Genomic DNA, 144,179 nt, shown 5'->3' with positions numbered 1-144,179 from the left:
CCAGTGCCGACCCGAGATATTGATCTTTCCAAGTCGACCATGTCTTAGCTGCCTCTCCAGAAGTTTCTTGTTGGTGACAGTGTTATAATGATGATTTATATTTCTCATCAGAAACACATGTGTGGATGGACTCATATTACTTAAAAAGTAATTGCTTTTCCTCATGTTTGCAAAGAACTGTTCAACAACTTGACTGTTCAGCCAGCCTTTCAGCTCCGGGACAAGTTGAATTCTGCGTAATATGTCCTTGGGATCTTTTGTATTTCCCTCATGAAATCTGTCATACAGGACATAATGGTCAGATGATCCAGTGACAGGATGAGGATTTTCATTTACACTATCCATCCTTTCATGTAGCCATGGAAGATTCACTTTCAGGCTTCCATCCTGTGCAGCCTTGACATTTTCCTCAGTGGGCTCAGCAAGTCGACCTTCATGTGGATGAAATGGCAGTTTATCAGGAACCCGCAAATTGGTGTGTGCTGCCAAACCCCTCGCAAAATCGTAAACACAGACGTTTGGCATGTGCTTCCAGGACAGGAGAAGGTCAGCAAAATCCCGGGGACTTTCAGCACGAAGATTAAATTTAACACTGTATACAATGCCATGTGGACATAGTATTACAGACCATCCTCCTGCAAGCAAAGATTTAAAAAGTTGTTTGTAATTGTAATTACATTTTTTAATGCTACTTCTAATAATCGCTAAGTGATGCTTACCAGAGGCACCCCATATGCTTTGAAAGACCTTATCATATGTCTGCCTGCTCTTCATCTTCTCCCTCAGTCTGGTGATGAGATCAAAGCGGGAGCCTTTGAAGTCGATGTTGCATGCTTTACACAATTTTCTTACCACTCCAACCTGACAGCAATTAGGGAAAACTGTAAATGGAACAACCCCAGAACTTTATGTCACATATTCTGAAAACTTCAAAGCAATGTTACCTTTTGTTTGGCAAGTTCATCCAACAGACGGTCTTCTGTGACACTGCTAAGCTTTGCTTCATGTGAAGAGCTTGTTCCTACTTTTTTAAACTCTGTGTTAAGCACAATGTCACTTGTTCGAGTTTCACTCCCGATCCATGGTGCCCAGTGCGTGTAACTTGGTGGAACGGAAAATGGATTCTTCACACCGCCTACAGAAAATGGCATGTTTTTAATTACAATCTAAATTACTTTAAAACACTGAATGACTTTCAAAAAGTTTTTGCCATCACTCACTTGGAAAAAACCCACGGCTTATCATTTCCAGGTGAATAGAGTTCCAAAAACCTTCAATGTCATGTTCACCATTGAAGTCTTCCGGGGCTTTGAGGTCACTCACTATAATAAATTGACTCATAAAAACATGCACATAATGTACACAATGAACTATATACACAAATGTACATTAAACTTACCTGCTAACTTGAACACCCCTTTTCTGTGTAAGTCCATAACTACCACAGGGGGGTGAAACCCACAGTTTATGCAGGAGTACATGTATTCTGCGTCAGTCAAAGCCTCAAAATGGCAATAAGCATGGAAAATGGTATCCCGAGAAGGAAACTTCACTCTTCTTAAGCCCTCCAATGAGTCAATGACCCTTGAAGCAGATACATGGTTCTGTAATATGACAATAGGGTGAAGAAGACTATGATTACACAGATATTTAAATTTGGGCACCAAAATATCATAATGACACAAACACATTTTTAAAGCAATCTTCAGATGAGTATATTTTATTTTTGTGATCCTCACCTGCAGATTTTCTCTCAAAAGAAGGCAAAGTTCAAGAGACAAAACAACATGGTTGTCAAAGTTGTGAAGCCCATCTGTCCACTCCTGGTACCTGTAGACCATGTGGCACCGAGGACACGATCTATGGTGTGTTGAAACATCTGTTAAAGACAAATCACATTAATGTCAAAACATTAGTATAGGAACAATTATAACTAATTATTTCACACTGATGTTTAATCTTATTCATTAAAACTTACTCTCAATCACTCCCATCATGCTGACAATCCTCGCTTTATTGGTAACTAGAACAGCCTCATCAAGTTTTGGGTGCTCTGGGCACACCTGGCACAACGTTTCACATGGAAAGAGCTGTTTCTGATGATCCATTTTCTGTGAGATGACATTTTCTGGAAGAGATCCAGGTATTTTTTTCTCTTTAAAAATATAGCGTATACTCCTTTCGACGGCAGCATTGTCCTCAAAGGAAGAACTCTCCTGAGTCATCTGTGATGGGGTGCCTGATGATAGTGGTACAGTTGATTTGAAGATGTCTCTCTGTGTCTGGAAGAGATGCCATTTAGCTATGTTTTTATGAGGACATGATATTCGAGGCTTTGCACAAGCACAATGCCAGGTGTTCCTCAGAGCATTTTAAGTCACAAATATTCTGCCAAGACGGCAGAAACTGTGTATTTCCGGCTCAAATACAGACAAACAGATCTGTGTTGAGGATCCACCAAAATCCACCCTCACACAAAGTGGAGCATGTGCCATCTGGGCAGCTTTCTGTCTCTTTATGCATGTAGCAGCTTTGGCCTCTCCAAAAAATTTAAGGTCCACCATTTCCATCACGATGTGCTCTTGAAGAAAAACCTCCTTTACAGTTTCTCGGCAGTAATCTAGTGAGCGAAGGTGCTCACATAAACTGAAGCCTAGTCCGCTCCGCTGGGCCAGCAACTGGTATTGCTGACATTCCTCCAGCTCACATCTAATATTGTGAGACATCCCCCATGTTTTCCTCTGAACGTGAACTGGCACAGAAAACCCATGGCCAGTTCTCTGCACAGCAAATAACCCTGTAGTTTCATCTACACAAACACACTGCAGATGACTGGCCAGGCAAACATCTATTGATTGGTTGGAGTGCTTCCTCATCATGTGAGCCTTGTAGTTTTTGGTACGAAGAGCAAGGCCACAGTGAGGGCATGTCATTTTCATGGACTTTCCATCAGCTGCAGTTTTATTGAACACAGAGGGTAGAGCATATGAATGTTCTAACAAAGACTCAGAAAATGGTTCAGATCCCAAAGACAAAACCTTGGGGGGGAGACGGGGCTCCTCGAAGAGTACTGCCGGAGGAATATGGGTCTCCTCGGAGAGTTCAGCGGGAAGCAGTCCTGATAATGGTGGCTGACTTGGTATTGAAGAATGCTGACAAGACAATAAATGCCTTGCCATATCCCCACGCCGTATGATTGTAATCTTACAGACAGGGCAGTGAAAGTGTCCTATTGTCCTACAAGGCAGCCTGCACCGGCATATCATTTTATCTGTAAGAGAAAAAAACAAACAAATAAACAAACAGATGTAATTTAAATGTAGTTGTATAGAATGCAATCAATTTGTCTAACAATCAGATTGTACATGTTAACAAAAACATCCAAGCCAACCTCAATAATGAAAGTTAAATGGTATGGATCACAAAAGTTATGTCTAGGAAAGTGGTGAAAAGTAAATAAAAATATATTTTATAAAAACACTATTTTTGTTGCAGATGAATGAACTGAACTGTACAATATCAACAGCAACTTTTAAGTCAACAAAGATACTGCAGAAGTGCTTAAAAAAGTGCATATTTATAACTATAAAGTATATTTAATACAAACATACCTTTGAAAGGCAAAGCATTTTTTATATGCACACTTAGATGCTCCTCAATCTTTGCCCTGACAGTAGGGCTGAAAGTGGGGCACAGAGGGCAGTGAAAGAGTCCTCTGCAACACGTGTTGCATTCCTGCAATTCTGGCTTTAAGCCCGAATTCCAGATTGATAAGTGCATCTAAAACAGAGAGAGAAACAGATAAACACCATATATACATTTAAGTTAAGGTTTTAGCAGAAATAACAATTTACAGTTGGCATGTAATAGATTTGGGAAGAAAATCCTTGAAAAAAACCCCACAAATATTTTACAAGACACTTTAATTTGTGAGACATGTTTCTATTGACATATAACAGTCAATTGAACAGAAGCTAACTAAAATCTGGGCAATAAAAAAGCTGTACAGAAAAGAATGACGAATAGAAGTATTGATAAATATATAAATCTGTTTGTGACGAAATTTACAGTGTTGACGCTAACCAAAGGTGTCACAACAAGTACACACGTTCCTTACTACAGTTTAGATACCTCTGTTTAAAAAGCACCGACTCGACTTTTTAGTCAAGTCGAAGTAAGAAGTACAGGGTCTAAAATATAATTTATGTACAAAATTTTGAAGTAATCTTGCGTCCAAAGCACGCGTGCGGGGGGCTGATTTACAAATGTACGGATTACAAAGTACAGATACGCGTGCTAAAATGTGAGAAGTAGAAGTATAAAGAAGTATACAGTAGGCACAAAAAAGTACAGGAGTAAAGTAAAGATACCAGAAAATTCTACTTAAGTACAGTATTGAAGTATTCGTTATTTCGCATCTCTGACGCCAACAATAAATCATACTCTAATGCAAAATGTGTTTTTTGCTTCTTCTCGCCCACAGAAGCCGTTAATCCAGCTCTCTTACTGAAACCAGGCCCAGGAAAAAGCATATCTGTGTGTTTCTCTGCCATGGAGCACGATGAAAAAACATTAAAATAAGGGGGAATGTTGTTGTAACGCAAAAAAAGTGGCAACATGATCATTGTAAGAAAACTAGACGATTCCTAGAATTATGAAATCACTAACGGCAAATTTATTTAAGAAAGACTTAACCAACCTTTGCGATCAACTTGCAAGACTTCCACGGTATCCATGCGTGTTTACGGCTACTGTGGAGGTCACGTGCTTCCGGCTACTGTGGAGGTCACGTGCTTCCGGCTACTGTGGAGGTCACGTGTTTCCGGTTAGTGTGGAGGTCACGTGTTTCCGGTTAGTGTGGAGCTCCACAGTGGCTGCAGCCAGACCCTTCTCCCTCCCTCCTGTGCTGAATCATAAAGCGAACGAATCACTCAGGACTCGCTCACCCCCTCCCTCCTGTCTCACAGCTTCTTCTTCTTGGTTGGCAAACAATGTTAAGGCGCATTACCGCCCCCTGGCTCACAGCTCAGTGGACATTTAGATGAGAAAATATATATTTAACACATTTAAGGAAAATACTAATAAAATAAAAATAAACAAAATAAATGTTTATTAAGCAATTTTGATAGGAAATTGCTTAATTTTAGAAATGTTTTTGCTCTATAAAATAGTTGTTTTCTTTTAGAATCATTCATCTAAGCAGTAGGATTTACATGAAAAGAGAAACAAATTAAGTTTGAGTGAAAATGTACATTTTCTGCACTCTCTGGTCAACTGACTCAGTGAATCAAATGACTCAAAAAACCCGATTCACTTTGGTGAGTGACTCATTAAAACTCGATTCAGTAAAAAGAATCAAATTTACCATCATTAGGGTGGATTACATTCTTAAACATAGTTAAGGCGCTTTCAGAAAGACATCTACTGTGATAAAGTCTACTCTCCACTGCTGTGTAATCAATTATTGTAAATGTAAATGTTATCAGGAAATGATCAGACAGGAGAGGGTTTTCAGGAAACACTGTTAAATGTTCAGTTTCTATGCCATATGTTAACACAAGATCTAGAGTGTGATTAAAGTGGTGGGTGGGTTCTTTTACATTTTGAGAGAAGCCAGTTGAGCAATTTTAGCATCTACATGGATGTTAAAATCACCCACAATAATTATTTTATCTGAGCTCAGAACTAAATTAGATATAAAGTCTGAGAAATCAGACAGAAACTCTATGTAAGGCCCAGGTGGACGATATATGATAACAAGTAAGACTGGTTTCTGAGTTTTACAGCTGGGGTGGACAAGGCTAAGCATCAGGCTTTCAAATGAATTAAAAGTCTGTCTTGGTCTTTCATTAATTAATAGGCTGGTGTGAAAAATTGCTGCCATTGTGCTTCCAGATTTCTGGTAGTTAGAATGACTCGGGGGTGTTGATTCATTTAAACTAACATAATCATTCTGCTGCAACCAGGTTTCTCCTCCAAGTCTTGTACTAACAGAGACTTGGAGGAGAGAGACCTAATATTTAATAATCCACATTTCACTGTTTTACTCTTTGGTTCAGATGTGGATACTGTATTGTTCTTTCTTTGTAATTGTTTATGTTTAAGTTGTTTGTTGCTGGTTTTTAGTTTGTTTTTTGTCTTTTTGGAAGCTGACACAGTCTCTATGGTGATGGGTTTTTGCAGTGAAATTATTATAAAATTTGTGTGCGCCTAACTTTTGTCTAACTTTTTAAAGTTAGGCGTACCGGTACGCCCATGGCAAAAAGTTAGTCTAGAGCCCTGAATGTGATGGCAGAGGCTGTATCAAGACTAATGTGATCTATTAGATGGTTTTTATATAGGTTAGAATTAAGATTATTTTTATTTTTCCAGTTAATGAGGACCATTTTCTGAAAAGTGCTTGAATTTCAGATGTGGTGCTTAAAAGTGCTTGAAAGTGTAACTGTATTTCATTCACCATAAATAACTATCTAATTGAATAGTTTTCTTATCAGATAGAGAAATAAAACGAGTCGCAAAATGTAGAGGCAAATTTTCCCGCCTGGGCTGCCTTGCGTTTCAACGTGTGACCCCGCCCCTTCCTCGGACAGTCGGGGATGAGTGCGCTAACATACCTGTAGGTTGCCGTTTTAATGAGTGTTTGATGGAAAACAACAATGGCGGAGTTTGCGCTCTCCAGTCGCATGATAGGTGAGTCCTAGTAAATAATTTTCCAGTACGTGTACGTTACACATGCTATTTTTAAAAAATTATGATTATTATTTTGCTATCTGTCAAACTTGCTGGAGAAATGATTGAAATGTACTGAGTGTGATGCAGTATGGCAGCGCTATTATGGAATATGCTGTGAACTTAGCTAACATTACTTAGCAGTAATATGAGTTAATTTACTCAAGTGAAAGCTTTAAACATTAGCCTGATACATAACTAGCTAACTTAAGGCTTTCTGGTTAGCCCTCTGGGGTCAACGGACCCAGAATCTCCATTTCAACTTGGGTCGAACGTGTGGACTTCAAACTATATACCAGTTTTTAAATTGTGTTGATAGGCCACGTAAAACTGGTGTTTTTTGTGTTTAATAAAACAGTGGCGTTTCCTCCGGGAAGAAACGGTAAAAATGGCGTTTTCTAAGGAAAGCGCTGGCAGACACGCTTTGCTTGTGAGTGAAAAACAACAGTTATTGGTGAAAAAAGAAAAAACACTCCTTCCCTATTGTTGGAAAAATGTACCATGTCAACCAATCAAAAAATGATATGGCAACATGTGGCATTTGGTTGTTTGGGAAGAGGGGGAAGTTTTAGGAGTGAGCGAAAGAGAGAGAAAGACAGTTTTGATATATGAGAGATTTGTGACGTTTACCGTGTTTGGAAAAAGCCATCAAAGACAGATTACAGTGTAAACGCTGAGTGACACACCTGCTGATTTATCCCTGTGCTGTTCTCATTAGAGTGGACACAAACTATTTTTTGGCGTTGCATAAATAATTTGTGTGCCTTCTTATTTGATGCAGAACACCTGATTGTTCTGCAAATAGATTTAAATGGTTATATAAAAAAAGTCTGAGCCTTGGCTGCATTTTTAGGTAAATAGTACCATATAACTTTGTTGTTTACAGAACTTGTGCATATTTTTAAAAATGTCTATTTGCATTTCAAGTTATGAAAATGATTCGTTAAACATGCTTGTGGTTTTTACAGTTAAAAATTTCACTTTCTACTTAAATATATCTAAATATTGTCTGAATTTAGATAAATTGTGCTGATACAGTTTGTCAAAATGAGAAATTAACAGATTGGCAAGATAAAGGTGAAATATAGAGGCCAAATCAAAAGTAAGGCAAGGCAAGGCAAGGCAAATTTATTTGTATAGCACAATTCAACAACAAGGTGATTCAAAGTGCTTTACAGAGACATTAGAAACAAAAACAAATAAAAAGCATGATTTAAAATTGATTAAAACAAGTCAAAAACGGCCAATTATACCCTGGACCCCAGATTTTTTGAGTATTTGAAATAATGGTAATATGAGTGATCCATATGGTCACAAAGAATAGCCACTTGTTTCTGTGCTACCAAAGTTCCCCGGCTTTCATTCAAAATGTGTTTATCGTCATCTGCACATTAAACTACTTAGACATTATAAATGTCTTCAAGCTCACACTGAGGCCTGTGGGGCACTATCAGCCACACATTTATGTGTTTTTGTATATGAATATTTCATACTTTAAGGCTGCCTGTTTATTTAAGGGAGATGAACAAAATACATTGGATTTGTACATAATAATATCACAGATGATAAATTAAATAGATTTTAAGTAGATGCTTGTGCATTCTTAAAGTCTTATATGTTGAATTGAACTATGTGATCTGTTCAAAGCCTCCCAGTCAGTGCTGTTCTCTGTGCCTGTCTGACTGTACATGATGTTATTAGCACAAACACTTTAAAGGTGATCATTTAGGACTTCAGCAATAATACAGACAGCAATGTAGTTAGCAATAAAACCGTTTTATTGGGAATTAACTTAAAAAACAAACAAACAACAAACAAATGCCTGTCTCCTATTTTTTGTCACACAGGAAAGAAGCATCAATTTCTGATGAGAAGACTTATGTATTTCTTTATTTTTTTTTTTTTTTTGGGGGGGGGGGGGGGGGGTCAACAGGAGATGAATATCTCTAACAAGTTGATTTGTTCACATTTTCACATCTTAATTTTTAAGTGAAATGTGCATTTTGAGTTTGTACACTATGTATATAAGGTGACAGTTTCCTTTTGCAGTATTTTTGTGTGGTTTGTTTTTCTATTTCTTAACAAAAGGTGAACAAAGGTATTTAAGTTCACCTAGGATGATTTGTTTTAATTTTCACATGGTTTTACTGAGGTGATGTGAATTGAAACATGCATTCTTTTTGGGGGTCGGCAGTGGCAGCATGTGCTGGAAAAGCTTGAAAAGGGACACTGAAAGTGTTTAAAAAGTGCTTGAATTTGACCCTGAAAAAGGCGTATGAACCCTGACTTGCTCATCAGAGGTTATATGATGTTGGGGTTTTCTCAGTTTTTTGTGGGTTCTTCGCCTTAAACCATAAATCACCTTGAGGCAACTTTTGTTACATTGTACAACTTTCCTCTTTATCATTAACCCCATGTTACCATTTTACATAAAATGATCTTGTGCCTTTTCCCCCTAATGTCCCATGTTCTCTTTTCTGTCATTTCCTGTCAGCGAAATTTGGACTTACTGCAAGCAGTGTAAAAACAACTAATGCAATATGATAATTCCAAATGTCACCTAAAAAGTGTAACATATTTCTTTCTAATAAACTTGTTTCACATACATGTGGGCTATTTCTTTAAGATTTTTGTGGCACTGATAAAGTAAATAAACTGATAAACAGCTCGCCTATTTTCCAAAGAATAACAAAGGTGCAGTCCCTCTGCTGTGAAACGTAAACAGTTAATGTGGACAGTAAATCATTCTTCATAATGGATCTGTTCTCTCACACAAAGAGCAGTAATAATGAGTCTGAGCCTGGCTTTGTGGCGTGCTCGGTGTGGTGAGGAGGAAGAGAAAAGAAATCAAGTCCTCGCCCTTAATTCATTTTACGGATGTGCCGCTGTATAGAGTGCAAAATGGACCAATACAAAATGAAGAATACACACTATTTGTTACAATTAGTGAGAAGCATGTAGCACAAAAACACAATTAACACAAATCGAAAGCTGCGTTCACTGCTGTTGTCAACGGGCTTTTCTTTGCCTACAAAGGCTAAACAAAGCATATTGATGAAAAAGAGATGGTTGTTAGATCTGACAGTCATTACGCGCATGAGTCGGAGACAGAAAGAGGCAGTGCAGGAGAAAATGAGGCAAATCGTCGGAGAAAGAAAGCAAATGGTTTATGCTCTTCATTATGATTTTCTGTTAACAGCTTCTGCTTCATTGAAGAGCGTCTGTGTGGTGACGGCCTTTTGTTTCACCAGCTGTTTTGGAGCGTAAAAACACCTTTTTACCTCACCTAAAGGGAAGTGAAAGGAGAGTGTCAGCAGCACAGAGAAATTACACAGAGTCAGATTCAAACATCGCATAAGTGGTATCGCTGAAAAACACACCTGCTGTCGCCCGACACCTATATTACAAGCAGTTGCATGTACCATAAAATCTCAAGTGAAAGCTGGAATTTAAAGTTAAACTGACATGAACAATTTTAAAATGAAAGTTTACAGTATAAACATTCATATTCCCACCTGGTTAATGCACTTTCCAGACTTTAATCGAGACACAGGCTGTTCTGTTATCTTGGTCACTTTAAGTTTAAGCAAATGACAATAAACCTTTTACTTCCTCATATAGTTGCCTGCTGCTCTGTGCAGAAGTCCTATGTACGTTACACACTTCACCTTGTTGAATTCTCCCAATTCTTTGAATCTTTGGGCTGAAGGAAGGACAATACTCGGTGTATAAATGCTCAATCAACAATCATTTATTTCCATACAATTCAACAGTCAGAGCATTACAACGTCCGGACGGGAGAGATGCTACCAGAGGGTCAGGCACATGTCTCAAAATGGTGACGGGTTGCTCAGCTTTTTATAGTCTCTAGTGGCCCCCAGCTAGTCGTAAAAGCCAAAACATCACATTTTTCTCTGTTACAGCGCCTAAGTTATGACCTCGGCAGTTGTTTCTCTGCTTTCTGTAAGGTGGGGGTGTGGAATGTGGTCTATCTATCTCCCCTGTCTTTAGACACAGAGTCTCCTGCTTACAACCTTCTCTTCATGATTCAACAATTAAGCATGTCAAGAAAACAGTGTAACACATTCCCAGCAGATCAAGGATACAGAGTGATGCACATTTATCTAATGAACTAATATGTGAATATGTTCTGTTAACTCAAAAGTATAATGAGAACTAAACTACATACAGCTCACACACTCTATATTAAAGGGTATAATGTGATCTACAGCAGTATTCTAATTCAACTACTTTGATTACATATATAAGGTAACATATAATAACAGAATAATCTAATAACCTACAGCAGGCCTTGTAAGCATTAATAAAATATAACCTGCAGCACAGCTTTCCAGCAGAAACAAAAGAAGAAAAACTGCATGGAAATATCCACAAAGATACACCCTGAGATGTAAATACACGTGTGTGTTAACCAGCTGTCATTTCCAAGGCACTGACGCTCCAAATGAAATCATTATCTCATGATCAAAACATCATCTGACAAAGGAAGAAAAACACAGGTTAATAAGAGCAGCCGTGCTGTGGGATCCGCCATGCTGACATTTAAAATGAGTGATGACAGAAAGTTAGTGGGTTGTCATGTTCAAGTACAGATGTGAAGCATCTCAATGGGCCCCTTGCAAAATGTTTTTATAGCATCATTGAAAACATGGGTTTTAGAAAGTGTATTTAAGCAGTGACTCTGTCCCCAGTGTTCACAAAAAAGGCACTAATTGCACTGCTATCTCTAGCAGCTTATTTACTTGTGAATTTGTAGCACTTAAGTCTTGATGGAAATTTTATTTGATTTTATCATCTTACAAGAGAAGAATACTGCATTTGTGCATGATTATTTTCCTTACTGACAGTATGCACTGTATGTATGCCTGATCTGTTACAGTGAGCGTTATGAGTGACTTGCTTTTGTTTTTTTCGATTTCCTTATCCTTCATCAGAAGTTCTTCAATTGAGATATGAAAAATAGTGAGAGTGTTTTTGTTGTTTCTTTTGTTTTTAGTGAATGAAAATTTCTAAGAATGATTTGGTGATTATGAAGGTGAGTTTCTGATTTCTTCCTCCAACACAGCAAAAAAAAACACTAGAGAAAAAGCCTCTCTGAGTCTCCAGCTGAGGGATAATCTTAATTGTTCCCCTGCCCAGGAGTGAGACTATTTCCTTCTCCTGCAGTGTTGAATTGTGGGATTGTGGAAGCTCAAGCATAAACCCTCCACAGTCCATATGCATTTTTTCCCTATAATTCAGTCACCCTTTTCTGTTATTTTCATTTTGTTGGGCATACTTGTCACTCACTTGCAGCAAACTCAATGTTTTGTTACTGAAAAAAAATCTGTATCCAAGGGTCATTAGTCAACCATAATCATTATGTTACTATCAGGCAGACTTTTTCTGTAGAATAGTCATCAAAAATGGGAATTGTGCAAGTTTTCCTTTTATATCACACAGCAGAAAACTTGAAGAATGGTGTGTGAGTTTGTGGCTTGACATTTCCCTCTTGTATCCAGCCTAGTATACGCCCCAACTGTGTCTTTGTTAATTTGAAAGTTCACACTATGATGGATAACACCAGGAACTCCATTTTTTCATTGTTGTTAGTTTTTACCTCTCTTTGTATTTACGTGTAATTCACATTTCAAATCTGCCGTGTCCGAGCCAACACAACAATCAAATGTTGTTGTGATGACTGAGATACAACAAATTCAGTTTTATCTACATAGCACCAAATCACAACAGTCACTCCAAGGCGCTTTATATTGTAAGTTAAACAAAGACCCATTTGAGCAAACACTTGGAAACAGTGGGAAAGAAAAACAGGAAGAAACCACTGGCTGAACAAGGCTCAAAGATGGCAGCCATGATCTGAATGATGGGATAAATGATTATGTGGCAGTGGTATAGAGCCCCAAATTATTAGCTGTGTGCTGTTGTACAGTATTTATGTCCAGACTTTTATTTCAGTCATTTATGTATTTGTCTGATGACTAGTCAAAGTGGTGGACCCAACACAGACACAAAACACTCACTGATAGTGGTTACAGGCTGAGCTCCTGATTGGAGGTGTTAATAGAAGGGATGTACCAATCTGATATACAGTCCGATCCTGGCCCAAATTACTGGATCGGATATTGGGATGAAATAAGAAATGTAACCTGACCCATTAAATGTCAAAAAAGCGCTTCACAAAACTTGCAACATCGCATGGTCTCACACATGTTGTTGTGTTTGAGACCTGTTGGCATGTCAGCGGTGTGGAGTTACTTCAGAAAAAAAAGAGCAAGACCGCAGAGTCTGACTTATGCAATGCAAATGTTTCATGATGGCAGCAGTGTTGGGAACTTTAACACCACTAACATAATTAAACACTTGCAGAAACACTAAGGAAAGGAATACATGGAATTTATCCAGGCCTCCAATGCTGAGAACAAAAAAGGTACTGTATCAACAAGCACTTTTGGAAACCATTCAGAAGCGTGAGAAACTCCCTCCAGAAAGCAACAAAGCAAAGCTGATAACAGAGAAAATTGTTGATTTTATAGTGCTTGATGACCATACCCTTTCTGCTATGGAAAATGCTGGTTTTCAAGGCTTAATGGAGCATTTGGTGTTGCCAAACTGCCATTTCATCTCCAAGCAAGCTATCCCAGAGATGTACAAGCAGTTGTCTAATTTCCTCTCTGAATGTTTGGAAAGTATTCCCACGTTAAACTTAACAACTGATATTGGGATCTTGGACGTCTGTCCATCGTCATTTCTAAGTCTGACCACACAATTGACAGACTCAAGTTTTACTTTTACACTATAAAAAAGCAGTGTTGCAGACTAAACAGTTTCATGGTTAGCACTCAGGAGAGTCCATCTCTACAGCTATGGAGGAAATGTTGGAAAGAAAAAATTCGAAGAATTAAATCTACGTTATTTTGCAAGACAATGCCAGCAAAGGTAATGGATCAGCAAGGAGTTACAAGTTTGGGATGCTTTGAGCACACGTTGCAAGTCGTGGTGAATGAGGGACTGCTAGCACCAATGTAGTGGATGTGACGCTGTGGTAGTTGGAAGAAAAATAGTGGGTCACCCTCAACACAAGCATATTCACGTTTAGAGGACATTTGAATGGAGCTGAATATGCCACCAAGAGGAGAGTGTGTGTGTCAGAAACGGTGACGTCATTCTAGATTAGATAGACTTGTCGTTCAGTAGATACACCACCAGTGCATATTAGAAAATATGCTGCCTGTGTCATGAACCGAAGTTCCGTGCGCAAGCTGGACCCAGAAGCAGAACACACACACCAGGGTAGGAGGTAATAAAGAAAGCAAATTTATTATAACTAAAGGTGTCCCGTGAGGGTAGCCGAAAAAATAACGTATGGAACCAGAAGAAACCGAGGGACTGGGGAGGTGAACTGCGCAGGGAACGCCGAGAGCGGGGCTGTGAGAAGGGAGGTAGCCGGGCTGAGTGAACCAGAGGGGGGAGGGCTCCAAAAGGGTCGAGACGGCGAGGCTGATAGTGCTTCCGAATCTCAGGCGGACAGGTGGACAGGCAGGTGGCTCGCAAAAACGCCGAGTTGTGATCTGAGTACACAGGGTAAAACAGAGTCAGTTCCAATGGACAATTTGTCATAAGGGGTTTTTTCCCGCAGGTGTACGTTACCGCTGAGAGGCGACTACGGACTGGCGTGGAGCAGCAGGTAGGGCAGGATTAAATAGTCCACCTGGTGATCGCCTGGGATGGGATGCAGGTGTGGGGTTAGCAGCCACGCCCGTGGGCGTGGGCATCCCAACAGCACCCCGTACGCCGGGCCGCGGACCATGACAGCCTGGCTCAAAATAGTACAGCAAAGTATGTTGAGATCCATAAAATGGACATGGAATAAAGAGCAAGAATGAGGGCCCAAGTTTAATCACCCTACCTGATGATACATTTAATATTATCATTTGGCTATTTTTATAATTTCAGGGACTTCACAAGTGCAGAAACCTCAAAACAATCAAAAGCTACTTTAATGGTAGAGGTATGGAACATGGACGAGGTTTTGAGGAGAACTACTCATGAAAGAATAAAGTTACGTTGAAACCAAGCACACCATTGTTTTTCTTGTGACATTACCAATAAGTTTGATGTGTCACATGGCCCTCTTTCTATTGAAAAAACAAAAGTTGTATCCAAGATGGCCGACTTCTAAATGGCCACCATGGTCACCACCCATCTTGAGGAGTTTGCCCCCTCACATATACTAATGTGCCACAAACAGGACTTTAATATCACCAACCATTCCCATTTTATTACGGTGTATCCATATAAATGGCCCACCCTGTACATTAGATTCATCAGAGTGACATAATGTTTGGCATTCTTGGAGTCAGCAAAGAAGACTCCTCGGGTAGAATCTACAAGCCCAAGAGACTTGAAAGTGTTTTGGATAAAATCCCGAAGGAAAACACTGTAAATCCTGTGCCTCAGTGAGCCAACCATTCAGCGTTCAGACAATCCACTGCTGTACTGGAAAGTCAACCAACCTCGATTGCCCACTCTGGTTTCTACAGCAGCTAAATTTCTCTGTGCACCTACAACAAGTGTGGAGAGTGAGAGACTCTTCAGTACAGCCTCTATTGTTATTGATGAAAGGAGAAGCAGCCTGACAGCTGAGAAGGCTGAAATGCAGATCTTTCTAAAGAAAAACCTCCCTCTCATGTTAAAGTGGACACGTTACAAAAGGGTTATTAAAAGAATGAGCTTTTTTTTTCATTCGAGTTTGGGCAGCTAACGTTTTATCATAAAAAAGTGGTATCGTGCCATTCCTAGTTAATAGCATAGGGACTGGGCAGGTAGTGAGCTGAAGAGTGGACAGACGGAAATCGGCCGAAAGGGGAAGAGGAATCAAGAGGGTGTTCTCAAATAAACAGAAGCCTGAGACACATACCAGAGGAACCAGTACAAGGTTGAAATCACCAGAATGCTAAAGACAACTTAAACTAAACTGTCAAAGGCGCTTGCAAAGAAAAGTGTCTGGACTTCTTTAAGTTACTTGAAGACGTTTCACCTCCCATCCGAGAAGCTTCTTCAGTTCTGAGGTCAAATGGTGGAGAGTCCCAGATATAAACCTAGTGGGAGTAACCCCCCACAGAGGGACAAAAGGACCCCCTGATGATCCTCTAATCGCCTGAGCCAAGGTGTGAAACTGGGTGTGGGTCCCAATCAGCCAGAGTATCGGGTGCGTTCATTGTGAAACCTGGCCCCACCTTATCATGCGAATTCCTGAGATCAGATTGCCCAGGATGTGAGTGGGCGTTAAGGCGTCTGGGAAGGGATCTTAAAACTGGATTATAGATGGCAGAGAGTTGGTGTCGTAAACCACCGCCTCTGTTCAAAGATGGTCGCTCACAGTGGACATAGATGGCTTCTTTCACTCCTCTTTCAAACCATCTGTCCTCTCTGTCCAAAATGTGAACATTGGCATCCTCGAAAGAGTGTCCTTTATCCTTAAGATGCAGATGGACTGCTGAGTCTTGTCCTGTGGAGGTGGCTCTTCTGTGTTGTGCCATGCGCTTGTGAAGTGGCTGGTTGGTCTCTCCAATGTAGAGGTCTGGGCATTCCTCGCTGCACTGTACAGCATACACCACATTGTTAAGTCTGTGTTTTGGCGTTTTGTCTTTTGGGTGAACCAGTTTTTGTCTGATTTTTTCTCAATGGGCCCCTTGCAAAATGTTTTTATACCTTTCCACTTCCTCCATGTAAAGGTTGGCTACAATAGGTGACACCTATTGTAGCCAACCTTTACATGGAGGAAGTGGAAAGGAAGGCTCTTGGCTCTTTCAAAGGAAGAGTACCCAGCCACTGGTACAGATATGTGGACGACACCTGGGTCAAAATCAAGACACAAGAAGTGGAATCCTTCACTGCGCACATTAACGCTGTGGATAAAAACATCAAGTTCACCAGGGAAGACACAAAGGACGACTGTTTGCCTTTCCTGGACTGCACTGTGCACATTGAAGAGAATGGCAACCTCAACATTGAAGTTTACCGGAAGCCCACACACACGGACCAGTACCTCCTCTTTGACTCCCATCACCCTCTGGAACACAAACTTGGAGTAATTAGGACCCTACACCACCAGGCAGAACATGTTCCCTCTAAGCCTGAAGGAAAAAAGAAGGAACACACACGTGTAAAGGAAGCACTCAAAACGTGCGGCTATCCTAAATGGGCGTTCTTAAAGTCAGCAAAGAGGCACAGAAAAGAAGACCAGACACCAGCGAGGGAGGATAAGAAGGACAGACGCAACAACATTGTCATCCCCTATGTAGCCGGTGTATCGGAAAAAAAAAACTCAGGAGAGTTTTCTCCAAGCATGACATCCCGGTGCATTTCAGACCAAGCAACACACTCAGACAAAAACTGGTTCACCCGAAAGACAAAACGCCAAAACACAGACTTAACAATGTGGTGTATGCTGTACAGTGCAGCGAGGAATGCCCAGACCTCTACATTGGAGAGACCAAACAGCTACTTCACAAGCGCATGGCACAACACAGAAGAGCCACCTCCACAGGACAAGACTCAGCAGTCCATCTGCATCTTAAGGATAAAGGACACTCTTTCAAGGATGCCAATGTTCACATTTTGGACAGAGAGGACAGATGGTTTGAAAGAGGAGTGAAAGAAGCCATCTATGTCCACTGTGAGCGACCATCTTTGAACAGAGGCGGTGGTTTACGACACCAACTCTCTGCCATCTACAATCCAGTTTTGAGATCCCTTCCCAGACGCCTTAACGCCCACTCACATCCTGGGCCATCTGATCTCAGGAATTCGCATGATAAGGTGGGGCCAGGTTTCACAATGAGCTCACCCGAAACCCTGGCTGATTGGGACCCACACCCAGTTTCACACCTTGGCTCAGGCGATTAGAGGATCATCAGGGGGTCCTTTTGTCCCTCTGTGGGGGGTTACTCCCACTAGGTTTATATCTGGGACTCTCCACCATTTGACCTCAGAACTGAAGAAGCTTCTCGGATGAGAGGTGAAACGTCTTCAAGTAACTTAAAGAAGTCCAGACGCTTTTCTTTGCAAGCTCCTTTGACTACGATGACCTGGATGACTGGGAACCTTCACAGACTTAAACTAAACTGGTTACCACATCACTACAATGTAATAATCTGGCAATCAATGAATGAGTCCTTTTATTCAGGCAGTGATCAATGGATGTTGCAGGTGTGCCAGCGAGAGGCCAGACTGGATAGAGAGCACTCCCTCCTGGAGGACATCACACAGCTGGAAAGACCTGTCTGTATTCACATGCTCACAAAAAATGGGTAAAAGGGGGAGAGAAAGACAAGATGAGAAAGAGGAAGAAAATAAAGAAGAAAGGAGAAGGATAGTCCTGTTAGAGGAGGATAAAAGGGGGAAATCTAGGAGCTGACAGGCACTGATTGACAGCCTGGCTCTAATGGATATCTACTCCCTTTTCAGAGCACAATCAGATGAGGAGAGTGTGAATCATGCAGAACCCAGAGGTTCAGAGGCTACCTTCAGGTCCTGAACACAGGTACTTTCATGCAACAGAGCACAAAAGCAATGTTGGAGGGAATGAAACTTGTCCATTACAAGTCATGGTTGTACATAAGGCATTGTAAAAGGTACCTTTTAAAGTGAGCTGAATGGTTCCTAGTATTCCTGGGTTTTAGTCAGACTTCTACACAGAGATCAGTCCAGAAAAGCAATACTGCAACATCACAAATCATGCTCATGACTTCTTTTTTGGTTAGACTTCCTACTAGTATTAGATATTTAACACAAGGTATTAAAATCTAGGTCGATATGTAATCATTGATGTCACTCATGTATCTGAAATGAGTTTTAAAAATATCTGAATTGTCTGAGTCATGTCCACTTTTGAATAACTAATGTGTTCTTGTACAATCTAACAGGTCCAATTGTACACATAAGTGGGTCTGTATGGAAGACTTTTGTTGTAATGAAGAATTCCTTCTCTGCGCTCCACCTAGGCTGTCAGATGTATCCAGAGAACAGTTGCCTTTCCTCCAAGACCTCACAGTGCCCATCAATTTCTAACAGAAGAGTTTGCCCTGATGTCACAACATCGATTTTCCTTAAGCTCTCTCTCTTTGATCTGAACTGCCATGTTGCTCTCAGAAACAAACACTTGAATAATACCTGCATTTTTATATTGGATTATGTTGGTTAGTATGTTACCCACTCCCTCAAGAGGTGTGCTTATTTTTGATCACCTAATTTGCACTGCTTATGGTGGATGGCTTGCATTCATACATTTATGGATTTAAAAAAAATAGCATCCCAATAGCAGTGTGCTTGTGGCCTCTGTAATATGTACATGACTGAAAAAAATGTGGACAGTTTTAACACAGACTTTCTGTATAGTACAAAGCACTATGAGCTGCTTCCAGATATGAATTTACTTTTTAGATGAATGCCTAATGTGTTTGGAAATGTGAGATTGCTTGTAATGTGTTTATATGAGTTACACTACAGTCTCCTCAGTCAAAGGAGCTTGGAAAGAAAAGCGTCTGGACTTCTTTAAGTTACTTGAAGATGTTTCACCTCTCATCCGAGAAGCTTCTTCAGTTCTAAGGTCAAATGGTGGAGAGTCCCAGATATAAACCTAGTGGGAGTAACCCCCCACAGAGGGACAAAAGGACCCCCTGATGATCCTCTAATCGCCTGAGCCAAGGTGTGAAACTGGGCGTGGGTCCCAATCAGCCAGAGTTTCGGGTGAGTTCATTGTGAAACCTGGCCCCACCTTATCATGCGAATTCCTGAGGTCAGATGGCCCAGGATGTGAGTGGGCGTTAAGGCGTCTGGGAAGGGATCTCAAAACTGGATTGTAGATGGCAGAGAGTTGGTGTCGTAAACCCCCGCCTCTGTTCAAAGATGGTCGCTCACAGTGGACATAGATGGCTTCTTTCACTCCTCCTTCGAACCATCTGTCCTCTCTGTCCAAAATGTGAACATTGGCATCCTCGAAAGAGTGTCCTTTATCCTTAAGATGCAGATGGACTGCTGAGTCTTGTCCTGTGGAGGTGGCTCTTCTGTGTTGTGCCATGCGCTTGTGAAGTGGCTGTTTGGTCTCTCCAATGTAGAGGTCTGGGCATTCCTCGCTGCACTGTACAGCATACACCACATTGTTAAGTTTGTGTTTTGGTGTTTTGTCTTTCGGGTGAACCAGTTTCTGTCTGAGCGTGTTGCTGGGTCTGAAATACACTGGGATGTCATGCTTGGAGAAAACTCTCCTGAGTTTCTCTGATACACCGGCTACATAGGGGATGACAATGTTGTTGCGTCTGTCCTTCTTATCCTCCCTCGCTGGTGTCTGGTCTTCTTTTTTGTGCCTCTTTGCTGACTTTAAGAACGCCCATTTAGGATAGCCGCACGTTTTGAGTGCTTCCTTTACATGTGTGTGTTCCTTCTTTTTCCCTTCAGGCTTAGAGGGAACATGTTCTGCCCGGTGGTGTAGGGTCCTAATTACTCCAAGTTTGTGTTCCAGAGGGTGATGGGAGTCAAAGAGGAGGTACTGTGTGTGGGCTTCCGGTAAACTTCAATGTTGAGTTTGCCGTTCTCTTCAATGTGCACGGCGCAGTCCAGGAAAGGCAGACAGTTGTCCTTTGTGTCTTCCCTGGTGAACTTGATGTTTTTATCCACAGCGTTAATGTGCGCAGTGAAGGATTCCACTTCTTGTGTCTTGATTTTGACCCAGGTGTCGTCCACATATCTGTACCAGTGGCTGGGTACTCTTCCTTTGAAAGAGCCAAGAGCCTTCCTTTCCACTTCCTCCATGTAAAGGTTGGCTACAATAGGTGACACGGGGGAGCCCATGGCACAGCCATGTTTTTGTCTGTAAAAGCCTTCGTTGTACTTGAAATATGTAGTGGTGAGGCAGAGGTCTAACAGTGTGCAGATCTGATCGGGTGTGAAGTTGGTCCTGTCCTCCAAGGAGCTGTCTTCTTGTAGTCGTTTTCTGACAGTCTCCACCGCCTCCGTGGTGGGTATGCAAGTGAAAAGGGAGACTACATCAAAGGACACCATGGTTTCATCTAGATCCAGGGTAAGTTTCTGGACCTTGTCGGTGAAGTCGGTGGAGTTCTTGATGTGGTGTGGGGTGTTCCCCACGAGAGGCGCAAGGATGGTAGCAAGGTGTTTAGCAATGTTATAAGTGGCGGAGTTTATGCTACTGACTATGGGTCTGAGTGGGACAGCTTCCTTGTGGATCTTGGGAAGTCCATAGATGCAGGGTATGGCATCCCCTGGGTAAAGGCGGTGATATGTAAGGCGGTCAATAATTTTGTCCAAACAGTCTCCACAGTTCTCCTGCTTAATATGAAGCTTTGTGTCTTCATTTAGAGTAGACTAGAGGATGGAAACCTGCAGTAAATCTGTAATTGACTACAGATTAAATAAAGTGTAACCTTTCATACACATGCATTTCAGGCTTTAGCACTCTTGGCTCAGCATTCATTTTTTGATGAGTTGATGTCATCCATTGACCAGTTGAAATTGTGAATGCTTTGCTTTACTTGTGATTACGAGCTGAGTGTCCAAACACCAGCACAGATGGCAGCAAACTAAAATGCATCTGTTCAAATGTATCTGCACATTCCGCCAGCCAACCAAATCATGTCGTGATTGGCAGCCATCAAAAATCTTCTGGTATAATTCTGGCTGGATGTTTGACCATTTTTCTTGTCAGAGTTCCTTTAAATTGCTTTGTTTCCTGTCATTTACCCAGCTTTTCAGTGTAGTCCACATATTTTCAACATGATTAAAATCAGGGCTTTGGGAAAGCCTTTCAAGAAGCCTAAGGTTCTCAGTCATCCAGGTCATCATAGTCCAAGTCTAACATTTCACCTCTCATCTGAGAAGCTTCTTTAGTGGTAAGAGCAATTTGTGGAGAGTCCCAGATTTTAAGTCCTATGGAAGTGTCCCCAAGAGGGTCATGGACCCCCTATTGATCTTCTACCTAATCACACAAGCCAAGGTGTGAAAAGGGGTGTGGGTCACAATCAGCCAAGGTTTCGGGTGAACCCATTGTGAAGCCTAGCCCCACCCTATCATGTGATTTCTTGAGGTCAGATGGCCCAGGATGTGAGTGAGCGTTAAGGTGTCTGTGGATGGATTTCAAAACTGGATTATAGGTGGCAGACAGTTTGTGTCATAAACCACCGCCTCTGTTCAAAGATGGTCGCTCACAGCGGACATACATTGCTTCTTTCACTCCTCTTACAAACCATCTGTCTTCTCTGTCCAAAATGTGAACATTGGCATCCTTGAAAGATTGACCTTTGTTCTTTAGGTACAGATGGACTGCTGAGTCTTGTCACATCGAGGTGGCTCTTCTGTGTTGTGCCATGCGTTTATGAAGTCCACTTCAAAAATGTCTTCAAGGAAACTTAAAGAAGTTCAGATGCTTTTCTTTCCAAGGTCCTTAGACCTTTCCAGAAGCCAAATGATAGCCTGCTTTATCCATTTAAAACATAGTTTTGATGTGTGTTTGGGATAACCGTCCTGTTCGAAAACTGAGCTGTGTCAAGTTTCAACCGTCTAGCTGTAGATTTGAGGGTAAGTTGAATCATTTGTAGGTAGTCCTCATTATTCAATCCACTTTGTGCAGTACTACTAGCAGCAAAACAGCCCCAGAGGTTTGATCCCATGATGATTGACAGCTGGCAAAATGGCCATAAAGCTCAATCTTTGACTCATGTGACCAAAATTTTTCTCCAGAAGGCATTTAGCTTGTCCATGTAAACAGTTGGAGCAGGTCCTTCTTTGTTGGTTGGCACCTTCTCATTTCATAAAAATGTAAAACACCTCACTGTGGACAATGATGCTGGTGTTCCAGTGGTTTTCAGGCTTGAGTCCTGGTGGTTCCTGGGTTGATCCTGAATAATTCTCTCATCTGAGGGTGACAACTGATGTTGTTTAGAACATCAGTTGTTTAGAAATGACCCAAAAAGCTCTGACCTCAACCCTATTGAGAATGTGTGTTCTACACTTAAAAGCCCGCTCTGTGCCAGGACATTTTACAAAATATTAGCACAAATGTATGTATACTTTTGACCCCTGTGTGGATTAGAAAAGATCCAAAATAAATTCAAACTTGTGCACCCAATTCTTGTTTTTCTAAGTCATTAAACATGTATGCAATACAATCATTCCACCAAAGAAATCACCCATGATGAGTATCTATCTATCTATCTATCTATCTATCTATATATATATATATATATATATATATATATATATATATATATATATATATATATATATGAGAGAGAGGGCTTTGGCATATTGCTGAATATGGTAATGCTAGTAAAGTGAATTGAGAGAGATGCAGGTTTAACTTGAGTGAGAGAAACACAGAGAGAGTGTGAGAGAGCGACTGAAGGAGGGACAACAGGACTTCCAGATTCAGGAATAAGAAGAGGAAAGAGAAAGCGGCACAATAAATAGAAGAGAACGCTTGAGAAAGAGAGAGAGAGACCGAGAGAGGGAGCATACCAAAATGGTATGCGGGGGAGAGACCCTGGGTAAAAAGGGAGAGAAAGGGAGAGAGCGAGAGCAGGAGATCCAAGTGAGAGAGCTGCAGAGAGAGAGGGAGGGAGAGACAGGCTGCATGTGAGAAGCAGCGTGAGCGAGTAGAAGCAGAATAGCATTCAGCTCCTGTTCACCACAGAAGACGACTCAACAACTTAATGGCACTCTCCTGGAAAGCTGAAAACACACGGAACCTCTTCAGTCTGCTGATGGGAGAGAGAGAAGAAGTTTGCTTTCCTCCTCCTCCTTCTCTTCCTTCTGCTTCTTTTTTAGTTTTTTTTCCTTTTTGGAAAGTGACAAGATATGGAAATGTGCAGAATGAATGATCAAGGTCTGTGAAGGAAGGAGATCTGTGTTTATTCATGAAGGATTTGAAGAGTGACTGACATTTTCCACTGAGGGCTTATGCAAGTACAAGGAGGAAAAATGTAAGGAATATTTAATTCTCTGGAGGTCTGACATTGTTCTTAGTTACAGTGAACAAGGAATACTTTCTTACTATGAGTCAAGAAATGCGAGTGAAGGAAGGAGACTGGAAAGTTAGTGACACATACTCACACATGTCAGATATCATCATGTTCATCATCCATGTCTGTCGGCTGCCGACGCACTCTCACAGGTGCAGGGATGAGTTGAGACGAGAGAGCGAGGACGCTTGAAGATTTCCACACACATTAGGAAACACGCACGTACAGCATAATGACATCTGTGCAGGAGTGTCAGCTAGGATAAACAAATTCTGAACATTCACACGTAAGTCAGGGTTTGTGTAAAACTGATAACACCAGTGTGTCATTATACTGTTTAAGAATGACCATTTCAAGGCTAGAGGATTTTTTTTATTTGTTTGTGTTCTCATACTCCTTAAAGATCATACATTAAAGACTGACTGAAAAGAAACAAAGTTACTGAATAACTGCTTCAACCAGGCCATGAAATTCTGATTTGTAACATTCCCGACTTCACATGGACCTGATATTTTTAACATGAACACAGCCTTGACTTCAAACTCCAAGGAGGAGAAACCTGCAACTGCCATCGCGCCAGCTTTGAGTGGATTCTATAATCAGAAGAGATTTTTTCTTTCCTAAATCACTGAAGACATGGGACCTAAAACAACTCTGTTCTGTTTGGGATATTTTGGGCAACGGAATACTTTTGTTTCTTTGTTTTCACAGAGCCAGATGACGGACTGTTGGCACAGTGAGGTTATTAACCAAGCGAGATATCATTTTTAAGCGTTTGGCATTGTCCTGTGAGATCAAACAGCTGCTCTTCTGGTTGCGCTGAATTCAGCAGAATGCTATTTTTGTTTCCCCGTTGTGGAGATGATTTTTTGATCCTCTGACAGTCAATCCGGGGACTTTTCTTCTTTTTTTTTATTTGACATGATGGAGCAAAGAAGTGGTAAACCATATTGAATTACAGGTTAATTGCTCGAGTGATGAACGGTGTTGTATTTATAATATTCAGAGCAACGGGAATGGAAAACAAGTGAGCGATGAACAGACTTTCCTCTTTTCTCCGCCACTCTGACCCACTTTCCAGGCAGCGGTCCTGAGCATTTATCGAGCTGACACCATGAATCTGCATGGTGGCAATGTGTCAGAGTTGATCTCTAACACTGTCACAGCCGTTACCACTCTGGGGTCTAACCCCTGGCCTCCACGCGAGGAAGGTGGCCTCCAAAGCAGCAATGCCACAAACCTGGGCTGCCAGAGGAACAACGTGGTTCATAATGGCAATGACGCACAGCTGGGGAACTGGTCTCACCATAACGTGGTGGGAGTCTACGGGTCTCAGTGTCCTCCCTTGGAGCAGCTGATGCAGAAAAACTGGGCAGCCCTGCTGATTTTAGTGGTCATCGCTGTCACGGTCATGGGCAACATCCTGGTGATCTTGGCCGTCTCCCTGGAGAAGAAGCTGCAGAACGCCACAAACTATTTCTTGATGTCACTGGCAGTAGCTGACATGCTTCTCGGCATCTTGGTCATGCCGGTTTCCATGGTGACCATTCTCTATGGTAAGCATTGAGTGACACTCATATCGGGCTTCATTAAGTTGACATTTGGTGTGTTGCTGACTCGAGTCCAGCAGGCACAGTGCTTTGTTGTTGTTGATGTGGGCTTTTTTTCTCCTCAAAGAATGAATGGTTACATGACTAATGACTAAACAAACTCCACCTGCCTGCATGTGTAAAGCTTTGTTGAACTGCAAATCATTTCTGAGACATTGGTGAGAGCAGGAAGTGAAGAAATCACATTAAATCTGACGTTTTTCTTTGCATTTTGAAAAACGTATATTTGGTTTTTAGAGAACTGCTCTTGAAAATATGTCTTATGAGGCAATCCCAGTCTGTGCATGTTAGAATTCATGCATGGCTGTGGCTTGAGGACAGATGGAGAGCAGCAGTGATGGAGGTGTTTGGTGCTGTTGTTGTGAGTGAAGTGTTTACTCCAAGTGCTACTTCAGCACGACAAGAAAGGGGCACACAGAGGTGGTGCAGAGACCAAGTTACTGCAGTCCTTCAAATCACTGTTTCACAAAAATACGGTAGCATGCAAAAGTTTGGACGTCTTCAGATTTCTGTTACTGTGATGAACATAGCATGAAGTGATCTTTAAAAGGCATAAAGTTATAGATTAAAAACTTTCCTTTTTTTTTAGAAAAAAAAAGGGAGAGTGACAGTAAATACGAAGAATGTGATTCAGAAGTTTGGGGGACTCTTTAATAGAAATGACCAACTATTACCAAGTTGTGTCAGATTTACTTGTTGTGCTTGGTCACACAGTAGTCATCAGGAAAGTATTGCAGTTTTCAAATCTAACAGATCCCCATTTTCCAAGAGAATGCTATAAGAACAAAACAAAGATGTAGCTGGTCTGAGCTTGGAAAGAAAATCCTGTGTCTGGACTTCTTTAAGTTGCTTGAAGATGCATTTTGGAAACAAGTATTGTAGACTAATATAGTTAAAAGAGAACTTACTGAAAGCCATGAGAAAAATGTGGGGGAAAAACAATGCAGAATTGTTAAATATAGGGCTGATCAGTCACACTTATATATCTGTTCCAACCAGTAACACTATGAGTGAGCAAGAATGAATTTCATTAAATATCAGTGAACAGTAAGATAAATAATAAATAAAACTAAAGATTAAATTAAAATATTTTCTATAATCCATAGGTGGAAGCTGAAGGTTTTACTATGGCCCTCATAGTCACCCTGATCAAAATTTTAGAAATCTGGGGCTTTATTTCAAGACAGCTGCACATGCAAAGCAACCAAGAAATTTAAAAGAACTACAAATCTTTTGCAGGAAGGAAGAAAAGGCAAAAATCCTCCCAAACAAGAACTGAACAAATCTTAGCTGCTACAAAGCTGCAATGATTACTGAAGAGTGAGCTTCTAAGTTCCCAAAGCTTTTCTTCAGACTCCTTTACTTATTTGTTACTTTAAAACTGTTCTGGAAACAGAAAGTTGTTTTCTTTAAATCAGGTATAACATGTTAATCACTGACAGGTGCAGTAGATAACACTTATTATCTCTTCACCATGGCACCTGTTAGTGGCTGAGATAAGTGAACATTGATGGTGAGGGGTGATGTGTTAGAAGCAGGAGAAATAGGCCACATTGTGACAGTTAGATGACTGGGTCAGAGCATCTTCGTTTTCCTTTATATCATATGGAAGGCTGGGTGCATGCGCATCACTTATTTGGAGGACACCTGGCACCATTATGTACTATGGGACGAAAGAAAGCAGGTGGAGGCAGTGTGAGGCTTTGGGCAATGCTCTACTGGGAAACCTTGGGTACTTCCATCCGTGTGGATGTTATTTGACATCCACCACCATCCATTTGAGATCTCAAATCTAATTTAAGCATCTGTGGGGTGTGCTTGACAAATAATTCCGATCCTTGGAGGCCCCAACTCACGTTTTCAATGGAACAAGCAACATGGGGACCAACACAATATTAGGCAGGTGGTTATAATTTTGTGCCTGAACAATGTATATACTACCAGCAATCACATAAAGCCATAGTACTATTAGGTCAGATTCAGTTCAATTTAATTCAGTTCAGCTTTATTAATATAGCACCAAATCACTGTGGCACAGCCAAATAAAGATGTCGAGATGTGAAATGACCACAGTGAAACTCACAGTGGCTGCATGCCTGTTGTGTACTCCCAGCTCCTATTGTCTCATAACCCAAAATGAGGTTATTCAGAATTCAGAGACTGCCATTTAGCACAGCCTCTGGGTGTCTCTAGAAGTGCCTTTAAAGAAAAATGGAGACCACATAAAGGATGAGGGAGGGATGATTATCACAAAAAAAGAAGTCCAATGGCCCAATCAAGCTTTCATATTTGGGGTAAGTAGAGATGGCCTCTCTCTCCATTGTATGTAAGCTCTGCTGTCATTTCTGGTGTTTCATGTGCTGCTGATTAATGCCGCAGGAAGCTGAGAGTTTCCTCTACCCTCCTTCATTTTCTTTGTTGATTTGCCTCTCACTGTCCCACCATACCCAGATAACCTCTCCAAGACATACACACATACACCCACCTTCCACCGTCCTTCACTGTTGCCCATTTCCTGCTGATCCATTCTCATCTTCCTTGAGCTTCCCCGTGTCTCTGTAAATGTCACGAGCTGCTGCTCACATAAGAAGCTTTAAGCCCTAAGTAGCAAATTCATTTGCGTGAGAAGAAGTGCAGCAAATTAGTCAAAAGGAAGAGTGCTTCCAAAAGAACGACCTCCAGTGCCTATTACTCGCCTTCCCTGGTCTTTAATGAGAAGACAAAGGAACTCATTAGCCACACTGATGCAAAACAAACACACACAAAGCAATTATTTTCTCATGTTGTTACACCGTTGCAGTGATTGTGATTTGTTTACCGATTCACTGAGCAAACGCAGCTTTGTTTCAGGGTGAGAAGGCATAATGATGATATTACAAGTGATCTTATGAAATGTGATAGTGACCATGAGTGAGATTTTAAGAGGTTATTATTGATGTCAAAAAGAAGATTATAGGCGAAATCAAGTGGCGAGGTTATGGATGGTTATTAACGAGGTCACGGATGAGTTTGTGCTGCTGAACTTGTCAAGATTATATTTGTAATGGGGTCAGTAATGAAGCTAGGAAAGCCCACATTTTATGCATAATAATAAGTGAGATCACTGATAAAGCTGAACCAGTTGAGAGGCCCTTGGGCAAAAATTTATTGCGCAAGTGCCAAATTACCATTCCAGCCAAACCTCCTGTGCTGAGTCATAAACTTCTAACAGCTAAAACGGTGCAATTAATTAGAGAAAGTGTAGAAGTGAAAGAAGCCAGCTCAAGTTAAAAATGTGGGCTACTTAATTACTTTTGGCAAGTTAGACCTTTCATCAATTAGATGTGTTGCAGAAAACTCATCTAGCTAGCACCTGCTCCACCTGAATTTCACTCTACAATCTGAGAAGGTGCGGAGGTTTTCTATACATACATTGGGAAAGACATGAATTTCTCCTTGAATACTCTACATTTATTCTCCGAGATGTGCTAAAACTTGAGTAAGTGGAATACAAATGGAGATGGCGAACATTCACCGATAAAGTTGCAGCAAGTTACAGCTTACTACCTTTTGGCAGGTATTCAGGATCTTCCATGCAAACTATAGGTTACTGTGACAACCAGACACAAAGGGAAGGAAGTTTTTGATACAGCACTGTATACCTCGTTACAACCAATTTCTTGCTTGCAACTGCCAGCAACCATTCACAACCCCTAGCGTAGTGGTTGAGGACATTGTACTTTGCTCTAGTGGCTGGTAGTTACCAAGATATCACTGACCAGTGTCTAGGGCTGTGCAAATGTGGCTTTAGCAATCACTTCATATTGACTTCCACCAACGATTTGTAGCCAACTGGGGAATAAAGTTACCAGGGTTCACCAATTGGTCCCTAGGCCTGTGTGACAGTGGCCTAAGATGGTAAGCATGGTAAATAGTATACTGGCCAAGTCAGCTACTATGAGACAGAAAATGACAACAATTAGACACTTAAATACTTCAGAACGATGCATAATAGCAATAAAAAGTCAACATGACTACAGAGAGATACGTCAAAAGACACATAAACAAAAGTGATTACAGAGGTGTGAGCATGCCTAGGCATGCTCACACTGTCACTGTATATGTGTTGACACTCATAGCATGGTGTCTCACAGAGATGCCAGCATAGCTGTTATTTGCCTTGATTTTGGGAGAATCGGATGTACCCAACATGAAAATGCTTTGTCTTTAAAAAAGGCCTCCGGAAGCTTTGTGGAGCAAAAATACGTTTCTTCACTTTTTACACTGTTTTGAAATTGCATTCCTTGAATGAGCCTTGCTGAAGCAGTCAGGTTTCTCTTCAAATATACGGTTATATTACTCAGACAGGAAGCATGGCCATATATCTTATTAGGGAGTATGTTAAACATGCCACGTGCATATCAGCTTACCAGCCAAATGCTAATACTTTGTGGCTTTGGCTGGTGTGCCTGTCTTGTCTGGTCATGTTGGCAAGTGGCCAGGTGATGATTTAGAGATCCAGTTTTGCTCTACAAATCTATTTGGCTAAAACAAACACCCCAAGTGTCTTGGGAAATTGAGGATTAACATAACATTGTGGCTGTGTGAAAACTGTGGACACAGAGCTTGTTTCTCATCCATTTTACATAAAACCACAGGGGGCAAATACAGTTCTTACTGTGCAGTGCTGGTTTGCTTCTCCCCTCTTCCATGCCTTGTTTTTGTCACACGGTCCCTGGAGATGAGCTGTCAAAATATACTTGACAGACTGAAGTGCTCTCACACCTTATAAAACCCTCCTGACACTCCTCTTTAATGCTTTAAAGAGCTTGAATAACTTGGGTTTCACTTGACTAGAATTTGCACCCATGATAGTTGAAGATGTACAGTCATACATCACCTAAAACAGAAAAATAACTGTTGTTTCCTTTTAACAGATGTCTCCACCAAGTTTTAGAGATTTCTTTGGAGACATTCAGGGACTATGTTTACTCTCCCTTCAGAGATTGACTGTGTTTTGTAATATAACTTTATTTCAAAGTGAAGGTGAAAGTGTGGTTTGTTAGACTACATTGGAACTCTTTTGCTGTTCTTCACTACAAAAAGAAGCATTGGAAAACTTGCCATTGGAAAATGTCAATATTTCAAAGTGACCAAGTGTTAAAAGTTTAGGAAGCACAGAACTGGCAGCATCCTCGAGAGAGAAACTTGACTAATTGGCAAGCCTGAACACTAGACAAGGAACTTATATAAATAGAAGTAGTTGTCATGTTATTCTTTGGCCATTGTGTTCGAAGGCCAGTGTGCTCAGTTAGCAGCAGTAAAGTGCAATTCCTCCGAGACCTAATGTGGGTTCGTTAGAAGTCACATTACTTTCTCATTTTGACATCACTTGGAGTTGCAAAAAGAGCATAACTAGAGTTGTTTGACCACGTATACTTTAAGTAGGGACATGATTGCAGTCTGTCGTTATGTCCAGACTGAGATCTCTTGACAGCTACTGGATAGATTATAAAGATCTAAATACTAATCAGCGTCAGTTTCTAGCTGTTATTCTACAAACTGCATTAATTTCTCCAGCATGCTGCCATATACTTGAATCTTCAGAGCTTATATCCATATTTCATTATGTTTTGAGACTGTGTGTGCCAGGAATTTGAAAACATGATACGGAAAAAATGAGCAGTTACTAAGAAACACATGACGAATGAATACGAAACAACCTGATAATTAATGAATTCATATTAAGTGGTTCCTGAGCAACACAAAATTGCAGGGAACTACAGATAATGATGAGTTACCATGGCCCAAATTTTGAAATACTTTAACAATGCATCATGAGGTAGCCTTACTTCTGTAAAACAAAGACAAAAAAGTCAGTTTTGTGTGGCACAAACCACAATCCCTCATTCATTAACTAACAGTTAAATTACTTGTTGTGACTTCCCCAGAAAGAACTCAGTGGCTGTTTGCCATATTCAAATAATGAAAGACTACTTAGTAACTACCCTGTAGAGAAGGGAAACAAGGCTTTCCTGAAGAAACTAGGCTTTATGGGAAAGTTCTCACAGGACTCACGAATTCATTCATTAAACAGCATTCAATGGCCGCTGTCATTACACAAATACCTAAATGTTGGTTTTCCATTGACATTCAATAAGGGTGTCTTCATGCATTTCCATAATCATTATTAAGTGCCACCGACATCATCTGCTGTGACATTCGTAAATAAAGGAAAAAGGACAGACGGCATCAGGAAGAAGATAGGGAAAAAGTTTCTAATACAGAAGGTGAATGGTTAGTAGGGAAATTAAATAATTACTTTTGGCTGAGTAAAACCAAAGCTTTGTCATTATCTGTAACATTGCCTCACATGTAAAGCATTATTATGAAACATGTATTTGGACTGCAGTAAATGGATTACATACTGTGGTCCTGCTGTTGTGGTCAAAACACAAGTTATACAACATCATTCAGAGGATTAGGATAGAGATATAACTGTGCAAGGCAGTTGCACATGGAGACAACATGAAGCATACCATCAGTCTGATATCATTAAGATTTGATTCGTGAACAGTTTATTGAAAGTAAAGATTATGGTTTACATCTGAAGTCATGTGTTTTTGGTGGTATGGCTCTGTTCTGGCACCTGAGCAAGCAGCAAGACCACAGATATGACATTCACTAAGTCAAATACAGCATGAACAGAGGAGCTGTGGTGAAGGTAGGTTCCAAAGTGGTTTGCAGATGTGCAGAAGAGTAGGCACCACAAATAGTGCATTCATTGAGTATCAGCTGATTCAGGTTGGCATTGAGATCAGCTGATCTCCTGGGATTGTGGCTGAGTGTCACTATATGGACTGCCAGAGGTAAGGATAGGCTTGATTTGTGAAATTATTAGTTGTATTGTATACTAAGCTAAAATCAAAATAATTATGAGCTTGCTAAGAGTTAAATTGGGCTGCAGCCCTGGATCAACCTCTCTTGCTGAACTTAAATCCATTCCTGATGGACTTTTAGAAAACTTAGTTTAACTTCTCCTGGTTCTAAATCCTGCAAAGGAGGAATTAGCCATACCATCTGGCATTCACTCTTGCCTTTGACCCAAATTCCAAAAAGAAGAGATTCAGTGTAATAAATAAAAACAGAATGCAATGATTTGCAAATCCCATTGATGCTAGTTTTATTTACTATAGAACAAAGAAAATTTATAAACAATAAAGAAAGAGGTAACATCTGGGGATTGAGGAGAGCAGCTGCCAAACTTCTGGGAGAGAAATATTGTCCTGTTCTTATCCGACAGGATTCTAGCTGCTCAGCAGTCCTGGGTCTTATTTATCTGTGAATACAATCTGCAGTTTGCTGCTGTCTTGCTGAAATGGGCAAGGCTTTTTCCTGAGGTAGGATCTATATGGGAGCACTTGTTGCTCTAAAACCTGAATAAACCTTTTATCAGATAAGATAAGATAAGATAAGATAAGATAAGATAAGATAAGATAAGATAAGATAAGATAAGATAACCTTTATTAGTCCCACACGTGGGAAATTTGTTTTGTCACAGCAGGAAGTGGACAGTGCAAAAGTTATGAGGCAAAAATTAGAATACAATAAGAATAAATACAGTACACAACTGTACAGAATAGAATAAAATAAAATACTATATACAGTAGAATAAAATAAAATAAATATACAATAAGATAAAAATAGAATACAAATACAAATACTATATACAACTGAGTAAAAATACAACGATGACAGAAAGGATTATTGCACTTAGTATTATTGCATATGTATGGATGTGTGTGCTTGATCAGTTAAAGTCTTTATTATGGAGTCTGACAGCAGTGGGGAGGAAAGACCTGCGAAATCTCTCCGTCCCACACCGTGGGTGCCGCAGTCTCCCACTGAAGGAGCTGCTCAGTGCTGTCACAGTCTGCTGCATGGGGTGGGAGATGTTGTCCATCAGGGATGACAGCTTAGCCGCCGTTCTCCTGTCACTCACCACCTCCACTGGGTCCAGAGGGCATCCTAGAACAGAGCTGGCCCTTCGGATCACCCTGTTCAGTCTCTTCCTGTCCCCAGCAGAGATGCTGCCGCCCCAGCAGACCACACCATAAAAGATAGCAGAAGCCACAACAGAGTCATAGAAGGTCTTCAGGAGTGGGCCCTCCACTCCAAACGACCTGAGTCTCCGCAGCAGGTACAGCCTGCTCTGCCCTTTCCTGTAGAGGGCGTCTGAGTTATGAGTCCAGTCCAGTCTATTGTTCAGATGAACACCAAGGTACCTGTAGCTGTCCACAGCCTCAATGTCCATACCTTGGATGTTCAGTGGTTGCAGTGGAGAATGCTTGTGCCTGCGGAAGTCTACCACCAGTTCCTTGGTTTTACTGGCGTTGATCTGGAGGTAGTTCAGCTGGCACCAGTCCACAAAGTCTTGGGTCAGACCTCTGTACTCCTTGTCGTCCCCATCAGTGATGAGGCCGACTATTGCAGAGTCATCAGAGAACTTCTGCAGGAAGCACTGGGTGGAATTGTGGGAGAAGTCTGCAATGTAGATGGTGAAGAGGAACGGAGCCAGAACCGTTCCCTGTGGGGCCCCCGTACTGCAGACGACCCTGTCCGACACACAGCCCTGAGTCCTCACATACTGTGGTCGGTCGGTGAGGTAGTCCAGGATCCAGGTAGTGAGGTGATGGTCCACTCCAGAGTTCACCAGCTTGTCCTTTAGAACCGAGGGAAGAATGGTGTTGAAGGCACTGGAGAAATCAAAGAACATGATTCTCACAGTGCTTCCAGCGGTCTCCAGGTGAGCGAGGGAACGATGTAGGAGGTGAATGACGGCATCATCCGCTCCAATGCCAGGCTGGTAGGCAAACTGAAGTGGGTCCAGTGATGAGCTTATTAGGCGCCGAAGCTGAGCCAGGACCAACCGCTCCAGGGTCTTCATCAGGTGGGATGTCAGAGCCACCGGCCTGTAGCTGTTGAGGTCCTTGGGGCGTGAAGTCTTTGGCACTGGTACAACACAGGAGGTTTTCCAGAGCTGTGGAACTCTTCCCAACCTCAGGCTCAGGTTGAAGAGGTGCTCCATCACCCCACACAGTTGGTCCGCGCAGGACCTGACGACGTAGATGTATAAGCTGCCAGTTCTTTTTTTTAATAAATAGGACAGGGGGAATGAATGAGAGAAAGAGGGGGAGAGAAAGAAAGAAAACCAAAGGGGAGAAGAGACGGTGAGAAGGGGGGGGAAGAGAGAGAAAAAAAAAAAAAGAACTCCTGGGTCACCTGTATGGAGAAAAAAAAAAAACAAACAAAAAAAACAAACAGAGGAGACAGCAAACAACAAAGAGCAACATAATAATAGAGAAAACAAAGCACCATCACAATAAACTAGCTAGTCATAGATATCAATATTTACTAAATAATAAACGATATTGTGCAGCACGCAAGATAGACAGCGCACAGTGTGCTTTGAGGCAGCAGCCAAGAAAGCTTTAGTCCGCGTCTGTGAATACCCATGTGTGCATACCTGTGTGGATCAGCATGCTTGCATTCCAAAGGTTTCTCCATGTAATGATCTGCTAGGGAGTGTGGGGGGGCCACAGCCCCGTCCTCCAGGGTGTGAAGCGGGTATGGAGGAGATCAAAACTCCAGACATCCAGAGGCCCCCAGAACACAAGAGACCAAGGAAGACCCACAGAGGGGCAGCCGCGCCACTGTCCCAGTAAGAGCTGAGGAGAGTCCCAGATGAGGGCTCGCCCAGCAGCCGCGGAGCAGAAGTCAGGGGGAGTTGCAGTGACGCGCCCGTGAGCTCCGCCATAAGCTGCCAGTTCTATAGGCACTGATGATGCACTGCCATGCCATCAGAGATGCAGGCTGATAATAAGTTGGATATCCCTTCTCTTCTTTAGTCTGGAAGATGCACTCAGTGAAGTTTTCCACGTTCAATCGTCCGTCCACAGAACAGTTTTCCATTTTGCTTCAGTCCATTTTAAATGAGCTTTGGCCCAGACAGGAAAGCAGCATTTCTGGATTATGTTCCGGTATGGCTTCTTCTTCAGAACTGTAACCTGCATTTGTGGACAGCACAGTGAACTGAGCCCACGCAGGGATTTCAATGACAGAATCATACCTGTTTTTAATCAACTGCCTTCTGAGTGCCTAAAGATCACAGGCATCCAATACTGTTTCTTGGCTTTGTCAGTATTAGATGATATTATGTATATGATATTCGAAGTTTTAGGATTTTATGTTGAGCAACATTATTCTGAAACGCTACTTCTCTAAGATGCTCTTTTTTTTATTATATCCAATCATGTTACTCACATGTCGCCAGTGAATGTATTATTTGCAAAATGTTACATTTTAACAATTCTTATTTTCCAGCCTTTTGTTACTGCATGTTGGTAATATTTTTTTATGAAATAGTGAAATGTCTCATTTTAGACATCCGATATGCTTTCTAGGTTCTATTGTGAATAAAATCTGGGTTTATGAGATTTTCAAATGATTGCTTTCTCTGTATTCTCTGTCTTCATTTTTATATCACATTTCCCATATACTGTTTCCTACCTCATAATAAATCAGAATTTATGGAACAAACTGATCACCCCAGGGCAAGTACATATCATTCGTCAATCAGCCTGTGCTGACTGATATCAAAAGATGTTGTCTGTAGAAGCATGTGTGTTTAAATGATTTAGGTGTGTTTCTGTTCAGTGTGGACTAACAAAGCTGTCCACACACTCAAACAACTTCTCAAATGGAAGCAGTGTCTCTTCTTAGCATAAAAGGCCAGCCTTCTTTCCAATTCAGTTGGTTGGTAATCAGTGCTTGTTGGTGCTAAAACACTAGTCACTGGTCATTTGGTAAATAGAGACAATAGTGAAAAACAGGCTCTGTGGGAACAGAATTTTCCAGCTTCAAGTCAATGAATGCTTGCCAGGTACTCCAGTTTGCCAACTTCTGCTCCTGCTCCTGTCTCAGTCCAACCTCTGCTGTCTGGATAATTTAATATCATATAGATTTTTTAAAATTTTTTTTTACATTTTAGCTTCAAATGCTCATTTTCTCCCTCTCATCCCTCCCTCCCACTGGGCTTTTGGGCTTGTTGATGTCTTTCCTCTTGCTTTGCAGACTTTAACGCCGCTATTCATTCATCACTTGCAGTGTTTGTTTCCTGTGTTTCTGATTTAAAAAGTTTACCTCTTAGAAGGTCTCTGGTAGAAAGAAAAACAAGCACTTCTGTATCAAAGCCACTGGATTTTGCCCGCTTGTCTTGGATGGGCAGCTGTGTAGAATGAGATTTACTTAAAAGATTAGGCTGTGTTTCTCCTGTGGATTCCCCTGTGATTCTCTGCCAAACCAAGCACTGACTCCAGATCTTGTGCATGTTACATAATTCAATGACGGAAAAACTATAAAGCTAAAAAAGGGAATTCTTTTTTATTTACTGTCTAGTTTTGGTAATAGAAGTCTGATGTAATATCAAATGTCACTAATATTTTTATTTATTTATTTTTTTGTTAATATGTATTAACCATTCCCACTCATGCTAACTATTAGGGGTGTTATTATATACTGATTCTGATACAGCTAAATATGCTGATTATGAAGGACAGGGAGGTAACAATACAAAAATAAAACCACGCTTAAGAATTGCAAGTAAACATATAAATAAATAAATAAAAGGTTAGCTACAAAGCATGTGCAATGCAAGTGAGAATGGAGCGTGAAATTCTCCAGGTAGATTTGCTTTCATGGTAATGTGGGAAAGCTAGCAGAATGTTGAACAGGAAGCAGAGGCAAAGGCAAATCTTTGATCTTCTTTCCAATGCTCCCCTGTGTTCATGAACTTTGAGGAGCAAACTAAAGGAATGAGAGTGTGAATACAAGAAATGAGTTTCTTCTTTAGGATGTCTCGATTCACCCTTCAAGACAAGGTGAAAAGCTCATACATTAAGTTTAGAGTCAAGCTCATGCTTCTTTAGATTGGAAGGATGCGGTTGGAGACCCAGGAGTAGATCCCGAGTGGGATAAAGAGATAATATAATTCATCCAGCCTGGCATTTCCCAGGATCCCCAAGGAGGAGCTGCAAGATCTGGAACCTGGACTAGCTTTCTTTTCTGATAGCAACCCAATCTTTAGGTCTTAATTAAGTCCTGCTTTGAAGCCTCGAGCTGAGCATTGACAGAGAAATCATGGGGTACTTCACATTGAAACAGTACCAATGGTACTGTTGTGGTTCTTTTCTTTCTTTCTGACTCAAATGAATTCCAAAATGTAAAATAAGACTTGAAACGTGTGACTCAAATAATAAACTCATGAGCAAAGTGTTGTCTGCAATCCCAGTGAAATGAAGCTGGTGTCCATTTTCACAATGACTCTTATGGTCTAATGGCGCCCCCTGTGTGCCATTAGAAAGAATGCAGGTTTAAAGTACTTCAGATTCGTAGAAATCCGTAGGAATACAGCTAGAAAACAGCTAGCTTAAAAACAGGCCTAAGTAAAGAATGAGCCTTTGATGCATAATATTTTTGAAAAAAATGACATAGAACATAGAATTTTCCTTTTTTTCTCTGCTACTGTGGTTAATAACAGAAGATTAGATGTTTGGACAAGCACATTAATGAACATAATGCAGGTTTTTTTTCTTGGCTATAAACCAGTTTACAGACTTTTTAGTCCATGCAGATTTGAACCATTTGACTGGGCATTCACTCTTCTGCAATAAATTGTAGCTCCCCACATTATCCTTTGTTCCTGTGTTTAAAGAACACAAACCTTATAAAAATTCATAGTTTTCCCAGAACCTTGAACTTAACCCTGTCCAGCTCCTCTGGGATGTACTAAAACACAGACTGTGAGCCAGACCCAATTGGATGTTACATTTATTAGCTACCGGAAAGGGTGAAACTAGAATAGTGCATGTCTTTACAGCAGCATAGTGATAATATTGTGATTTGTAATGATTCCCATTCAGGGAACACTTATGGCTATTGTCTTTCTTGCCTATGTTTTCGGTCTTGACTGTGTGATATTATTTCAGCAGCCTCCATATTTTTGTTCGGTTCATTGTTTTATACTTCAGCAGAGTGAGTTCATGATTCATGCAGTAAACAGTCTTATCAAGCAACAGATGAGAATACAGCTGAAGTCATTACAGGCCGGGCTGTTTGTTCTTTCACCTCATCAGGTTTTGTACCATCTACTGAAATAACACTGCAAGAGCAGCTGGGTTCTACACCATCCCGGCCCCCACACATTCAGAATCAAATGGTCCCCAAGTGTAAAAATTGAGCACTGTTATATTCTAAAAATTCTAAATCATAATAGAGGCCTCTAAAGGATGCATTGTTTATTACGTTTATGTAATGTTCAAGTGACATAAAGAACAACATTGTAACTATGACACTTAAAATAAAATAAAAATCACATTGGTCCAGATTAATCTCTAAGGGAAGTGTTGTGTTGCCCTCATAATCCATCATTTTATGCCAACCAAAGATTACTTGATTAATTGCTTAGTTAATTCACCATCTTTGTTTTACTCACTTTTTAGGCACAAATGCCCTAAAAATATGCTTATCCCAGCCTCTCATTATAAATATTTTCTTTCGGTGCAACCAGCTCACACAACCCTGAAGAGATTTGTGTCTCCTCATGGGCTCAAACCTGGCACATGTGTAAATCACTACACTACACTGAAAGTCCAAATACAAATAAAGTTAACAGCTACAACCAACATGATCACATCAACACATTATCCATTATACATACAATTATAAAATACCCTTGCTATATAAAAAGAAATCTGCTATGGAGACGATACCCAGCTTTATTTATCCATGACGCTAGATGATGCAAATCAATTAGTTAAACTGCAAGAATGTTTTAAAGACATAAAGTCCTGGACTTCCTCTAATTTCCTGCTTCTAAATTCAGACAAAACTGAGGTTATTGCTCTCCGCCCTAAATATCTCATAAAGATGTTGTCTAGCGATAATCTAAACATGTACTGGACAAAAGAACAGAATGGAATACAGGTGTACAAGAACAATGAGCAAGCGATAGATAAAGTACAGTGGGGCAAAATAGTATTTAGTCAGCCACCGATTGTGCAAGTTCCCCCACCTAAAATGATGACAGAGGTCAGTAATTTGCACCAGAGGTACACTTCAACTGTGAGAGACAGAATGTGAAAAAAAAAATCCATGAATTCACATGGTAGGATTTGTAAAGAATTTATTCATAAATTAGGGTGGAAAATAAGTATTTGGTCACCTCAAACAAGGAAAATCTCTGGCTCTCACAGACCTGTAACGTCTCCTGTAAGAAGCTTTTCTGTCCCCCACTCGTTACCTGTATGAATGGCACCTGTTTGAACTCATCATCTGTATAAAAGACACCTGTCCACAGCCTCAAACAGTCAGACTCCAAACTCCGCCATGGCCAAGACCACAGAGCTTTCAAAGGACACCAGGAAAAGTATTGTAGACCTGCACCAGACTGGGAAGAGTGAATCTACAATAGGCAAGCAGCTTGGTGTGAAAAAAATCAACTGTGGGAGCAATCATCAGAAAATGGAAGACATACAAGACCACTGATAATCTCCCTCGATCTGGGGCTCCACGCAAGATCTCATCCCGTGGGGTCAAAATGATCATGAGAACGGTGAGCAAAGATCCCAGAACCACACGGGGGAACCTGGTGAATGACCTGCAGAGAGCTGGGACCAAAGTAACAAAGGTCACCATCAGTAACACACTACAACGGCAGGGAATCAAATCCCGCAGTGCCAGACGTGTTCCGCTGCTGAAGCCAGTGCATGTCCAGGCCCGTCTGAAGTTTGCCAGAGAGCACATGGATGATACAGCAGAGGATTGGGAGAATGTCATGTGGTCAGATGAAACCAAAGTAGAACTTTTTGGTATAAACTCAACTCGTCGTGTTTGGAGGAAGAAGAATACTGAGTTGCATCCCAAGAACACCATACCTACTGTGAAGCATGGGGGTGGAAACATCATGCTATGGGGCTGTTTTTCTGCCAAGGGGACAGGACGACTGATCCGTGTTAAGGACAGAATGAATGGGGCCATGTATCGTGAGATCTTGAGCCAAAACCTCCTTCCATCAGTGAGAACTTTGAAGATGAAACGAGGCTGGGTCTTCCAACATGACAATGATCCAAAACACACCGCCCGGGCAACAAAGGAGTGGCTCCGTAAGAAGCATTTGAAAGTCCTGGAGTGGCCTAGCCAGTCTCCAGACCTCAACCCCATAGAAAATCTGTGGCGGGAGTTGAAAGTCCGTGTTGCTCGGCGACAGCCCCAAAACATCACTGCTCTCGAGAAGATCTGCATGGAGGAATGGGCCAAAATACCAGCTACTGTGTGTGCAAACCTGGTAAAGACCTATAGTAAACGTTTGACCTCTGTTATTGCCAACAAAGGTTATGTTACACTGTATTGAGTTGTATTTTTGTTATTGACCAAATGCTTATTTTCCACCCTGATTTACGAATAAATTCTTTACAAATCCTACCATGTGGATTCATGGATTTTTTTTTTTTCACATTCTGTCTCTCACAGTTGAAGTGTACCTCTGGTGCAAATTACTGACCTCTGTCATCATTTTAGGTGGGGGAACTTGCACAATCGGTGGCTGACTAAATACTTTTTTGCCCCACTGTAGCCATCCTGAGCCTGTTCGTATCCGACACTGGAGGAGAGGACTTTGGTGGTTTTAGTGCGCAGGAAGATGGTGGTGAATGACTGACTTTTCTTCTTGTTAAAGCCGTGTCACTGCACCTGAGTCTAAAAGGTAGTCCGAATCTATTTTCTGGTGTGCTGTAGGTTATTGTTATGTACTACATTTGTTACTCATTTATGAAGCACAGTACATGTTTCGTAATTGTAATTACCGCTACTTGTACATATACCTAAAAAGTTATGCAAATATGTACCCATAACTTGTTTTTCAAAATATTAATAAAAGTGATGTCTCCAAACAGCCATCTCTTTCCTGACAATTCCCTTTGTGCATATTCTCTTACATATGATAAGTCAACATTGAAACACCTGCGGCTTTTGGTCAGGTGCGGCTAATGTATGTACAAAACAGGATTTTCCCCTGATTTTAGCTTGTGCGGCTAATATTCAGGTGCGCTTTGTAGTCCGGGAAATACGGTATATCTTTTCCATATGGGTAGCCTTCTTTTACAAATTGCAGTCTTGTAGGTGGCAGTGCAGAAGTGAACCTTCAACATAAAGCCTTCATATAGAAAACTAATTCAAATGCCTTTTTAAAGGAATTTCTCAAAAGATATGTATAGCACTACAGCATCTTCCAGCATCCCTTTATGTCAACTTCTTAAGTGCCGAGACCAAATAAAAACCACCTAAGAACAAAAGGCAGAAAAGGTTAAGCAGATCAAACATGGAAATTCTGTTTTATGGTGCTCTGGGGTTCTTTCCTTTTAGAGATAAGGACTTCTGACAGGCTGTGGACACAGTTTGAGCTTTAATATCCTGAGCTCACATTTTACACTGCAAAGTAGGGCGGGTGTAACAAGTCTTATACAACAACTAAAAAGTCTTCAGACACTGGTTTTGTGGTAGCATTGATTGATGAGGCTACGCAAAAATACTCTCTAATTCCTCTCTTGATAGAAGTGGGGATAAGGAAGGGATGTAAGCAGAATGTGACTGAAAGTCAGCTGAGATACAACGTCCCATGTGGAAAATATCCTCTGTTGCGCTCATCCATTTGTGCTCAACTGCTCGAGATGGAGGAGATTTTTCTTTTTGTGTCTCTGAGCCGTAGAGCGAAGCACAAAGCAGCCTGAACAAAAACAGAGCAGCAGGCAAGCGTTCAAATCATCCAACATCCTCCTTCTCCTGCTCGCTCGCATGACCAGATGGAACAAAGTGAAACAGATGCAAACAAAAGGGCAGACCCATTATAAGGTTCTGCTTCCCAGATGTGAAACCACAGGGCAAAAGGTAAAGATGTGAAAAACAAAAACAAAAATATGATCATGGGTGGAGGGTAGTGAATAGGTTAACAGATAAACAGAGATACTGTATAGCGAGATGAGAGGAGAGGGGGCAGGAGATGAATGCAGCCTCTGAAGTCATTTAGGGCAAATACAATGGCTGATATCTTATATAACACACTTTATTTACATAGAAAACCCGGAGGCAAAATTCTGCCAAAAAAGATGAGATAACGCTTCATTGTCTGTTAACACGAGAATCTGCCGTGGATCATATGTTCCAACAGTCACCAGAATAATGATGGTAGAACATAAAAGAAGCTCTAAAAATACTGTATAAGAACATAAGCCGAGTGAGCAGAGCAGTCTGCAAGTGCCATAAACAAAGTCACGAAGAAAGAGAGACAGAGTATGTTTAGCAAAATTATCTCAATTTCAAATTTTATTCTACATGAAAAATAATCTCTCCACCAAGCCAAATTTCTGAGATGCATTCAAATATATAGGCTAACAAACAAAAATGATTTTATTATTAATTAAAAATGTCAAAAAAGGTTTCAGGAAAAACAAACAAAAACACTCTAAACTTGTATAAAATGTTCAAATGCAAGAATAAAATGTCCATCCATCTCTAAAAATGTTGGGACAGAAGCAGCACAGGTTGGAAAAGTGAGTGATGCTAAAAAGAGAAAGCTAAAGTAACATTTAACTAGTTAATAAAACTAACTAGTCAAATGTAACATTTAACTAGTAAAAATTATTAGTTAGTAAAACTAGCTAGTTAAATGTTACGGTTTGCCGCAAACCGTCAGGCATCTCAGGAGGGCAAAGCGGTGCTCTACCTGCACTGTGTACAGTGCTGTCAATGCTCTTGTCACATCTCGTCTGGATTACTGTAATTCTCTTCTCTATGGTCTACCTCATAAATCCCTCCATGAATTGCAATTGGTTAAAAATACAGCTGCTCATATTATTTCCAGAACTAGAGCCACTGAACATATAACACCTGTTCTTAAAAAGCTCCACTGGCTCCCAATTCACCTCCGTGTCAATTTCAAGATCCTGCTTCTCACTTTCAAAGCGCTTCATAACCTTGCTCCTCCATATCTATCCGATCTTCTCCATACATACTCACCCCTTCGTACACTCCACTCTTCCTCAGCTTCCCTTATGTCAGTTCCACCTGCTCGCCTGACTACCATGGGACTCAGAGCCTTTAGTTGTTCTGCCCCAAGACTTTGGAATGCACTTCCACTTGCTCTATGGACCACACACTGTCTCACCACTTTTAAATCACTACTCAAAACTCATCTATTTAGAATTGCATTTTTACCTTGCTCAGTTTTTATATTTGCTTTTATACTTTTATGACTGTTTATGTCTAAATTTTATCTACCATGTTTGCTATATATGCATTTTTCTTATGTTTTTTATGATATTGTTTACGTGTTACTGTAAGGTGACCTTGAGGGTCTGAAAGGCACCTATAAATAAAATGTATTATTACTATTATTATTAATGTGGTTTTCGTCCTGGTCGCGGAACATTGGACCAGCTCTTTATCCTCTCGAGGATACTTGAGGGTGCATGGGAGTTTGCCCAACCAGTCTACATGTGTTTTGTGGACTTGGAGAAGGCATTGGACCGTGTCCCTCATGGTGTCCTGTGGGAGGTGCTACAGGAGTATGGGGTGTCTGGCCCATCACTACGGGCCATTTGATCCCTATACAACCGTTGCAAGTGCTTGGTTCGCATTAATAAGTCGGACTTGTTCCTGGTGGGTGATGGGCTCCGCCAGGGCTGCCCTTTGTCACCGATTCTGTTCATAATTTTTATGGACAGGATTTCCAGGCGCAGCCAAGTGGCTTTCACTTCGGTGGCCTCAGAATCTCGTCTCTGCTTTTTGTGGATGATGTGGTTCTGTTGGCTTCATCAGGTGATGGCCTCCAGCTCGCACTGGAATGGTTCGCAGCCGAGTGTGAAGCAGCGGGAATGAGGACCAGCACCTCCAAATCTGAGGCCATGGTTCTCAGCCGGAAAAGGGTGGAGTGCCCACTCCGGGTCGGGGATGAGTTCCTGCCCCAAGTGGAGGAGTTCAAGTATCTCGGGGTCTTGTTCGCGAGTGATGGGAGAAGGGAGCCGGAGATCGACAGACGGATTGGTGCTGCACCAGTCCGTCGTGGTGAAGAGAGAGCTGAGTATAAAAGCGAAGCTCTCAATTTAATGGTCGATCTACATCCCTACCCTCACCCATGGCCACGAGCTGTGGATAGTGACGAAAGAACGAGATTGCGGATACAAGCAGCGGAAATGAGCTTCCTCCGAAGGGTGGCTGGCCTCTCCTTAAGAGATAGGGTGAGAAGTTCAGCCATCCAGGATGGGCTCTTCCACAGCGAAAGGAGCCAGCTGAGGTGGTTCGCGCATCTGACAAGGATGCCTCCTGGGTAAGGTGTTCCGGGCATGTCCCACCGGGAGGAGGCCCCGGGGCAGACCCAGGACACGCTGGAGAGATTATATCTCTCGGCTGGCCTGGGAACACCTTGGTGTTCCCCCGGATAAGCTAGAGGTGGCGGCTGGGGAAAGGGAGGTCTGGGCTTCTCTGCTTAGGCTGCTGCCCCCGCGACCTGGCCCCGGATAAAGAGGAAGAAGATGGATGGATGGATAGTTAGTTTTACTGATTTACAAAAAGCATCTTAGAAAGACAGAGGTTTTTCTGCAAAAAAACCCCAACACAAAAATGCAAAAGAAAAAAAAATTAGTGGAATAACGTTAGAATAATGTTACTCAATATAACATTTTGTGAAGACTTTGAATATCTCAGATTTAGTACATTGTCAAAATCTGGAGAAATCTTTGTGCGTGGGGATAAGACTGGGAATCACTGTTGAATACATTTGATTTTTAGGCTCTCAGGTGGCACTACATTAAAAATAGACATAATTCTGTCATTGAAATCAATGCATGGGCTCAGGAATACCAGAAATCACTATGAGCATAGTGCTATGCTAGCCACAAATGCAGGTTAAACCTCTATCAAATGAAGAAAACACCACATGTAAACATGATACAGAATAAGCTGTCATCTTTTAATTGCCACAGCTCATTTAAAGTGAACTGAGGCAAAGTGGAAAACTGTTCTGTGGTCAGATGAATTTAAATTTTAAAATGTTTTTAGGGAAAAAATGGACACCGCATTCTCTAAACGAAAAAGGCCATCAAGCTTGTTGTCAACGCTCAGTTCAAAACCTGCATCTCTTATTGTATGTGGGTACACCAGTGACTATGGAATTGGCAGCTTGTGCTTCTGAAAAATCACCATCAGTGCTGAAAGGTACGTATATACAGGTTTTAGAGCAACATGTGCTCAAATCTAGATGACACCTTTGTCAGGGAAGCCCTTGCATATTTCAGCAAGACAATGCTAAACTGCATACTGCATCTATTACAACAGTGTGGCTTCATAATAGAAGAGCCAGCCCTGATTGCAGTGCAGACTTTTTACCAACTGAAAACAATTGACATTATAAAATGAAATAAATGCCAAAGAAAAACCAGGACTACTGAGCAGTATTGTTAAAATGACAAATTTTCACATCCTAAACATTTCATACATTAGCTATATTCTATTTAGAGATGGCACGATACCACTTTTTTATGTCCGATACCGATACCGATATCATAAATTTGGATATTTGCCGATATGAATCCGATATAGTGTTTTTTAATCAACAAAACAGTTTTTTTTAAATATCTTGCTGCATTTTATATAAGTTCATACTCAAGTTTAAAACAACAACTACACTAAAGCTATTCTGTTATACCTGTATGCAAAAAAAAATATTTCATAGTTCAGCAATACTGATCAATCTAATAAACTTAAACCTACACCATCCTCCCTATTCTGGTATTTTAAAGAGTACTTAGCGTAAATATTAAGCAACCTAACTAATAGGGTTCCAACTCCCAGCAACAATAAAAATAAATAAATAAAAAATAGGGAACCACCCCTCACGCTCCACCTCATGATGCTTAATCGACGTAATCAACCTTAATTTGATGCAGTGTGAAAAAAAATGCACAGAAATCAATTATTTTTCAAGAAATATTAAATAGATTCAACATCTTTCTTCAACAGAACTGCAGACTGCACAGATGGTACCTTCCCAAAGGAAAAAGTACTATAGCTTACTAGGGTATATATATTAGACGTAATAGTCACTATATACAGTAATTGACTTCTATTCATTTTACATCAAATTAAAACTTTGGGTGTCAGATAATTATTTATTAAAAGCTAGACATTTTAAATGAGAATAAGAAAGAAAAGTATGTCTTTGTGCCCCCTTTTCCCTGTTAATGCCCTATCGCCCCCCTGGCTAAACTTTGCTAGATGCGCCTCTGCACAGTTACCAGCGTCAGCTACGTAGAAAAAGATCCTCGAGTAGAAAGTAATATTAAATAAATTCTAACAACAGCTTATCAAGCTTAAATGTGCTGCTGTTGTTGATCCACTGGTTTCCTCTTTCTGGTGCAAAGTGGGCCAAAAACAAACAAGAGAGATGGAGTCGTGACAGAAAAGCCGATCAGCTGATCATTGATCAGTTTCATGATTGAAGTAGCAGCAAGAAGAGGCAGTCGCTTGTTAAGCTTAATGCAGGAATGCTTTACAAACATTCAGAGATGGACTTACACACTTGCTTTACTTCTCTCGGGATAACTTTGTCGGAGATGAAATGCCGGGTTGCTAGCGAAGCTCCAAATGCTATCCAGACCACCGACAGGTCCCGCATGCCACAGCCGCTCTATCACGTGATGCATACTGCTCCGACGTGCTAACGTTCTGAGGCAAGTTACGGCGTTTTGCAAGTTTTGTGAGGTGCTTTTGTGATATTTAATGGATCGGATTACATTTTTTATTTTTCTCCGATATCCGATCCAGTAATTTAGGTCAGTATCGGACCGATACCGATATGTAATATCGGATCGGTCCATATCTAGTTCTATTGTGAATAAATTATGAGTTTATGAGATGTGCAAATTGGGGTTGCACTGCAGGACTGACACAGAGAGACAGACAACTATTCCCAATCACACGAGAGCCAATTTGGAATCAATCGGGCCTAAGAAACAGGTCTTTGGGAGAAACTCTGAGTACCCAGGTAGAGGCGATGCAGGCACAGAGAGAACACGCAAACTCCGCAAAGAAAGGTCCCGGCTGGCCGGTGGATTCACTGGCCAGCCACAGTGATTAGCAATGTCACATTCTTCCTGTGAGGTGACAACATTAATTACCTCAAAAAAATGCTAATTTTGTCAATATTGCAACATAAGTGAAAGTGTCTTGTGAACTGATTCCAGTGTCTATACTACCTTTTAATTTCAATGATAATCTCTATAACAACAGATATTCAAAAAAAGGCACGTCTTTTAAAGTCGTGAACCAAACCTTACATTATTGCAACTTATTGCAAAATAATCAAGAGAGAATCAAACACTCTTATTTAAGCTAGTCGATAGTTGTGGACGTTCACTTCTAAACACTTTTCTCCTGAGTCCTGAGAGCAGCATATAATTAATGTTGAGTAATTAGGGCTTATGATGACACACTGAGGCAGAATGTTGTAATTTGGACTGAGCACGTTCGTTTCTCAGGGGAGGAAAACTCACGTTTCTTTCCAAGTCCACTGAAGATGAAACTCATCAGCTGCCTTCTCACACGTGTAGCCATCTCAGTGCTGTTATGTCACATACCTGTTATAGCGTACATGTGCTCTATAACAGGTAAGTGACACAATCTATAACTCAGACACATATATGCATATGTTGACCTAAATTTCTGTCTTGTTGTTGATTCTGTCACGATCTGCGGAGGCAGACCGTGCGGTGGTGTGTGTGGTGGACCCAGGTGTGAACACACGAGAGTAGACTGGAGTAAACTTAACTGAAAGCGAGCCTTTATTGTGGCTGGTGACAAGGAGTGCAGACAAGGCAGAAACGCAGTGACAAACTAAACTATGACTAAACTGGGAAAGTAAAACTAGGAAAAACTATGAAGACACAGGAAACCATAACTATGAATACTAAGACTGGCTGTGACAACATGGAGGGTGGGAACACAGACGACGCGACACAGACTGCATGAAACACAGAGACTAAATACACATGAGGGATGATCAGGGGAAGTGGCCACACATGGGAGCACAGCTGACACACATGAACCTAACGACAGGACAGGAGAAGTGAAACTGAATACGCTGACAATGAATACAGACTTTCAAAGTAAAACGGGAAACATGGAGATTAGACATGACAAGAACTAAACATAACCACGCAGACATGACACATGAACCAGGGAGACTTAGTACAGGGGGAGATGACATAAACAACTAAGGAACAAAACTAAACTGCAATCTAGAAATTAACTAGGTGAACTAAGCTAGGTGCAAATGAATACAAAAGATACATGAAACTCAAATGCTGGGTCGCTTGACCCAGGACCATGACAGATTCTACTGAAATATGAAAACAACAGTGTTGCATCTGCCAAAGCTGCCCTCTTTATCCCTTCACCTTACTCTTCCTTTAAATAACTTCAAATTGTATTTTGAACGTATATATTGAAACTATATTTTTATACAAATATACTTTTACCAATTCTATATGTATTTTTGCACTCACTTACTGCTTTACATTGTATTGTGAAAAAGCTCAGTCTCCAACACAGACATAATTTCCTTCATTGACTTAAAAACATCTTTTCCGCTGTTATTGGTACTGAAGCTAAAGCCTCACTGTTCATTGTTAACAGTTTTTCATTAAGAAGTTAAGTATTATGTCATATGGTGCATGAGGGCTGAGTCTTCAGCTGATGTAATGTGTATTAAATAAAAGCATTCACTGCTCATATAATTTCTTTAGAAGTATTCATGCTCACATCCACTGGAAACTGTTACTGCTTTCATGATGTTGCATTAGACAATGTTGCATCTTGGAGCTTATGGATGTGTTAGCTGGTCTAAACTGTGGATGGAAAAATCCATTCAGATAACAGTAGTATTGATTCTTATTTTCTAAGATTCACTGCCTATTGAAAACCCCCCACATTTTTGTAACACCTGAATATAGGCCTTGAGAAAATTACTGCTATATTGACTGGGATCAGCTTTGCTTTAGAGCACAAAGCCTCACAATTCAAACACTGAAACCGTTTAAAATAACCAGCACCACAACAACATCAGGAATGGTCTCCTAAGAGTGTGTCCAACACAAAACTCTACTGTTTAGTCTGTTGAGGTAAATATGTGGAATGTGGGTGATCTTGACATAAAGAAAACTTTCATTGTGGCTTACAGTGGGGCAAAAAAGTATTTAGTCAGCCACCGATTGTGCAAGTTCCCCCACCTAAAATGATGACAGAGGTCAGTAATTTGCACCAGAGGTACACTTCAACTGTGAGAGACAGAATGTGAAAAAAAAAATCCATGAATCCACATGGTAGGATTTGTAAAGAACTTATTCGTAAATCAGGGTGGAAAATAAGTATTTGGTCAATAACAAAAATACAACTCAATATTTTGTAACATAACCTTTGTTGGCAATAACAGAGGTCAAACGTTTACTATAGGTCTTTACCAGGTTTGCACACACAGTAGCTGGTATTTTGGCCCATTCCTCCATGCAGATCTTCTCAAGAGCAGTGATGTTTTGGGGCTGTCGCCGAGCAACACGGACTTTCAACTCCCGCCACAGATTTTCTATGGGGTTGAGGTCTGGAGACTGGCTAGGCCACTCCAGGACTTTCAAATGCTTCTTACGGAGCCACTCCTTTGTTTCCCGGGCGGTGTGTTTTGGATCATTGTCATGTTGGAAGACCCAGCCTCGTTTCATCTTCAAAGTTCTCACTGATGGAAGGAGGTTTTGGCTCAAAATCTCACGATACATGGCCCCATTCATTCTGTCCTTAACACGGATCAGTCGTCCTGTCCCCTTGGCAGAAAAACAGCCCCATAGCATGATGTTTCCACCCCCATGCTTCACAGTAGGTATGGTGTTCTTGGGATGCAACTCAGTATTCTTCTTCCTCCAAACACGACGAGTTGAGTTTATACCAAAAAGTTCTACTTTGGTTTCATCTGACCACATGACATTCTCCCAATCCTCTGCTGTATCATCCATGTGCTCTCTGGCAAACTTCAGACGGGCCTGGACATGCACTGGCTTCAGCAGCGGAACACGTCTGGCACTGCGGGATTTGATTCCCTGCCGTTGTAGTGTGTTACTGATGGTGACCTTTGTTACTTTGGTCCCAGCTCTCTGCAGGTCATTCACCAGGTCCCCCCGTGTGGTTCTGGGATCTTTGCTCACCGTTCTCATGATCATTTTGACCCCACGGGATGAGATCTTGCCATGGCGGAGTTTGGAGTCTGACTGTTTGAGGCTGTGGACAGGTGTCTTTTATACAGATGATGAGTTCAAACAGGTGCCATTCATACAGGTAACGAGTGGGGGACAGAAAAGCTTCTTACAGAAGACGTTACAGGTCTGTGAGAGCCAGAGATTTTCCTTGTTTGAGGTGACCAAATACTTATTTTCCACCCTGATTTACGAATAAATTCTTTACAAATCCTACCATGTGAATTCATGGATTTTTTTTTCACATTCTGTCTCTCACAGTTGAAGTGTACCTCTGGTGCAAATTACTGACCTCTGTCATCATTTTAAGTGGGGGAACTTGCACAATCGGTGGCTGACTAAATACTTTTTTGCCCCACTGTATGTTCACAATTAAACACAAACATGAGGAGCTACGGTATCTTCTGGACAACAGAGCAGCACAACACAAGTGTTCATAGTATATATACGGGTGGCTGATTGGGGATAAGAAATGGAAACGTGAAAGTAATCATACATGGGTGAGGACAATCAGAGAAAAATGAAGGGAGACAGGAATTAAAAACAAGAAAACAAATCACATAAGGAAAACAACTATCAAAGTAAAGTAGGGAACAAACCAAAAAGGCAGATGATTAACAGGAAGAACATGATTAGAAGGAAGACCATAGTCTGGATTTGGTAACTTAATAATTAGCTTCACAAGGTTTGAAAAATTTGTACTCCGTTGACACAGATTAATGTCTGCATCCAACTTCAGAACATCTGACCACACTGAAGCAATTTACAAGTATTTAGCTAATATCTGCAAGCATTAAATATATCCAGCATACAAACACATTTCTTAATGGCAGCAGTGCATTTGGTCATAATTTGGTTGCATAATTTTGTAGCAAAATTGCCAAATGCTAAGCAAACTAGACAGAGGCTTTTCTATAGATGTGGATGTGTTTTACTAATCTAAGTGTGATGTTAGATGAAACTTGGAGTAATGCTATTATAATGCTATTATCAGCATGTTGGGGCCTGTTTGCTGGTCACATCAATGTGGGCAGAGACCCTGAGGCATAACCAGAACATACTAGAGGGATTATATCCCATCTGGCTTCAGTGTCCTGCGCAGTGGGGGCAGGGGGCTTATCCTGATGTCACCCTGAGTTTGGCCTAGTTGGATGGATGGACTTTAAATGCCATTCTTTGTTAGAGTAAGAAAATGAAAAGAATGAAACCTGGACACTCAAGGATCTGTGTCCTGAGGTTTCACAAGCCGTCATCCACGTGTGTGGAAATGAGATCACTTCTGAAAGATTTAATCAAGTTCAGCCTCATGAAACACTGCTTTTCAATGTAGCCATGTACCATGAGTTAACCATTGAGAGTTTGAAATTTATTTTCTGTTATTATCAGTTTAATGAAACAGGATGTTTGAATGGTAATTATCCCTTTTTTGATTTACCTCTGTTTTCATGTGGTAGTGTTTAACTGTGTACATGTCCACTCTGTCTGATCTCACCATGTGCTCATTGCAAAAGCTTTTCATGTGCAAAACAGAGTCTGTCCCAGCTAATTAAATGTCTGTTTAATTCTTTACTCTTTTGCTCTGAACAGTTCGACAGAAAAGACAATTAAGATGCTGACAAAGTTCCCTGCAGCAACAGAAACACACAAATGCAGATAAACTCAGACACACACAGGAAGGTGGTCGATGAGGATTAAATAAATCACGGTGGGGGTCCCGTTGGTTTATTTACATGCTTTATCTTGTTTGCTCGCAAGCTAGTCACTAGCTAATTAACTGTGTGTTGACAGAAATAAAGCATGGCAAGGTGTGTTGTCAGAGCCCATTCATAAACGGAGATAATTTCCAACACGAGGGAAGTATTGAATGGGCCTACCTAGCAACTCCCCAAGGGGCCTAAACGTTTAGAGCAAAATGTCTTCAAACCAGTTTCACAAAAGAAGCTCTTCAAAGAAGTCATATTTAATGTTTGCATAAAATGATGCAAAAAAAAGGAAAAGAAATCATCAAGAATGTTTCAATTTAAACTCTTCACAAAAATATGCGGCAGTAGCCCTGCTATTTGAAATCTGCTAATATTTCATCCCTTCTAGTGGAATCTTAACTAATCGTTGACGTAAAGCAGAGGTTAAGTCAAGTCAAATTTTTATTTCTACAGCACAATTCTAAACAATGTCAGGTGCTGACCAAAGTGCTGTTCAGGTTGTACATAACAGACACCAAATAATATTACATACAATGCAAATAAAATAAATAAGACTGCATGTTAAAGACAGAGAAGTCTGCTCAATTTAACCTGAGAGCAAGCACACCACTGAGACATTTAAGAACAAGTAACACAATTTTAAACTGGATCCTGAAGTGGACTGGAAGCCAGTATAAGGAGGTCAATATGGGTGCAATGAGACCATGCTGTTTCTTTCCTGTCAAAAGGCGAGCTGCTGCACTTTGAACAGTTTGCAGTCAAAAAAGTAATGACTGATCAGAGCCAACATATACAGAGCTAATCTGTTTTTCAAGAGTCACACCAAGGTTCCTTGTAACTGGATGATAGTAAGAGACCAATGACTCTGTCATGCCAATCTAACAGGCAGTGTTGGGAAGGTTACTTTTAAAATGTATTCCATTACAGATTACAGAATACATGCCCCAAAATGTATTCTGTAACGTATTCCGTTACGTTACTCAATGACAGTAACGTATTCTGAATACTTTGGATTACTTAATATATTATCATGCTTTTTACAACAACGTGAATGTACTATTGCTGTGTGATTTATTACTATTACTGAAGGTCCGCGACTCCGAACTGTAGTAAAGGGACCTCTGGCTAATACGTCAGGTTCCGTGTTGGGCTCGTAGCCGAAAAATAGCTTTACTTTGTTGTCTATGTCAACTTTTCTTGCGACAGACAGAGAGAGGCGTTGAAAGACTGCTCCAACGGAACTTATTGTTTTCGGAGGAAAACACGAACACAGCGTACAGTCGAGTCTTAATAGCTTACTTACAACTGGGCTCGTCAGGCACTCTTCTTGGCTGAAGTGGTTATTATTATATTTACATGCTTCCAGCTCCCGTTTTTCCTCGATGACAACTCGTACCTTTCCACTCCCCTTTTTCTCCCTCCTTGCGCTCACAGACCTATAACGGGCATGGCAGTCCATTCTCCCTGCAACACGGACTACACTGCCCATGATGCTACATTCTTTAGAGCTATGCTTGTAGCATTCTGCCTGTTAGCTTAGCACAACAACAACAACAACGAAAAGGCGCTCTCTCGCCCAGGAAACACACAGTCGCAGAGAGAGAGAGAGAGAGAGAGAGCGTCGCCCTGTAACCATGGCAACCGTAACGCTGCCGCCTGGAACAACAGAACGTAGCTGTCAAACAAAACCCAAACAGTCCTGACCCGCGACAAAATGAAAGAGGAAAGTACCGCCGTGTAATCCATTTATTTCAACAAAGTAACTGTATTCTGAATACCACCTTTTTAAACGGTAACTGTAACGGAATACAGTTACTCATATTTTATATTTTAAATACGTAACGGAGGTACATGTATTCCGTTACTCCCCAACACTGCTAACAGGCTGGGTTGCCCAATAATTTCTGTCTTACTTTTGTTCAGACTGAAGTCGTTTATATCTACAATCATGACATCTCTAAGTATGTCTCTAAGACAAGTCACCAGTACCTGAATAGAAACATGGATGCTGCTTTGTCAGGGCAAATATATCTGTAGGTCATCCAAAAAAACAACAAAAATAAGAAATGGACCCTAATGGAACTCTACAAAAAGAACAAGGAACAGGACCCAAAAGAGAACCATGAGGTACCCCACAAGAAACAGATGACAAATACAACTGGAACTATTTAAAAGCTGTACCTTTAATATCTACATTCAATTCAAGCTGTGACAGAGACAAGCTCTGATCTATATTGTCAAATGTTGCAGTCAGGTCCAAGACCACGAGGACAGCAGAATTACTGGCAACAAAACTTAAAAGCAAGCCATTAAAGACTCTTAGAAGGACAGTTTCTGTGCTATGAGGTTGCCACAGATGTCAACAACGAAACAAAAAAGGCACACATGCAAACAAACAAGAAGGACCACAGGCCTTTGTCAGAGGCCATCGTCAGCTTGCGATAACTGTCTGACTTTTTCTTTCAGGTTACCTGATATCAATCACTATCGACATTTTTGGTTTACAGGTACAAATGTTAATCTCACGCTCTTTCTTTTCTCACTCTCCAACTTACACATATTACACAAGTCTATATACTGTAAATGTATGTGAATCCGTTTTTTTAGAAAGAGAACAGAAGTTACATGGCCACTGCAGCTGTGTGACTCATGGACGCAGGGATGAGGGCTGTGCGCACACATCTCATGTCGATGCCGTTACCATGGGTGATTGTAAAGCCCATCGTGTTGCTAAGTGGAAATGCAGTTGTTAGTCGTCAGACACACATAGAAAGAACAAAAATATATTTAAAAAAAATCCTTGATTATAGCCCACACAAAAGACCTGTCCATATATAACTGCAGGTTTTTGAGCAGCACATCAAAAATGACATAATCATGTGTATACCGTGATAGATACATTTCAGATGTATGTTTAACGTTATATTTCTTTAAGTAACAAGAACATGACAAATTTTTAGTAAACCTGTTTTTGTTTTCTTAAAACTGCTAGAATTTTTCAGTGTGCTTCACTTACTGACTGATTTTAAACAATATCTAAACATGGGGCCTTACAGTACTGCAGTAGTTTGGACTGTTTCACTGCAAGACGCTCCTGGATTCAAGTCCACGGTCCAGCTGTGTGGAGTTTGCTTCTTCTTGTGTCAGCATGGACATGAACTCAGATTCCTCAGTCCAAAAACGTGCATAGGGTAAATCGCCGATTCTAAATTGGCAGTAGGTGTGAATGTGAGCATGAATGGTTGTGTGTTTTTCTGTGATAGACTGGCATCTCTCCAGTCGGTATCATACTTTTTGGACTGGACTGGATAAGCACAAGAAGTTGCATGGATAGAATATGAACTTAAAATTTTACTGTAGTTGGAAACTTCAATAAAATTCATATGCCGCCAAATCACTACACGAGTTACCTCACGGCACTTTGCATATTTTGACCAGCCCAAAAAGAAAAAGTCAGCTTTAAGCTATTATATGGACCTAGAGCTTATCTTTGACAAGAGAATAAAATGCATCAATATATTTAAACTCTGTAATGATAATCTAAGCATATACATTAATTAATAACTGAAGGCTTTAAATGAATGTAGACATGTCCCTGCATGCTGCAGGTATTGTTGCTAGAAAGAGAGCGAGTACTGTTTTTGAGTTTAGGATCATTTAAAATTTTGTGCATGTTGTCTTAGAGGGGAACTCTTTAGTGCGACAAGATGAAACCACACATGCATGTCGGCTCTGGTCTATATAGACTGCAAGGCCATTCATTGAGTTACTCTCCTGATCCTAATTTGAAATATTTTCACTTAATTTCACAGATTTATTGTTTTTGCCTCAGGTTTCAGTGCGTGCTACCATAAAGTTCCACTCTGCTGTTGAACGTGTACATTAAGGTCATTGTGGGTGGAAAACGTTAATCACAGAAGCTCGCAGCTCTCATTGTAGAGTTGCTACCACGTCTTTGTTGTGGCTGCACTGACAGATCACTGTTTACTGATTACAGTGATCAGAGCTGTTATTTGTGCAATTACATTAACACCGAGAGAGTGCACAGTGAACTTTGAACACGAGAAGCTTGAACTTCAAATACAGAGCAAAAGAAGGGACAAAATACTAAATTGCAAGTGTTTGACACAGGACTAATCACTGTATGTCTGCTGTATGTAGCTTCCAAACACATCCACTGGAAATTATGTTGAAAAAACACATATTCAAGGAGCTAGTTCATCAGTATAGGGACAGATCATTTGTCACTGCTCTTGTTTTGAAAACTGTAAACATGCTGTCTTTATCATAAAGCTGTGTTTCCTGAATACTCATGATTAACAGAAGGAAAGAGAAAAAACTAAATCAGATTTTCTTTTTAAATTTATTTTGTGAAACTATGCAGTGCAACGGCCTAGGAATCATGCTCCAGGTGAGGCTGCTGGATACTTTATGGTGTTTTGACAGAAATCTTTTGAACTGTACTTGGGGCAGACTGGAGCAGGAGATTGACGGATGAATTTTTACAATCTCTACGGCAGGGGTGTCAAACTTATGGCCCACTGCCCATGATACAATTATATCCAGACTATGAGATAATTTCATACATCAATAATTAATGGCCCATTGGTATGTTGGAGTCAAATCTTCAGTCCTTCCGAGAATCCATGCAGGCAGGGGTGGGACTTTATTTTGATGGGCACACTATGCGGCCAATCACATGCAAAAACAGACTGGATACCAAATTATAAAATTAGGAGCTGGCTAAAGTGATATCTGTTTTTATTTTCAGCCATTTTCCATTGTGGAGGACAAAAGGTTTCTAACTTGTCCAGGCCTTAAACCTGATGTATGTTCTCCCTAGTAAGTGCACAAAAATAAGGCTTTTATGAAAACACTAAATACTGAAATAACACTGATATAATAATAACAATTATTATTATTATTAACTTGTTTGATCTGCTGCTCACCACAAACAAGCGCAAGTACAAAATTTGGAAAAAAATTTCATTCGTTTTACAGCTTTACATACTAATAAAAACCTCCTTTATGGTCGTTCATACTACACAAAATAACTAAGCAAGTGACAGAAAAGTTTCTGATTTTTACTTTCTACTATAGAAATTTCATTTTTTTTCTACTGCAGTCCTAATATAATTATTATAAATGTGTATATATATATATATATATATATATATATATATATTATACTTATAATTTAGTCCAAAGAGTTGTACTGACGGATTTCTTTGTCACAACAGTTTTTCATTATGCTGTACAAAAACAGTTAAATATGTAACTTCTTTACACTGACAGGAGTTTCACTGGTCTGGAATGTAAAATGAGTTTGACACTCCTGCTCTACAGTGATGTTATGGTAAAGAGAGAGCTGAGCAGTAAGTAAGTTGATGCGGGTAGTGATTGATAAAATAAGTCTTGAAGAACAAAAATGAGCTTCCTGTGGTCAGCTTTAAAGATAAGATAAGTTCAGTCTTTCAGAAGGGCTTCAGTGTAGACACACAGTCATACACATTGTAAGGAGTCTCTTGAGGTAGGTTAAGCATCTGTCGAAGCTATGTCCTGCATGCATCCTAGGAGGGGTTTTTGTGTGTGTGATATATTTAACCAAGTGGAAGCGCACACAGGAGTTTAAATCTCTTGTCTGTAGGGCTGCTCAATTAATCGAATTTTAATCACGATTACGATCTGGGCTTTCAACGATTATTAAAAATGACTGAGCCGATTATTAGCCCCTCCCTCGTGCTTTACTCTCACGCTGCTCCGTGTGACAAATCGAGCGCACCTCTCTGCATTTGAACACACCTCACAACAATTAAGAGGACCCGAGGGAAGCTCGGAAAGCTAAGCAGAAGTTATTTGGAGAGGAGAGTGACTGCCGTTGGTTGAAAAGAGAGGTAAAAAAAACTTCAGTGGTGTGGAAACATTATGGGTTTGCGGAGTCAGACGTGGATCAAGTAGACATAGTGTGTAAACTTTGCTATGGTGTCATAGCTGCACCACAGAGCAACACTGCAAAGTTCACTAAACATAGATGTTTACATTTTTTATTTATTTTTTATATTGAAAACATTTGCACTGTTATCAGTATTTGCACACTATTTTATATTATTTTTTAAAGTCATTATTCAATACATTTTTATTGTTAACCCTTTAAATCCCTGTAGAACCGGAACCGTGTAAGCTAGCGCAATAATTTGTTTTGCATATGAAACCGGAGGAGTTGTACTTACATCTTATGCTATCAGCTTGTCCTCGGTCACGGTTTCCTTCCACATAAAGCTTTGCAAAAATTGCATAAAAAGCGCTTACAGCAACAAAAACATAATATTCCAGAAACACGCTTTGCCGATCCGATCATCTGTTCATAACACTTCCCACATTGAAAAAGATGTCAACTCGAACTATCGCATGTCCGCCATTTCCTGTCCGAAACCAGAAGTGACATCATTTTCACGGAAAATGTAGTTTTTTACTTGTAGGCCTTAAAAGCCTATACTGGTGTTTTTATAAGTCATGTTTGACTTTTCTGAATAGTTTCTGGGATGCTTAGAACTCGAATTGCACTGCTGGAAATAGTTTATTTTGATGCACATGCTGTTTTCTTTGCAAATTTGCATCATAGGATTTGTTTTTCCTGCAGTATATAAAAATTGCTGTATCTCCAAAATAAAACTGTGAAGACACTCAAAATAAATTTCCTGTTGTTGTAAACTATTTTTTGCAACTTTTTTGTATTTAAAGTTTTGAGGGATAAGCCTCTTAAATTTCCCCAAGTAGAAATATATGTAAAAAAAAAGCAAAAACGATTTTCAATTTTTTTGTAGTTTTTTGCACTTTTTTGCAATTAATGTAATTACTATGGACTTAATGCATACATATTATTAAAATATGGGCTATAACAGTTGTATTGATGTATAGCAACTTGAAATGCTCCCAAAAATGGCACTACAACATGTAAAAAAAATAATATAAGCTCTGGCAGACTTGGTTCTATAGTAGGTCTTAAAGGGTTAAATAAATATCGTCAAATAATCGAGATCTCAATTTCAGTGAAAATAATGGTGATTATCATTTTTGCCATAATCGAGCAGCCCTACTTGTCTGGCTTGGAAATGCCTCAGTATGAGTGACATTTTAATCAATTTAGTAATTTCGGGACAGTTTTGGTCCACTGAAAGGGTTGTTTTGTAACGCCATGGTGCTTCTTTTTTTCTACTTCTACTGAATGTCCAGTGTTGATGTCTGTAGGACCTCCATGTACGAGCTATTTATAATCCAAATGTGGTCGTTGTGGATGTCTTTTCAATGTCAAAAACAAGACTCATTTAAATGTTGTTGTTATACTGCTTCTATAGGCTCTGTAGTCCCGTGTTTTCAGAGGGTGGAGGGCATGTTTTCTATACAGAAACAGTTAAGTGTGAAGGAATGCAAAACATCTGCATGACGGAGCAGACTGTTGATGCTAAAACAAAAAGGAGCAGCTGCACCGTGGATTTGGAGCAGAAATGTCCCCAGCCTCTCTCAGGCAGATAGTCCAGTTCATACATGCACACTCGCACAAACTTCTTGTATTTTCTGTCGCAACTTCTCTCAATCCTGCTACAACACAACCACATTCACTTCCTCTTACAATCAGCTCTCAGTAAAAAAGGTCACTTGTAAAAATGAACCATATATAATGCAAATTCCATTTTTTTTCCAAATGCTTTAGCCATTATTATTTTACATTTTAATATGAATTTCAACGTTTTTACTATTTCAACACATTTTAATAAATGACAGTTTTAATCCAGCTACAAACAATTTTTTTTCCTGTCCCGTTTGGCTCTTTTGCCATCAGAATTATTGTCTAAAGGCAAAGAAAGATGCCCAACGGATTTACTTTACCAAATTGACCATCCCAGCCTTGCCATAATGGTCCATTTGATTCACCTTTTATTGTTTATTTTATTTTCACTTACTGAATACGGGACAGACTTGACTGGGGGAAAGAAGGGGAGAAAGAAAGAGGGAAAGAGAAACAGCTGAGAAGAGGGACGGGGGAGAAGGGCAAAAAACAAAAACCAACAGAATAAGCAGAGAAAAAAAATGCATATATCAATCACCTGGATCACCTGCTGAGAAAGAAAAAAGAAAACAAGCAGAAAAAAACGAGAGTAATAGAATAAACAACATCACGATGAGCTATGGGAATGTAACAGTAAATACTAAATGTTAAACATTATTGTGCAGCACGTAAGATCGACAGCACACAGTGTGCTTTGAGGTAGGAGCCAAAAAGGGTGTAGTTTGTGTGTGTGAGCACCCGTGTGTACACCTGTGAGCATGGACGCGTTTGTTTTTAAAAGGTTCCTTCATGTAATGATCTGCTAGAGGGTGTGGGGGGGCCACAGCCCCGTCCTCCAGGGCATGAAGCAGGTATGGAGGAGATCAAAACTCCAGACATCCAGAGGCCCCCAGAACACAAGAAACCAAGGAAGACCAACAGAGGGGCAGCTGCGCCACTGTCCCAGAAAGAGCTGAGGAGAGTCCCAGATGAGGGCTCACTCAGCAGCCGCGGAGCAGAAGCCAGGGGGGGTTGCAGTGACGCGCCCGTGAGCTCCGCCGGCAGCCAGCTGTGCCTGAGTGACCGAGCCCCAGGCCGAGAGGCCGAGGGCACCCCACCTCCGAAGTGGCCCGAGCGAGCCCCAGGCTCCAGGCCCCGATAAGCTGCCACCAAGGAGTGAGCCGGTGTGTACCTGGACGCCCATCCCCGGACACAAAGAACCACCAACACACCGACACCTGAGGGGGTCCGCCACCGGCAGGGGAAGTGTTGGTGGGGGGAGATAGGCCTCCAAACCTTGGAGGGCCTAAGATGTCCCCAGAGAGGTGGCGTCTGACACCCAACCTGACATATAGACACAGAAATACAGGCACGCACAGATACAAACATCCATTCCCACCCTCATGCTCTCATATGCACTTACTCCACACTCAACCAACGTGGAGACAGACATAAAGAGACGCTGTACGCAGCAGCAGGGAGGCCCCACATTCCAGACCCCAGTCGGACGGCCAACTCCTCCTCCTAGCCCCCCACTCCAGCAGGCCGCAGTGAACGGGGATGAGAGAAGACTCCAAACCTCCCTCCACCCGCTCATTGTAGTGTTGATGCATGTGTGTTCTAAGGTGCATTTAAAACCCAGGAGGGCATGGAGCTACCTGCCAGAGAGCAGCAGGTAAGCGCATAGCCCCTCCTGCTAGCCCTCAATGTCTACGTGTATTTAAAATTGAGAGGTGGGCAACGACGCCAGGGGTGAGGTTGTACACTCTGATGGTCTTTTGGATTCCGTGTAGCGTGCCCACCCCCAAGATCCTATATGAATGTGTAATGAGAGTGTGAGTAATGTGAATGTCTAAGTTGTGAGATAAAATTGAGACACAGGCAGCCAGAAGGGGACAGAGGGGGGGGGGGGGGGGTAGCCTCCCCTGCACCCTGGTGACACACCTTTACTCCAAGGCCCTGCATGTGTGGGTGGTTGTGGTGGAGCGGGAAGAGGGAGGCAGCTGGAGATGGGGAGGGAAGGAAGGGAGGGGCAAGTGACCCCTCCCTGGGGCCAGCTCCCCCGCTGACCCCAGTAGGCACCCCCATACTCCGCGACCCGCCAGGGAAAGGGGGCCCAGGCCCATCCAGACCTTCCGAAATATAGAAAAACAAATAAGTCAATAAAATGAGTCAACAACAACTAAAGCAGTTAAAACCAAAATGTTTGGGTCAAAGTGTGTTAAAAGCCAAACCGCAAAAATGTGTCTTCAGTAACAATTTAAAATGTTCAATTGTTTGTGCAGATCTAATATTAAGAGGAAGACTGTTCCAGAGTCTGGACCTGCCATAGAGAAGGCTTTGTCACCACGAGACTTAAGTTTAGTCCGTGGAATAGTTAAGGATAGTTTTGACATAGCTCTGACTTCCGTTTAGTGCTGGTTAGTAAACGAGCAGCTGCATTTTGGACCAACTGGAGATGATGAAGAGAGGCCTGGTCCAAACCAAAGTACAGAGAATTGCAGTAGTCGAGTCTGCGAGTAATGAACAGATGAATAACACGTTCAAAGACATTAGCTGGATGGTATGGCTTAACCTTGGCAAGCTATCTTAAATGAAAAAAGCTGGATTTGACTAATACGTTCACCTGCCTACACAGTTTGAAGGAACCATCAAGGTACACACTGAGGATTTAACATTTGACTTACAATCGGGAGATAAGGGGCCCGGAGGTGTCAGTGTGTTTATTAACGAAGTTCCCAAAAATGACAACTTCTGTTTTGTTTTCATTTAATTTAAAAAATATATAAAGACATCCACTATTTAACGTCAACAAGGTAGCGTAATAACAGCTGAAGTGAGTCGGTCCCTGCTATTAAAGATCTGCAAGTCATCTGCAAAACAGTGAAATGAAAGGTTGTACCGCGAGAAAATCGACACCGGTGGCAACATATACAGTGCAAATAAAACAGCAAGGTGGTCATTACCCAGGTTTTGTTCTTCTCATTCAGCTGACTGCTCAAGAAATGCGTTACTGTTGCCTCCACCCTCCATTGGTACTTCTCTAGCTTCTCATGTTCTTTCCTCCTCATGTTGTGTCATTCTGTATTGCTACGTCTATCATTACGGGTGCCCGGCTCTGCTTGTCTACCACCACTATGTTTGGCTGGTTAGCCTTCACCATTTTGTCTTTCTGTATCTGGAAGTCCCACAGGATCTTAGCTCAGTCATTCTTGACCATCCTAGGGTCCCATTTTGACCTCAGGATTTCCAGGCCATACTCGGCACAGATGTTTCTGTATAGAATGGCGACCACTTATTTATGGCGTTCCATGTATGCCCTGCACTGCCACTGCTGTTATGTGCTGGACTGTCTCAGGGGCATCTTTACACCTGGTGTGGTAGACCCCGAACTCTATGCATCTTGTGCTCAGAGCTTGTTCCTGTGCAGCCATGATTAACCATTTCACTCTTCAAAAGTAAGTTAAAAAAAATAAAATATTTGAACTCCTAAAATCTGTACCTTATCACCAATGGAGTCAAATCTGAGAACGGGGAATGAGAACTTCCAAAATAGTTTTGGGACAGGAGTTGAGGAAATATAGTGCATGCTAAAAAGGAAAACTTTTCTCTCAATGACTTAGAGATCATGAATCCATTCAGTCCTGATTCATTTCTTAAGCTTATGCCTACTAAGTTCTGTCACAGCTTTGGTGATCAGTGTGTAGGTGCTCTTATTTGATAAAGTGAAGCAGAAAGTTTGAAAGCTTAATATGTGATGGAGATGTAGTGCTGCCTCAGTTTCTTGTGATTTTCTTCAATTACCAGGAAAGTATGGGTGTGTCTTGCTGCCTTTCTAGATTTGTTCAGTCACCTCAAACACAATTGTTCTCAGTTTGTCCTTCATCTATTAAATCATGCCACTTTCTCATGAGACCTTGTGTTTAGTATTCAGGAACTGGTTTTATCTCAAGCTGTAAGTCAGAGAGAACCCTCCCGCTGACCTCTTCAGTCTCTCCTGACTTCATATTCACACTGACCTCCTGTCTGCATGCTGAAACACAGACAGCTGGTGTGATGCATTAATGTCAGCTCCTGCAACACAATTCAGTTCCTCAGATATCAAAAGGCAGTAAAAACGAGGGAAGTAGTTCAACCATTTTACGAAGGACAGTGTTCAATATGTGTGAAGGATAAATCTCTTTAACATACAGTGGAGTACAAAAGCCTGAGACCACTTATGAACAGACTTCTCTTTTACATTCATTTCAAATTAAAAACTTAAAATATTTAATTAATTAATTACAAATGATAATGTTCCATTCAATTTTATTTATGTAGCACCAAATAAAAACAACAGGTGCCTCAGGGAGCTTTATATTATAACCCTACAATAATACAGAGAAAAGCCTGCAATTAGAAAACCCCCTATGAGTAAGGACTTGGCAACAGTGGGAAGGAAAACCTTCGTTTGAGCAGGAAGAAACCTTTGACAGATCCAGGCTCAGGAGGGGCAGCACTCTGCCATGATCAGTTGGGGGTGTGGAGGAAGAATATCAGTTTAATAACATGACTGAAAAAATACGTATACATTTCAAAATATCATTATAGGTGGTTTGACCACCTTTTGCTTTACTGACATGACACTGATACCACAAGTATGAAACCTGATAAAAATATCAAGATCCCCTTGTGCATCGGTCTAATGAAAGTTATGAAATAGTCACAAAATTTTATCTGATTTGCTGTGATGAACACATATTTTTCACTTTTAAAACTTTTTTATGTTCCGGAAATGAAATTTATGGTGTCTATCAACATTTATTTATTTATGAACTGCAACCATAACTGCCCAGAGCTGTTACCAAGATAGCTAACAAGTTACAAGACATGAAGGACTTTGATAACTTGCTTTTTTCTGTATTTTGTGTCTCTATATTTGCTGAATGTACAGCTCTTCAGCCCCTGAGGGAGTAGAAGGAGCACATCAAATACTACCCAGAACCAGGCAGAATGTAGGTTTTGATACACCCAATAAAACACCTAGCTGTCATCAGAATCCACCCACCATCCATCTTCTGCTCACAATGAGGGTTGCAGCAGGGCTGGAGCCTTTCCCAGCAGTCACAGGGCAAGAAACACTGCACACTTTAGACAGTTTGCCAGTCTGCTGCAGGGTAAAGTGAATACAGCAGTTCACACTATCCTTCTTTGATTTATGCTTGATATAAATAATGTAAATATCCCTATATAAAAATATTTTAACTTCTAACAGCTGATTAGTCTGAACAGATGTATGGGGATTTGATCCTTGGTTTAAGACAACTTATCTACAGTCAAACAGCTACCGTGGAACAAGTTCAGTATTACAGAATTAACTGAGATTTGCACCACTGCAGTTTGTTAAAGTCAACTTTGAAAAAGCTGTGCGAGATGTTCAGCCAGCACTTTCCCAAAATCAAGGGTGTTTTATTGCAGCAGCACTGCTTTGCTTTAAAGAAATTTGCATACTGGAATTCATTAGCATTCAGCTACAACACATCCCACGAGTGTCAATCGATGGTGCACTGTCACAGCTGCTGAGGTCGAGAGCAAGGAAATACATATTGTGCTTTGGGCACAAAGAGATTTTCCAGCAGCTTCACGCGAAAGAAAAGAAAATAGATAAAAAGTTGAGCTGACAAGCGAAAACGCCGGGTCACAGAAATGAAAACACCATCAACACCCATCACTGAGGAAAATGAAAGGAAAACACAATGAAGAAGTGACAAAAGCCTGACAGCCTCATCTGGATGTACTGTGGGATTCATATTGTAAAGGAGCAGCACAGCAGTGATTAGCCTGACCAGCTCTGGCTGTTTTTGATTGCCAGTGGCAACCTTTCACTTTCAACGATGACTCAAGGCACAATTTTGTTTGTTCTGGCTTTTTCTTCAATGTTATGGTCTATTTCCACACTCAGTCTGATTCTAATGCTGTAGTGACCCAAGTATGGGATGGTCCTAAATACCATTTGACCCATTTTCCAATATCTGTTTTTCACGGTGAGGAAACACTATGAACCTCTCTCTGAAAGTTCTGCAGAGGTACTATTAATTCAAGAAGTCCTTCATTTTCTAACTGAGACATAAAATGGTAAAAGCCAAGCTACTGTATATTTTCTATAATACATACACTCTCCTTGTATTCTATTATACTCTTGAACCTTAGTGAAAGGAGAGCGTGTGAAAGACGTAATGTGAAAAGGTTTAAATTAGTAACTTCCAGTGCAATCAGCACTTTCATTTTGAGAGCTTTCACATCTTGGAGTTTTGTTTATACTAGTGGGAATAATGATGCTGTCTATGGATTTAACAGAGCGTGATGAATATTTTTCAGCCAGTGATGAACACACAAAAAAAGAATACCACCACCACATTTTGCATGATATCATGATGTTTGCCTTGCTTTGTTCTCAGCTTCCCTTTTTTTTATCATACACTGAGTCACACAAAGTTTGATCTGCTGGAACCCATAATCCTTGATTCTCACCTGCTGCACCATCTCAGGTTTGTTTATTAATGATTTTTCCCACTTTTTCTTGTTTTTTGTCTCCTTGTTTGACGATTTAGAGTTTGATAATACAGGTAGTTGTCTCCATGACTCCTGCTGCTTCCATGATTAACAATCCTCTCAGAGTCACCTGCAGATGAATATGTTGCTGATTCTAGCAGCTTATGGTATAGCTGCAGAAAAAAGTCAGCCAGCTGGAGTTTTCTATATTTTTGCATAAATATGACCTACTTGCATAACATCATGTTATTATCACAGAGCTTTTCAAAGTAGAAAAAGGAACCCAGTAATCCAAATGAAATGAAAATATTGAACCTGATCATCTTTTTAATGAGGGAAATTTTTATACATGATCTTATATATCTGATCACTTTGTTGTTATCGCCTTACGGAGCAGCAAATACAAGCAGGGGCTCTCAGTAACTGACAGCCAGTTGTAGGTATTAGCTTGGGGAGGCTTCAGGCAATCCCTCCATCCAGAACTGGTGGTTTCCTCACATTTAAGGTTTATATTTAAGATGCTTCATTTGTCATTGTAGAAAGATACAACACAATTTCATCTGGTGACTCTATTAACCAAAAAACTTAAAAAGCTAAAGGACATAAACGAATACAAGCTATATATACAAACAACAAGAATATGTACAAACATTGTCTTGATTTTCTTTTTTGAGGTTTTAACTAGACTGTTCCAATAAATTGCCTTTATTTTGCTTTTTTTATACAGCAGCATTTTCACATTTGTATCCCTACCATGCAAACACAACTTAGAGGACTTGTGAACACGGTTCAGTGTGAAGTTAAGGCCTTTACATACCAGGGCCCTATTTCAGGAAGCCGGTTTAGAAAACTCAGAATGAAAAACGATACTCAGGGTTGAGTAACCCCGAACTGTCCAACTCGGAATATTCGGTTTCAGAAAGGCTGATAACAATTAGTTCAATCAACGCGGAGTTGCTTTAACCCCAAATTAAGCGCGCGCACGAGGATACATAAAGCCCTGATTAGTGGAGCACAGATTAAGCGAGTCACCATGGAGACGGAGGGAAAGAAGGCGCGGTCAATGTATTTTACAGCGCTTGAGGCCGAAATTCTGATGGCAGTATATGCCGATAACATGCAAATTTTGCAGAAAAAAAGTAACACAGCCTCAGCTGCAAAAGAAAGGGAGCATGCATGGCAAAACATAGCCGACAGAGTCAATGCGTGAGTGTTAATTTAAACATTGATCTAGGGATTTCCACCCATTTAACACGTTATTTTATTATATTTTATTTTATTTTTTATTTTATACATTTTATTTTGTGATGTGATGTGAGCGCAGGTGCAACCCAACAGGCCCCAAACGTTCCTGGCAGCAAGTAAAAATGAAATATAAAAATATAGTCCAAACAGGTAAGGTGCAATTGTATCATGAGCCATAGTGCTTGGTCTGTTTGTCCCATGTAAATCAATTGCAGTTAGAGGCTACATTAATTTTCTTTCTGTAAGCACTTATTGAAATTATCTGAGCACATTACAAGTACATATTTGCTTACTCTGTATGCTCAAATGTGACCCGTTATGGCCACTAGAAAAAAAGCGGAGGCCCGAAAAACAGGTGGGGGTCCTCCACCACCACCACTCACAGAGCCTGGCCACTTGGCTTCCACATTTGTGATAATGTTGGCAGCATCACATATGATCTTCACAGTGCAGAGAACACAAATTAGCATCCATTACTATGATGAAATAATTTGTTAGTTTGACATGCTACAGGGAACTATGTACCTGTACATTAATGCTGTGGAAAGACTTCCTGTTCACATAGTCTCCTTCATTTACTGAAGGAGCAATGATTGGAATGTGAGTGCCATCTGTACAGCCAATCACGCCTGGGAACCGTGAGAATAAATGTAAAATTTAAGTAGTAGTTCAAATATCACCACATCATGAATTAAGTTTCGTTCATCCTGATACCTGCAATTTTGTGGAATCCCTCTTTGATGAATCTTGTGGGTCTATGACCGGGGAACACCACAAACGAGTACAGGAGACGTTTCAGTGCAACTGTAACATTCCTGACTGCCCGACAGACGGTAGCCTTGGAAACGTGCTCAGCGTCACCAATATTATACAGAAAGCTCCCGTTTTCAAAAAAACCGAAGTGCAATACAAATAATATGTACAGAACTGAGAGAATGTCCGCGATGTGTCACATGAGCAATATTAGGCCTGAGGATGTTATTCAAATAAATTGTAGATTGTGCTGAAAAACGGTAACGTTCACACAGGAAATCATCAGGAAATGATAAAATGTCCAAACGCGCTCTAATCACTCTCCGGAGAGCTCTGCGGAGAATTTGGGCTTCAACATCTACTGGCTCTTCAAGGAAGGGACACGCCATGTCTGATACTTCCTACAGTCAGGTTTCTGACAAAGAGGCGGAGAACGTCAGGGTTAGTTGAAGTAAACCTGCTAGGGGGCAGGTTAGCTTCACGGAGTGTGTCGTCATAGTAACTCACTCAGAATTAATCTAAACTCGCTTTGTGAAACCGAAAACCCAGAGTTTTCGTTAACTCAGGGTATAGTTACTCAGAGTTTGCACTAAACCGGCTTTCTGAAACAGGGCCCAGACGCGTAAAATTGGTGTGAATGCATTTTGTGCATTAAAAATATTTCTCGACTCACCTGTTCTTAATGCAGCCGTTCACACTGCGTAATTTCACAGGATGACTTTGCAACATTTATTTTTCAGATTTAATCTTGTTTTAAAAAAAAATTATGCAGATAAACAGATCTGACCAATCACAGGGTCATTTAGTGACGATACTATCAAAACATTGTAAACATTCATTCATTCTAGACACAATACTGATTCTAGGCGATGCCCCTTGGTCACTCACCTCTCTGAAATAATTTCTCTGCTTCCTCAGATGTCCTAACTGTCGTAATCATCACCGACATCCTGAAATCTGCATGAAAGCAGTCATGACACAACTTCAACTACTGGATCAAACCATGAAACTCTCCCTGCTGCTGCCTTCTGTTGAGAATTGGATGAACTCAGAATCTCCATTTCTTTAACTTCTTCTTAAACATCAGCACTGACTCATCATTGCTCGATGTCAACTCCATTTTCTTTTTTGTAGTACATCTGGTGTGTATGTACGTACGTTAAAAAGGAAAGGAAAAAAAAGAAACATCGTGAATTTGATGACATTCTTTCGTAACGCTTTTATTTATCACAATACCCCTGATCCTGAGTTGTTTTGAGCCCAGGCAGCTGATCTTTGTTGGCTGATCACTACTGGTGTTCAGTTTCCTTCATATGTCAAGTTAATATTTTCTAAGTCTAGTTAATATTTTTTAATCTCACATGCATTATCAGTGGGCAGGGATAGCTCAGTAGGTAGAGTGGTGGCCCCATGATCGGAAGGTCGGGGGTTCAACTCCACTGAACGGCTACCCTGAGGTACCCCTGAGCAAGGTACCGTCCCTACACACTGCTCCCCGGGCGCTGCATTGGTGGCTGCCCACTGCTTCACTGGGTGAATGGGTTAAATGCAGAGGAACTATTTCCCTATGGGGACTAACACATACACATTAACAACCAGTTTTTAGGTCCTCTGGAATCTCTCTTGCACTCTTTATGTTTTTTCTGAATATTATTTTTTCAATTTTCTTTCCATGACTCGCTTCTTGGAACATACTATGAAAGTTCAGATGTAGAGCCCTCCTCCTCCTCCTCCTCCTCCTCTTCTTCTTCTTCTGGTTGCTCCGTGTAGGGACCTTCAGCTCCTCTTCATGTCTTTGTGACATAGATCCCTGTTGAATTGAAAAATCCCATATGGATAATAAATAGTAAAAATTTATAAAAGACTTGCATAAGATATGGCTACTTACTTCATACAGTGAATCATAGAAGGCTTATATGATTTACTCATGAAAGTGGCCACTTTCATATATTGTTTTAGTAAGTATCCAAAACATACAAGTTTCAAGGGCTCTTATATCTGTTTTCACTCTTGTATGCTTTTCATACAAGTTTCACACAAGACAGATACACACACAAGACAGATACAAACTTTATAAGATTTATATATATCTGGGATACTGTTACTTCCCCCTCACCGCCTAGACCCCTCAGGGGAACGTAACAAGTGTTGTTCTTGATATTTGTACATATTTGCCCCTTTTTGTTATGTAGTATTTACCTGGGGGCTCTTCTTCTACTTTTAGGACTTGAGTGACCAGAGGTGTGGACTCGAGTCACATGACTTGGACTCGAGTCAGACTCGAGTCATTAATTTTATGACTTTAGACTTGACTTGAAAAAATGTTCTAAGACTTGTGACTTGACTTGGACTTTTACACCAATGACTTGGGACTTGAATTGGACTTGAACCGGTTTACTTGAAAAGACTTGATATTTTACCCCAAATATAAAATTTAACATGCATATTATATAGAGATTGAAAATGTGATGTCATTCACGGGTAGAACCGCAAAGGATTCTGGGAACTCGTGGCAAGCGGTACTAGCGCACGCAGGCTTTCAATTAAAATCAGTTACACAGCGATAAAAAGAAACACAAAAATGGCAAGAAGCTGTTGTATTATTAACTGCAATAGCCGGTCGCATGACAGCCACGGGAAGCCGACGGGTAAAGAGATCGGTTGTTATCGGATTACGTCGTTGAAGAGAAATTGTTCTAGCCATGTTTCCGAAGTAACAAAGACGCGACGGATGGCCTGGATTGCAGCCATTCAAAGATCAAATACAACGTCCCAGAACACTCCAGCTCACAGGTTAGTCTGCTCCAAGCATTTACACGAAGGTCAGTGTTTTTTAGTAGTTAATACGTCATTTTCATAACATAATTAGTGATATAGGTTACAAGCAAGTCTGGCGCTGAACAGAAATTGTCGCGCTATGCTCCTTTATTTATTGTGCATAAATAGTAAATTGTCCTGACACAATATTGCGTTTCGCTTCTGTTATTATGGTACATTGACAGAAACATGTACTTTTATTCACAGGATAAAACAGGTTTTTTGTATCACTAATTGCCCAGTACGATTACAGCATACAGTATTATTGTCACTACTACATTTCTGTGATGGGTACCAGAAATTATTTCCACTACTAATTAATTACCGTTGAGCTCAAAGGTCCTATTAATAAACGGTTAAGGAATGTGTATTTATGACGACAATTTGTGAGACTGGTAAACTTATGATATGTACGATGGTCTTTCGTTCTACACGGTGCATTTCAAGGTCCTGCACCCATCCGTCGGTAAACTGTACCTGGGCTTGTTGCAGTGACCTGAAGTTACTAAACTTCATGAGTGTGTGCACTCACTCCAAGAACCGTATGCTTATAAATATGCATATAAATATGCTAAGATGAGATAGCTGACTTCATCTAACTAGCAAATGTTGTACAGGCTACGTTGGTGATGCAGTTTTTTTTAATATGTATGATATTTTTGTCATGCGATTTTAAAGCCAGTCCTACAACCGCATCCAAGAATAACATGCAGCTTATCTCAGAACTGTCGGTGAAAATTATTCTTGGAGCTAGGTTTAATTGAGCTGCATTTTAAAGAGGTGCAATTTCACAATTTGTGTATATTTTCTAAGTTCACTATTTTGTCATGTGTTGAGAAAAACACAGATTTAAAAACTACATGGTCTAATATTTACATTTAGCATAACTGCAACATTATTTTTTCGTTGTTTTTTTTTAAAGACTCGAAAGGACTTGAAATTCAAAGTTTCAGACTTGTGACTTGACTCGGACTTTTACACCAGTGACTTGAGACTCGACTCTGACTTGCCTGACATTACTTGAGACTTGACTTGAGACTTGAGGATAAAGACTTGAGACTTACTTGAGACTTGCAAAACAATGACTTGGTCCCACCTCTGTGAGTGACAATCTGATACAGGAGTAAAACCAGTAATAAGTCAGTAATGAAAATAAAATTTAAGACCTCAGTGGAAAAAATAGAAATCTCAGGTGGTTCACCGTCTTTTACTACAAGTGTAGCTAATTTTGTGCTTTATTTCTATTTATACAGTTGTGAGCATTTCCATCTCTCTGCTTCTGATCCTTTCGGTCTCATGCCTCACTCACTTCATTTTTGTTCAACATTGTCTCTTCCTTTTCGTGGCTCTTGTCATCATTATGTTATTTGAGTTTTGACTCCTTTTCTGTGCCTCCATGCAAACCTCCTGCCTCTTTCTCCGCATGCTTCACTAGTGTCTCTGCTCTCTGTTGTTCAGCTGCTGGCTTTCCTCACGTTTCATCTCCCGTGCTGTCATTCTGCTCTTCAAAACTAGCACAATCAACTTATTTTATCACCACAAACATGCTTTAGATGGAGCACTGGAATAATTACTGGCTGAGGCTTTCTCTCAGCTCCGCTGGGTGCTGTGGTTCTCTGGGGGAACAATTTCATTTGCAGCTGAGCATTTTCCACCCTGATTTCTGGAATAAAAAGCAGCATCTGAATATACAGCTCTTTAGACCTCAAGGCAGCGGGAGGGCTGAGTAGAAACCCCGAATTAATGGTTTATAGTCCCAATTTGGGAATTTAACATGATTACCATTATAATTCTCTTCACATTTTCCAGGAGAGTATACATTTCAACTGTTGATGTTAAACCCCTCCAGTGCCGAAGGAAATGATACTTAACCTTTAACCATTGTGTTGATGCTTCCCTAGGTTTGGCATTAAACATTTCAGTGTTGACAGCATGTTTGTCACTAATAAACAACACGTGAGAGTTCTTTTCTAGTTTGAGAAAGAATATATTGTTGGTTTTTAGACATTAAAAGCTGTTCTAGTGGAAGGACATGGTCACTTTACTTGGCATGGATGGCGAGTTGCAAATTCTTCAATGTTGCAAGACCTGTGTCTGAATTTGCCTGTGAAAATGTAACCTGTCAGGACATGAACTCAAAGCCTGTCACATTAATAGATTTTTATATATGTTCTAATTGTGATAATCAACTGTTGCATGGATCAAGAGTTCTGACAGCGGGGCAGTTCACTGCAGAAGGTCCAGGTCACAAGCCTAGACACCAATGGCAGCCATATGAACTTCCTCGTAGAGGTTTGAGTGTTTGGGTTTCTTTGTATTACTGTAGGGCAGGGGTGGCCAACCAGTCAGAGACCAAGAGCCACTTTTTTTTTACTGTGTTACCGCAAAGAGCCACATCATACGCATGGGCACACATGAACATCACCCATCCTTTCCTCCCTCTCTCTCTCTCTCTCTCTCTCTCTCTCTCTCACACACACACACACACACACACACACATCTCTGCTCAGCCAGATTTATTGTAAATGTCACACACCAACATGATAATGACAGAAATGGACTCCTACAGTACTAAAACCACAGGCCAGTCATTTTCAACAATGAACATTGTGTGCACTGTCTCACACACACAAACTCTCAGTTCAACCAAGTCCACAAACAAGAATATAATAATCTACAATAGCATTTACTTTTATAATGCATGTTGTTTAGTGGGACTTCTGGCATTCCTTGCCTTGAACAATCCTCTTTAAATCTGGCTTGTATTCCGTTGTTGTCACTCGAAGCAATTCTTTCACATGTGTGTCAGTCAGAACAGATCGATGCTTTGATTTCACATGTTTTAGGGTAGAAAACACAGACTCGCAGACGTATGTTGACCCAAACATTGACAGTATCTTAAGCGCAGCCCGTTTGACATTGGGGTATTTTTCCATTGGCACACTTTTCCAGAACTCAATGGTCCCTTCCCTTAAAGCAGGTTTCAATTGGTCCTCTTCACAAAGATCGATCATCTCCAACTCAGCCGCAGCTTCATCTGTGACTAGCGGGACTTTCAAACAGCCGGTCTCTGCATTAAATGGGTCGACGAGGAACGTAATCTGTGGCCTTTTCAATTGTAGATCATGGAACCGGGTCACGAAGCTTTCGTGCAAGTTTTCAATCAGCGTTGCATATCTGGCTCTTTGCTTACTCAGGGCAGCACTGGCGACTTGCCCGCTGGCTTTTAGCAGAGTGGGAAAATGCGTTAAATCTCCCTTTTGAATATGTGTCTTGAACAGCTTCAGTTTGTTGACAAACGCAAACACACTTTGCACTAGGTCAGGCAGCATTTTTAACTTACCCTGCAGGGTCAGGTTCAGTCTGTCCAAGTGACACAGCATGTCGACCAAAAAGGCCAGATCCATAATCCACTTGAGGTCCGAGAGCTCGGGATAGTCCTTGTCCTTCTTTTCCATAAACAGTTTCACGGCATCCAAAAGCTCAAAGAAGCGAGAGAGTACCTGGCCTTTTGACAGCCACCTCACAGTGCAGTGCAGCGGCAGGTCACCTGGAAGCCCTTGGTCCAGCTCAGCGATGAGATTCTTGAATTGCCTGTGGTTAAGCGCATGTGTGCTTCATTGTATGGCTTTTTAGCCCGTGCAATGTTCCAAGCCAGCTGATAGGATGCGAGCGTTATGGTCTCTGACCGCTTCGTAAATTTTTGGAAAAACTGTATCTGCTTTTCTGCCTGACTTTTCAAAGTGGCCAACTCGTGCTTGCGAAGTTCAGTCCCTTTTGGAAATTCCTGGTCGATGTTAGCATGGAGTGAGCTGAAGTGGCGCTGAAGATTTGAAGCTTTGAAATGCGCTAATGACGTCTGACATATAAGGCAGAATGGCTTACCATTGCGTTCAACAAAAAAATATAAACTCTCCCACTCTGTTAAAAACGTCCTGTGTTCATCTTCATATTTTCTTTTTGCTGTGCATTTTTTTCCTGCCATTTTAAGGGCGAACTTGCTCCTACTGGGAAACTTTGCGGTATTTTCATCTCACACACATGCGCATTTGATGAAAATACCGTATTGAACTCAAGCGAAGCGAACGCGCACATTTTAAAACAACAACATAAAAAAAATCAAAACACAAACATAAACTTTGATATGAACGTAAGAGCCGCATGAAACCAGGCAAAGAGCCGCATGCGGCTCGAGAGCTGCGGGTTGGCCACCCCTGCTGTAGGGTCTTTACCTTACAGTATAAAAAGCCCTGAAGTGACTGTTGTTGTGATATAGAGCTATAAAAATACAATTGAAATAAACTGAATATGTCAACCACTGGTCATGAAAAATGGGTATTCCAAGACCATTTGCAACAGGTTTGGATGTCGCTAGCTGCTTTGAAGTTCTTTGCCAAAGCATCATTAAAACAGGCCTATTGACCGGTCAGTTACCACCTGCCAATCGGCAGCCAGAAAAGGTTGTCTGTGATAAGTTGAAGGGTGGTGGCAGCTGCTAACAGGAAATTGTTCACAAAGTAGTATGTAGTGCTCTGTGATTACTTTGGTTGGTCACAGGCAGTGTTGGGAAGGTTACTTTTAAAATGTATTCCATTACAGAATACATGCCCCAAAATGTATTCTGTAACGTATTCCGTTACGTTACTCAATGACAGTAACGTATTCTGAATACTTTGGATTACTTAATATATTATCATGCTTTTTACAACAACGTGAATGTACTATTGCTGTGTCATTTATAACTATTACTGAAGGTCCGCGACTCCGAACTGTAGTAAAGGGACCTCTGACTAATACGGCGGGGTCCCTGTCGGCTCGTAGCCGAAAAATAGCTTTACTTTGTTGTGTGGGTCAACTTTTCTTGCGAGAGACAGAGAGAGGCGTTGAAAGGCTGCTCCAACGGAACTTATTGTTTCGGAGGAAAACACGAACACGGTGTACAGTCGAGTCTTAATAGCTTACTTACATCTGGGCTCGTCAGGCACTCTTCTTGGCTGCAGTGGTTATTATTATATTTACATGCTTCCAGCTCCCGTTTTTCCTCGACGACAACTCGTACCTTTCCACTCCCCTTTTTCTCCCTCCTCGCGCTCACAGACACATAACGTGTATGGCAGTCCATTCTCCCTGCAGCACGGACTACACTGCTCATGATGCTACATTCTTTAGAGCTATGCTTGTAGCATTCTGCCTGTTAGCTTAGCACAACAACAACAACGAAAAGGCGCTCTCTCACCCAGGAAACACACAGTCACAGAGAGAGAGAGCGTCGCCCTGTAACCATGGCAACCGTAACGCTGCCGCCTGGAACAAAAGAACGTAGCTGTCAAACAAAACCCAAACAGTCCTGACCCGCGACAAAATGAAACAGGAAAGTACCGCCGTGTAATCCATTTATTTCAACAAAGTAACTGTATTCTGAATACCACCTTTTTAAACGGTAACTGTAATGGAATACAGTTACTCATATTTTGTATTTTAAATACGTAACGGCGGTACATGTATTCCGTTACTCCCCAACACTGGTCACAGGTTCCCTGTATGGAAGACGATGACTTGTCTGCAAACACATGCAGGCTGCAGAGAAACTGGAAACAGACTGTTCACCTTCAAAGTAAAAGTTTTTCCTTTTGAAATGTTTGCAGAAGTAAGATACAACTTCCACTCCCTGCTTTCAGTTTGTGTTGCACTTTTTCAGGTTTCACTGCTGCTCAGAGAGTTAATGACAACTGTTTGCAGTCAAGTCAGCATCTTCTAAACTACAGCAGACTGTAGCAGTCAGCTAGCAACCAAAGCAATCACAAAATGGACAGGGCAGTACCGTCTTTTGTGACCAGTTTCAACAAAACAACCAGCCAACTTCAGCAACCACTGACCAATTGCTTAAGGAATGCACTTTTTTACCCTAATGATGGGAGATTGCCAGGGGGTCACCAACCTGTTAGGCCTAAAACAGAGAACCAAACTGTTAGTCGATGTACAGGGCACAGGCACACTAAGCAGATGAAACACTCTGAAAGCAGATAAAAGAGGAGCAGCAGCATTAAAAGCAGCTATTAGATTAAAAATGAAGTCCCCATTAGCTTTTCTAGCATGTGTGTGAGTGACTCAGTCTAACTTGAGTTGCAGCAGTCACAGAAAAGTGAAGCTGTCTGTTTTGCTACCTTGTCTTACATGTTACAGTGGGGCAAAAAAGTATTTAGTCAGCCACCGATTGTGCAAGTTCCCCCACTTAAAATGATGACAGAGGTCAGTAATTTGCACCAGAGGTACACTTCAACTGTGAGAGACAGAATGTGAAAAAAAAATCCATGAATCCACATGGTAGGATTTGTAAAGAATTTATTCGTAAATCAGGGTGGAAAATAAGTATTTGGTCACCTCGAACAAGGAAAATCTCTGGCTCTCACAGACCTGTAACGTCTTCTGTAAGAAGCTTTTCTGTCCCCCACTCGTTACCTGTATGAATGGCACCTGTTTGAACTCATCATCTGTATAAAAGACACCTGTCCACAGCCTCAAACAGTCAGACTCCAAACTCCGCCATGGCCAAGACTAAAGAGCTTTCAAAGGACACCAGGAAAAGTATTGTAGACCTGCACCAGACTGGGAAGAGTGAATCTACAATAGGCAAGCAGCTTGGTGTGAAAAAATCAACTGTGGGAGCAATCATCAGAAAATGGAAGACATACAAGACCACTGATAATCTCCCTCGATCTGGGGCTCCACGCAAGATCTCATCCCGTGGGGTCAAAATGATCATGAGAACGGTGAGCAAAGATCCCAGAACCACACGGGGGGACCTGGTGAATGACCTGCAGAGAGCTGGGACCAAAGTAACAAAGGTCACCATCAGTAACACACTACAACGGCAGGGAATCAAATCCCGCAGTGCCAGACGTGTTCCGCTGCTGAAGCCAGTGCATGTCCAGGCCCGTCTGAAGTTTGCCAGAGAGCACATGGATGATACAGCAGAGGATTGGGAGAATGTCATGTGGTCAGATGAAACCAAAGTAGAACTTTTTGGTATAAACTCAACTCGTCGTGTTTGGAGGAAGAAGAATACTGAGTTGCATCCCAAGAACACCATACCTACTGTGAAGCATGGGGGTGGAAACATCATGCTATGGGGCTGTTTTTCTGCCAAGGGGACAGGACGACTGATCCGTGTTAAGGACAGAATGAATGGGGCCATGTATCGTGAGATTTTGAGCCAAAACCTCCTTCCATCAGTGAGAACTTTGAAGATGAAACGAGGCTGGGTCTTCCAACATGACAATGATCCAAAACACACCGCCCGGGCAACAAAGGAGTGGCTCCGTAAGAAGCATTTGAAAGTCCTGGAGTGGCCTAGCCAGTCTCCAGACCTCAACCCCATAGAAAATCTGTGGCGGGAGTTGAAAGTCCGTGTTGCTCGGCGACAGCCCCAAAACATCACTGCTCTCGAGAAGATCTGCATGGAGGAATGGGCCAAAATACCAGCTACTGTGTGTGCAAACCTGGTAAAGACCTATAGTAAACGTTTGACCTGTTATTGCCAACAAAGGTTATGTTACAAAGTATTGAGTTGTATTTTTGTTATTGACCAAATACTTATTTTCCACCCTGATTTACGAATAAATTCTTTACAAATCCTACCATGTGAATTCATGGATTTTTTTTTTCACATTCTGTCTCTCACAGTTGAAGTGTACCTCTGGTGCAAATTACTGACCTCTGTCATCATTTTAAGTGGGGGAACTTGCACAATCGGTGGCTGACTAAATACTTTTTTGCCCCACTGTATTTTGTTAAGTAACGTTAATTAGATGCGATATTGATGCTACAGCCAGTTTCTGGCCACTTATGGAAAACTCTATTAGTCAAAAGGGAGATGTTCCACTATACTGAAATATGGTGGGGGAACATGGCAGTTTTCACAAACTGGTGCCCTGTCCTATATATTTTTAAAAGATTAGTCATACATTCATGAGAATTTAATCATTTGCGCATTTACAATAGCCTCAAAACTTTACTGACTGTATCTTTAACTCTTTACTAACATCATTAAGTTTACGTCTTCAGGAAATTAATGTAGATCAGTGTGAAGTTTTCTAAAATCAAAGACTGTGTGTGTGTGTGTGTGTGTGTGTGTGTGTGTGTGTGTGTGTGTGTGTGTGAGTGAGAGAGAGAGAGAGAGAACATGAGTCAGTGTGAAGAATTCATGCTGAGTGTGTTTGTACGTGATCATCTGTCTTCATCTTTCCTGCACAAACTCTCCTCCTTCCTCTCCTCCTCTTTCTTTTCAGCAGATTTCTGTATCTGTCTTTTCTCTCTGCTCTTCTTTCATCAAATCAACCTTTCTGTTTGCAACTCTGCCCTTGTGGGAGCTCATTTTCCCGCTCTCCATTTCCTGTCGCTCTTCTTCTATCAATTATTTTCATATTGCTTCGCTTTTGAAAGCACACAAACCTGGCCAAGAACAAGGTCTTGACTGAGCCTTTGCACTGTTCTTCGCTGTTTGCTCTTGTTGTTGAGATGAAATCCCACCCTCTTAATGATGACAATGTTCTGTTTCTTCTCATCTGCGATCCTTTTCGAATCAAAACCCAGACAACCTTGCACCCTGCCACTCCAAGCCTCTTCTTTGTCTTTACTTTAAAAATCTGCATCTGTTTGCAAATGTTGGCTCTGCATAGAGAAAGTCTGAAAGCGTGTTTGTCTCTTTTCTTCATCTGCACTGATCCAGTTTTATGAGTTACATCACAAATCTCTAAGCTTCAGTATCTGGCTCCATTGCGTTCTGAGTGCTTCGGATTCATTCATTTTCTAGCCAGGGTTTAGATTCAAAACTTAGTAACTGAGTTAGAAATGCATATATACTGTATAAGTAGCCACATATTGCAAGGTTAGATAAAAGTGCTGCAGTTTTTTTCATGTAATTTGCATTTGAATTCCAAAAATCTGATCTGCCTGAACAGAATGATACCTTTCAAAGGAGAATGATGTGAGGACAGCCAGATCTGTCACGAAGACTTCTGAATACAATTTAACCCCATCTATAATGGAGTCAACTCAAAAAGACCCTTACAGACACAAAACTCTAACAGCAACAGTGTCAGGATGGACTATCCATTATCTGTCCATTCTGTATACCCATTTGATCATTTAATAGGAAACTGAAGAGGTAAAGAAGAGGGGTGGAATAATAACATGTAAATAATAAATGTGCATGTAACATAATGGTAATAAAATAATGTCCCTGTCTAGTGAGATAATAGTGCTCAAAATCAGGCCCATTTGAGACCATTTGACCCAAGGACACAACTAGTACAACCAGTACTTTCTCAAGTACTAGAACTTCTGAACTGAGGCCTTTGCTGGTGACTTTTAAGGCGGTGCGTCCTCTAAAGCAGTAAAAAAAGTCTGGGGGAAAATGTTGACCTAAAGTGGACTTACCATGTTTTTGCCCTATTTTCTGTTATATTATTACTGTTAATTCTATTAATGTCTATAAAACATCACTGCCAGAAATGATCTTTTCTACCCTAATGCTGAACTGAACCGTGAATCAGAACATGGAAGAAAGAAAATAGCGATTCTAAATTTCACACGCAAAAAACTATTTCCATATTTATCTTTTTTTGATACCCCAGAGGCTCGAGTCCATACTAGATCATACTTGACCCAAACAAATATGATTGTAATCTCCTCAAGTAGCCAGGACCTGTGATAGTAAATGTAATGGTTCTTAAATAACGCTTTTCAAACCGACGTGAGAACTCGAGGCACTTTATACAGCATGTCACTTTCTTACAAGCACTTTTTTCCTCCTACATGTAAGTGCTTTCTATCTAACATTCTCGCTTCATCGAACACATCTGGAGCAACCAGGGAATCAACCATCAACCTTCTGATTAGTAGATGACCTGCTCTACCTGCTGAGCCCCATCCATTTGTGGTGCTGTATTGTGCAGACTTTTGTACCCTGACTACAATCTTAAAACTCAAATTGCCTTACAATATAACACACCATGGGGTCACTGCTGTGAGCTGGCGCTATATAAATAAAACTAAACTGAAATAAATAGAAATGTCTGGGGAGAAGCAAGCAAATGTCCCACATCCTGGTGCACATCAACCTGCAAGCTTCATATCTCACAGTTACAGTTACAGAGACACACATCAGTGCATCTTTAAACTTTTTCTAAAATAAAAGCATGTCTGCCAACAGTGGGATTAGTGCGTGCTATGGGGCGAGTTTCCACATAACGTCAGAATCACACTAGCAGACACAGAAGGGCATGTTTAAGTGGCAGAGGAAGCAATAAATTATTAAATATCGGCTTGATTATTTCATTTAGGACAGTGAAGGATCAAATGTTTAATAATTTATCTTCTGGTTTCCCATTTTCACTTTTAATATTCTTTCCTGGTGGATTTATTCCCATGAAGATTACACTGCTGCGAGCTATGAGTCAGACTCCATCATTTTTGTTTTGTCATTCAAGTCTAAAATTTAACAAGCTTAAAAATGCATGAGTTCAGCTTTTGTGTGTGTATGAAAAAGGCATCTGTTAACCAGCAGTTGGCAGATGTTACTCGTAAAACTTCCTGTAACTCGAGCAGTGCACTTAAACAAAAACCTCATAACGAAACACACAAATAAACCCTCCAGAAACATCTGAGACCTGCAGTTAACACAGAGCTAAAAAAAAATGAAAAATAAAATCTTTCACTTATGTTTGTTGTTCTTCCTCAGGGCTCCGACCTGCTGAAGACCTCCAGCTTGACAGCTTAACTGTAGGTTATGTCACATTAAACCGTGCGCTGTGCTTAACGGTCTGAAGGATTCACGCAGCGCAGTCACCCAGATTTAACCTCCCTGAGAGACGACTGAAGTGATCCAATCTATTTACGTCTGTGTCCATCGGCAAATCAATACTTTGCGCTCGGTTCTCCTGCTGTTCAGCTCTCCAGACAAACCACATCAAAACCCCAAAGAAGATTTAAAAGCCTGACCCACTGTTCACCCTAATGGTTTCACAATGAAAACACCCCAACTCATCCCACTATACCTGCTGGCTCTCCAGCTCCACGGTCTCACCCTGTAACCACAGTAAATGTGTCACAAAAGCTTTCATCAAAGTAAAACAAAGACTTGCTGATATTTCTGTCATAAATCTCATTACACTGTGGGTTTTTTGGTGGTCACAGCAGAGAAAGGCAGGAAATATGAGGAAAGATAAGGGGCAAGGTCCCACAATTAAACTGGAGACTCACTGCCGGATGCGTTTGAACCCATGTGGTATGTGCCCTAACTCTGAGCTGGAGGATCTTTTTTGAAAGATGCAGTTCTGTACATGCAAAAGTTTCAGGCCAACACCATCTCTTTATATTTCCAAGCAGACAGACTTTCTTCTATTTTTTTTTTTTACGTGCTCTTAAGTGATAGATATCCAGGGTTTCTGAACCTTTGTCTTTGGACATTGGCTGCTTTTTCACTTATTTTCCATTCAGTCCTTCTACCTGACCTTTTTTTGTCTGCACGTAACAGACAGGTGAACAAGGAACCATGTTTAAATTACATCTTTAGGCACTTTGTTACAAGCAGCATGTCAAAAAAGACATCACTTGTTCCAATTTCTGTAGTCTAATCAACAAAAGATTGCCAACGATAATGAATGTTTGACATTGATAACACTGTATTTTTGCACCAACAAGCCATTCTCAAAGAACTCTTAGCTGAAAACTTGACATATCTCAGCCTAGTCTTGTGTGTCCTTAAAAATTGCGATGATTTTCCAATTTCCCATGATCCCTACAGCCCTCCCCCCTCTTTTTCAGGATTGTCACAAAGTTATTGTGCTGCAAGCCTGAAGTTACAAACAAACAGTGAATCTGAGCAGTGGACGCTGCACATTGATATGGTACTATGGTTTTTAGAGAGCCAAGTAGGCTTTCCCCAAAACACACCCTGTTTTATCCCACTTTGTGACTCCAACAGGGGATCGTAATTTACAAGATGAACAACATGTTTTATTCTATAGGAAACTGGGGATGACAAAGCCCGAAGAACACAACGGTTCTTTGGTCTTTGAACTGTGCTGTGTCACCTGAACAGGCAGAAAATCCATTGTTTTCCCACTGATTGAACCATGGTACAGAGCTGACTGGGTCTAATTGGTGTCAGGCACTGAGAAATAATGTCACAGTCTCCTGCGGTCTGACACCTCTGAAGCTGTTGAGGCTTTACAAGCTGGGGAAACAGCAACATCAAACTACTGGTGGCTCTTTGAGAAAAAGAAGGGTGAGGTGACAATGCCGGAACATGTTGGGTATAACGCGACAGCAGCAGTTTCATGAGGACAGCTCTCTGTGCATCAGCAGGAGGGGGAGCAAACAGCTGCATCTTGGTGGGTCCTAAGAGATTTTTTTTTTAACTTATCCTCTTTTTTTAGGTACATGTGGGGAAGTCTCTCAGAGAGGGATAATTCAATGTGGTTCCAGGTCATTGCTATCAGAAGTTATGGAGCCAGTAATAATGTGATACTTTATAGATCCCTGAGGGGGATTGTCTTTGTGTTGCTCTGTGGGAAAGTGAGAATGGAGGATAAGCCACAGCACAACATCCTTGTTTAAACATAAGATCCAGTGTTAATGCAGGTTTTTCTTCAGTGTATGCAACCCTTTAATTCAGCTCATCTTATGGACATATATGTGCACCTGACAAGAAAAACCGCTTGGTCATCAGAAAAACTATTAATTTGAATGAAACTTGCCCTTATTACCCACTGAGTGTATTTCAGCACAGCTGCCATTTAAAGTTTCATTATCTCATTCAGAAATTAAAAAACAGTTCACTAAATGTTCAATGAATCATCAAATTAAGTTATTAGGAAACACTGTTTGCTTATTCAGCCACACAAATGCTCTGCAATACGGGAAAGATTCACCTTGTGAAAACAAGACATGATAGAGGCCTTTTTCATATCTCTGTATAGGTAATGTGTTTAAAAAAACAGAGCTCTGTCTCATCAAAATGAAAGCTGTGTATACCAGCTGTGTAGAATGACAGCAGGTCTCCACACTGACTTATTTCAAGCTGATGTTCATTACTTGGGTGCCAAGGGCCAAGTAAGGGCCTTTTAGGGACGTTTTGTCAGAGCCTCCAGCATCTGATAGGAACACAAGGTGTCCTGGGGTGACGTAACTGGTTTCCAACTCTTCCCATGTAAAAGCTTGGAATCACACTGAAACACACCCTTAAGCCAAATTTAATTTTTCAGTGTGCATGGTTAATGTTTTGAATTGGCAAAGCAAAGCAATGTGAAAAACGCAGACCTGCTAAATACAAAACAAATGACACTGGATCAATAACTGACGTACAATTTGGGAAGATGTGCTATTCTAATGGGCTGAAAAAAAGCGACAGGCTGAAATAACAGGGTGTTGAAAATAATTTGATCACCTGATCGTTCGGCCTGGAGATGAGAAAAAAATCCAAATTCTCCAGGACCAGGACATTAGACACAAAGGGAATACATTCAGCAGAAACTGAAGTTTTTAATGAATGATAACATGAAGACGGTAGGTCTATTGAAATATATGTTTACATTAAAAGCTTACAGCTTTTCATTTAGTATCTTGTTTTCTTTACATGCCATTCATTTATTTTTATTTTTATTTTTTGACTAATCCTGATTTGGAAAACTGTATATAATAACCAAAAGGAATTTGGTTTAGGAATTATTATCTGTTATTACTATAGTAAATTAAATATATCATAACAATCGCAGCATACATATGTATATATACTATATTGCCAAAAGCATTTGCTCGTCTGGCTTCACACACATATGGACTTGAGTGAGATCACATTCTTAATACACAGGTTTCAATAAGCTTCCTATGAGGTTTACCGATGTGTTTATGTAAACTTTTTAAAATTCTTCCAGAAGTGTATTTGTGAGGTCAGGTACTGATGTTGGACGAGATGCCTGGCTCGCAGTCTTCATTCTAATACATCACAAAGTTGTTCTGTTGGGTTGAAGTTCTTCCACATCAAACTCACTCATCCATGTCTTTGATATAACATTTGGATGCTGCTGCTCAGGCATGGAAACTCATTCTATGACGCACACTATGCACTGTTCTTGAGCTAATCTGAAGGCCACGTGAAGTTTGGAGGTCTGTAATGACTGGCTATGCAGAAAATTGACAATCTCTGTGCATTATGGCCCCAAGTATCTACTGGTATGGCTCTGTTATTGTACGTGGTCTACCACTTAATGGCTGAGTTGCTTATCACTTCCACTTTGTTAGAATACCACCAACAGCTGACTGTAGAAAGGCGAGGAAATTTCATGACTGGACTATTTACACAGGTGGCATCCTATTACGACACCACACAGGAATTGACTGAGCCCCTGAGAGTGACCCATTCTTTTGTATGAATTAAATAATTTGGGTGTTTGAGGGAATACTTTTGGCAACACAGTGTAGGTCTGTAGGTGCCCCGTCACCTCCTTAAAAGGTGGGCCAGTCTGAACTGTTGCGCCTGTGCATTTGCAGAGACATTTGTTTATATCATTTCCTTAACTGTGTATGGGAAAAATTGTATAAAAAGTACAGGAGAGACAGATAAGATATATTTTTTAAAACTAGAACATATAATTGAACTGTAGGTCTAAGGTAAATAAGCAACTAACTAGCAAGTGCTATTAAGAAATATTTCACAACTTCTAACCATTCAATTGATATCCACTTAGTGTATGTTGGTTAATTAGTCAGTTAGACAGAAGATTTGTTTAGGCTTAAAGTGAGAAATGCAATGTTATTGGCCATCAGTAACCTAACACTGGGACAATAGGACAACTATTATCCAGTGGTTATTAGAATTTCATTGATCAAAATTCATGCAAAATCATTTTCATACAGTTGCCACGAGTAGGAAAATAAATAGACACTAAAACTGAATAAGACACAAGGCTGTAAAACCCCTGAGAGTTCTCCTCAAATCTAATACAGCATGAATTATACACATTCAATATTAGTACTGATAATATCAGTAACTTCAAGCATTTATGGTATTCAGAGGACAAAGTTGAAAGCTTTTGGGAAGCTGCTAACTTCTCATGTTGTCGTGTTGCCTCATTAGCTTGCTCTTTAAATCGAATTTGGAAATTGTTTTCATTTATTTAAAATCTCATCTGATAAAATGCAGAATCTGCCCACCTGAAACACAGGACAGCACAAGTGCAGGCCATAAAAGAGAGAAAAGAAAACGGTTTGTGATCAGTGCTGGAGTATAATGGGCCTGATTGAGAGAGAGAGAAGGAGAGCGCAAAAGAGATTCACAAATGTAAAACAAGGTCAGAGAGACAGAAAAGGACATATAGGCAGACAGAGGACAGAAATAACTGTTCAACATGACCATCAGACAGAGACGATGACATAAGCAGCGCGATTAAAATAAAAAATCTACGGGAAAAGAGGAAAGTAGTGAAGTGATGAAGTGATGATGACGGTGAGGAGAAGGCGGTAGAAGAGAGTCTGGCGGTGACCATGGCGACATCGAGCAACGTGGATGAGTCATCTCCTTCCAAATAATAAAAGCCTGGATCAGGTTGTCTCTCACCTGTCGCATGGTGGGAACAACAGAGAATGGAGGTGATGAGGAGGAGGGTGCGTAAACACTCCACCATGATCTGGAATATGATGGTGCTCACGATGATCTGGCTCTAATCCCCTCAGCTATGGATCTATTTTTGTCAACACCCTTGGGATGAGATCCTGGGGGAGGTGGTGACAACTTGGCCACAAAAAATCTCCCAGATACTGACAGGGACTTTTTGTCTACATATTCTATATGGGCTGATGTTAAATTCACATGGATGAGCTGATTTATTCAATCAAGGGCTGGTTTCTGTATGCGTACATTCATTCCGTTTTTCATGATTATGCAAAATTAAGGTCCCAATTGTCCTTAAAGATCTGCATCAAATCCTCAGTGCCATTGTTGACATCTCTTAAAAAAGCAGACATGGTAGATGCATTTATTCTTGCTTTTCTTATGGTCTTTACAAAGAGTAGGAGGGGGCCTGGCTGCAGATGCATGGAGGATTACATTTTGTGAGGACTGAAACTCACCATAATGTCAGCAATTTAGCTGTGAAAATCAGTTTTAAGCAAGCACTTGGCAACAGTGGGAAAGAAAAACTCACATTTAACAGGAAGAAATCTCATGGTTCACAGAGGGGCAGCCATCTGCCGTGAGTGGTTGAGGTTTAGGCAGAGCAAGACAGGACAAAAGGCACACATGAGAAGAATCAGCAATGGTTAAATGCAATACTGGGGTGTAAACACAGAGTGAAAAAGAAGTGAATTAAGAGGAAACACTTATCATGGGAGGCCCCCAGGATCCTAGGGCTATGGCAACTTAACTAAGGGAGGATTCAGAGTAATTAGATTCAGCCTTATAAGCTTCGTCAAAACGGAAAGTTTCAAGCCTAATCTTAAAACTAGAGACGGTGTCGTTGTAGTTCCACAGAAGAGGGCCCTTTCACCCACATTCAGTTTATTAAAACTCCTATTGTGATAATATGGTTCTATGATGTCTTTAACATGAGAAGGAGAAGTTGAGGAGAAGGATATTGAATTCAGTTCTTCATTTAACAGGAACCAACAATGAGAAGGCATTATGGGAGAAATATGGTTGCTTGTTCTATTCTCTGTCAGCATTCTTACTGGAGTGCTCTGGATCGACAAAATCTTTTTAAACAACTTTTACAACCTGATGATAATGAAATAATCCAGGCTAGGAGTAAAAAAATGCAGTAGTTTTAGTTTTTCAGTGTAACTCTGAAAATATTTTTTCTAATTTTAGAGATATTGCACAATATCATATTAGGATATATTTTGGTCAAGAATGAGCCCAAGATTTGTCACAGTGTTACTGGAGAGCAAGTTTATGCCATCTAGAGTAAACATCTGGTTATACACTATGTTGTACGCAAGAAACCACGTTTATCCATAGCCAGCGTGTCAAATTCCTTTCAGTGTCACTTGCTTTGGTGCCTGGAATGCTATCAGCTAAAGTCACTGGAATCTTTAGCTTCGTAAATCTAAGATTGGTCTTGCCAATAACCAGAGTTTGTTTGTTTTTTTTATTTGAGAGATGTGTCTTTGAAGGTTCTCAGTCATCCAGGTCGTTGTAGTCAAAGGAGCTTGCAAAGAAAAGCGTCTGGACTTCTTTAAGTTGCTTGAAGACGTTTCACCTCTCTTCCAAGAAGCTTCTTCAGTTCTAAGGTCAAATGGTGGAGAGTCCCATTTGACCTTAAAACTGAAGAAGCTTCTCGGATGAGAGGTGAGACGTCTTCAAGCAACTTAAAGAAGTCCAGACGCTTTTCTTTGCAAGCTCCTTTGACCATTTGAGAGGTATGTTGCTCTGTGGGGAAAGGGGCTTGGTGGAGTACTGGGTGCTTGCTCATCATAGCCACACAGCTGGCCAGATTTCCCAGCTTCTGGGGTAATATACCAGGACTAGCTACCTTTGTTCCCGCAGGCTACTTGGGCCTGGCTATCTACAGGGTTGTTTAAGGGGGGTTTATGGTGTGGATTAAGTTATCCAAATAAATTAGTCTGATCTCCAAAGCAACCCAATAACATTTATTTTAAGTGCCATTAATGCTAAAAGAGGGCAAAGAGTGAATAAACATTTGACAAACTGAGCAGGAAAGTGCTGCTGCTAATGGTGCAAGAGTATTGATCTAAGCTAGCAGAAGCTAACCTAGCTAATCACTAAAGACACAAGAGTGAGTACCATTCAAAAATTGTTGAGATCTCTTCGAAAAGTGTTTATTGAATGGGACATTACCACATTTTCATCTACAGATGCCATTTATCGATTTATAGACATCTCCTGATGTATTGGGATTGGTGCAATGGAACTAGCGAGCTGCTTGGGGTGACACCCCCAAAGTGGCCAGTGATAAAGAATTATGATAACGTTTGCAATTTCAGTTTTTTAACCCTTTCAGTGACAAAGACTCAATAGTAATCTTCGCTGTTTTTTTTTTTTTTTTTACTTTCCGTGTCTGCCATGTAATAGAATTTCTCTCTTGGAAATGAGATTTTTAATCTCAATGAGATTTTTTACCTGGATAAATAAAGGATTAATAAAAAAATTAAAAAAAATAGGTACTGCTGAATTTGCTTTGTAAATAAACAATTTTCTGCAGTCAAAATGTGAGGCTTTTATTTGTTTTTAGTTTTTCACTATTTCTCATTTCATTCCATTTTGATTTTATAGTTTTGATTTTCACTGCTCTGTTTCTGTGTTATGCAGTTTGAACTGCCCTGTGCAGAAACAACCTCTATAAATAAACTAACCTTGATCTATAGAACATAAAAAGCATATCTGCTTCCATTCGTGATAATATTCATAATATAATATAATTTACATCAGCAGCTGAGTAGTTTCAGGACCAATTTAGAGGGCTATATTTAGAAATGACTGCTGCAGGAGCAGCACGACAGCCATGAGGGAGACATGCTGTGGTTGTGTGTGTGTAATTTGAAGATACGTGCATGTGTGTAGAAACATATATTTCCAGCCTGTGCACCTGCAGTTTAGTCAGTGGTGGATGTATCTGGAGCACATTCTCAGTTTGAGGCGGGTCTAAAAGCCTTCGGCCTTGTTCCATCTGTATGACTCATTCCATTTATCACTCTGCAGTGACTGTGTGATCAGCTTTTTAGAGGCTAACAACACACAAGTCCATGAAAACCACCACTACAGCACAGCTAATGTTCTTTATCACAGACACAAGTTAAATTAAATCAAATATGCAGTCTAGAACAAAAACAAATATTGTCCCTGTGTATCATTACTATTCATATTAGAAAGACCAGCTGCAAAAACCTACGAAATTAGCCACGGGTTATCATGAAGCCACCTCCCTTCATGGGAAAATTTCCTGGAGATATAAAAGGAGAAGAGAGACTTCTCTGCTTTTATGTGAACTATGAAATACATTGCTAAGTTTTGAGGGACATAGACATACTTTCAGTACATGAGGTATAGTGACTGTATTTGTCAGGTTCGACGGTGCCCCGACCAGCGACCTGTGTGTGTGTGTTTGTTCTCCCGCTCTGTTTTTGTCTCCGTTGTAGTTGTTACGCGGTTGCGTAGCAACGGGAGATGTCCGACCCGGAAGTTCCGCCACTCTGAGTGGTCCCACCTGCAACTGATTCCTCGCCAGCTGCTGCCAATCATCCACCATTGTGACAGAACTATTTAATGGTGTGGCTGAGTGACAGACAGCGCTGGAGTATTCCACCAAGCCGGGTAGTGACTCGAATTCAGCGAGTGTTAGACAAACGTTTGATAGCGGAGGGAGGCTAACCGCATCTGTTTGCCTTTTTTCCAGGCTACGAGTGAGACGGAGATACGAGAGGAGAGACGTCACTGTTCACGAAAGTCGTATGGACACACGAGGGGAGCACGGAAGGGACTTAGCACTATGGATTACTTTGGATTTGCTTCACTGTAAATAAAGACACTGTTCAATCTTAACGAGCGATCCGCGTCTGGGTTCTCTTACTCATCACCCCCGTAACAGAATACTCCAGCCACTTACATGGACCCAGCGGACGCCGCTCCGGTTCTGCGAGAACTCTCGATTCAAGGTGAGATGTTGGAACGCCATGAAAAAATGATGAAACATGTTGTTGAAGAACAAACTGTGTTACGGCAGCTGGTTGCTGAATTAAAAGGGATTTTGCTAACTCCCCCTGGGGCTGCAGCTGATGCTCCGTCGCCCGGGCCGTCTCTCAGCACAGCCGCGTCTTCTCCTCTGCCTCCTTCCCCTCCCACACTGCAGCGCGAGCACCCGCTGCCGGCCCCTGAGAAGTTTAGTGGGGATCTGGATAAGAGCCGCGGGTTCTTAACACAATGTTCGTTCATTTTTAGAGAACAGCCTCGGTCTTATTTCTCAGATGGAGCCAAGGTGGGGTTAATGGTGGAATCAATGACTGGACGCGCTTTACAATGGGCCCAGGCCGTGGTAAGCATGCAACCTGCTATCTCTTATGAAGATTTTTTGTGCAAATTTCGTTGTGTTTTTGACAAAGGCTCCAGCGCCGACAGCGCAGCACATCGCATGTTTTCCCTGAAACAAGGATGGAGGAGTGTAGCGGACTTCTCGATTGACTTCTGGATTTTGGCCGAGGAGACCGGCTGGCAAGAAAATGCACTACGAGGGGCTTTCATAAACGGCCTGAACGAAAATCTAAAACGTGAGTTGGCCTCAAGAGAACTGCCTAAGTCGCTCAGTGCTTTGGTGAATGTGTGCATTCAGTTGGATGAGCATAGGCGTGAGTTTGGACGGCGACCAGCGGGCGGCAGCAAAACCTCGGCAGGGCCCTCTCTCGAGTGGAGACGGGAGTGGGAGGAACAGCCGTTGGAGGAGGAGCAGCCCATGCAGATCGGTCGAGCCAGCTTTAGGTCTGTGGCCCGACGGAGAAGACCTCAGGGGGGTGAGTGTTTCACTTGCGGAAAGAGAGGACACTTTTCTGATAAATGCCCAGAGTCGGGAAAAGACGCTGCTCGTCAGTAGCCGTGGGCATACTGACGGGCGTTACCGCAAACATCTTGCCCCACCTCAGCTGTCCTGCCAAATTGATTTTCCAGTCCTGTATTCACCCATGTAGTGCTTTAATCGATTCGGGGGCCGAACAAAGTTTTATTGACGAAGCCCTGGCCCAGATGTTGGGCATACCTGTTGAACCCTTACCTGAGGTCCTCCAGGTGGCGGCGCTGAATGGTGCCCCCTTGGCCAGTATAACCCATCGCACTACTGATTTGACTCTTTCTCTTTCCGGAAACCATGTTGAACAAATCAGCCTGTTTCTGTTCAAGGCTCCTCACACTCCGCTAGTTTTGGGCTACCCCTGGCTCGAACGCCATAACCCGCAGATCGATTGGGAGAACAGCAGGATAACTGGGTGGAGTCCTAAGTGTCATGAACAGTGTTTACGTTCTGCTACAGTTAGCCAGACGTCCACTAGCCCATCTTCACCTGACGCTCCTCCCGATTTGACTGCAGTTCCAGCTGAATATCACGACCTAGCCCAGGTGTTCAGTAAAGAAAAGGCCCAGTCTCTTCCCCCCCATCGTCCGTACGATTGTGGGATAGACTTGCTACCCGGCGCTCCCTTGCCCACAAGCCGTCTATACAGTATTTCGAAATCAGAGCGAGAGGTAATGGAGGGCTACATCACCGACTCGCTGGCGGCCGGGATAATCCGGCAGTCCACCTCTCCTCTCGCGGCAGGTTTCTTCTTCGTTGAGAAGAAAGACAAAACGCTCCGCCCCTGCATTGACTTTTGAGGTCTTAACAAGATAACCATTAAGAACAAATACCCGCTTCCTTTACTCACCTCTGCTTTTGAACTCCTTCAGGGGGCTGCCATCTTTTCTAAACTGGACCTCCGCAGTGCTTATCATCTGGTGAGAATCCGCCAGGGGGATGAGTGGAAGACGGCGTTCAACACGCATCGTGGGCACTTTGAATATTTGGTGATGCCTTTCGGGCTCACGAATGCTCCGGCGGTCTTCCAAGCCATGATAAATGATGTTTTACGGGACTTCATTAATCATTGTGTTTTCGTTTATCTAGACGACATCCTTGTGTTTTCTCGGAACCCAGCTGACCATGTCAAGCACGTGAGAATGGTGTTGCAGCGCGTGTTGGAGAACCGGCTGTTTGTAAAGGCAGAGAAGTGTGAGTTTCACGTGCAGACAGTCTCCTTTTTGGGGTTCATCATCGAGGAGGGACGGCTGCGGGCAGATCCGGCCAAAGTGAGGGCAGTGGTGGAATGGCCTGAACCCAAGAACCGTAAGCAGCTGCAGAAGTTTCTGGGATTTGCCAACTTCTATCGACGGTTTATCCGCAATTTCAGTCAGGTCGCCCTGCCTCTCACCAACCTAACCTCTCCTAAGCAGCCATTCCAGTGGTCTCCCGGCGCTGAACGGGCTTTTGTGAGACTCAAGCACCTCTTTTCCTCAGCTCCGGTGTTGGTACAGGCAGACATCAGTCAACCTTTTTTTGTGGAGGTGGATGCTTCAGACGCAGGTGTGGGGGCAATACTATCCCAACGAGTGAATGCAAAATTACACCCATGTGCCTTTTTCTCACGTCGCTTATCTCCTGCAGAGTGCAATTACGACGTTGGAGACCGGGAGCTCCTCGCCATTAAGTTGGCGCTTGAAGAGTGGTGACATTGGCTCGAAGGCAGCGAGCATCCGGTGGTTATCTGGACAGACCACAAGAACTTGACCTACCTCCAAGCGGCCAAAAGACTGAATGCCCGGCAGGCCAGGTGGGCTCTGTTTTTCACTCGGTTTAACTTGACCATCTCTTACAGACCTGGCTCCCGCAATCTTAAAGCAGATGCTTTATCGCGCCAATTTTCCCCGGATCTCGACCCAGACGAGAAGGAGAGACCCATTCTGCCATCCTCGTGCTTCGTGGGGGCTCTGACCTGGGACATAGAGCGGGTTATTAAGGCTGCCCAGTGGTCGGAACCTGATCCGGGCACTGGGCCCGATGGGAGGATGTTTGTTCCCGCGGCGGTCCGAAGTAAGGTCCTTCACTGGGTCCATACGGCCAAGTTTGCCTGCCACCCGGGTAAAAACCGCACTATCGCCTTTCTGCAACGTTTGTTTTGGTGGCCGACTCTAGGGAAGGACGCTCGGGAGTATGTGGCCGCTTGCCCCGTTTGTGCCCGAAACAAGGTCTCCTGTTCACCCCCTGCTGGCCTCCTTCGTCCGTTGCCTGTGCCCAGCCGCCCGTGGTCTCATATTGCACTGGACTTTGTTACCGGTCTTCCCCCCTCCTCAGGTCACACAGTCATCTTGACCGTGATCGATCGCTTCTCAAAGGCTGTTCATTTCGTTGCTCTGCCGAAACTCCCTTCGGCCCTGGATACTGCCAAGATTCTCACACAGCAGGTGTTCCGTCTCCATGGGGTTCCCCAAGATATCGTGTCCGATCGGGGTCCCCAATTCACGTCGCGAGTGTGGAAGGAGTTTTGTAAGGAACTGGGGGCCCAGGCCAGCTTGTCGTCCGGCTTCCACCCTCAAACCAACGGGCAAGCGGAACGGGCTAATCAAGAGCTCGAAGCGATGCTGCGTTGTGTGGTCTCTTCGAACCAGTCATCATGGAGCGATCAACTGGCGTGGGTCGAATATGCCCATAATGCTAGCACGTCGGTGGCTACTGGGGTTTCCCCGTTTGAGGCCTCCCTGGGGTATCAGCCCCCGCTTCTCTCTGTGTCGGAGGGGGAATTGTCGGTTCCTTCAGTCCAGCACCACCTGCGGCGCTGCCAGCGGGCATGGCGCGCCACCCGGACCGCCCTCTTGAGGACCGCTGAGCAGAACAAGAGACTTGCGGATCGCCGCCGTGCTCCGGCCCCTGCATACCAGGTCGGGCAACAGGTATGGCTGTCTGCGAAATATGTTCCTCTGAGGGTCGAGTCTAGGAAACTGGCTCCACGCTTTATCGGGCCCTTCCCCATCCTGGCCGTGTTGAATCCTGTGACTGTACGTTTGTCTCTTCCCCGTTCCATGAGAATTCACAATGTCTTTCATGTGTCCCAGGTGAGGCCTGTCCGGACCAGCCCTTTGTGCCCGCCCTCCGGGCCCCCGCCACCCGCCCGGATTATCGACGGCTCGCCGGCGTATTCCGTATCACGGATATTGGATGCCCGGCGCCGCGGTAGGGGCTTTCAGTTTTTGGTGGACTGGGAGGGGTACGGTCCGGAAGAGCGTTCTTGGGTGCCGCGGTCCGCGGTTCTCGATGCTGCCATGGTGAGAGACTTCCGCCGCAGGCACCCTGATAAGTTTGCTGGGTCGCCGGGAGGCTCCCATTAGAGGGGGGGTACTGTCAGGTTCGACGGTGCCCCGACCAGCGACCTGTGTGTGTGTGTTTGTTCTCCCGCTCTGTTTTTGTCTCCGTTGTAGTTGTTACGCGGTTGCGTAGCAACGGGAGATGTCCGACCCGGAAGTTCCGCCACTCTGAGTGGTCCCACCTGCAACTGATTCCTCGCCAGCTGCTGCCAATCATCCACCATTGTGACAGAACTATTTAATGGTGTGGCTGAGTGACAGACAGCGCTGGAGTATTCCACCAAGCCGGGTAGTGACTCGAATTCAGCGAGTGTTAGACAAACGTTTGATAGCGGAGGGAGGCTAACCGCATCTGTTTGCCTTTTTTCCAGGCTACGAGTGAGACGGAGATACGAGAGGAGAGACGTCACTGTTCACGAAAGTCGTATGGACACACGAGGGGAGCACGGAAGGGACTTAGCACTATGGATTACTTTGGATTTGCTTCACTGTAAATAAAGACACTGTTCAATCTTAACGAGCGATCCGCGTCTGGGTTCTCTTACTCATCACCCCCGTAACAGTATTTTTCCAGTTAGTCCTCATGTTTCATCTTCTGTGGTGTTATGCCTCCTGCTTTTTCTTGTTCTTGCAGTTATGCACCATGGTTCCATACTTTCCGTGTAGATGCCCGAGCCACATCAGCAGGCTCCAATCTGTGTTAAAAAGCAGAAAATCCATTTCCTCACCCATGTCTCTGAGTCCTGTATGATACAGTAGGAAACAAATTTTAATGCCTCCTTTATCCTCGGTCTGATTCTTTCAAACAGTACATAAAGCTTGCAAAGACGAGAATGCAAACATACCGTTCACTTTGAGGCTCAGCTAATTCTTCAAAGCAGCATACTGGTAAAGCATTAACATTACTTCACTTGGGACAGCAAATTAAATATATCAACAAGAAGCACAAATACCACCTTTTAAGGTATCTTGTGGGCATATTTCTTGCTAAAAAAATACCCAAGCATGAGGTCATTTTACACATATTACAATACTATATTATTCTTAAGATTCCAATGCAGCAGTTGAGGTTTAAACTACCTACATTTCTAAACTGGATTGAGCCATGAAGAAGTAAAACAGTGAGGTCATGACCAGGTTAGGCTTTGTTCCACTAGCTTAAATGCAAGCTCTTGTGGGAATTTCAATGGTCTTTGTGAAAAAGGATAAGCATTCTATTGAGTGTTACTTTGTACTGCTGCTCAGACACATTTTATAACAAAATTAAACCTGGATTCTTGTTTGATAATAATCCAAGAAAAATAGTTTAATTTCATATCATGATCTCTTCTAATGTCAGTTCTCTGAGGACCTTTCAGAGTAAATAAAATAAGATTATTATTCAGTGACAATAATTTATGTTTGGAAGTGGGACTCTGTTCTGAGACCTTCCTGGCCTGCCACTCACAAATGTGCAAAGTCAAAAGGCAGCGAGAGCAGCTGCAGATTTGTCTTATCAGTAACAATGACATGACTTTAATTAAGTGAGAAAGAACATGAATAGCATGATATGGAAGAAATGAGGGTGGAGGTGGCTTTGTGAAGGAGCATGAGCCTGCATACAGTGACAGCTCCCACTGTATGCAGGCTGAAGCAGGTTGTGAGATTTGTGAGATTTGCCAATAGGATGTTCATCTGAGTATCCGCAGAGCAATCAGCTGATGATTTTGAAAACAACTGATCTGCCAAGATTGCTGGCTAAGCTTCAGGCTACGGCCTGCCAGAAACAATGCTATGCAGAGATTTTTCAACATTTTCAGCAGCTCGCACAGTGTTTTTCTCCTCTGTGATTTTGTTAATTCCAAATTTTGTGCACCCAAACTCATTCATGGATTCACCTCATTGGTCAAGCGCTGACAGTTAAGATCAAGAGTGATTTTAAATGAAAGTTGCTTAAAAACATCAGTATTTGAAAAAGTACCATTTCTGAGTGATTTTGAAACACGTTTTTAAGTGGCATGTTCTCAATAAATGGTCTCTACTGAATTTTAATTTTAAGTCTGTGAATATCAGTCAGGTGTAAATAAAGCTTAACTTCGGGGAAAACCTGAAAAATGCAGTTTTAAATAATTGAAGAAAGATATTTATCAGTCAAGTAGCAGAAGATGTAATGTTGACACCACACAGCACTAAAATGCATCACTGTTGATACAATGCAGTGAAATTGCCTTTTGGAAGATATCATCCGGAACACTGAGACTAAAGCACCATTGTTCATCCAGGTAAAGCTATTTTCACAGATTCAACAAATATGTACTCTCTGCCCTTCTGCAGATTACGGTTGGCCCCTGCCCTCTGATCTTTGCCCCATCTGGATCTATCTGGACGTCCTGTTCTCCACAGCATCCATCATGCACCTTTGTGCCATTTCTCTGGATAGATACATTGCCATACGCAACCCAATCCACCACAGCCGCTTCAATTCTCACACCAAGGCCCGCATCAAGATCATGGCAGTGTGGACCATTTCAGTGGGTAAGTACACACATGCAGACCTAAACACCAACTATCTACGGTCTATATATCTGTCAGTAAATTGTGGGATACTGAAGTCTTCACAGGCCAAAAATGCTGCATTAGATTGAATTTGAGATGCCTTCAACACTAACAGAGAGAAAACACCAACTGGTAGCAGCATACAGTATGTCAGTGAACAGAGCAACAAGGATATGATGGGATGACAGTGTGGGACATTTTGAGTCTTGGCAGAAGAAGCTACGACAAGCAATGAGAATGGACAAGAAATGTTGGAAGTGCAGGTGGATCAAGAATGGATATTGCACTTCACATTGATTTAAAACAGGGAGAATACAACTTTGAAATCTAACCAAAAAATAAAATGGTTCAGAAAAGTGTTATGAATCAAATAATACCACAAAAAATCAAAGCACATTCTTCTGAAACACTGCTTGAAAAGCCTTTAATTTCCTCCAGTATTGATTATTCCCCGGTGAATAAAAAGCCTTCATGTCATAATGCTTACATTATGATTTTATGGCTCTCATTTTCAAGCAAGTCAACAAAACCTGGAGGTGTCCATAGTTTATTTTTTTAGGTTTCTTATAGAAAAACTTGTCTTGTACTGTAGGTATTAAGCATCAGACAGAGAAATGCAAAATCTGTAAAAAATGGCAGCACGGCATAAAATTCAAAACAAAAGACATGTCATGTGAAAAGATCTTGGATCACGTTTGTTTATGTGTACTTAAGACCTGAAAAGATGTTAAGCGGATCTTTAAGGTCGTGATGCTCAAATTTTCTCATTTACAGAGAGGCGACCCTTCTTACTCATGGTCCTAAGTATGTGATAGAGTTAAGACACCAGTTAACAATCCATAAGTAACTCAAAGAGCAAACCTTGTGGGACACAACAATTATTGAAACACAGATTATTTAAAGATTGCCAATTTGTAAATTTAAGCTGCCAAACATCATCCTGGGTAATGCTAGCTTGCCAGGTACAATAAGGCCTCAGTCACACAGGCCTATGTGACCCCCTGACAGCCTCCAGTTGCTAGAGAAAAATGTGTATTCCCTGAAGAGGAGCTGCTGGGTGCTCCTGGCTCTTGCTAAGTTTAAAGAAAAGCAGAAAGCACCCAACATCCCTTTATGGTTGCTTTGGTTGCTGGCACATTGCAGTTTTCACTCTCAGTTTGCATGAAAGATGCACTTGCCAATCATTCTTTGAGCTGTAGTGAAACTTTAAAAAAAATCTGTGATGCAATAAAGAAAGAGAGACTGTTTACAAGTAAACATTTTGTCTGCAATTAACTCATTTGCAAAGGAACATCTTTTACTTTGAAGGCATATGGTTTCTGATTTACATCACACATTTCACAGTTTCAGTACAGCTCTTGGGTAGTTTGTTAGTGTTTGCAGGGAAACACAAAAACTACTGGCAACCACGGCAACCTGCTACAGACCAAATTGATTGCAAAGAGGTTGTCAATGCAACACTGTGTATTTCTTTGTAACCAGTTTCTCATTAGGGACTGACAGCAACTACTTGCATTGTAGAATTTACACTTTTCCTTTCCAACTGGTAGTTGGCCTCTTTATATGACTGGGGTCTAACCATGTATATAGCCATCTACTAGGTCATCAAGGTGTGGTCCTTACCAGTATCTACAGAGGATTCAGGCCCGGCTCCTGTCAGAGCGAGAGAGGGTTTTTGAAACCTCTGCTTTGTGCTTGATTTCAAAGGCAATTAATTGAACATTTAAGTTCACTTTGTATCTTATTCTGTTTTCATAGACTGTGGGCTAGCAGTCTTGTGTGGCTTGCCTAAAGCAGCATTCATACAAGGAGTCACTTTTATTGACTTCATTAAAGTATAGAAAAGGTGAAATGAGGATAATGTGCTTCTTGAGGCTAAGAGCCATTTCCCCCAAAGTTTCCCAGCCACACTGTCGAAACAGTAATGGGAATAAGTCAGTACACTGAGGTTTTAAAACAGTGGAACTACACCAAACCTAAATCACTCGCAGAAGCCTTGGTCTACATATTTTACATCTATTATTTCAGTTCAGGATTCTTTTACTTTATTGTTTATGCTGCTGAAATTAAAAGAAGTCTCTGTAAAAATGTAGCCATGTACATGTAAAATGTTGCCTCTCTTAATTCTAAGATGTTATGTGCAAGAGCATCATAAAAATGACCGTATATTTAGCGGGTCTTAAAACTACTTACATAAAAATGAACAGCAAAGCAAGAAGGTCTTTTTTTATTGACCAAAAATGAAGTCAAAATGCAGAAGCAATGTTTGAAAAACGAATTCCATCCTTACTACTTCCACAGGAAATAACAAGGTAAGTAGCAGCCATGTCCTGCTAATCAAATTACTGGATTAACTGATCATCAGCAAATATGAGCACATCTATAAAAATATAGTTTTCGCTGTTAAAACAATGTCAAAGAGGAAATACATCACCAACCTTAGAGAAGCAACTGTTGCTGCCCATAAGTCTAGAAAATATGTGATTTCTTTATCATGTGACTATACTATATATTAACAACACTGTCTTCACCAGATTTACATAAAAAATTAAATATTCACTCAAATATTTGCTAATTTTTCAATAATTTACTGTTGAACTCATCATGTAAACTAAACTTAGAGGACAATTTGGTGTTTGATTTGACACAAGGGTTGAGGCAGTACATCAGTGCTGTATTTTATTTGACATGTGCTCTTTGTAAATATCGGATCTCTAATAAAGGCCAGGATTCTTTTGCTATGATTTACTTGGATAAAACAGCAGAAATTAAAGTTCTCTGAGTTCATAAACAGTTAAACCGAAGTTACCTAAGAGAGAATATAGTGAAGAGGAATAAAAAGAGTACAATCCTATTCATCAAAAGTATTGCAGCCAGCTCCTCATAAGATGCAATTTTCCACAAGACGTTTATGGCTTCATATAATTTTTTGGAAAGGACGGGGAACAATCAAGTCTTGATAATTGGTTTCTGCTAGTCTGGCTGGTCTCCAGCTGTTCAGTTCAATGGACATAGATGAGCAGGAAATGTAATGATGGGACCGTAGTCAAAGACCTGCAACCATAGTGGTGGTTGGATGGGAGTGCATATTAGCTTTAATTATTTACTAAGAAAAACAAGAAACATAAAGATGAAATCAAAGATCTCAGCTTCACGTGATTGCATGTAACTGGCAGTGTGCAAAAATATCATCAGATGTTGGTGAAGTTTGCACTTTTTCTGCTTCAGTTTTTCTGTCCCTCACAGCAAAATCTCCAGTGTTAATTTAACACTGGAGAGTGTCTATATGGGTCCACACCTCTGAGTGTTAAATACAACACTGTTGAGTGTTAAATTAACACTTTTGACAGTGTTATATGTTTAAAAGTAACCTAGTCAGTTTTGAAGATTAACAATGGCTAACACTGAGCAGTGCTGATTTTCTAACACTGGAAAATAACTCAAAATGTTAGAAATATTCCAGGGTTAGAAAATCAGCACTGCTCAGTGCCAGTCCTACTGATTGCCAATACTTTGGGGTGATCAGAACAAGAAGAACCAGAAGATCCCAAAGAGTTAGTGACGTTTTCACAGAGTTACTTACAGAAACCTTTTGCAACGTTTGCATCTCATTGACCTTGTTTACTAAATGAACTCAATTATAATAAATTCATTATGTTGGCTGCAGCCAAATTAATCCGTGAGTGAGTTTGGACCTTTAGGGAGGGTAAGAACTGCAACACCGAAACAAACCAGTGAAAAAAGTTTTCCCTGAAAGAAATTCTGATTGTGAATGTAATAATGATTAAGTCTAAAAATCAAGATTAGAAATCAGCATGGTGCTTAGTTAAAAGAAAATAATGTCCGACCTGTGTTACCCTCTTGTGCTTCTATGTTAGTTATGAAAATGGAAATTACTCACACATTATGTTCTTTAAATACAGGGACGATTTAGACAATATAATATTAATATTTCATCAACTGGAGAAACTGTCAGGTTAGCTCTGACCATTTTCTGACCTTGTAGCTGTGACAGATGCAGCAAAAATCACTGATAAGATCTTTTTTCCTCAAAATACTACTGTCAGTAAACACAACATCCACAAAGAAATGTGACATACAAACACATCAGTCCAATCTTCAACACACAGTTAAACAAAAAAAGGTAAGAGGAAAGATCTCGATGAGCTTTAATGAAGCATCTCAGCCTCAAATAAGCACAATACAAGCATCAGCGTGAAAGACATTAGACTTTCTAATGGTAGAGGTAAAGGGCCTGCATTTGTATAGCGCTTTTCTAGTCCATAGGACCCCAAAGCGCTTCACACTACATTCAGTCATTCACCCATTCACACACACATTCACACACTGGCGATAGCAAGCTACATTGTAGCCACAGCTGCCCTGGGGCGCACTGACAGAGGCGAGGCTGCCGGACACAGGCGCCACCGGGCCCTCTGACCACCACCAGTAGGCAAACATGGGGTTAGTATCTTGCCCAAGGATATTTGGCATGCAGCCAGGATGCAGCCTGGGATCGAACCACCGACCTTCTGATTAGTGGCTGACCTGCTCTGCCACCTGAGCTACAGCCACATAAAGGGCACCGGAGGAAACCGCACTACGAATGCATTAATGGTTTTGGTTATTATCCCGCTTTTTATACAAAAAGCATGGTGTACTGCTTTTAAAGAATGACAAAAAGACCATTTTTATCTTCGTCTAATTTATTTCAGTGATCTCAGGGTCTAGTTGCATCTATACCACAGTCTGTATATAAAGAAAAAACTTTTCATCACAACAAGAACTTGAAATATATTACATATATTGCAGTCGTAGCTGGGAGATACAGATGTGTTATTAAGGTCCCACCTAATTAACAGTGTAAAAAGTGTTGTTTTTAGCACATGCTGTAACTCTGTGGAATTCCAGCTCCAAGTGTCAGGAAGAGTCAGTGAAAAAACTGCATTCTGTATAATATGTTTTAACCATTGCTTTAATGCCAGCAGCATTTATCCAGCCTCTCTTATGACGACTTTCCCCAGTGCTGTTTCTGTGAATCTTTCAAATAAAAACATAGTTACATAGTTTGAAGGATTATGAACGCTAGTTTGGTCCCAGGTCTGCAGTTTGTTACATCGCCTGGATCAGTAGAAGGGTTTCTAATCAACTTCAATCAGCAGCTTAAAAAGACTGGTGCATAGCCATTCAATAAAGGTCAGATCTAATGTAGGTGTGTTAATTAGTGCTTCGGTATCCTTGAACACTTTAACTGGCATGGTGTCTAAAAGACATTTGGCATTAAAAGACATAAAGACATTTCCTGTAGTTAACTCCTTAATAGTTAACTCCTTAACAGCCTTAATATGAATTAATCAGGTCTTTCAGATGATTTCAAAGATGCTGCTCTGGATGGTTAAACATGCAGCTTGGAGAGGCCACAAATTTGGACTCTGGAACTTCGGGGAAAAAAAGGTGAAGATATACAAAGTAAATGATAAGCACTAACTCAACAGGCACAAGCCGATGATTGTGTCATGACCTAAACCTAAACACGAAGACAAATCAGTGGAGAGACGTTAAAAGAAAAGTGCATGCAAGCCAAAGCATCATAAAAGCATCCTATGGGATTCTATGATGAAAGACGTCAGTTTCTTGATGCTGTAGTGCGGATGAACTGAAGGGTACTGATGCTTCCAGGCCCAGGTGATAAAAGCACTCCTGCTAGCTAAAGGATAAAACAAAACTGTAACTGTGATCCTAAAAGCTACTGTTGAGTGTGATTTAAAATCTGACAAACTTCCTTTTTGTAACTTTTTGCTGCCTTTTATTCAAATACATTTGATTTGACATTTGTACATTTTCAAATAAGGCTTAGGTGTCCAGATATTTGTTTCAAGGCTAGCGAAGCGATCTAAAGGGAATCTGTACACCTTTATGCTCATCTATAAAAGAACCTTCCTTGCAGTTTGATTCATTGTTGGTCAAGTAGTTGCAATCAAATTCAAGAAGTGATTTATTTCGGTGGAAGAAACTAGCCACAGTTGTTTGTATAATAGCAAATCTAAAGGTCTTAAAGGCCTCACAACATTTACAGATAAAGAAAAAATGAGAAAGGAGTTCAAAGGAGTGAACGTCCTTCCTTTGATGGCTGAGGAGGCAATAAGAGCTGTAAGACGGGAAAAGGTGGATTACAACAATTTAATATTGTTACAGTGTGTTGTTGAGAAATACACAATTCAGCGCTGAAATTATAATAAATTGACAAAGTCTGTTGCTATGACAGGACCATCATAATGAGTCAAATTAAACAGTTCAAAGAAATGATTGTGAATGAATGAATTCAATAGCAGCCTTCACATTTGATGAAGGAGGTGGGGTGGAGAAAAGAATTAAAGAAGCAAAAACAACCATAAAAAAACATTTATTTATTGGAAAACTGAAACAAGAGATAACTTCCCTCCAAATGCTTTGTCCATTAAACCAAATAACATTTTGTCCAGTCATTATATTGTCTCCAAACTTTATTGACCAAAAGCAAAGACACTGATTTATTTAGAGCTGTCAGCCTCCCCTAATGCCTCCGAACTCCCGAATGACCCTGAGTTCCGTGTTTGCATCCTGTTGGCTCCACTTCATTTACTCTGTCCTTCTGCACCGTGGCTGCTAATGACTGACTCATGCCACAGTAGCTGACTAATAATTTAGCCTTCCATCCTAGCCCAGCTCCACAGCACGAAAGCTAAGATTCACTCATCATTTACTGTATAGTCCAAATAAACTGACGCAGGTACGTAATTTCCATAAGATCCAGTTTCAGGTGGAGTTAAGTTTGACTGCTATAAGTGTGCTGTTATACATTTAATGGTAGTGATGTGCAATACCACTGATGTCCTTTTCTAATCTGATACCACACATGACTCTGCTTACAATCAGCCATTAGTGTGAGCTGATTGACTGAGCGCATGTCTGTGTTTTATTGCAATAAAAATAAAATAAATGTTCATATCTCCACTACTCAGAAATTGTAGATGCACCACCAGTTTTCACCTCGCTGCACATTAATTAAAATCAGCTGACTGAAGCTCAGTAGCTCGGTTTGAAAAGGAAAAGCTAAGTAGATGTTGACCGGTTAATTAGTGGATGGCCCACTCTTCTTCCTGTGCTGCATCTCTCCAGTAGTTATTTTGTGTATATTATTCATTTTTCTTAAGCCTACACATTGTCAGTGTAATTTAGTAGCACAATGTAACTCAGTAATAACAAATGCCAAATAATGCAAAAACACAAAACCAACCAAAGAAGAAGAAAAAAAGCCTAATTGCTAAAAAGAAATTCTGCTATTTAAAAAAAAAAAAGTAAAACAAAGAAGCAGTGTACAAATGTTGCTAAGGAGGCACACCTGATTGTCCACTAATGAAGACTTTGTCCACATATTCACATTTTTTGTTGTGTGACTGTGTGTGTGCGACATCACTGTATGAACATGCATGCAGAAAAATACCATAAAATGACAATTTAAGTGAAACATTACAGCAGAAAAAACCTAAATAAAGGACTAAATCTACTTAAAATGGACAGATATATTTACAAAACAGATACAGTGTGAACACAAGATGCAAAAAAGACCACAGACACACAAACAACTAAAAACAAATGTAACCAAAAAACTGAGGTGTGAACTCAACAGAAACGCATAGAGAATGACTTTAAAATCACCCTGAAAAATCAGAAAGGGGTTCAAAGAAAGAGCCACTACTAACGAGAAAGAGGTTAAACTGAAAGCTAAAAGGATAATACACACAGATGTAAAGTAACCACAAAAAGACATGACTGAGAGACTCGACACGACCAGGAAAAGGGGAAAAGAATGAAAACAAATATGTGCAAAATGACCAGAGAGATCAATCAAAATGAAAGAATGAGTGACAAATCAGCCACAAAGAGATTCACAACACATCTCAGTGTCTCGTGTCTATGAGGGGAGAGTGGGAGGGCTTTTTCACATCTGTGCCCAGGAGCTTTTTTCTGATTTTGATCATTTCACCTGTCCTGCTCAGTTTCATTTCCACACTGTTTCCCGAAAGCGTCTCTTGTGCTTGGTTTCTGACAGGAGACATGTTTTCTGTCCTCCAGCCTTGAGGGGCTACATGACTCACAGACATTAAAGTTTGTTTTGGTGATGCAACCTGCACTGGTTAACGTTCGGCTGAGAACTTTTCTTCATTACTCTCGGTTATTTCACGCATGCAGGAACAGTTCTGCCCGTGATTAGTTTTAGCTGGAGAACAAACTTGTCTTTCCAAACATCCTCATTTAAACTATCACCTCACATCTCTTCAGGCCGCTGGTTATTTCCATTAGTTGTATTTCCTGGCTAAAACAGTTTACCTCTTACTTAATATCTTAACATCCACCAGTGAGCATGATGGTGGTTAGCACTGTTGCATGGGTTAAATTTACTGGTCACCCGGGGTCTTTTTGTGTGGACTTTTCTCCTTTTCCCGTGTTGGTGCCCCCCAGGTGCACTGGCTAAAGCTTTAATTATACTTTTGTCCACATGCTAAGGTCTGCTTCGGTCCAACTAACATAAAGTTCATCATCAGACCATGAGCGCAAGAGTCCACGCCAACGTTTGAGTGCCTTCCTGTTTTTTGTGAATGCACAGACTCAAAACAAGACTTACAATATGCCATGCACCCCAGGCAGCAGACCTCAAAGTATAACAGGAATAACTACCCATTGTGTTGGTAGCACCAGAGTGTAATTTCACTAGCTGGGCCCACGTCCTCATTTTAGGTTTGACAGCGTTTTAGTAGGTAAAAGTGAATGCTTTGACATGAATTGAGCTGCGGTTTGGGGAAGGCATCGAAGGGGACTGGTGATGGTTCCTGGGCCTGGCAGATCCCCGTGTACTAAATAGAAGTGAAGAAGTTAAAGAATAGAGAACAAGGAGGGAGGGAGGGTGGGGGAACCTATTTAGATGACAACCCGAAGGAGCGTGTTTGGAGGCGTGGTCCTGCTCCTGAAATTCCAATACATTATCTCCAATAAATATAGTATATTCAAAGTTTATCTCAACAGTCCAACAGTCCAAAAGCAAGCCTGAAGGGTGTAGATGGGAGAGTTTGTGGCTCTACGTCTCTTTGTTTGCCCTGTGGTTGGAGGGCTCTCTCCTTCGCTCCTTGTTGACAAAGCAATTGAGAGTATTAATGGACATCCATCAGGTTACCTACAGCACTCTAAGAGGAATTATGCCAAAGCTGCATTTTCAGCACATGCTAATCAAGAATCATTACAGGAGCTAGAACACGTTCCTGGAAAGTCCATAGAACGTGGATGTTAACAGGTTAATGTCTCTAAATAGTTAATATAATCTGCTCCTGGGACTCTGGGAAGCATTAATCCCCTGCAGCAGAGGGAACTCTTGCTCTTTCTTGGGGCCATCCTCATGTGAGAGTTTCATCACAGTGTTTGATGGTCTTTGCAACTGCACTTTAAACTTTCAAAGTTGTTAAAAACTTTCCAGATGTGTTGGAGTTATTTCTTTTTTTTCTTATTTTGGTCTTCATTATTCTTCCACACTGTAAAATGTAAAACAAAGGGGAAAAAATATTGAAAAATTTGGCTGACTGGAAGGTTCGACATCAGTCTAAAAGCTAAAGGTATTTTTTTAAATTGCTGAGTGGTGACGTGCTGGTAAAGTGCACCGCTGCATATAATGGATAAAACCAGCAGTGTGCTCTTTAATAGCGCTCAGTTTCGATGTTCTTGGTTCCTTTTAAGAGACCGACCCAAGTCTACCTGACATTTTCGTTTTATTTTCTTCCTTCGTTACTCTCGTCTTTCTTTCAAAACATTACTACATTGCATTGACATTGCACTGACTCTTTCTTCAACATGGTTTTTCTAATTCACATTTTAAACTGCACTGACACTGGGTTAAGAACTCAACTCCCTGATCTTCAATGAACTTTTCAGTTTGTTAACTAAAACGAAGCTGCTTGCTGATGAATCGGTCAGTATGTGAAAATGTCGAGATGCAGGGAAACAATCGGCCTTTGCATTAAGTTTGCTCTAAAAGCCACAGACACGTGACTAGTAGGCAGTATGCAAGACAAAATGTGAAATGCACTAAAAATATTTCTATAAATTGTTTAAACAAGTCGGTTTAATTACACAAGTGCAGCCAGCAATCCAACATATGTGAGGAAATGTGAGGAAAGAGATCACAGCATTTAAGTATTATTTGATAAATAGAAACTGTTCCCTGCAGTATATTTGAAAGCCTCCTGTAAGTGCTTAGAACTTTTATGTGTGTAATACACTATGCATGCAAAAACCTCAGGGCTAAAACCTACCAACTAAGCGGAGGATCCACAGAGTCAACATCACGATGAGTTGAATAATGCGATGTCAGTGGGGCAGGCAGCCAGTCCTGCCTTCAGGCACATTGGAGCACCCCGAACACGCCTCAGTGGCACACTACCCTGCCTCGGCGCCTCCTAGGGATTGAGTTTGTCTGAGAAAGGAGGAGAGCGGAGCCCGGTGGCTTCCTTGTCAGAGTGTTGTGGTTGTTGTTAACTCACACCTGCTCAAGCTACTGCAGTGAGCTGAGGTTATAGTCTGATCTGATTGGACCTAGCATCAGGACTTACAGATTCCTGCACAGAGGAGGATAGGAGGGTGTAGATGCTCACACTGACATGCATGAATGCATGCTGATGATGTGCGAGTGTGTGAGATAGTGAGAACATCTCTAGAGTTACATAACTGAAATGTTCATGTATTTCTTTACAGATGCGTTACGCTGCACTCACAAACCACACACACACAGGCCTCAAAAGCACCCTGAAAAGGATTTTAGAATGCGGCAAATGATAAACTAAAAATTATAAACATCCTTCAAGTGTTCTCTGAAAACATCATAAGAACTTGTAGATAAATGTTGCCATTGTTATAAAAATGAGGACCTGAATTTTTAAATTTTTTAGATGTGTTATTTTGACACAGACCTCTGCATGTGGTGAAGTCGCTGTGCTGACTTAATCCTGAGAGCAGCCATTGAATTGGGCATGAACAGTTTTTTTGAAGAGTTAATGTTAAAACTGAATCACCACATAATCGTTCCTCCTTGATGTAAAAAACCTTAATAATAAATGCATCAGTATTATGTACAGAGGAGAGAGGAGGAGACAGTGTTGGGGAGTAACGGAATACATGTAGAGCCGTTACGTATTTAAAATACAAAATATGAGTAACTGTATTCCGTTACAGTTACCGTTTAAAAAGGTGGTATTTAGAATACAGTTACTTTGTTGAAATAAATGGATTACACTGCGGTACTTTCCTGTTTCATTTTGTCGTGGGTCAGGACTGTTTGGGTTTTGTTTGACAGCTACGTTCTGTTGTTCCAGGTGGCAGCGTTACGGTTGCCATGGTTACTGGGTGACGCTCTCTCTCTGCGTGTTTCCTGGGTGAGAGAGCGCCTTTTTGTTGTTGTTGTTGTGCTAAGCTAACAGGCAGAATGCTACAAGCATAGCTCTAAAGAATGTAGCATCATGGGCAGTGTAGTCCGTGCTGCAGGGAGAATGGACTGCCATACCCGTTATGTGTCTGTGAGCGCGAAAAGGGAGAAAAAGGCGAGTGGAAAAGTACGAGTTGTCATCGAGCAGAAACGGGAGCTGGAAGCATGTAAATATAATAATAACCACTGCAGCCAAGAAGAGTGCCTGATGAGCCCAGTTGTAAGTAAGCTATTAAGACTCGACTGTAGGCTGTGTTCGTGTTTTCCTCCGAAACAATAAGTTCCGTTGGAGCAGCCTTTCAACGCCTCTCTCTGTCTCTCGCAAGTAAAGTTGACCCACACAACAAAGTAAAGCTAGTTTTCGGCTACGAGCCGATAGGGACCCCGCCATATTAGTCAGAGGTCCCTTTACTACAGTTCGGAGCCGCGGACCTTCAGTAATAGTAATAAATCACAGCAATAGTACATTCACGTTGTTGTAAAAAGCATGATAACATATTAAGTAATCCAAAGTATTCCGTTACGTTACTTTCATCGAGTAACGTAACGGAATACGTTACAGAATACATTTTGGGGCATGTATTCTGTAATCTGTAATGGAATACATTTTAAAAGTAACCTTCCCAACACTGGGAGGAGAGAGGTACAACACTGAGCATCTACAGCCATCTGTAAAACACCTCAAAGCTCTGTCATAATTTGGGACTGACTTTCAGCCAGTGGTGTTGGACATCTTGTTAAAATTGATAGAATTACAAGTGCAGAGAAGTACTGCCAGATCCACCATGCAATACTGTCTGCAAAGTGTCTGATTGGAATCGGCTTCATTTTTCACCATGACAATAATCCCAAACGCGCTGCCAATCCAATAAAAGCATCACCTGGTTAGAAAAACACACAGTGGGACACTCAGTCATGGCCTAAATCAGGGGTGGTTTAAAACATTTGTACAGCGCTACATATATTTTGCTTGGGAAATTCCTTATATAAGGTAAAATTATTCAAGCTCTATTTTATGAGTGCATAGTTATCTATTTATACCAGAGAGTATCTTGAACTGGAATCAGAACCTTTTAGAACAAAGTGCCTAGTGTTCTAATTTATGTTTGTCTAACATTTCATTTTCTGTCTGTGAATGGCTACCCAAGCAATATGGGCTATGTAGGTCAGCTGCTAAGCTTGCCAGGGAGAAGGGGAAGCTTCCCTTTATGTGTCACTTACATGGTTCACGAGCATAATATATTCACTCAGTCTGATTTCATTGTACTTTGTCAAAACACTGTATTTAACCAAGCCTGAAAGATTATTAGAATTTGAAATGAAAATACTTTCAGAATCTCAGCATCAGGGTTTGAACTCAAAATGCACCTGAAAACTGGATAGAAAGAGTATTGATATGATGTATAAGCAGGTTACCTTATGCAGATGAGCTACTGCATAACAATCAGCACATTGTTTGTAAGTAAGTAAAAAGTAAAATTTTATTTATATAGCACATTTCTAGATAAAAGATCACAAAGTGCTTTACAAGGTATAAAACAAAAACAGTCAAAAGTTAACAAAATGCAATTACAAAAAGATTTGTGCAATAACAAACAATTTAGGTGCCACAGTCTGTAACATGGCTATTATAATGAAAGTGGAGATTATATCAAAGAGGAGAAATGTATAGAAAAAAGTGTTAGGTGACAAAACAGAAATGAGAAGTGAGACAGGGATGTTGGAAACAGGCCAGATGTATCTCCTTGTAACAGCAGTTGATGTGTGAGACATTCGTAAAAGTGAGACTCCATCTGCTTGTGTGGGACAAACAACTTTAAAGACTCATGAATTTCTAGCATTGCCTGTTAAGCATGAACACCACAAATATTGATTCACTGGGGTGGAAACATATTTTGACACAAACCACATTTATTACAGACCATTTCCTGAGAGGCTTGTTTTCCCTTTTCCGCTCAGTGAAGTCAGAGAGAAGACATCTGCGTCACTCAGTACTGAAGTCTTCTTTTGTTTTTGCTGCTTTACCTCCTGCTGGGGCTCTTACCTGATATTATGTGAATAAATGATCACGAGGCAGAAAGCTTCAGAGTGAGCGGAAGAGACTGCATTTCAAGTAAACAACATACAGTTAAATGCAAAACATTTACATCACTTATAAACAGTTGCTAGTGTCCAAGTGCTCAGCAACTTGGCACAAACTAATTGCATATAGATGGTTAAGATCAGGCAGAGCATCAGAATAGGGGAACGGAGGGGATTTAGGTGACTCTGATTGTGGAATTCAGAGTTACTTAAGAATGTCATAAATTGTTTCAGAAACTGTTGAGCTACTGAAAGTTTCCTGCACAATTATCCGTAGGGTTTACACAGACTGGCCTAATAAAGAAAATATCCTGTGAGAGGCAGTTGTCTTGGCACAAACGCCCTATTGTTACCAGAGCTCAGAGGAGAATTTGGGCTGACAGGAAGGCAAAAGTAATTCAAATAACCACTTGTTGTTTGGAAGAGCATCTCTCAATGCACAACAGCAGAAGACCACACCGGGTCCTTCTCTTTTTATCTAAGAACAAAAAACTGAGCCTACAGTTTGCATAATTTCACCAAAACAGGACATATGCATCTTTGTTTAATCAGTGAGCTTTACTCATGTTAATTTTGTCAAATTTCAAAACCTGCTGCAAAAGAACTGGGACAAAGCAATCACTGAACTGTGGAGAACCTGAAAACCTTTCATCTGTTAAATAGAAAACAATAGAATTTTCAAATTTTCGTTTTTGTAACATTCATGAAAACATTACCCAAGAACTTAGACTTACACTAAGCTCAAATAAGTGACATTTATCTCATTCTCAGTTTGAAAGGGAAAAGCCTCAGTATACTTCCTCCATACCCTTCAACTTTTCCTTTAAGTGCAGTTTACTGTTGTCTTTGTCATATTGCAGCTTACTGTACCAATAGTAAAATTAATTTCATTAAAAAGAGATTATGATCCAGGGCGCTGCAGAAAGATCCAAAATAAACATTCACGTCTGGAGACATGAATGGCACAGTCCCGTGCATGAAGATAGAAAACAGGCCCATTCAAAGGTCAGAATTAAAATGGATTTAACAGAAGAATAACATGACTTGGATGCTGCCAGCTCTTTGTGAAAAATTGACTAATTAAAGCCAACAGCAAAGACCAGAGTCTTTGTCACCACGTCATGTTTGCCAATTTTGTAGCCACTTGTCATCCTGGTGTCTTCCAGTACTGAATGTCAACATATTTACAGCAGGAAATAAGACTCTAATCCATCTAGCGCTGCTGCTGTGATGTGAACAAACCCTCATCTAACTAACAGAGTCTGCTGGCTACAACACAGAGCTGACGGCTGGCAGGAAGAAAAAAACCCTCATGTGGTTGTGGTTGCATTATTTTTCAGTCTCAAGATAATATCTATATTTGTATAGGTTTACAATCTACAGTGGGGCAAAAAAGTATTTAGTCAGCCACCGATTGTGCAAGTTCCCCCACTTAAAATGATGACAGAGGTCAGTAATTTGCACCAGAGGTACACTTCAACTGTGAGAGACAGAATGTGAAAAAAAAAAATCCATGAATCCACATGGTAGGATTTGTAAAGAATTTATTCGTAAATCAGGGTGGAAAATAAGTATTTGATCACCTCAAACAAGGAAAATCTCTGGCTCTCACAGACCTGTAACGTCTCCTGTAAGAAGCTTTTCTGTCCCCCACTCGTTACCTGTATGAATGGCACCTGTTTGAACTCATCATCTGTATAAAAGACACCTGTCCACAGCCTCAAACAGTCAGACTCCAAACTCCGCCATGGCCAAGACCAAAGAGCTTTCGAAGGACACCAGGAAAAGTATTGTAGCCCTGCACCAGACTGGGAAGAGTGAATCTACAATAGGCAAGCAGCTTGGTGTGAAAAAAATCAACTGTGGGAGCAATCATCAGAAAATGGAAGACATACAAGACCACTGATAATCTCCCTCCATCTGGGGCTCCACGCAAGATCTCATCCCGTGGGGTCAAAATGATCATGAGAACGGTGAGCAAAGATCGCAGAACCACACGGGGGGACCTGGTGAATGACCTGCAGAGAGCTGGGACCAAAGTAACAAAGGTCACCATCAGTAACACACTACAACGGCAGGGAATCAAATCCCGCAGTGCCAGACGTGTTCCGCTGCTGAAGCCAGTGCATGTCCAGGCCCGTCTGAAGTTTGCCAGAGAGCACATGGATGATACAGCAGAGGATTGGGAGAATGTCATGTGGTCAGATGAAACCAAAGTAGAACTTTTTGGTATAAACTCAACTCGTCGTGTTTGGAGGAAGAAGAATACTGAGTTGCATCCCAAGAACACCATACCTACTGTGAAGCATGGGGGTGGAAACATCATGCTATGGGGCTGTTTTTCTGCCAAGGGGACAGGACGACTGATCCGTGTTAAGGACAGAATGAATGGGGCCATGTATCGTGAGATTTTGAGCCAAAACCTCCTTCCATCAGTGAGAACTTTGAAGATGAAACGAGGCTGGGTCTTCCAACATGACAATGATCCAAAACACACCGCCCGGGCAACAAAGGAGTGGCTCCGTAAGAAGCATTTGAAAGTCCTGGAGTGGCCTAGCCAGTCTCCAGACCTCAACCCCATAGAAAATCTGTGGCGGGAGTTGAAAGTCCGTGTTGCTCGGCGACAGCCCCAAAACATCACTGCTCTCGAGAAGATCTGCATGGAGGAATGGGCCAAAATACCAGCTACTGTGTGTGCAAACCTGGTAAAGACCTATAGTAAACGTTTGACCTCTGTTATTGCCAACAAAGGTTATGTTACAAAGTACTGAGTTGTTTTTTTGTTATTGACCAAATACTTATTTTCCACCCTGATTTACGAATAAATTCTTTACAAATCCTACCATGTGGATTCATGGATTTTTTTTTCACATTCTGTCTCTCACAGTTGAAGTGTACCTCTGGTGCAAATTACTGACCTCTGTCATCATTTTAAGTGGGGGAACTTGCACAATCGGTGGCTGGCTAAATACTTTTTTACCCCACTGTACTTTATCTACTCCTCTTTTATATGATTGAGAACCTGATCTTCTTCTTTGGCCCAGAAACAGCATTTATTGAACTAGTTGGTTCTGGGTTAACTTCAGGATCACAACTTTCTTGAAATTTCTCAAACTGAAGAAAATTTCGTAAGAAGTCCAAAATAACAAAGGAAAGAAATGTCATGTGCTTTTGATTTGAATGTGTGAGTGTATGTTCATGCCTACAGTAAAACTACACATTAAAGTACTTTTGACTCTATTGTGGATAGTGTGATCAAAATCTATTTTAACTGTGTATTTCAGACCAAAATTAAGGTCAAGTATAAAGATGGGTGAGGTCTGGCCCATGAGTACTCATGTGGTAATGACTACTGATACTACTCATGGCTTTGACTATCACCAGTGATGAATCACTGATTTCATATTCATCACTATATCCTCAGTGGCTCTGATAGAGCAGAGCACTGGATTTTCTCCATTTGAATCATCTCATAGCAGCACTTTAGCCAAAAACAGACACAAACAGCTCAAACGGACGACACATCTGCAAACCTCTATGGCAAACAAATCAAGACTCACAGATCAAAGAAACCAGCAGTAAAAAGGTTGTGTGAGTGTCTTTGAATTCAGCTCTCTGAAGGTTGATCATTTTCACAAGAGAAGAGAAACCCAATATCTTCCTTAGTAGCCCATTTGCGTCGAGGCTGAATGTGTGCTACAGTAGCCTTTCTTTCAGCTCCAGACAGAAAACTAACAAAAGTTTTTTCCATCTGTAGAACTGCAGCTCTATGGACTGCTTTGTAAACACACAAAAACAGTAGAAAATTCACCGAGTTCACTCAGATCACATTCTCTACATTCTCATGATATGAACATAGACTGCAGCTCCTGACCTGCATCTGCAGGATTGTATGCACTGCACTTAATTTGTTTTTCAATGCAAAAATTTCTACATCGTAGGATCAATAAAGTCTTATCTTATCTTATGATTCCCTACTTAGATGAACAAGCAGGTGTTTCAAAAACAGCTGCATGTTGACTGGAGTTAGAGCTTATCCTTGTAAATTTACCCAAGCATTGAGTGAAGATAAATATGCTATCATAATTCAAAATATATTATCCTACAACACAAGTTTGTGGAACATCTGGTATCAAATAATAGAGATAAAACGCATACAAGTTATTAAATGGTTGTAAATCTGCTACATTTCTTCAGCTCTTTCAGTTCTGATTGTAGTATTCCTGTAGTTTCATCTGTGGTCCTTTTGACGTCTCATCAACAATAGATACTGCCATTCAAAGTTGCCGGCTTTAACCAGAGGTTAGCCAACAGTCAGCCAACAGGGATTCTCCCCTTCATTCCTTGGGGCGTATCTGCTTTCCACTATAAACACACCCCTTTCACTCAACTGCAGAGTGTAACCAAGAAATGCCGCATTCTTCAAAAAACCTTTGACTTGGATTGTCAGCTATAGATGATTTTCTCTGTATTATTGTACGGTGTCTTTGCCTAATAACATAAAGCATTGAGGCCACAGTTTTGATTTGATGCTATATAAATAAAACTGAAATGAATTTCACATTCTGCAATAGCTTTCATTGTGAACCTCTACACCCATTAAAATATTTTTTTTTTAAAAACCCTTAAATCAAATGGATAAAACTTTACAGTTAGTTTGACCATTCAGACATTTACTCGCCTCTGTCAGTGCGCCCCAGGGTGGCTGTGGCTACAATGTAGCTTGCCATCACCAGTGTGTGAATGGGTGGATGACTGGTTGTGTAAAGCGCTTCGGGGTCCTTAGGGATTAGAAAAGTGCTATACAAATACAGGCCATTTACCATTTTACTCTGCAAATCACCAAAACTATTTCCAGTAAACAGTTCCTCATTCATAGATACAATTTAAAAGTAAATTAAATACAGAAAAATAATATTCTTGCACACAAGCCTCCTCATAGATCCCAAACCAGATGTGGAGTTTATTTCTGAGACTGGTAGAACTTCATTTTTTATTGAGCCTAAATTGTTGTTTACAATAAATGCAGTCTACTACTATGTGACTTCCATAAATATTAAGGTTTTCCTTCCTGTTATTTAGTGGTGGTTTTTAAATTGATATTACGCTCATCTATCAGCCGGTAATCGGTCAGGACTACATCAGGCATCCATCATTGTCCTGTCAGGGATGAGCCATTTTAAGCGGCTGCATCTGTTAATTCATATAATGATGTTCATATTATGTAAGCAGCTATTAATGGGAATAATTCAAGCAATGAAAAAACTGATTTTTTTTTTTTTTAATTTTGTGCTATTTTGTCTTTTCTGTATTTGCAGTCTGTTCACGCTGCTTCCTAAATCCCTCTTCTTCGTTGGTAAATTGATGATTTTTCCTTTTTTGTGTGTATTTGCACCAAACAGATATTATACAATATAACAACACGTAAGAAAGTGCCCCAAGCAAGTTTCCTGTAAGCTTCTTTGTGTCTTTCTATTTCTACAGATCTCAGTTTCCTAATCCCCAGTGACAAATTTCTTATAAAATCTTTTTATCAGTTATGTAGGCCCATATAAATTCTAATGCACATCTAAGCAAAGTTGTTTCTTGGCAGGAAAAATAGTCCCCTGTTCCTTAATCTAACAGCTCATTCCACCTCCACACCTCGCAGTTAAAGCAGGTACAGAGAACTAAAAGAAATCACTGCTTTTATCAGATGAATGCAGTACAATAAAAAGCTTATAGTCATCGTTTTTTTGCTTTCAGAGTTCTAAGCACAAACCAGCTGTTTGAAGCATTTTCCAATCAGATTTCAGGCTGCACTGATTCTCCTAAATGTCTTGATTTATACTTCCAGACTGAAGCATTCTCCATCATCTCTCTCTTCTTCTTCATCTCCTTTGTGTCTCCCTCCCCTCTGTTTTCTCCCACTTGATCGTCTTTCATCTTCTTTTCCACCTCTGATATATTATTTCCTGACCGATTTGTTTCATGTCCTCAGTGTTGAGTTTTCCATCAGGGACAAGAGAAGGAGGCCAAAAAACACAAAAAACAACAACTAGCTTTTGATTTCTGTGATTCTGTGTGATGGATACTTGAGGGACTTATCTGAAGAACAAAATTAATCCAGGGACTTGTATCACCGTCACCTCGACAAATAACGTTTGATCGGCTGGATATGAAGCAGACAGCAATTTAAAGTTACTAATGATATTTCCTTTCTCTTTGAATCCAGCTCTGTTTTTGAGTGTTTCTTTTTCTTTGACACCTTCAGTCCGTCAGCTGCCTAACCGCTCCACAGTAATGATGAAAAATACGTCTGTGCCTAATCACCTGCTTTTTAAAAACATACAAAGCCACATATCCACAGCAGACAGCCTCTACTCACCTACAAAACGTAATTTTGTAATGAGGAGCTTGATAGCACATCGACATTTAGCCCGAATGTTATCACCATGGAGTTTAATAACGGCACAGCAGATGCCATATCATGCTTGTCTGTGAGCCTCGAGTCTAAAAGCACTCTTCAGCTCTCAATCAAACATTGTGAGCGTGTCTGAGTTTGCATTTGTCACGGAGGGACAGGCCTGCTACGTAAGAGTCTTGGGCCCAAAGTGTCAGGGCGGCTCTGGGTAAAATCCATCTTTAATGTTTCTCATTAGAAGGTTAATCAAGCAATAAGACATGCCAGAAATGACCAAAAGTTAAAGACTGACAAACTCAACCTAAACTACATAAAAATTATATGAAGAGATTAAATGGCAAAGAGATCAAAATCAACCACAATAAGACATGACGAGAGTCCAAAACTCCTTTTAAGAGAACAATATCATATTTTATATAGATAGTCTTCATTCTTTTTAAACGTACTTTAAGATGTTTGTAGAGAAGTAAAAGTGAGATAATGGAAGCAAGATTTACTTACTTACTTTACTTTCATTAACCAAACTTTTATGGGAGTAGGCAATGGATAATGGGTATTAATTTGTTAATACCTGGACATGAGTAACTTTATTTGATTATATAGAATAGAATAGAATAGAATAGAATTCAACTTTATTGTCATTGCACATGCACAGGTACAGGGCAACGAAATGCAGTTTGCATCCATCCAGAAGTGCTTTAGTGATATAGATATATTACAATATATATTAGCAATAATATAGATATGTGAGTATATTACAGAAATGGGTCTATTATGGTATGTTATAATGTACACGGTATGAAGTATGTTGTGAATATTCTATAACTATAGGTATGTACAGGCTATGAACAGGATATAAATATGAAAAACTATACAGAATATGAAATAAATAACTTTACAGAATCTGAGATATACTGTTATACAGAAATGGGAACTGTGCAAGTTGTAAACAGTTGTAGGGTTAAAAATTATCATATGTACAGAATGATTATTACAGAGCTATACAGTAGTGCAGTTAAGATAAGTGAGGGTGTAGATAATTTCTACAGAGGCTATATAAAGTGCTAGTGGTTGTGAGTGGTGGTTCAGTCCATGTTATTATTGTGCGTTTGAGGGTACAGTTGTCCATTGTGGGTGTGTGTATGTTCTGTCTATGAGTTTAACGTGGGTCAGATGTCAGGAGGCAGAGTTCAGGAGTCTGACAGCTGTGGGGAAGAAGCTGTTCCGGTACCTGGTGGTCTTAGTCCGGAGGCTCCTGTAGCGCCTCCCAGAGGGCAGGAGGGTGAAGAGTCCATGTGATGGGTGACTGGGGTCTTTGATGATTTTCCCAGCCCTTTTCAGACACCGCTTCCTGTAGATGTCTTTTATGGCAGGAAGTGGTGCTCCGGCGATGCGCTGGGCAGTTTTCACGACCCTCTGCAACGCCTTCCGGTCCGAGGCAGAGCAGTTCCCGTACCAGACTGTTATACAGTTGGTCAGGATGCTCTCTCACTATGGCAACGATAGAAGTTCTCCAGGATGTCTGAGGACAGGTGGTTCTTCCTCAGAGTCCTCAAGAAGAAGAGGCGCTGGTGAGCCTTCTTGACCAGCTTGGAGCAGTTGGTCGTCCAGGTGAGATCCTCGGAGATGTGGACTCCCAGGAACTTGAAGCTGCTCACACGCTCCACAGCCATCCCCTTAATGTGGATGGGTGGATGTGGGTCAGCATTCCTCCTGTAGTCCACGATGAGCTCCTTGGTCTTCTCGGTGTTAAGCAGCAGGTTGTTTCTGTCACACCACTCAGCCAGACGATCCACCTCCTCCCTGTAGGCGGCCTCATCGTTGTCACTGATGATAATACTACACCACAGTATATTTCCAAATAACTGGTCAGCTTTTGTTTTTAGTGTTTTAGTGTTGTTTTAGTGACGTTGCAAGAATTTCAACATTACATTGTAACAAGTTCAAAAGTTCAAAACAAGGAATCAAAAGCATCATAGTAAAGTCCAGGTGGAAAGAGACAAAAAGGCTGCAAAAAGGCACAACGTCCTGTTGTATTATCATCATAATCACGCTCAGGTTATCACAACCTCTAAAGCTGCCTATTAGACTGCACACTCTTCAAAGATCTTCAAAGCTGTTCAGTCAAAAAACAAACAAACTTTAGTATCTGAAGCAGCTGTAAAAACAGATTTTTTTTTTCATTTCAGATTTTACACAAATAAAACATAAACACTCATGAAATATGTACAGCTCTTTGGACTGTCACCAAATCTTTTACAGTCCTTTGTGCTTTCTAGAGGACCAACAGAGCCAGCAACAGCTCAAAGTTACTACAACTGCTTTAATACAATTCCCAGATGATGTATCTTACTGATTTTGCTGTTGTCATTGTTGTGTTTTGTAATGCAGAGCACCTTCTGAAACTGTACTACAGCATTTGCAGCTTTAAATACAATACCATCGATACTTTTAAAGTAGAAGGATGACAGTCCACCCACCCACGCTCCCTGAAGCAGGCAGCTGTATGTTCCTCTATGTTCCAGAAACACTGTTGTCATGGTGTTTCTGTTTCACGTTTCAAAATTATACATTCATGACTGTTGTCAATAAACTGATTAACTGGCTGATCATTTCTGCACCATCTTTCTCTTGAGAATAAAGCAAGACGAAGGCCGACTGGGATGGGAGTAAATATCTCTTTTATGAGGGCTGCAAAGCTTCACAGTGAAGCACCGAAACCAGTTTTCTGTCAAACCAGCCAAACTTAATGAGAATTATCCATCTTTGACCCTCCTGCTCCTAATGTGCAGCAACAATTTCAGTCTACCTTCGCTGCGCCCGTCCATCTCCAACCATCTCGCCCTCCTCCTCTCCCCGCTCTGTTTCTTTCTGTCACTTTCCTTCTATTTGTTATGAGCCGGTAATGAGAACATGGCGTGTGGGAGATTGCTCAGTTTATCTCCTTCTACCCAGTTCCTGCTAGTATCATCCAAAACCTTTTTTAGACATTTTCTTATTACATTTATCACAACGTGTGACTGCCAAAGCCCCTGCAGACAATTAAAAAGAACAAATAACCCAAAACAATAAAGGAAGTTCACCGTTAAACGTTTTAAAGCCGATGTATATCGGGTAATAAAATGGGCAAGTATGCAAGGTGAACTGCTACTGTCAGCCACAGAGGGAGAAGGAAACACTGTCAAACCTCAGATTCAGCCCACAGGAGTAAGGTGGAGGCAAACCTGCACTTTCCTCCCACACTGTGACAGACAGAAAAATGGAAAAAATTGTTTTAGCTGCAAACTTAATGGAAAATTTGACGCCTTTATTTGGGAACAGATACGGTCCAACTGTTGTGTCCGTGCGGTGAAATAGAGCAGACTGGTGAGCTCCACTCAAAAGAAATATTTAAGCTCAAAGATCTGACTTAAAGTAATTTGATTACATTTAAATGTAATCCATGTAATTTTGTTACATAATTGCAACGTGAAATGTTAAAGTTAATGGAATCTGGTCAAATAAGTGTGTTTGATTGGTATACATTCAGTCTATATTTTACTTAACAAACAATTATTTGACTACATAAACCTTTGATTTAATATATGTGAAATATATGTACACACTGTTTGTGTGTATACAGTACTTCTGCTAAATCAGTGGTTTCAAACTGTGGGGCAGGGTCCTGGAGTGAGACAAGGAGCCACCACAGGTGTAGTTCTATGACGTGAAGTTGGATGTCATTTTCTTAAGGAAAAAAAAGCTGAGCTTTAACCTCCTAGGACCTGGCGTCCACATATGTGGACATCACATTTTTGGATGTCTGGATGAAAATACTTAATTTTTCTCTACAAGGGCCTGATATCCACTTACCAGGACATTATACTGCCACTGTTCTATCAAGATTTAAAACCAATGTCCTCATATGTGGATCTCATTTGTCTCAGAAATAAAAATTAGGTAATAAAACAAAAAATCTGGTAATTCTTTGTTTTTACATTCATCAGGTCCCAATCAACCCAAATAGCAAAGAAAAAATTAAAATGCATGCCATGAAAGAGTTCGGGTCTTAGGAGGTTAAGTAACTTGGATCTTTGTTTTATTGTTAATGAGTGATAGAAACCGTGGACTGTGGGACGTGAACTTTTTTCAGCGTCTCTATGCCAAAAAAGTTTTGCTTGTTTACACAGATAAAGCCTGCAAATCAGTGTGCTCCGATAATAGTTTTGATTTATGACTATAAAACTTAAACTCATGTGAAAATCCATCCACTGCTGCACAAAGCCAGGTTTCCTCTCACCAGCCGACCCTAATCTCCTCTGGTACAGACACAAACACTAATATCTACATGAATCATAGAGGTTGTTATCTAATTGTAATATTCTCCTCATGTCTCTGCTGTTGTCTTTCTCTGTAGGGATCTCAATGCCGATTCCTGTGCTGGGTCTCAGAGACCACTCCAAGGTCTTCAAAGATGGCAGCTGTCTGCTGACAGATAACAATTTCGTGCTGGTCGGCTCCTTCGTGGCCTTCTTTATCCCCCTCACCATCATGGTCGTCACCTATTTCCTGACCATCAACGCCCTGCAGAACGAAGCCACCCTCTGCTTGGACCAGCTGGTCCCACGGCCCAAATGGAGCACTACCTTCACCTTGAGCTTCTTTCCACAAACATCTTTGTCCTCCGAGAAACTCCTCAGGCGATCGATAAGCCGTGACGCCACAGGCAGAGGGAGCACCGGCGGGCTGGGTGGTGCCCGCGGGAGCATATCTGGCTCTCTCTTTGGGCGCCGCACCATGCAGTCGATCAGCAACGAGCAGAAGGCTTCAAAGGTCCTTGGGGTGGTGTTTTTTCTCTTTGTGGTTATGTGGTGCCCGTTTTTCATCACCAATGTGCTGGTGGTGGTGTGTGAACCTGACGTTTGTGACCCGGGAGTCATGGGAGGTCTGCTGAATGTTTTCGTCTGGGTAGGCTACTTGTCCTCTGCAGTCAACCCACTGGTCTACACGTTATTCAATAAGACGTACCGCGCCGCGTTTCTGCGATACGTTCGCTGCCAGTACCAGCCAGAGAAGAAACCTCTTCAGCTTATACTGGTGAACACCATCCCCCCACTGGCTTACAGCTCCACCCAGCTACCTTTGGGAGACATCGGGAAGTTAGGAAATGGAGTGGCGCATTGTAGCAGTGGAGCAAAAGAGTTCTCTTCTCCTGGGCAGGAGATGAAAAAATCCAGGCAGAACAAAAGCCAGGGAGACAAAGACGAGAGCTGTGTGTAAGAAACTGAAACAAAATCCTGGTTAAAGGCCAATCCAGTGCAAGCAATTTCAGTTTCCCCCCTCTGTGGTTACAGTGTAGGGTCTGAGATTTTAAGTGCCAAAGACAATGTGCCTCAAAGTCAGGGGTTCAGAAATACAGAGGTCACTGAAAAAGCAGAAGAAGCCTTTAAATGCTCAACATTTCCACAACAGTTTCCTCAGATTCACACAGCTTCATCAACAGATCAGGTGAACAAGGTCTGTGATTGCTCCTCAAAAATGTTGTAAACAAGCATGTGCATCACAGATCATCATCCCCATCTTCAGGCTCGCTGCTCTTTCAGAATCTTTTGTACACTGCCGCAAAAGACAAAATTATTCTTGACAAACATATCAATTAATTTTTTTTCACCAAACAATCTTTGAACGTTATCTTCCAGTCTGAGAGCCAAATCAGAGAGATGAAAAGACGGTACCGTCCGTGTGGATGATGTGAAACACAGTTGGGCACATCCCAACAAAACAGTTCTATTTTGTTACAACACTTTGGACAACAAGGGTGAAAAAGTCAGACATTGTTCACATAACTACATTTTCCATGGATGCTCAGCTGCTCTAACCTCAGCTGCCCCTTCATTTTGCCAGCTCCCTGGCATCAGTCATGTGGTGTCTACCTTCTATCATACCTTTGGGTGGATCAGTGGGGATTAGACTGGATTTCCTGCCACCTTATCAGATGATAGTGTTGGGAGGAGGAAGAACCAGGACGAGCCTAAATACACCAGAACTCCAGACACTTGCAGAGGTCAGATGAAGCTGTCAAAAGGGGACGGAAAAAAAACTTCTGCTGCTTCTGTATTTTATGTTGAAAACAACAAAAGGAAGAACATGTCTGAGGCAGACATTCAGTAATTAGAGAGAATCCATAAATGAATCTATATTTGTATTTTGTGCACATTTGTGAATAAATGTATATGACTGTTGAGGTTAAATAGATTTTATATGCAAATGAGAGGATGATTACTGAAGCTGACATGGTGCAGGATGAGTACAGCAGAGTAGGAGACATTTGATTGGCAGGAAAAAGTGTATTTAAGTGCAGTTGTATCCACTGTAAAGGTCATAGTTTATATTATGTTCAAGCCAAACTATCCGTGCACACTGGCATTTTTATGATGACATTTCCAAAAAAAAAAAAAATGCTTATATACTATCTAGTGTGTTTTGTTTTTTGTTTTTTACTGTTTTTGCTAATATGAGGAGAAGGATGTGAAAGGAGGAAAGTAGCTGGAACAGTGCATGAAGGTGAGCTTGCACCATGGATTTATTGCCAGGAAATATTTGGAGCGGCGTTTCAGACTCAGTCTCAGTGCCTGACACTTGCATGGGCTTGGTCTAAAATTGTAAAAAATCACTGTCTGCACTATGAATGCACACACCAACCTTGTCTCACCCTTAACTCATCACATAGTGATGTTTGGTCTGGACCACATGGATTCCGATTTTGACACCCTGGATATCCCTTTAATGTTGCTTTTGCAAAGTGCCACCTGGTACGGTTTACCCGGAGTCCATCAATGTATGGATCAGGCAATAATGAGCCTGAAGGTAAAAGTAATCCTGTGGTGTTTAGTCCATTTAAATCCAACTGAAAATGAAGATAAGATGGTGCACCCACTATTAGAATTAGAGTAGAAGAAGTTTCTGACCAAGCATCACTATGTAAGGAGTAAGGAATCAGTTTAAGGTGCCCTGTGGAGTTTAAAACAAACACCAGTTATGTTCAGCAGTTCTTACCAAACCCACTCTGTTTATGAGCTTGTTTCAAAGAGGCCAGAATGACACAGTATTAGCAGAACCCAACTTTTCAGTTAGTGCAGGTCCCAATGAGCCTCAGCAGCAGTCACTGTGAGAGCTAAATAATTTCACCTACTGGTTAAAAACCTAGAATATGGGAACTCCCACTGATAGCACGACCATCAGTGTCGTATTACATAGTTATGTATTACTTTACCATGAGCCAAAATCTTTGCAGGGTACCTTTAAGTAAGTCACTGTCTTTTAATACTGCACCCAACATCCCACCAAAAGTCACTAACCAAGTGTAAGGAAAGGACAAAAGGAAAGTAAATAAATGGAATTCGCATGATAAGGTGGGGCCAGGTTTCACTATGAGCTCACCCGAAACCCTGACTGATTAGGACCCACACCCAGTTTCACACCTTGGCTCAGGCGATTAGAGGATCATCAGGGGGTCCTTTTGTCCCTCTGCGGGGGATACTCCCACTAGGTTTAAATCTGGGACTCTCCACCATTTGACCTTAGAACTGAAGAAGCTTCTCGGATGTGAAGTGAAACGTCTTCAAGCAACTTAAAGAAGTCCAGACGCTTTTCTTTGCAAGCTCCATTGACTAAATAAATGGTGTTGCATATGTTATGCAGTTAAAACACACACCTACTCAACAATTTAAATTAGACTAGATGAAACAGATGGCATCGTCATGGCAAAGATTCAATGAATAATGAGAGCAAAAAGAATGCACCTTTTTTAACACATTGCTGTTTCAGTGGTTTTATACACTGAGAGGATGTTGAAAAAACAGCTGTTTAACAAAAATTAAGTCCTTGGAGTTGAGAAGTCATCATCAAAGTAATGAATCAGTTGCAGTTTAACATGTCAGGTGTTTTGTGGACACCTATCTATGCCTCATATGAAAAGCATTATTTTAACCCCTTTGTGGAGCAGATCTTCTGCATCAGACAGCTTCTCTGGTTCTGCTCTGCATTGTGACTAAACAGCCAGTGATTTTTAAAGTGTTAGAAAACCATCAATACCTGCTCATATGAAAACAGCATCATTATACTCAGTGGTTGAAATTTAATTTTAAAGATTACTAAATCTCTATAAAGACAGAGGATATTGAATTTTCTTAGAAGCCCCTGCACAGATGTACAATTCACTTCGTTGTAATAAAATGAAATATGGTGTTGGATGATGTTTTTCTGTGGTACAAAGCCACAGTGAAACAATAAATTTGTTATTAGGCTAAACATGCTCAGCGTTGTGGGACCTGTATGAGACATTGATGTTATCAGCATTCATAAGCAACAACTTTTTTCCTTGTAGACAAATTGTTGAGACCAATCAAATAACAGGAGATGCTGCAGAACAGGGTTAACAAGAGTGCTGGAAAGCAAAGGCAACCCGAAGCAGAGGTGGGAGTAAAAGCTGAATGTATCTGAACTTATTAAAGTTTAATATTAATAGTTCCTCCAAATATTAGCTTGGCTTTTGTAAGTGGACTGTAATAGAAAGTTACAAAATGGTATTGGCTTGTAATTTTACAAGCTAATACGTTTTGTTTGTTGGTTGGTTCATTTAAATTTTCTTCTCTAAGTCATTCCATTCTGAAGAACTGGCAATATCATACTGATGTAGAATTCTTCACATCCACCAAGAAAGTTAAAGGGAGCTCAGAGAAAGAAAAAAAGGTTAAAGATGTGATAGCTGTTGCTCTACATATCACACAGAGTGACTGTCAGGTCTGCTGTTTGAAAGAGGGAAATGATTTTTCTACTAAAGGATGTAGCCGGGTTAGTTACTGTTTGCCTCACCTGTTTTTCCAACAGCAGATGTAAGAGAACCGATAAAAGATTTAGGATCAGAGCAGCGAGGCTGCTTGTAAACAACAGTAATGAAATAAGAGAAGTATGAGCTCTGGAACTGTCAGTTTTGGGCCCCGTGGGAGAGAATAGCTAAGTGGCTAATTAAGCCAACAATAATACAGAAACAATGAATTCCTGACTAAATTCAGTTTGTTTTAAACCCAGGTCTTAATTTAAATTGTTTTGTGGATTCTATCCCAATCATTGTGAAATTATGTTTTCTTTTTATTTGCTAAGGTTAGAGTGCAAAATCAACTGTAGGTACTCAGATGTTAATTATGGTTTAAAAAAGAAAGGTTGGGTAATAATTTCAATATTTTCTTTTCTTTTCTTTTGTTTTGGTGAAAACCTGTTTTAACAAGATTTAATGTAATTTTAATTTGGAAAGACTTGGTAGTATTTTACAAAATTATGTCCCTCCTACAGTATCTCTAACTAGGTTATGTTTAGCAGGTTTTGTTGATGATTTAGGCACAAGAAACGAAGCAGAGGTGTAGTAAGACTAGAGCCACTGACTAAGTAACTTTTCTCTTTGTTCCATTTTAATTTCATGTGAAGGAATAATTTTGTATTCTGTTGTATTTCATTGTTTTATACATGCAACACGTATCGTCCATCTCTCTCTATACACAGAGTTGATGGCTAGGTGGAATATAACAGTCATTTATTTTATCAGGCCAAATAAAAAAAATGGATTTAATTTTGTGATAATAGTTATTAAAGTTTTCTCTGCGTACTTATTTGGTCAGATTGATCAGGCTGCTGTTGGACTATGTTGTGATCATTCACTTTGCAAAAATCCTCATAAAGTTTTAGGAATTTTGGACAAAAGTATCAAAAATAAAAGCCAGGATATATATAAAGAGAATTTTCCTAAAATGCCAAAGTTTTCAGAATCAACTGTCTTTGTATTTTTTGTAAGTGCAGCCATGGTGTGTAAAGGACTCTGTGGTTTGACCATATTGTTTGCCTGTTGTGTTACACATTGTGGTAGCACTCCTGGTTTTGACTTTTTTCAAATCTGGAGTCACTAAAGTAGCTGCTGTCTGTGTAATTCTGTTACTGTTGCAGTGATGTAAAGACCATCGACAAACTTATGCAGACAAACCTGGATCCAGATGTAACTCTGATTTTGAGACGTTTTTATGTTTTATAAACTAGTGTCAGTTTTGGAATTCGATGTTTGACGGTAACAATCACATTTCTTTAATATGTCAACTGTATGGATCTATTTTGTTTGTTTGCTCTTGTTTTTAATTCAAAGTAAAGAGAATAATTGGAGATAATGTCAGAGAGTCATTTTTTTTCTTTAAGACTTCAGTGGGTGAGATAAAGTGGGAACAAGTCCATCCATCTATCTGTTACCTATGCTTGACCCACCCGGGCTCAGTGGCCATTGACAGGAAGTAATACAAAAGTATTTCATATAAATACCACAGAAATAGTTAATAAAGATTATTTCTTTAAGCAGCAGGTGTCCTGAGGCCTGGTTCTGGTCTACAGCCTGGTGCCTCTGAACATTTGCTGCCTGTACTCTGAATCCAAAAACCCTCACAGCACATCTCCCCGACACAGCTCGCTGCGATATGATACAGCATCACATACCAACAGCCAAAGACGCTCCACATTTACATTCACAGAATAAACTGGGTCAGGAAAGAAATGGGGCTAAGGTAAAAAAAAATAAAAACCATGTTTACATGTGATGCTGGAACATGATTACTATAAAAACCCAGGAAAGGGAATACTCTGCAAACCTCCATGCTTCACTTCTTTTTTTAAACTAAAACTAGTATATTTGCGGGTTATTAATAATGTATGATGCATCAGCCATAAATCAGCCATTTTTCTTTCATCTCTCTTGTTTGTTTTTTATATATCTTGGATGGATCGACAGCTTGGTGAGAGAAAAACTTTAATGTCATTCAAACATTAAAAAAAACAAAAACAAAAACTTTTGGTTTTGTTTTTATGGTTCAAATTTGAAATAACTGACTTTACCAATACATGACCAAGTGAGAGGGGAGGGCCTTCTGCAGTGATGTGCATCCATACCAGCCTATTGTGGGTCTAACTGTGGGTGGTGACCGCAAGAACAAGACCAGCAGAAAAAAGCTTCCTGTTGGGGAAGGAACTCAGTTATTTGGTGGCTGTACGAGCAACAGAAATATATGAATAGCCATATTCATAATCAACAGCTGAGTAATTGATCAAAAAAATCATTTCATTGGCTGTAGCTCAGGTGGCAGAGCAGGTCAGCCACTAATCAGAAGGTCGGTGGTTCGATCCCAGGCTGCATGCCAAATATCCTTGGGCAAGATACTAACCCCATGTTTGCCTACTGGTGGTGGTCAGAGGGCCCGGTGGCGCCAGTGTCCGACAGCCTCGCCTCTGTCAGTGCGCCCCAGGTCAGCTGTGGCTACAACGTAGCTTGCCATTGCCAGTGTGTGAATGTAGTGTAAAGTGCTTTGGGGTCCTTAGGGACTGAGTAAAGCACTATACAAATGCAGGCCATTTTTACCATTTCACAGGAAGTAGAACTAACTTTTTCGTTTTTTTTCCAATGTCAGTTTTTATTAGTAGCAGGGACAGCCTAGGGGGATCCGCATGAGTTAATAGCACAAAATATTGAATTTTCTCTTAATTATGGGTCTCCCATCTATCTTCAGAGGGCGACTGAACCGAAAAAAGTCAAAATTAGAAAACAGCTTCAGAAATTTCAGCTTTGTTGGAGAAGATAAATTAGATCAGTTAGAGATCTAACAAAACAAAGTCAGAAATATTTCTCATTGAAGGACCTGTAACAGCTGTAACCGTGGTTACCCCAATCTTACCACAAAAAAGTCAAGCTCTGGTTTTACATAAAACAATTCTCAAACTTTAGCAGTGACTTGATCCCTCTAGTTAACAGTAAACAGTATTCCCGCTGAGGCTAAGCTATCTGTCCAGGAAATCTTTTCATATTTGCTGAGTGTAAGCAGAGTCCTGCTGCTTGTGTACGGTAGCAGCCTTAGAGCGCTGCTCTTTGCTGTCCTTCTTCTGTTAACCAAGCAGCTGCGGCTATTTACAATGCTGCAGTGTGTTCAGTGTGACTCCCACAATTAAAGGCATGTAGGAAGCCACTTTTTGTGTGATGTAGGTCTTTGGGATTGTGTGGTCGCTAATAAAGCAGTATCTTCACATCATAGTTTTCCTTATTTCTCTCTGTGGTGCCACCTCGTCTCCTGTGTCCTTTAAGCCTCAATTCCTAAAACCCTTGTAAAAGAAAGAAGATTGATGACAGAGGAGGCTTGATGAGGAGTTATAATCAAGCAGATACTAGCGACTCCTGGACCTACAAGAAGAGCTAGGGCACACTGCCAATTTACAAACCAGGCCTGAGCAAAAGTCTACAAATAATCCTTCCTTAGCATTAACAGGTTTTGTTAGTAATTTAAGTTGATCATCTGTGTGATTAAACTTTTTGGTCTTCACTATTTGTGTCTGATGGCATCTCAGATCATAAAATAAAGCAACAGGCTGTAACATAACAATGACCAGACAATGCAACCGTGTCACATATTTAAATGACTTCCTAACAAAATGAAGGCTGCAAAGCAAGGATGTTTCATTTTACCAAATACCCGTCATCTGCACTGCTGGAACATCGCTTCTTCTGAATAGATCCACTTGCCTTGACTTCATTATAATATAATTCAGCACCTAATTATAATGATCACAGTGTATGGATGTGAATTGTGTGGATTTGACTGTGAAGTGCAGACCCATCTACATACCTCGCGAGTTTACTGTTGTCATGGTAACGGCCGTGTATGTACCACCCGATGCTAATGCTAACTCGGCCATGGAGGAGCTGCACAAGACAATAAGCAACCAGCAGAACTCCCATCCAAACGCAGTGCACATTATAGCTGGGGACTTCAACCATGCTGATTTAAGGTCAGTATTCCCCAGATTTGAACAGCATATTAAATGTGCAACGAGGGGGAAAAAACACATTGGATAAAGCCTACAGCAACATCCAAAAAGGCTACAGAGCAACCCCTCTACCACATCTAGGTTTGTCAGACCACATGTCCATGCTGCTGATCCCTGCATACACTCCCATTAGGAGAAGAGCCCCCCCAGTCACAAAAACTGTGAAAACCTGGCCAGAAGGTGCATCACATCAGCTGGAGCGTGTTCGAACATCAGGACCTTGAAGAGCACACAACATCAGTGCTCTCCTATATTAACTTCTGTGTCAACAGTGTCACTGTGGACAAACGTCTCCGGGTGTATTCCAACCAGAAACCCTGGATGACTAAAGAGGTCCAGGTCCTGCTGAAGCAACGTGACGCCACTTTTAGATCCGGTGATAGTATGCAGTACAGTGCAGCCAGATCTGAGTTGAAAAGAGGCATCAGAGAGGCCAAGGCAGCGTACAAGAGAAGGATCGAAGACCACTTCAGCACCAACAACTCACGACAGGTATGGTAGGGAGTTCAGCACTTAACCAACTACAAACCTTGCAATACCACGTTGACTGAGCTTGCGGAGGAGCTGAACCACTTCTTCGCACGCTTTGAGGTGAAGGGACCAGAGGCAGCAGCAGCAGCCCAAGCCTCATAGTGCAGGAAAATGAGGTGAGGCGCACACTGAGGGCAGTGAACCCCAGGAAGGCCGCCGGACCAGATGGGGTAACCACAAAGGTCCTAAAAGAGTGTGCAAACCAGCTGGCTGGGGTCTTCACTAAGATCTTCAACACTTCACTGTCCCAGTCCTGCATCCCGCCGTGCCTAAAGTCAGCCACAATTGTCCCACTGCCAAAGCGTACTAACATTAGCAGCCTCAACGACTACCGACCAGTTGCTCTAACACCTGTTATAATGAAGTGCTTTGAGAAACTGGTCCGACGTCACATCATGTCCTGCTTGCCACCCACACTCGACCCGCTCCAGTTCGCATACAGAGCTAACAGATCAACTGAAGATGCCATTGCTACAACGCTCCACACCACCATCTCTCACCTGGAAGTGCAGGGCCGTTACGCCAGGCTGCTCTTTGTTGACTTTAGCTCTGCTTTCAATACGATACTCCCGGACAGACTAATAGTTAAACTGCTGGAAATCGGACTTCCTTCTACCACCTGCCGCTGGATCAGAGACTTCCTCTCAGACCGTGTACAGAGAGTTAGAGTGGGGCCTCATCTTTCCTCAGCCCTCAGCCTCAACACCGGCTCTCCACAAGGCTGTGTACTGAGTCCCCTACTGTACACTCTGTACACACATGACTGTTAGTTCCCACCCAGACAACAAAGTCATCAAGTTTGCAGATGATACCACCGTGGGGGGGCTCATCTCTGGGGGAGATGAGACTGCATACAGAGCTGAAGTTCAGAGGCTGTCAGATTGGTGTGTAGATAACAACCTGGACCTCAATACCACCAAGACAAAAGAACTGGTAGTTGACTTCAGAAGGAGGAAGTCCGAGCTGCAGCCTGTCAGCATCAACGGGGAGTGCGTGGAAAGGGTCTCCAGTTTCAAGTTTCTGGGTGTGCACATAGACACAGACCTCCAATGGAGCTCTAACACCTCTGCGGTCTTAAAGAAGGCCCAACAGCGTCTCCACTTTCTGAGAATCCTCAGAAAAATGGACCTGAAGAGGGAGCTGCTGACCGTCTTCTACCGCTGCTCCATTGAAAGTGTGCTGACATATTGCATCGGTGTGTGGTTCTCCAGCTGCACCACTGCACACAGAAAGGCACTCCAGAGGGTCATCAATATGGCCCAAAAAATCATTGGACATCCTCTTCCCTCCCTGAAGGACCTGTACAGCACTCGCTGTCTCAAGAGGGCATCCTACGGGACTGCACACACCCAGGACACCAGGTGTTTAAGCTGCTGCCGTCTGGCAGGAGGTTCAGGCTGCTGAGGTCCCGAACAAATAGACTCAAGGACAGCTTTTACAACAGGGCAATAGCCCTGATCAATGTAAATAGCTGACCTGACTGGCTACCTACCTGGACTTTTTTAGGGGGAGGTAACAATGTTTAAAACAATAACAATAATAATATTTATATTTATAACAAGGTGCAATAATAATTAGTGTGCAATACACATACACTTATTCTTCTTTTTTTATACTAAGTTAATATACTGTGTTGTGTTGTTTGTGTTGCGTTGTGATGTGTCATATCGTGTCGTGTTGTGTTATATGTAGTGCCGACGTAGGACAGTTTTCCAATTTCATTGTACTACTGTACCATGTATGACGCCCCTCATGAAGCCATCAGCTGCAGCTGGTGAGGGCTAATGGGCGGCAGGTGCGGCAGTCCCCAGTGCGGGAACACTTCCGGGTCGCAGTCCCCTCAGCGACCCCAAAACATCCGGGAGCACCCAGGGAGAAAGGACAAAAAGGGAGAGAAAACCACCATAACATATGGAAAAACATATACAAGAAATACATGAGCTCTGGGTCATCAGACCCAGACCATGACAATAAATAAAATATACGAAGGGGATAAATAGAATAAATAGGAATAAAAAATAAAAATACAAGTGAATTTCACATTTCAAGTATTGTCTATTGCACTGTTGACTATTTACAAAAGTATTGCACAAAAGGTATTGCACAGTGAGGTGAAGAGGCACTACAGCTTAGTTGTTCCCCCCTCCTTTGTCCTCCTGTTTCCCCTCCCTCTCCCCTCCAGAGAGGAGTTAAACAGTTTGATGGCTTGTGGGACAAAGGAGTTTTTAAGTCTGTTAGTTCTTGTCTTGGGGAGAAGCAACCTGTCACTGAACAGACTCTTCTGATTGTTTATGGCCGTGTGCAGAGGATGCCTGGCATTGTCCATAATGTCCATCAGTTTCTTTAATGTCCTTTTCTCTGCCACTGTCACCAGAGTGTCCAGCTTCATGCCGACCACAGAGCTAGCCCTCCTGATCAGTTTCTCCAGCCTGGATGAGTCCTTCTTTGCTGTGCTGCTCCCCCAGCACACCACAGCATAGAAAAGTATTCCAGCAACCACTGACTGGTAAAACATCCTCAGGAGCTTCCTGCAGATGTTAAAAGACCTCAGCCTCCTGAGGAAGTACAGTCGGCTTTGTGCTTTTTTATACAGGTGCTCTGTGTTGCATGACCAGTCCAGTTTATTGTCCACCCACAGCCCGAGGTACTTGTACTTGTTGACCACCTCCACCTCCTCCCCCTCTATCTGAACCGGCAGTGGACCTTCTCTGGACCTCCCGAAGTCCACAATCAGTTCCTTAGTCTTTGAGGTGTTGAGTTGCAGGTGGTTTGTGTGACTCCATGCGACAAAGTTCCTCACCAGACTTCTGTACTCCTCTTCCTGATCATCCCAGATACACCCCATGATGGCTGTGTCGTCTGCAAACTTCTGAATGTGGCATAATTCAGAGTTGTAGCAGAAGTCAGAGGTGTACAGGGTGAAGAGAAGAGGGGACAGCACAGTTCCCTGTGGTGCTCCTGTGCTGCTGACCACAGTGTCAGACGTGATGTCCTTCAGCCTGACGTACTGTGGTCTGTCGGTGAGGTAGTCGGAGATCCAAGCGACCAGGCAGGGGTCCACCTCCATCCTGTTCAGTTTTTCCTGAAGCATACAGGGCCGGATGGTATTAAAGGCACTGGAAAAGTCAAGAAACAGGATCCTGACCGTGCCTTTTCCCCCATCCAGGTGTGAGTGGGCTCTGTGTAGGAGGTACAGGATGGCATCCTCCACTCCGACACCCGCCTTGTATGCAAACTGTAGTGGGTCCTGGGCATGTTGTACCTGTGGTCGGAGGAGGTTGAGGAAGAGCCGCTCTAGAGTCTTCATAAGATGTGACGTCAGTGCCACCGGTCGGAAGTCATTCAGCTCATTGGGCCGGTTCTTTTTGGGGACCGGGACGATGCAGGATGTCTTCCATAGGGCGGGCACTCTCCCCAGTCGCAGACTGAGGTTGAAGACTCGTTGTAGCGGCTCCCCAAGTTCAGCAGCACACGCCTTAAGCATCCTAGGACACACCTTGTCTGGGCCTGCTGCCTTTCTGGGGCGAAGCTTCCTCAGTTGTCTGAACGAAACTTTGCATCATGCATACCGCACTTATTCACAGCCATATCTTTTTGAAAAAGACCTGTCTATTTCATCTTTTCCCTCCAAATGGGACATTATGTTCTACATTTGTGCTTGTTTCACGTGTCATGTTCATCGTACATAATCGTACGTAATCGCTTTGTCTCCAAATTTTGGATCTGGGACGAAACTTAGTCTGACTCACCACTAAATACAACATTAAGAATGGGAAAGAGTGCTGAAAGGCTGGCAGAACCTCAAATAAAAATATTTATAGTCAAAACACCACCCTGCGTCAGATTGACAACCTGTCCAGGTTTCCGCCAGGATCCCACCCAGTGGTAGCTGGGACAGGCTCCCCCTGCGACCCTGATAAGGATATATGGAAGAGAATGAATGGACAGACAAATACTTACCAAAATAATCTTCTCAAGGGATTGGTTTAAAAGGAGCATCATATCAGATTTTTACAGTTTGTACTCAACCAGACATTTCCCATCATAAGCCAAATACATGGAAAGAAGATTTGGAAACTGAGATCCCATTAGAGGATTGGAGCCAGCAGATCTGGAGTTCAAACTACTGTATACCCTCCTCAGTTTAACAGACTTTTGTTGGTTAATCTGAACATATATAACTCCTGCCAAGGTAAACTGTTTTAATAAAAAAAATACCAGAGGCTACAAAAACACTTTCACTGAGTCTGGCAGAACCATAAAAATATTTGAGTAAGAGCTCAGAGAGATGCTCACACGAAAAAATTAACAAAAAACAAAATAAAAAAAGAACTTGTCTTCTAAATTTCAAAACACACAGGTTTCTCTTCTTGTGAATTCTTTTTTTAAAGTATGTTAGTTGCCATGGTTTGAGCTAGAGCAGAGACGTGAAAGTCATTTTACATCATCGTCCACAAGCAGCCCACTTTGAACTTAAGTGGCTCGGACCAGAACACTGAAACTGCTCTAAATTCTCTAAACCAGCGGTCCCCAACCTTTTTTGCAGCACAGATGCAGATAAATACAACAAAATAAAACCAGTACCGGTATCAAAAAAAGAAAATGTATTCATAATACACAGGAAAAGACCCAGGGAAACGAGTTAACGATAAAAAAGATTTTTTTTTTTAAATTATAAAAACCCTGAAAAAAACATAAATTTCACACTCGAGCCTTAACTCTCGTGGCCCGCTACCAAACGACTGACAGACTGGTACCGGTCTGTGGCCCAGGGGTTGGGAACCGCTCCTCTAAACTCTTTTAATAGTAGATAGTGGACAAACAGGGACTGTTTTTACGTTTATTTTTTGTCTAATTGCTTTGGTGTTTAAACGAATGTGTGTGAATGTATGGGCGACCGTGGCTAAGGGGGTTGGGAAGCATATCTGTAACCGGAAGGTCACCGGTTTGATCCCTGGGCTCTCTGTCCTGGTCGTTGTGTCCTTGGGCAAGACACTTTACCCTACCGCCTAGTGTTGGCCAGAGGGGCCGATGGCGCGATATGGCAGCCTCGCTTCTGCCAGTCTGCCCCAGGGCAGCTGTGGCTACAACCGTAGCTGCCTCCACCAGTGTGTGAATGTGAGAGTGAATGAATAGTGGCATTGTAAAGCGCTTTGGGTGCCTTGAAAAGCGCTATATAAATCCAATCCATTATTATGTATGAATGGCCGTCCAGTGGGCCGGACTGGAGTCTTTGCTGGACACATTCTGGCCCCTGGGACATATGTTTGACAATCCTGAGCTATAAAAACATTTTTTAATGTTTTTTTTTGTTGAAGAAATAAAATATTGTTGAGCACTAGGTTACACAATGATTAATTGTCAGTTTTGTTGATTATTTGTTATTTGCATTAACTGTTTGTTTTTGCAGTATCTCCTTTACTTTAATGAACATTGCTTCAGTGCTTTCTGTGCAGAAGGATGTGATACAGGAAGCACTGAAGCACCTTTCCGTAGTGTTTAGAGGATTTGAATGTCTTATTATGGCTGCCAGATATTTCAAGGTAACTTCACTCAGTTAAAGACTTTCTTAACAAAATGGACTTTTCAACCGTGGTTTCCTCCTCCTCTGTGTATGTGTGTGTCTCATTGTCTATCTGACTACAGCAGTGGTGTCAGATCTTGGGCTTAGCCTGCCAACTGCACCACATTTCAATAACAACACTCTCTGCAAACACACAGTTCTGCCCCAACCATGCCGCTGTAATCTACACTCCACAAAAGCTCACTGCTGCAATGTTTCTAACATTTTAGTATTTCTGTGCAGCTTTGGGTAACTCTGCTCATTCCTTACCCACCAGTAGACGTCTTCTCCAACTCCTGTGCAGCTTTGTTGGCGCTGCTTCTGATCCTCAGTCCTCTGCAACCTGTCAGCTAAACCTGCATACCTCTGTCAAGCCAGCATACTCAACAGCCTCTAAACTCTGCTTATCTCTCTCAGAGACAAGCAGGTTTCCTCACCAGCTGTACAGACTTTGTTCAACTTTTCATCTGCCTCTGAGTGTTTCTCTGTGCTTGGGATCACTGCTGTGTAACACCCTGTCCAAATAAAGTATTGCAGCCATATTATTATTTTGTCCTCTTCTTGCATGTCTGATTCTACAGATCCCATATATATATATATATATATATATATATATATATATATATATATATATATATATATATATATATATATATATATATAGTTTTAAAAGGGGTTTTGTCTGATGGCATTACAGCTCAGAAATAAAAGCACATGTTTACACATAAATGTGCCTTTTGTAATTGTAGTCAGTGCTTTTTGAGCCAATAGGAGTTTCTTGGTTGCTGATTACTGTCCAAACACATGAAGAATCAATTCTATATTTGTTGTTTTCTGGATTTCATATAAATTTTTAAATGGTACAAACAGCTGCAACTATAATTAAGACAGCTGCAGTCATTATTCAAATTAAAGGATCATTTCCAATTTAGCATTTTACTGCCAGGCAAATCAGAGATCACAGAGGGAGCTCCACCACTCCTTCAATTTCAATGCTTTTACTAAAATAAGCTACTCTTCCATTTGATTCAGTACTAATGATTCAATTTCAGAGTGAAATAAATGTGGAGCACTACTGGAGCGCAAGGTGGAACTTCTGATTTGCAAACGGAGAGAGAGAGAGAGAGAGAGAGAGAGAGAGAGAGAGAGAGTCTCATATTGTATTAATCTGATTCGCCCACAGCAAGTACGGTTCAACCATCCAATTTGTCTTTGTGAAGAATTTATCTCTGCCCCATCTGTCTTCTGCTGTTTAAAATAGTACAAGCCAGGAGCAGTTCAAACACACATGCAGGCAAAGTACGTCTAATTTTAAAAAGTGTTTCTATCCGAGCATGAATGACACAATCTGCTCTTTGTAATGCTTTCCTTTTTTCTCCCCAGTTTGCAACATCAATCAAAATGAATCACATGAAAAATGGAATTAAAACTTTCAGTTTCTAACAAACAGTCCCAGATGTCCTGAGTCGAGAGACAGGATACAACCTGTACAGGTCACCAGTCTGACACAAGGCGAGACAAAAAATACAATTTAGACTCAACACTTAAGCCATGACCATGTCTTTAGACTGTGGGAGGAAACGTAAGCACCTGGAGGAATCCCACCCGGGAACAAAGACAAACCATAAACCCCATACAGAAAAACAGGAGGTTTGAAAGTGGAAACTTTGTGTTGTTTCATTAAAACAATTCAAGTATCGTGAAAACAGTAACTGTGTTTGTTTGAATTTTAACTTTTCACTTTAGGTTGTTGCAAAGGTCCACAGTAGTAATCATTTACTGAAAGATGATTTCTATAATTGACCCAGATTCTCAGTTCAGAGGATACATTATTACATTATGTAAAGTATGGTTACATTAGTAATGCCTCAAGATGTGTGTAATTGTGCTACATTTGTCATGAATCGCTGTGCGGCAGGCAGGAGTTGGACCCAAAGTGCAGGACTCACAGACTCAGGGAGGTGAACTCAAAACTCAGCTTTATTTGCTGGCAGGGAAAAAACATACAAACTAATCTAAACTGGGAACTTGGAAAACTCACAGAGAGACACACAGGGAGATCCACACAGCAAGAGGGACGACGCGACACTGACTCAGAGAAACACAGGGTTTAAATACACTGGGAAGTAACGAGGGGAATGAGACACAGAAGGAGGGCACAGCTGGGAGAAATCAGGACTGACGAGACAAGCAAAGCAGGACGGATTCACATGAGACACGGACCATCAAAGTAAAACAGGAAGTATCACACAGAGACGCGAACTTGACACAGTGGAGACAGCAACTAAGAAATACAGAGACATAAACCATAAGGCAGAGGTCTAAGAACCAAAATACACAGGGAAATACTCAGCTGGGAACACAAGAGACTAGACTAGAGAGAGTAACAAAAAACCAACCATGAGAACATAATGCACAATGCAGAGTGACAGAAAACAAGAAACTCAAACATGCAAAGACACAATTACACAGAACAGAGGGGACACAGAGAGACACAGAGGGCAAGGGATCAAAACTAGAAGCCATAGAATAAATCACACACAAGTACAATAATACAAAAATCACAAAGAACTAAAAACGCTGGGTCAGGAGACCCAGGACCGTGACAACATTGTCACTTAGTTTGTAGAAAATGCACAAACACACTTTTTTATTTTTGTTCTGATTTTGGTTTGTTTTTTGTTTTTTGATATATCAAACATGGACAATATGGACTAACGTCTTCTGCTATTTCATACAAAGAATATTCAATGGGGGAAAAAAAATCTCACTTTGACGGGCCCAAAGACTAAAATGCTTTCAAATTGTACTTCTTATGCATCCAATTGTGCACTTTTCGAATATCATATTAAAATTGATCAATTTTGAAATATTGGTGATATTAGAAACAGCCATGAGATCATACTGAATGTTTTAACTTGTGTGACCTTAAATTCATTATTTATTGTTGTCTGCTTCACATCAGCTGTATTGTAGGGTTTTGTTTTGTTTTTTTAATCATTTTAAATAATTAACAGACAAACGCAAAAGCCTGAAATTAGAGGCGCAACCACTGATTTAAGTCAGGATTTTTGGGCTGAAATTTTCTTTGGCTGTAGGTGATGGTGGAAGCACCACAGAAGTCACTCCATGAAGTGAAGCTTTTAGTTTATTACATCTCCTTGTTTGCTGTTTGATTATTTAAAAATCTTCAGATTCATCTTCGTGCCATGTGTAAATAATCAGTCAATTATAATTTTATTTATGAAATTGTATGTATTGATTGTTTGAACCTTCAATCCCTGTCGTGGGCATCTCACTAAAATAATGAACCTCATCTGCGAGGTCAAACTCTGAATAGAAAAAAGAAAATAAAGTGATATCCCATTAAGTCCGTATCATTGATTTTTTTAAATCCACAAAAGTCAACATGAATTATACGAAATAATTACAACGGCAATTTTTTTTTAATATGCTACCCACAATCTCCACCCCAACACCCACTCACGAGGCCATGCTTCCCTGAAGTCTCAGATAATGATGTTGTGTATCAGTGCTGAGGAGATTGTAAAGGGTGTGATATCATAATCCTCTGGGAGGGTCACAATCTATCACCCTTCTGTTTGTGCAAGTAGTAGTCGTGAAATGTCAGTAAGCATGACTGCTCTGATTGGTGCACCTGCTGTTCTGCACACACATCATTACCCTTTAAATACATACTTATAGCCTCTTTTTAGGCTTGTTCCAGTTGAGCCATAAATTATTCAAACACTCCCTGGCTTACAAAAACACTGAGATGAGGCAGAGTCAGCCACAGAGAAGAATTTTTAAGAGCATAAGTAATACCTTACTTCCTGGGCAAACTTTGAAGCCTACAAATATTAACTACAGTAATGACTGCTAATCGAGATGAAGAAGTACTAGTTGGTGTCCAAAGTGCAGAAATCTAAATGTCCTTCTAGGCGTTTCCTCTGAGGTTCACCATTGGAGAGGTTGTTATTGGTTGTAGAAGTTTAGTTTTTAAGTGGTTTTAGTAAGCACAGGGTAATTAAAGGATTCCTCGCAAATCCCTCCGGAGATAGGCGTAGGCAGAAGAGGGGATTAATTACAAATCAGAGCAGGGAGGAAGAGAGATGAGGCATGGATGAAACTAGAGAGGTTTCGGAAAAAGGCAAACTTCACCCATAAAAAGACAAACAGAAGAGGAGGAAAGGAGACAGAACAAAATCAAAGTAGTAGGAGGTGAGAAAAAGAAGCAAAGATGATTAAGAGAGCACAGGAAAAAAGTCAAACAAAGACAGAAAGAAAGAGATGTGGGAAAGAACAACACTGTGTTAATATTAGACAAATTTTGGAGTGAGGGTTGCTTTGCCTCTTTCCATTTTTACCAAATCGATCTTCTCGTTTTTCCCCCGTTCATGCTCGTGTCCTTCCATCCCTCCTCACTCCCACATGATGAACAGACTGTGACAGAGATGAGACACAAACAAGCTGTTTTTTGCTTTTTCTGTTTGTTTGTTTTTCTGTTAACATTTCTGTAAATATTCTTTCCCTGCAGGAGACTGATGAAAATGATTTCTCAACATTTGCTTTTTAGTCTCTTAACAAAATCTTAGTTAATAAAAAATAATAATAGTAACAATAAAGATATTTTCAGTCCCAGTCAGACAGGATTACATATCAGATAAAATATTCACTGTGGTGCCTGTTAAATAATAGCATATGGTCTGTAATAGACATTCTGCGTGACAAATAAAGAGGAAGTATGAATGAAAGAAAGAAGTACTTCAGAACTTTTAGGTTTTCTTCAGTTATACGATGATAAGTCTGAATGTCCATTGATACGTTTTAAGCAGGTGCTTCCAATTGCTTAATAACAACAACAATATATAAAATTTGTAACACATTCATATATATGTAAAACTGGAAGCAAAAGAGAATAGTCAGGGGAGAGCTCAACAGGAAGTCACATGCCAACTCCACACAGACAGGCCTAGCGAAGGTTCAATCTCAGATAGAGCTAATCACTACCGCCATGCCACACATTTGTACACAATATCTTAACAATCAGAAGACTCTTAGGTAAGATTCCCTCTTTGTTCATCAACTCAATGTGAACTTCATTGTGAGTATCCAAGCAGTCCAGTGAATAGATGTCAGTGCACCCAGCAGAACAGAGCAAAAAGGGAACTGTTAAAAGTTCATAAGGTCTTTTTGCTTAATCCAACAAATTACAAAACAAATTTTCCTGGTTATTGTAAAATAGTTCACTGAAACTTTCAATCAAGGAGGTTATGCGAATGTAAGTGAAGTCCAAAGAGAATAGTCAGTCCCTTTGAGTCTACTCCCAGACTGTCAAAAATCAGGTTGGTAGAAGATCATACCATACATCCACACATCTGTGTACTTCCCTCTTAGTTCTACATTCACAAGGATTTATTCGGTCCAAGTGGCAATGAAAATCTGTGTTTGGGAACTAATATTAGCATGTGTTTCATCTCACTCACAACATTTGACAGCAATGGGGCTGTGTAACGCTTGGCATAAATCTCTTCAGTCCACACTGAAATTGGCCTTCATTCCTCCGTCTATCATCCAAGCCACCCACCAAGCGGTCTTCACTGAGCTGTTGAAGACCGTTATCCATGAGGAAATATGATTAGAATATGACAAGACTACACAGAACAAACAACACTATACCTTCAATAATTTTATTTTCCCCTTCCACCTGTAGCATATGAGGACAATCAGTCTTTGCAGATGCTGCACACAAGTTCCAAAGACAAGTGTGACATGTTTTTAAAAAGATGTCACACTTGAAAAGAACTGGACTTGGATTGGCAAAAAGTTGGAACCAGGAGGGGTTTGATACATTTCATAACAAACTTCTGATTGATGACTCAAGGAGTGACAGACGTCTTGTTTTATCTGAAAATCGTAGTTTTCAGCAAAAACATGTCAAATGAAACTGTAAAACACAAAATATGCATTAGGAAGGCCTGATTCTTTCAACGTTTAGAGGCCCTCCCATTAAAATCCATAGTTTTGCTGTCACTCTTCCAACGCTGGCACAGTGGCACTTTGTGTCCACTGATTACCCCTCTCCTTATGCTCTGTGACAGGCCTCTATTACATCCTGAAACCACACAGTTGGTAATCAAATGTGTATAATTACAGTCTTTCGATTTACTTTTTTTTTCCTCCCCTCACACTATTTTACATCTTGTTTTCTTTATTTCAGGCAACTTCGTCTTAGCTCTTTTCTCAGAGCCTGCTAAACAAATCAAACAGCACTTTAACAGCTTTTGCACCAATGACATTAGTTTGAACCACTTATTGCTCTTTTGTTTCCATTTCAATCCCAGGTGTCAAATAAAATTCATGAATTTGACTTCACTGAACACACACAAGTCAGTATTGTACCTAGGATTATAACTTTATCTAGCTTTTTTTTTAGGTTAAATATTGACTTTGAGGATCTTTCGCGTACTTTCAAAGATTCCCCCGAGGCCGCGATTTCAGAGTAAACAATATAACAAGAGCAGCAGATATCAAAATAAACCAGAGGGAATGTTGGCAGGAGAAGATACCACAAAATTGATCCCAAACATTTCACTCATTTACCGCCTCCTGATCCTTCCATCACTGCCATTTCCCCAAGGAGATCTAACAGGGATTATAGTTTATCTCTGCCTCAGCCTTCAGGCCCTGCAGGTTTATTGATCATCATCATCTGCATGTGTGGTTTCCTTCAATTCTTCACAGTGTTTAGATGCTGCAGCCACTTTCCTCTGCAGTTTTCTTATTCAATTTAAAGTATTTTTCCTGAGTGGTTGTTCATCATCTGGCTGACAGATTGAGCTCCTTCATTGCTCACAAAGGAAGGCAGATTGATCCCTGACTGTCATTAATTCATTCACTGATGGTCGTACTTTGAACTGAAAAGGAAACAAAAAGAGAAGTTAGGTATGAGTGAACAAAATATTTCCAGTTCAGTCAGATTTCAAGTCAAAGTTGAATAAAATGTTTAAAAAAAACAAAAAACTTTGGTGTCAAAATTATAATCAAAATGTTAAAGGCTCAAAATTAGTAAAAAAATTAATACAAAAGTAAAAAATTAAAGGTTTGGTCAGACTTGTAAGATCAAAAGTGACAAGGTCAACATTTTCAGGTAAATGGAAAAAAGGCTGTGTGTGTCTAATAAAATATGTAAAATATGTAAGTCAGAATGTAGCCTATAGTGTAGTAAATAGAAGACTCAGAAATCTGTATAATACTTAAAAAATCCTTGGACACATGGACAAGTTAATGAAGATGACTGGATACAAAAAGAGCTTGTTAGAGAGTTTTTGAATGTATGTAGAGTTTTGTTTGTGAGCAATCACTTAAATCAAATAGTTGAACTTAATATTTCTCAATATAAAATTGCAAT

At 41.1% G+C, this 144,179-nt stretch overlaps 2 protein-coding genes, 3 long non-coding RNA genes and 1 pseudogene across 6 annotated transcripts in view; 3 read left to right on the top strand and 3 right to left on the bottom strand.

The window, feature by feature from the left end:
- The window catches only part of LOC146650660 (uncharacterized), a 3,496-nt pseudogene extending 2,697 nt beyond the window's left edge, over nucleotides 1-799 (bottom strand). The window contains exons 1-2 of the transcript XR_014907995.1: nucleotides 720-799; nucleotides 1-635 (exon numbers count right to left, since the gene is read on the bottom strand). The exon at nucleotides 1-635 is cut by the window's left edge and continues 15 nt beyond it. The product of XR_014907995.1 is annotated as an uncharacterized LOC146650660 (transcript). The remainder of the gene's footprint in view (nucleotides 636-719) is intronic.
- LOC146650658 (uncharacterized) overlaps nucleotides 1-4,884 on the bottom strand; it is a 7,930-nt gene extending 3,046 nt beyond the window's left edge. Inside the window, exons 1-3 of the long non-coding RNA XR_014907996.1 lie at nucleotides 4,700-4,884; nucleotides 3,612-3,780; nucleotides 3,039-3,271 (exon numbers count right to left, since the gene is read on the bottom strand). This is a non-coding gene — a long non-coding RNA (uncharacterized LOC146650658). The remainder of the gene's footprint in view (nucleotides 1-3,038; nucleotides 3,272-3,611; nucleotides 3,781-4,699) is intronic.
- LOC146650659 (HMG domain-containing protein 3-like) lies at nucleotides 849-3,032 on the bottom strand. Its single transcript, XM_085383588.1, has 6 exons — nucleotides 1,979-3,032; nucleotides 1,740-1,879; nucleotides 1,400-1,604; nucleotides 1,221-1,322; nucleotides 945-1,135; nucleotides 849-881 (listed from the first exon to the last, which is right to left on the bottom strand). Exons 1-6 carry the CDS (start codon nucleotides 2,223-2,225, stop codon nucleotides 849-851), a joined length of 918 nt encoding a protein of 305 aa, XP_085239714.1. The 5' UTR covers nucleotides 2,226-3,032.
- An 18,555-nt stretch (nucleotides 4,885-23,439) lies between the features above and the next one.
- Nucleotides 23,440-127,890, top strand: htr2aa (5-hydroxytryptamine (serotonin) receptor 2A, genome duplicate a). The gene is made up of 3 exons (XM_085383973.1): nucleotides 23,440-25,339; nucleotides 97,580-97,780; nucleotides 122,189-127,890. Exons 1-3 carry the CDS (start codon nucleotides 24,898-24,900, stop codon nucleotides 123,049-123,051), a joined length of 1,506 nt encoding a protein of 501 aa, XP_085240099.1. The 5' UTR covers nucleotides 23,440-24,897; the 3' UTR covers nucleotides 123,052-127,890.
- Nucleotides 90,451-91,518, top strand: LOC146650657 (uncharacterized). Its single transcript, XR_014907861.1, has 3 exons — nucleotides 90,451-90,703; nucleotides 90,786-91,044; nucleotides 91,328-91,518. It is a non-coding gene; the product is annotated as an uncharacterized LOC146650657 (long non-coding RNA).
- On the top strand, nucleotides 95,126-95,678 carry LOC146650656 (uncharacterized). Its single transcript, XR_014907860.1, has 3 exons — nucleotides 95,126-95,227; nucleotides 95,381-95,555; nucleotides 95,638-95,678. It is a non-coding gene; the product is annotated as an uncharacterized LOC146650656 (long non-coding RNA).
- Nucleotides 127,891-144,179: the final 16,289 nt, after the last annotated feature.

This window comes from Rhamphochromis longiceps, linkage group LG16 (assembly GCF_057381845.1).
Source record: "Rhamphochromis longiceps isolate RC_006_pf linkage group LG16, R_longiceps_female_GT1.1, whole genome shotgun sequence".
NCBI lineage: Eukaryota > Metazoa > Chordata > Actinopteri > Cichliformes > Cichlidae > Rhamphochromis > Rhamphochromis longiceps.
This window is presented reverse-complemented; position numbering and strand designations above follow the sequence as displayed.

Bases quoted from the DNA above. Each gene is read 5' to 3' on its own strand.
- LOC146650659 (XM_085383588.1), bottom strand. From the start codon at position 2,225: ATGACTCAGGAGAGTTCTTCCTTTGAGGACAATGCTGCCGTCGAAAGG. The intron at 1,880-1,978 runs GTAAGTTTTAAT...TGTCTTTAACAG, and splicing joins CATGATGGGAGTGATTGAGA to ATGTTTCAACACACCATAGA. The intron at 1,323-1,399 runs GTAAGTTTAATG...AATTTATTATAG, and splicing joins AGGGGTGTTCAAGTTAGCAG to TGAGTGACCTCAAAGCCCCG.
- htr2aa (XM_085383973.1), top strand. From the start codon at position 24,898: ATGAATCTGCATGGTGGCAATGTGTCAGAGTTGATCTCTAACACTGTC. The intron at 25,340-97,579 runs GTAAGCATTGAG...GCCCTTCTGCAG, and splicing joins CATGGTGACCATTCTCTATG to ATTACGGTTGGCCCCTGCCC. The intron at 97,781-122,188 runs GTAAGTACACAC...CTTTCTCTGTAG, and splicing joins AGTGTGGACCATTTCAGTGG to GGATCTCAATGCCGATTCCT.